This window comes from Aquila chrysaetos, chromosome 13 (assembly GCF_900496995.4).
Source record: "Aquila chrysaetos chrysaetos chromosome 13, bAquChr1.4, whole genome shotgun sequence".
Classification (NCBI taxonomy): domain Eukaryota; kingdom Metazoa; phylum Chordata; class Aves; order Accipitriformes; family Accipitridae; genus Aquila; species Aquila chrysaetos.
The window spans coordinates 6,084,844-6,221,204 of record NC_044016.1 but is presented as its reverse complement, the minus strand read 5'-3'; the positions used below and the strand labels follow the sequence as shown (position 1 = coordinate 6,221,204).

The following is a 136,361-nucleotide window of genomic DNA, read 5'->3' as shown; positions in this document are numbered from 1 at the left end:
CCCGGGTCGGGCTGCCCCAGCCCCAGCCTCTCGGGGATGGGGCTGAAAATAAACTCGCCCCCTGCCCCCGGGGACCGGAGGTAGGGCGGCGCTGGCACGGCCGGGGGAGCTGCCTCGAGGCAGCAGCGCTGCTTGCACCAGAAACGTTCGTGCTGCCTGCCCCTGATCGCAGGCCCTCCTCCGCCGCGGCCCTCAAATGCCAGGGTGCGGGAGGTTACGTTAGTGTGTGGGGGGGAGGTGCCGATGAACGCTCTGCGGGCGCTTTTTGGTTGCTTTGCAGAAGGGAGCAATGATTTTTCGGCAGCTTTACGTCACAGATTGAAAGCCTTTTGCTCCAGCTGGAAGGTAGTGTGGGGTCTGCCACCTACCTCTCTTAACTCCTGTCAGGAAACGTGCTTCAGGCCTCACACGGGAAAGGAAAGAAATGAGCCAGAGGAAAAAAGAGAAGAGTACAAGGGAATTACTTCTTCAAGAGCTGTATCTGCAATTAGCTCACCCCCTTGTGACCATGAAACACGGTTCACAACAATACTATTATCGTGTGCTACGCAAGGGGAGAGTGTCGCTCCCACATACATCTAAGGAGGTTTATTCCCAGCGCAAGCAATCCTCCTCACAGGATTTCGGGCAAGACTGCGTTAGCATGAAGTGCTTTTGGTCACGTTTCTCACCCAAATGGAGACGCAGACTGCACACCTGGAAAGTGGGGCATCCCTGTCTGGTGGTGCATGAAGCTGATGCAAAGGAAGAGAACCGCACAGCTCTGCAACCTCCTGAAACTCAGGGGTGCATGTGGGAGTCCCCTCTGTCCCCAGTTCTTTGCCCATTTCTGGGGTTATCCCCTGAAGTTGGTCACACCGCCTAGGAGTTTATCTACCATTCAGGGTAGCTTTAGATCCATCTGCTGATATCTCAGGAATGCTGAAGGGATTTTATTGTCACATTTATAAAGTGCTTTGAAGCCTTTGGGCGAAAGGGAGAAGAAATGTAAAGCTCTAATTTAAAGTACTTAATTTCCAGTTAGTATTTCTTGAGAGAGTGAATGCCACACAGGGCACTGTTTACTACAAGCGGGGCAGAATTTGATCCAGATGATGAGTCATCTAAGCTTCAAAAAAAATTTTACAACCAATTGGAAATCCTTAGTAGTTTCTTCACTAGCATCTTGGGTTTGGTTGTTTTGATTGAGGATCAAATGTGACACCCTATTGTTTGCTTTTTCCTGCCAAAGACTGCAGAACAAGTGTGTACTGTCCTCTTTTGACAGTTGGAGCTCTCCAGGGCACACAGTTCTCCATACTGACATTCTGGTGTTATCTCATGGACCAGACTAACAGCAGAACAGATGATTTTATCTCCTCATAAAAGCCTGCACCCTGCTTTACAAGTCTGTCACTTCAGCATCAGATCCAACTTCACTTTAAGATTTGTTTGTTCATTTATAAAGTCACTTGTATTAAAATGTCTGTTTTCAAAGTTTTGATCTGACACATTTCCTGCTTGGCTTGAGGAGTTTATGCTTCATAAATATTTTCTTATGCCATTGATTCTACAGTTTAACCATAGTTAGATTAATCTTAAAAGTTCGTGCTTTAAGAAACTCTGAATTCTTTATCCTAAAATGCATCCTTAGAGTAAAAGAAACTGAGGTTCTGCCTGATCCCTACTGGATTTGCTATGTTTCACCCAAATGGAAGAAAATATTTACTTCATTTTATATACTAGCAAAACCAGAGGTGTCTCTGCTTCCTGGTAGGAGGCTGGCCCAAAACCAGACAGCCCTTAGTTTGCCTATGTGTTTAGAGACCAAGCTAAATCCAAAATGCTCCACAAGCATCTTTCTTGACAAGCTGATTTTGGGAATAATTACAGAAAACTGATTTGTCTCCTGACAGGCTCTCTCCTGTAGCAAATGTTTGGTACGTTTAGCAACTGTGAGACAACTCCTCTCTTCTTGTGCCAGCTTTGCTATACCATGCAACAGGCATGCGAGCTGGCGCCAGCAGAGCAGGTTTCTCCACGAAGCGCAACGTAGTCTCTTGGAGAGGTCCCAGCTGGAGAGTCGAAGCAAGACGTGTCTGGTAGCGCTGCGTCCAACCGAGGCATGGCCAAGGCACAGTGCTGTGGCCTGGTTTGCCTCTTGTTTGGAGAGCCACCGGGCAGTGCTGAGCTGCCCTTAGTGGCTCTCTGCCTGCCTTTCCCATAGCACAGCTGTCTGGTGAGCATGGAATGGACATGTTACATCAAGTCTCCTCTCTTTCATGGTGCTGCCAAGTCGGATTTGTAAATACGGAAACTTGCTGTTACACTGCGGTGTCAGTAAATGCTGTGATGTGCAACTGGTGGACAAGCTGAGTGCATGAACACGTATAGGAACGGGAATAGATGTGAGATGATACATTAGAAAAAAATGGGTGTTCAAATTTTGAGAGGAGTCAGGAAGTCCTGGTCTGGCATAATGTAATAACAAACAACAAAATATTTTTCCAGAAGAAAATTTTGATTTTACAGAGATGGTTATTTGAGCTACAGTGTGGAATCCTGGTATCATCTGGTATAAAATAGAAATTTACCCAGAGCCACGTGTCCAGGCAGCCACGGGGCCCTGAGCACATCGTCCCCGCTGCTGGAGGTCTGGCTGCCAGGGCTCAGGGCCCGCTCGCGGCCATGGGGAGCGCTCCCAGGCAGTGCGGCAGGGAGGCCACTACCAGCACTGAGCCCTGGCCCTCAGGAGCTGGTTCAGCTGAGGCTGTTGTCCTTGGCCCCCGCCTGAGCTATGGCTATGGGCCCCCAGATCCTCCCCTGCACCCCGACCCGCTGGCTCGCACTCCCGGCCCCCTTGGCTCCCCGGCCCTGAGGGAGCAGCCGGCCCTGGCTGTTCGCTGGCATGCGGCCAGTATGACTTCTAACACCTTCAGTGAATTGCTTGTGAATCCTGTAAATGAAGAAGTATCTCCCAACTGATTATGACAAAGAGTTCCCAGTAGTTCATGTATTTGAGAAAAACCTTAGTTTAATTCACAGATCAGATGAAAATGCTAATTTTAGCCAGTAAATTATTCATTTATTTCTTGTAACAGCTGGCTCTGCATAGGAAAAGAAACACAGAAGAAATACAAGTCCCAGAGAGGTAGTCTAGTCCAGCAACAGTGCCCTCCACTAAGAAACGTAGACCTAGAAACTTTATACAGAATAAATCAATTATTTAATTCAAGCTGGTGAATGTTTTAACATTTAAAAATACCAACCTACTCACTGCAATTATACAGTGAACCATTAAAACATTCATAGAGAAGTAGTCTCACTTAAACAAACAGCTCTTCTACTCTTCCTGGTGTTTGCAGGTACCAGACTGTCAGCCCTTCCTCCCAGGCACCCATGGGTGAAACCCATGGGCTTCCTGCAGCAGAGGCTGTCCTTTGGAGGAGTTCCACTTGCACGGTGGTGGCTAACAGAGGAAGGAGCCCCGCTTTGTAAGATGTGGCCTAATGCAGTGTTTGCTACAGCAATGGCTGCTAAATATTTGATTATCTCAAATGAACACCACCGAGCAGCTGGGTCTGGCACTGTGCTATGGGCTCAGAAATGCAAATCGTTCACTATGAAAATACTGTTATCAGCTTCTCAGGAATGGCTATGTTAAATAAACCAGGTGCGAACATCACTCCCAGCCCTAGCGTTATCGTACCAGCCCAGGGCTCCTGCAGCTGTGAGAGAGGAAAGTGGACTGCCTGGAAGAAAAGGCTACGTGTATCTCTGGGAGAGTGACCAGGTTAATGGAAGAATTAAATTCCCCAAGGTTTGGCAATTGTGAGTATTAACAGGATTTAGCTTTTTCCAGAACATGACAGTTCTGTTCCTCTTTTTACTGTCTTCATTTTGCATTCATGAGAGTTGTACTGGCTGAACAGACCTGGACCAGAAGGAAGAAAGTGTTCAAGTTCTTTTACTTTAAATTACAGGCTTTCTCTTTGTCTGTCTGCCTTTCCTTAAAGGACAGATACAAGCTGTTTGGTTAGGAGCTGATCTGACACTCTAAAACCACCCATGGAGGCACTGTTACAGCGTAGTGGACTCCCAACTCTGCTAGCAACACAAAGGAAAACAAATTTGATTTGTGCTTATGTCTCTACATTGCTCTGGCTGATATAATCTAGACTAAAGAGTATATGTAAATATTTTTGTTTTCCCCTTATAGTTCTGTTGCTCACAGTCATTTTATAGAAATTGATTTTTATTTTTTTTGGAAGCCTGTTGGAAAATATCTTTGTCCCAGGAGCTACAGTGAATCTGCCAGTGTTGCCCATTTTGGTGACCACTCAACCTCATCTACCACCAAGCTGCTTTTTTTGTGGCTGCTTATTGGTTTTCCTGAAGTTTAGGAGCCCAAGGTGACCTTACTGTATGTTTGACAGACAGTGGATCTTCTCAGTAACTCTTTAGATGTTTCGGACACCTTAAATTCAAGGATCACAGTCCAACCATTTGTGCATGCACAGTAAATTGGGTTTGGACCTACTGGGACTGGCAGATCTGGGACAGCAAAGTGTGTAATGGCACCACAGGATTCATTGAGAGAAAATTCTCTCAAGTCATTTAAATCTGTCCTTTTTCATTACTACTTGTTTATTCAAATGTCATATGTCTGTGGAGAAAAATAAGCCAACTCAAGATTTTATGTTTCTACTTTTCAGTTAAGCAAGAGAGCATTTTGAATCCACTTCTGCAAGACCCCCACCACGGTCTCCTCTGGATTGAATAGAGTCGGTTTTCCTAAGAACTAATGAAAGCTCCAAAAACAGAGAGAGAGAAGGAAAAAAAAAAAAGAGAAAGGTAATTTTCCAAGTAGAAGCCTGTATGCAATTTCCGAGTAGAAACCCGTATGCTATTTGGGTTGATGCCTGAAAATAACCACAATTCCATTTTATTTTTCCTTCAAGAGGTCTCCTTTAAAGCATGGTCTAATCTTGCCTGGCACCCAAGAGCAAACAGTGACGTTTACTTCACATCCCGTTGGACAACTCTGAAAGACGGCAGTACAGTTACAATTTTGCAAACTACTTCGGTCCCTTCTGGGACCCCTTTACAGTGGGGTAGATAATAGTTGTCTCTGCTTTGAAGCTAACACCGTTCACTGCGCTGCTGCCTTGCATTTCTGTAGTAATTTATGGTGACATTCACACTGACTTCTCTAAATTATTACATGAGGTGCAGAGTAACAGTTAATCGGATGTAGGGTCTGGCAATACCTTTTTAGCTGCGTCAGCAAACACTGCTGAAATTGGGTTTATTGACAGAGTGCTAGAGTGACTCCTGAGGAAACATACACGTACTAAAGTCCATCTTCCCTAAATGCTCCCACTTTGACAGACAGCAAACATCCCATAGCATGGATGCAGTTATACCAGCTACAGGTGATCATAAAGGAACAGTTCAGTCTAATAAAATAAGTGATACCAGTTTAATTATCTTATGCTGATATGATTGCATCTGCAGCAGCGTAACTGTGTACACAATCACGCCTTTTACAGGCACATGAGCTGGGAGAAGTAGTACAGCACTGTTATCAAGAAGTCTGCTAAACAAGATACGGCTGGGAATTTGAGCACTTCCTGAATTTAACCAACTCCTCTAATAAAGTGATTTTACAGAAGAGAGAACATGAAAATTGATGCAATTAGCAATTGCATTTTTGGCTATCTGCCCAGAAAAAACTGTGAATCAACAGGCAGATGAATGATTTCCATCCATGTAAATTCAGAGCACCTATGGATGCTCTTTTAAAACACCTCCAGAAGCAAGTGGTAACTCTGGGTCAGGGTCTGACCCCAACTAGCACATGTCCCCAAAGGGGACAGAGATGTCACACCCCTGCCCCTGAGCTCTGATGTTCCAGACACATCCTCCTCTGCACTGTGCTACGTACCAGCTTCTTCCCTCCAGCGTCCTTTCCTTCTGGCTTTATTCATAAATGAACTGTATCTACCTTTGGGCCCCCAATGGCATGGGAAATGATAGGCAGAGAAGGGATTTCTTTGCAAAACTGTTTGCTGACTGTCCTGCCTGTCTCTTGCAAAGAGCAAGGCTATGTGTGCAATATGTGGCACTAGTCATGTCACTCCTTCCATTCAGCAAGCAGAAAGATAACATACATTTCAAAAGCATACGTTAAACCTGTCCCTCTTCATCTAATTATCAGATGCACTCTTCTTTAATGGAGAGCATGCAGCTGGTTCCCATCTGCTCAGCAACAGCTCACTTTTTTATGTTGTTGTTTGGGGTTTTTTTTCCTGCTTTGGGTTAAATTGAGAATGAGGTTTCATGAAATGGCTGCTGTCAGAGGGAGCCACCCTGGTCTGCTCCCTCCCACACACCACACAGCATCCTTGGTGCCAGCTCTTAGGCTTGTTGGACCTCTCAGCAATCCCCTTCACCTTATCAAGCAGGGAGAAAACTATTTGCTTCCTAGGTTGGTTCTCTGATGGCTTAAAGAGCAGGCCTGATTCACCAAAGGGTCAGGAAAGCACTGGCGGCAGCAGGAATGCACTGCCGGGAGCAGGGAAGGGAAGATGGGAGCAGGTTGTCCTTTCAGGAGGCAGCTTGCAGTTAGGGCCATGAATGAGCTAATGCCAAATAACGGTGGTTGCACTCCACTGCTGCTCCCAGCTGCGTTCTCCTGCCCTTTCTCTTGTGCTGAATCTAGCAACAGAGTGGCTTCAGGGTGAGTTGATTCAGCTGGCTGATCTGGCTCAAAACTACTCATTTTTATGGCACGGTTAGTTTGCTGCTGTTATCAGCCAGATGAACAGATTCGCCCTGTGGCCATAGAGCCACTAGATGCAATATAAGGAAAGCAGTGCGAACAGGAAGCACAGACAGCAACTAGCTTGTAGATCAGCTCAGCTGTAATACCAAACTGCACCCTAAAAAGTAGCCACACCAATCCAGCCACCCTGCTGTTCCTGCAATAGTCAGATCACTAGATAGTTTGCTTCCCTACCTGTGCTCTTATGAACATCTTTTCAGTGCAGGAAGTGTATTTTTATCTCCCTTATTCTGTGCGAGTAGAATTGCACTTCAGCAGGCAATTTCAACCTCTTCTGATTTGTGGACTGCTAGTGGAGAGACAGATCCTGCACAGTGGGACTAAATCTATTGACTTCCATTCCTTTGTGGCTTTTGTGGACCTTGGAAGTTGTTCACAGTGGCAACAACCGTAGGCTGAAATCTACTGCGCAGCAGAACTGCTGAGAATCACACAAGTTCCATCAGACTGGCGGTAGTGTTTTGACATAATTTTCTTCTCTTTTTTTTTTCTTTCTCATCAAGGATAATAAAATCAGAACAGACTATGGTGCGCGAGGCTGGTGAACAAAGATGGAAACTGAGCTAAAACCTCCTCACTCTGTTTTCCTAATGGACAGCACAGGACAAATTACTGAGACAAGACTTCCCATTCTCTTTATCTGTGAGTAGGCTGTCCTCAAAGGAGATAAGCAGTAACATCCTTTCTTATAAAAGTAATGCAAGATCCTTTGTTGCAGGGCAGAGTCATAAATCTATGTTTGTGTATGGGCTGCACTAGTAACTGTGCCTTTTCTTGGCTTGCAGATGTTCCTCTTGGAGGGACTGTGGCTTCTCTTCCCATCACTGCAGAAGGCTGTGTTATGGTACGATGGGGTTTCAGTGGCCATACTGGCTCGAACTGAAATGCAGCCTCCTTCCTTTTATCCCACCCTTTCTCTCTCTTTTTAAACTGGCTTTATTCCCAGATCTCGTTCACGGCCCAGGCCCATAAACAATTGAGTCACTACAATTGTCAGGGTGAAGGGCTGCAAGGAGAGGAGTGTGAATGAGAGAGGTGGCAAAGGGAGTGGCAGGCAGCACCTCCTTAAGCTGCCAAACCCTCATTTTTCATCAAGCCAGAGCTCAAGACTGGCACATTTAGTACATCCATAATCTGACCCAGCCCCTTTGGCTTAAAATGTCTGCAGTTTATTTACATACCTTCTGGTCCATATCTTGCTGATTGATGCTTGAGACGAATTGCTGCTGAACAGGTCATATGTTTTTTCTGTTAAATATAGGGAGACGTGAATCCTCTTCCTTTCACATGCTTTGCTGCAAGATAATGAAATCCTTGAATGAGGAGGGGAACGACATATTAACATATAATTTAAAGTAGTCATGGAGTCATCCACTGGGGACCTCATCATGTATCTCATGTAAAACAGGGTCCGGGATGGCTGGCATGTGGGGGAGTTTCATCAAGGAAAAACAGGGCAAGAGTTCTCAACGGAAGAGCTTATCCAAGGTGGTTACGTCTTACCAGCCAGATTTCTGAACCGTATTCCCAGGAGAGAAGTATCTGAATGCCTGATTCAGTAGTGATGCGCTCCTACACACCAGTCCTAAAATAGCAGAGGTTAACAACACTCAAAATGTCAGCACTAGGCCCCCGAGATAAAACACTATCATGATGAAAGGAGCAATTCTCTTGCTTCCTTCCGTCTGCAGAATCTGTATAAACTGGCCTCCACTTAAGGAGCCTTCCCAGTGCAATTATGTGAGTTAAGAGCTGGGTCTTTTGCTGACATAGTTATGCTGATAAAAGCCCTCGTTTAGATGTAGCTATACAGACAAAGGCAGGAAGAGTGCATCTTTAACCTCACTGAGATACAGCAAAAAACCCTATCTCTAGTATAGACAAGCCCTTAGGCTCAAAAATATGTGAATGTAATATCTCCTTTTGTGTGTTGCTTTTATTACAGGCCTCCGTAGAGTACCTGTCATTGTAATTGTTGAGCAGCCTTTATATAACAGCAAAACAACAATATTTTTCCAGCTAGAGAACAGGCTCTGATATTCACAACAGCAACTGACATTTCTTTCCAGATCAAAACCTGGGGAAGGAAATTCCTTGCCAGAGGGAGTCCCAAACATCACTAGCTGCGTGCCCAGCACCTCCCAGTAACCTGTTAGCCACGACAGACAGCCGGTTCTTGCTAAACCTCTCTATTCAAAAAGAGGGCAGTAGCAATCTTTGCTGGTTGAACCTTATTGCTATGGTGCAAAATGCCACATTCAGGTCAGTGGGTATTCCTTCTGACCCCCTCACTACATTTTGCATGCAAAATGTAATTGTCTCACTGTTGATTACTTTAACAGAATAATCCAGTCCCCAGGCTTTAGTGGCCATGTCAGGAAGGGGCTGGTCCTGATTAGGACTCCCAAATTCCACAAAAATAAGTAAGAGAATATCCAATACAACTGGTTTGATGAAAATAATACTAATTTAGAGGCAAGTAATTTAATGCACTACAAAATATCTCATAATTTTTATCTTTTTAACAGTCACCTAGGAGTCAGGAGAAAAATCCTTCAGGAGGACTGGAAAGCCCTGAAGATCCAAAGAAGAAAATGTCTCTAACCACATGTGAAAGAAAACAAGATGTCAGCTTTGGCATCACGTTCCTTGCAAAAGGATCCAAGTTTTCAATTAATTTGCTTATTCTAAAGAGCTTGTTTTTCCTCGACTTGTAAAATATATTAGAGGGAAAACATCTGTTTTGAAAGAAAAGTCCTTTTTTTCCCCCAGTGACACATTGCAAGATCTTGCCTTCTAATGCCTTGCAGGAGTTAGTTTGATGATTCTGACACCCTAAAGCTCCAAGACTCTACAAAGAGGTAGTGAAAGGATTAAATAAATTACTTGGTCACTGTGGAAAATCATAGCCAGGGAGTCAGAACACCAGGAGCCTGAGGTTTCTGTGGCTATTGTATGAGACAGACAGCTTCATCTTGTCACCCCTGTAGGATTGCAGTACTGTTTTCTTTTCTTCTTTGAACAAACGGGCTCATGGCCACCGATTTACCCGTCTCACTTCTAGAAGTGTGGAAGCCACTTAGTTGTCGCAAAGCCTCAGACAAAGGTAGACAAAAGCTTTGCAAAAAGTCTCAGCCATCCTTATTTAGAATGGAGGCTGCCTGATAGCTAAAGAACTGAGCTCTTAGTTATCCAGGAGTATAGTACAATCCTAAATAATCTGCAGACTATTAGAGGACAAATAAAGGCTCTGGCTGGGAAGTTACTGAGTGAGTGTTCAAGGATTTCCAGTATCCTGTTTCCTAGGTGCTATTAAAAAAACACAACCTTAAATTCCACAGCAACTCAGCTCCCCCTGTGATACCTTTATGTATGCATGGCTGGACACAAAAAATTTGCCAGCTCTTACCTGACAGCATATTGCTACATGCTGTAGCATGTAAATTCATCTCTGTCTGTTGACACAAGTCACCCTTCTTCAGCATCACTTTATTTAAACAACCATACGGTGTGTGTTTGCATGTGTATTTGTACATAGAAGAAACTAGCTCCCCCAGTCAGCTCCTCATCCTGCTAACGTTGCTCATGCCCGCAGCACTGAACAGCCCGAGTGCCCTGGCAAATTGGGAGAACCCGAGGGGTTTCCAGAGAGCCGGCTGGGAAGGATGGGCCTGCACCCGTAAGCACCGTCGCTTGGGCACCGATGCTGCTCCCTGGCTCCCTCCCAAGCTTACCGTGCGACTGGAGGCCGCTTGCTTTCATTTCTGGGTGCCTCTCATTTCCTCATGGATGAAACATCCCTGCTTGGGAGCTGGGTGCAGCCAGCGCTCAGAGACACGGCCGAGCCCGTCCTGCGGTGTGCGCGTTTCCATCCCAGCGGCTTTGTCTGATGCCAAGTCATTCCTCACATTGCCTAACTGCCCTGTCACCTTTGGTAACAGTCGTGTTTGGCAGCCGACCATTTCCTCGCAGACTGGTGACCTCACCGCTGCTTCAAACCTGTGTCAGAGAAGTTTACACGTCACTTAGGAACAGGCTGTTCTTCACCCACGCTACAGAGGCCCTATCTGCACTACAAAACAAACAAAATCAACCTGCCTACAACACCGCGGCCACTTTGCACTGCTTAGTCTTGTCAAGGACGCAGAAAGGACCTGGAGCTCGCACTGATCCGCTCGGCTCTGCAAGGCAGGAGGGTGCTGTCCCTCAGCCCGGCTGCTCCCCACGACAGACCCCGCCGAGTCAGGGCTCAGCCCAGCGGGACTTCAAGCAACCACTGCAGCAAACTGGGCACTCGTGAGATTTTTTCTGAAACTTTTCTTTGTCCTTTTTATGTAGCTGATGCTTCCTGGACTCATATTGTTTGAGCTCTCTCATTTAGTTGCAGAGAATTGAATTGCATGGACCACTGGTAATGTCAGCTCACCAAACGGCAGGCCCGGTGACTAAAGGAAAAGGACGGGAAGGGGGAAAGCAGAACCAGAACAGCCAGGCTCCCCTTCTTGCCCTGCCACTCACTGGCTTTTGCATAACTCCGGGCAGGCCGCTCAACCGTCCCATGTTTTAGTAAAACAGAGACAGCCCTGGAAAATGTGTCAAGATCCTCGACAGAAGGAATTCCACAGAGTGAAATGCGGGGATTATTCCTAAATGTTTATTGTTCAGATTTTAGAGAAGAATTTGCTTTACTGCACCATCCACAGTTTCAGGGCTGTCCTTAACAGAGACCCAGCCGAGACCCCATCTCCAGTACTGTGACGGTGTGTAGTGCTAGCACAATTCCACAGTCATTCACTTCTCTCTGTTCACTCTAGATTAATAAATCACATTTTCTTAAACAGTCCTGCTTTTATGGGAAATTTTGGCCTGGTTAGTGTGTTTTCAAATATATGTAGCCACATCCAGTTAAGGACAAAAATAGGTTTCATATATTGAATAATATATTGCTGGACTTGCCCCATGCAAGAGCTTGGTTTATAAATATGTGAACAACACCCAGCAAAACCACCCAAAGGTTTGCTGCTCTGTTGTCACTATGTAGGGATCGCTGATAGCACATAGTCAAGTGCTAGGTAAAAGTCAGGCTACATTGCAAAGCCGGATAAAATTACCTTTCTGTTAACAAACTGTGTAAAATTACCCAGTTTGTCTAACCTTGAATTCCTCCTGGTTTCTGGGGAGTTTATGTCCCAAATTACTTGAACTATATAATAAGATGATTGCTGTAATATTTTATTTTGGTTGTGTGCACATGAAATAGGGCAGACTGGTAATACACCAGAGACTGTGTAGAGTAGCAGCTGTTACACTTTCAAAGAGCATTACTGATCTTTTTATAGTTGGCTGCAGTTGACATCACGTCTAAATAGAGTCTCGCTCTAAAATATGTTCCACCCAGCCTATGCAACCTTAAAACCAGGCATTGCTGGGAGGAGAGAGGGCCACAGGAAGCAATGCAATGCGAGCACGGAAGTAAAAGCCTGGGGATGTTTTTTCTTCTTTTTCCTGCATCCATTAGAAATGCTCTTGAAAGCCTTCTTCAGGAAAAGCAGCTGCCTCTGGAGAAGAATGACAGGGTGAAACCTCTCATCTTGGGACCCAGCATTCAAAGCTGGCCCAGACCAGCAGTGACTGACGGCTGTAGCGATAGCTCTCAGTGCCTCGCAGTCGACTGTCCAGACCAAAAGAGGCTAAGTGCTTTTACGCTGTTACCACTGGTGCCACTGTCATGCTGCTGCAACCTGGGTAAAAGCAGCTGCGCAGTAAAAATCTTTGGTGAGGAGCATCACACACCCAAGCCCCTTTATGGACCGGACCAGCAGCTTTCAGAGTTTTCAGGATAGTGCTTTGCGCCATACTCACTATTAAGAAAATAAAGCTGAGTTTGGGGAAGCTTATCCAGGACTCCAGGGTATTGAGAATAATGATCGCCGAGGGTGACATCTGCTGCGGCACAGACCTCCTGAGTGAAACCTCTGCATTGCTTTAAATCCTCGCAGCATGGTACACCACTGCCCTGAGGACCTTCTGCAGTAGCACGAGGGAGAACAGTTTCGGAACAAGTCCCATAAACCTGAAGACGGGGACTCACCACACTGATGTGGAGCAATTACTGCCTGTACTCTGCCATCTCTGTAGCTAACACAAAGGGATTAGGTACTAAGGAAAGAGTTTGGGCTAGGACGGCCCTCCACACTGCACTGCTCCATGAACTCACCTGGGCTACTATAGCACATAAAAAGCCACATACTTCCCCTGCCTGCTAGAGAGATATGGGATGAGATATATGATGTGCTTCTTCCCTATGCCTGCCTGGCATTTCTGCCCAGCTAGCAACGATGCCAGCCCATGGAGCTGAAATCACACATACTAATCAAGTATTTTTCCTCAAAGTATCCAAATTGTTGCCCTGGTTCCTTCCAGGCTCCCTTTTCTCATTTCATCATCACATCTGTCGGCTGACAACAGACGTGATGATACAAGAATAGGAGCAGCCGCTGTGACTGCTATATGTAAGTGGTTCTCTTCCACGTGGAATATTCGGAAGACACTTTTGGTTCAATTTCTTTCAAGGGTGCTGCTCGGGACTGCCCATGTAATACAAGACATGCAAACTAGGGCACAATAAAATAGGGGAGGCTGAAATGCTGCCAAATAAAGGTTTAGTGCAGAGGTTTTACCAGTGCTGATTGTATGAGGTCTAGCCCCCAAAACTTCTAAATCCACCTGTGTTTGTGCGTGTCTGAATATCTATACTACTATACTGCTGGACATAGTCCATGTGAATGGCCTGGGTTTCCTGATGTACCTTTCACAGCTTTACATGCACTGCACCTCCCCTCTGAGTCTGTGACTGAAGATCATTTGGTTTTCAGCTATGGTTTCTTCTGAGATCCTAAAAGACCTCATGGGGAAATGTCAATGTCTTACTCTTTCCCTGACCTGCTCTGTTTCATCTTGCAGGGAGCCACCACCATCCTGGCAAGAAGGCCATTTAAAAGGCCAAGCCAGGGATGTATAGCCTACCTTCACCAGGAAAGGCTGCAAAATGTGAGGAGACGGTGCATCACCACGGTCTGAGAGCCTTCCCCGGACGTTGGTTAGATGGCATGCCAAAAATGTCATGGCTAAGAGTTACTGGTACAGCCGCTTTCACAATCTGCCACTGTTTACTGTCTCAAGGGTGTGATGGCACAATTTGACCTTAAAACTGCATGGACACAAGCCTCCTCTATGCTGGAAGATGCATCATCCTCATAGCCAAGTGCATCGGCACGTACCCGGCACAGCAGCCAGGAATGATCAGCACTGCCTTCCCCCTTCCAAAATGTCAAACGAATTTCTGCTTAAACCTGTGACACCGGCAACCACAGAAGTCCTCTCCAGCCTCACCCCGAGGTTGTTGCTGCCCTCTTTATGCTGTGCTCCCACCTGGCACTATACGAGGGGACCAGCGGAGAGTGTCACGCCGTCTCCTCACCAAGGCACATGTAGCCCATGTACTTCATGCAGGGCAACTGAGAGCGGTGCCCTACAGCATCCCCACAACGTTACCAGTGCTGCCCTCTGCTCTTCTGCGCTGTAATAAAAACACAGTTCTAACAGCAAAATCTCTGTTTTAACAAGCACTGCTTATTTTCTTCAGGAAGGAGGTGGAAAATAACACTTTGCTATATAGCAGCAGCCACACTAGGAGTATTTTGCTAATGTAGTCCACCAAGAAATAGGTCTAATGGGGGCATTTCCTCACCAAAAAAGTGCCAGCCAAAGCAGGTACATGCCTTGCCTATTTCTGCTGTGCCTACTAGAGGCACTGCTAGTAAACGTATTTTCCACTTAGCTTTCCCCTTCCTATTCATGCCAGGCTTGATGGCCAATTCCCAAATGGCCCAAACTTCACCCAGAAAAAAAAAAATTGCAATTATCTAAACTATGGCTATTCTGCAAGTGCTCCAAAGAGCACTTCATGACTCCTTTTTCTCATGATTTCTACATGCGTACATGGAGAAAACCAGGAACCCTGACCCACAGATATACAGAGGATTTCACAGGAGTGGCTCTCCTTTTGTTGTAAAGAAAAAGTGAATAACTCTTTTCTGCTGTGTGATGTGGTCCACAGTTTCTGCATCTGCTGAAAACACTGGCAAGAGTTTGAGAACTGACCCTGGGAAATGTGGACAGAGAAAAGAGGTCAGGCAGACCTGCAATGACCGGGTCTTCTGCAGCTCTTTGTACATATAAATTTTACATGGTCCTAAGTAAAATTCCCATCTGAAACCAGCTTTTCCACTTTGGTTAGCCAAAGGAATCTGGTGAAGCTGCATTGCTGCAAGATTAGATAAAGGCCTGGAGAGCAGGAAGCAGGCACAGATCCTGCTCTGGAACAGGGATCTTCTAGGAACAAGCTTGTGTGCCTTCACCAGCGTGCCATGCACCTTCCCTTCAGCAACAGTGCCACAGGCAAGTTACAGTGGCATTTGATGTATATGTTTGGACAGCCCAGACTTGGCTATATGCTGTTAATGGCAACTTGCTGCTGCAGAAAGCTGAAATGCAAAGACCTGTTTGAGATGAAGGAGGTCAGTGCTCACATACATTCTGGACGCTTTGTTAGGGTGAGGAAAGAGCGCAACATACAGGGGTTTGCTTGTGTGGGCACCTGTGTGGCTCCTCACATCTCACAGCTAGAAATTATCCTTGTCCCTCAAGCAGGAGCCTGCTCCATGCAGCCAGTGGAAAGATCACCTTTGCCTAAAGAGATGCAAAATCAAGCTCTGTGGACAGGGAGGATCAGACTTCTCAGTGTCAGCAGGTTCCCTGTTTCTCCTGGACAGCTCTATACATGCCAGGACTCCTGCTGCCTTATCTGGTAAGAAATACAAAACACGGAGGAAGGACAGTTCAACCAAGAGAGATTAATCAAAGGAAACTCCTTATCTTCTCACTTCAGCCCTTTGAAGACCCAACTTTTTCTATCCCAGCAAGATTTGAAAGAAATACAGCCTCTTTAAAATGCTAGAAAACCATGGATGCTGCTATGCTGGCACTGACCAAGACACAGATGATGTAAAACACCCAGGTGATGCTGTGATTGACGTGATATTGTGCCCAATTTTGCAGTTTCCAGCCACCATCATAAAGACTTTGTCTACAGTCGTGCTTCAGGCATGGACAGTGAGCCTGAGAGTAGTAACAAGAGGATAGCAGCGGTGGAACTGCAAATAGAAACTTACACTACAACACTGCTGCACCCTTTTTTGATCACTCAGCCTTGCAGCAAACTCTTGCCGCTCCTTTATACCTTCTTTTACCTCAAAGACCTTAAGACAGCCTCCCAGATGTGAAGGTATGACAGCAAAAGAGGAAAAATGTGGTCATCTAAAGATATGGGGGGATGGTTAAAATGGCAGTAGAGAGCTGCTGCAATCACTGCCGCCTGGAGTCACTCTCGATCTGGGATTGCAGTTGTCTCATTTGGAGTAATAAATGTATTTGCTCTTTGGCATGTGTCCAGCAGCACGGAGAAACTTCCAGGGGGCGGGGAAGAAAAGCTGTCAAAGAGAAAAGTCTTAAATCCCCCAAGTAATATGTGTAAGACAAGCTTGGTCAAATGCAAAAGAGAGGGGAAAGAATCAAGAGGACTAAAAGATAGTGGAGAAAGAGATAAAAGTACCAATAAAAGGAAAGAAAGGAAGACCTGTAGACAACAAAGGAGAGGATTAGACTAAGGAGGTGACAAGGGTGCACCCTTGACAAACGGGGTCAAAGTCAAATAGAAAAAAAACCCTGCCAGAAATAAAAGCAGAGAAGCTGAGCTTCAATAATAGGAGAAGAAAAACAGCTGTCATATAAAATAGGGACAAGAGAACAAGAGGCAGTTCGAATGTCCGGGGCAAGAGCTGCCTGAGCAGGGCAGCCGGGGGGCACCGGTCCTGGGTGGAGGGCAGAGACATGCCCTAGAGAGCGTTGTTTGTGGAGAGGAGTGAGGCAACATGCAGGATGGTATCGGATGGCTTATCTGGGATGGTTGAGGCAGGAGGATGGGATAGTGGGGGAGGAAGATGGAGATACTTTTCTATGCAAATGCGTGGAGCTTCTGTGTGAGTCAGACACCAGAAAACTGTGCCGTGGGCTTACGAAAATCAGGATAACATGCAAAAATAATGCCCACTGGGTTCGTTGCATGGTATTTTCTTTCTTCTTCTTTTCTTCAGTTTGATTTTAAATAGCAAAGAAATATGAGTCAATTCATGCATGCAAGATAATTACTTCATCAAATGGCATAGTAACCGCTGCACTCCCCAGCTACAATCACCCGAAACTGCTGATTTAATGATCAACTGCAAATCCCCAACTCAGGTGGAACTTCCCACCTTCCATCTACATGTTAAAGCTGAAAATCTTCCAAACTGTACAGAGGCCTGAATATCTTTGAAATTAAACACCCCAGAAAAAAATGCTAGAGCAAAATGGTTTTGTGGCAAATGCCGTGATACATGAGACACCAACAGTCCCTTGTCTCCAAAACTAACCAGAAAAGAAGATGGGAAACAGAATAAATGGTAAGACTGAAGCCAGAGCACTGGCCTTGGCACATGCTTAAGCAGCAGCAGGGAAGCGCAGGGGAGCCAGCTGAAGAAATCTCCAGTCAATACCACTCAGAGAGGGAAGACTTGTGGGGTTTAATAGCACCAGAGCAGCCAGGGGCAGAGATAGCTGGTGGATCTGTGTTCGTATGGGAACGGGCATCCCACCTTACCGGGAAACTTCTGGTTCTATGTATTGCTTTCTGGTTTGAACTACTGGAGCAAAAATTGCTTCACATTTGGATCCTTTTCTCAATAACCTTTAACAAAAGAAAGAAGAAAAAAGTGAAATTCTCATAAAAACGTATTAATTTCAGCAGCTTGCGCGCTCAGACAGATACCAAACACTGCAAGACAGAAACAGAGAATCTTATGACTGTCATTTTGCTACGTCGGGGTAGAAGGAAGACCTCATTGCATGCAGGGGGTGATGATAAGGGTTTAGGAGTTTGCCAAGAAAAAGTACAAAACAATGCCTTAGCACTGCTTGCTAAGGCCAAGGAGCCTGAAAAAGGAAGAGAGAGGACTGTTTGGAGCTTTTCTTTCTGTTATTCAGTGCTATTAAAAGAGGATGTGGCCTCTCTGCTATGTATCACCCTGCCTTCCCCCGCCAGCCCTGCTATGGGTGCCTATTCTGGCTGCACCCTGGAAGGCTGCCTCTCCTAAGTAGGTGCTGTACAAAAAGGAAGTAAACAGGGTCCTGTCTTTTTCCTTACCTCTTCCATTCTTACCTTCTTCTTTGGTTTTGGGGTTTTTTTGTTCATCTGCAGAGATAGAGTTTTTTCCTTTGCTGGTACAGTGAATTAATTAAACATTACTGGGAGTTCAGATGACCCGGTAATTTTATATATACAACTACCTGCATCAACAGTTGTTATAAAATGCTTCATTAAGGAAAGTATCTCTAAGAATGGGATATGACCTTGTTCAGGGCATACAAGTAAGCAAAGCAACATGATGAGCTCTATTAAATAGATGCTTTAGGGTCTCTCACGGTACCACATGCTATAAAATCAGAGAGGACACAGAGATAAACTGCAACAAGGAATTGTTTAAGCCTAAGGCTTGCTGCCACAGCAATCTTTGTGGGACTGCCCACTCACTGCAGAAGCAACAGTGCGAGTCAGGTACACACATCCTGCCATTCTCAGGGCATCTCAAAACTCAAAGGCGGGCTGAGGTTTAACAGTGTCTAAATTCAACCGCAAATATCGCCTGCCCTTTCAACCAGCCTCTCCTGTCTCCAGGTAGCTTCCTCCCTATTGCCCTTTCCTTTCCCTCTTCCCACCCTCACCATTTGCTCTTATCTCCCTCCCACTCCCAAATCCTTGATCTTCCTCTCCCTCTGAAGGTAGGGAGCCAGCTGCCAGCCATCAGACATACTCTGCTCTTGCCCCTTTGCTACGTCTGGGTCCCCTCTGAACCTGGACGTCTCACCCCAAATCTGTTCCTGTTGGGATTTAGCAAATGCAGCCCCTTGATCTTTTCATATGCATTTGCTAGATTCTTACGCCTCCCTCACGGCCGCTTTCTTCAAGGCTTTCTGGGTGTCTGAAGCTCTTATCAAGTCCTCGGAACGGAATACACGAATGGCACCACCAGGTCTTGAAGTCACGTCTCACACCTCTCAGGAAATGGCTTACCCCACCAAGTCACATCCCCCTCCTAAGCACATGGCTGAAGTCACAAGACACTATTAGTTCCTTGTTGCCAAAACCAAAGAGAGACAGCAGTTTAATTTTCAAAGGAAAATAGATCATGCATATATAGATGTAATCAGATCCTAGCCAAACGAGACAGTCATCTTTCAGAGAGAAAACAACCAACTGTCACATCGCATTTATTTTAACCCCGTGGAAGATCTGTGCGTAGAGCTGTTGGACAAGACTGGCCCTTTACTTCGTGATCTGAAATAACTGGTGGCACTGCAGCTGGGCTGGGCTGCACAAGCAGTGTCCTGCATTGGGGATCGATGTCACCAGGCTCTGACATCATTCTGGTTCTCCAACGCAAGGGGCTCCATCACATATTTCTTAGCTGTAGGTACAAAAGCCCTGAAAGGGCTTCAGCCAGGCCCCTTGGTCACAGGTCACTGTTCAGGATGCTGCGGCCGCACCGCCATGGGTCCCACTGTCAGCCACACGACAGGGACAGCACCGCTCTCCCGTTCACTCCCCAGCGCCTGCTGCCAACCGGGACAGCCTGGGGACAGCGTGGGGACAGCCTGGGGACAGCCTGGAGCGTGGCCGAGTCACGCTTCCGACCTTGTAGTAAGACACTGGATCCACCTCCCTGTCTCGCAGCTGGAGGCGAGCCCGAGGGTCAGAGACAAACCCAGCCATTTCAGTTTTACAGACGGTGAAGCCGAGGCACAGAAGCCAGCATTTTGCTTGGGACCACGCAAGACCAGAGATAGAGCTGTGAATGCAATAGCGGCATCCTCAGCCTGCGGCGCTTTTCAGACAAGTCACTGTACTGATCACACCCGCCACACGCGTGCAGTGGGAACGGCACAGCCCTAAGAGTGAGCGTGCCATCGTCCGTCCTTCCGAGAGGCAGAAGGAGCCCTCTACACCAAATACGCTTCCTGGGCTGACGAGGAAGGCAAAACCCCTTTTCTCTGCAGGGTGCTGGTCCCTGTCTTCAGACAGGCTGGGATCTGTTGCGGGACTCCCCTAGGAGCGGCGGATGATGTGCGGGGTGAGGCAGCGAGGACCTCCTCAGCACCCTGCTGGGGCCCTGGCGAGGAGCAGCTCTCAGGGACACAGCTCAACAGCCAAGGTGGACGGGCAGCTCAGGTCTCTCAAGAATACGCTTCAAGATCTGCAAACTATGCCAAAGTGAGGACTATACGCAGCCCACCTTCTCAAGCTCTTCCTTGTTATAGCCGTGAGGGCTAAAAACATAAACACTATGAAATGACAACTTTAAATTAAAACCATGACATCACTGTGAGATCTCGGAACTCTACCTAAAAGCCTGGGTGTGCCTCAATATATAGATCTTGGTGTATGTACATTGGGAAGACCTGATAAACCTCTAAAAGCATTCGGAGGCTGTAAAGAGCTTTGTCACAGCGAGTAGAAGCAATCGGAGGGAAATTAGGTATTCATCTAAAGATTTCCTCTTAGGCAGAATGAAAAAAAACTCAAAACCTAAGCCTAGTGTGCATTAATGATTTTTGCTATCAGGGCCCTGCTAGAGAAGCTGGAAATTATACAGCACTTTCATGCCAGCAGAAACTCTGGAGCAAATGTAGTTATGTATGCAACCATAAAAATGTGTCTGGTCTACAATTAATTCTATTTGTGAGATAGTTCTACAGGCATGGCTTCTTCAATATAGCTTAAACTTAAGCTAAGTCTTAACAGCAAAAATGTGGTTTTGTTTTGTCTTAAACCTCCTCTAAGTTAATGAAATCAGGTTTGTGTGACCACGGTTCATTCTTTGGTCAGTCTCCTAATATAAGCTTTTGAACCTGTTGGCCAGTTTCAGTTAAAGCAGATGTGGAAATTGAGATCTCCAAGATACCAAGTCTGTGCAAGTTTAGTCAGGGAGACAAGAAATCGCTGTATTTGCACTACTAAAAGCTTCAGTCTTGGGTTTAGACACCACAGAATTAATGTTAAAGACAGCCACCAAAAAGAAAAAAATAATAAGCTTTGCTGGAATGAAAAAATACCGTGCAAGAGCTGTCTCCCTGCAGAGTCTTAGAAGGAACAAAGTGATGTGACAAGCCAGAAGAGTTTGAACACAGCTGTCCTGGTTTCAGCTGGGATAGAGTTAATTTTCTTTCTAGTAGCTGGTATAGTGTTATGTTTTGGGTTCAGTACCAGAAGAATGTTGATAACACACTGATGTTTTCAGTTCTTGGTAAGTCGTGTTCATACTGAGTCAAGGATTTTTCAGCTTCTCACGCCCAGCCAGTGAGAAGGCTGGAGGGGCACGAGAAGTTGGGAGGGGACACCCACCTCAGGAGAGCTGACCCAAACTGGCCAAAGGGGTATTCCATACCATGTGATGTCACGCCCAGTATATAAACTGGGGGGAGTTGGCCTGAGGGGGGATCACTGCTTGGGAATTAGCTGGGCATCGGTTGGCAGGTGGTGAGCAATTGCATTGTGCATCACTCTTTTTGTATATTCCAATCCTTTTATTAGTATTGCCATTTTATTATTATCATTATTAGTGTCTTCCTTTCTGTTCTATTAAACCATTCTTTTCTCAACCCACAAGTTTTACCTTTTTCCTCCCAATTCTCTCCCCCATCCCACTGGGTGGGAGGGAAGTGAGTGAGTGGCTGCGTGGTATGTAGTTGCTGGCTGGGGTTAAACCACGACAACAGCAAAGGCTGTACTAGCGGTTACAAACCACTGCATGGCAAAACCCATCGTGTCTCATCCCCTCCAGGACTGAGCAGCAGAACTGCTCACGTGCGTTAGTTATCTAAAGGGGTGCGTTTGTTTTGGCAGTGAAGACACGACTGAATGTCACACTGCCGCCTCCTCTTGCCATGTGTTCTGGGATGCTTCCCAAGCCCCAGCTCCTCAAGTCACGTAAGGCAGGATCTTAATCTGCACTTTCAAAAGATGACTTTGTGGCCCTCAACAGCCGGAGGGAACATCCCCAGCTTGATATGCAAAAGGCTGAAAAGCCAGCAGGCCAGCAAACCTTGCACAGGGCCCATCTCCCCCTCCTTCTCCGAAATCTCAGTGTTTTGGTGCCTGTCTTACCCTTCCTGGACGCTTGGAGCTGGCAGTGGTGACACAATAGCATGTTCTCCACCTGAAGCGTAAAACCATGTTTTCATTGCAGGTACAGGCGCATTTCATATTGTGAGAGTCCCCTGGACACAGGTACCTCGGTGCAGAGGTAATCCCAGCACGGACAAAAGCATAAGGAGTTTCCCTCTTGACAAATATAGTGAAGATGAATGTAATCAGCCTCTGAAGCAGGCTGTAATCTCTGTTATCTACACAAGGCAGTCTGCTCTTCCCTTAGAGATAGCTGTCTCAATTTTAGCCATCTTAATTTCAAAAAGCAAGCCACTTCTAGACATATGACATAGCTTCTGCGTCTCGAGGGAAGAAGTAAAATCCCCCTTTGTGCCTAGACAGGACAGGAATAAAAGCAAGTATGCAGAACAGGAAGGGACAAAAGTCTGAATGTCTTCCTAAATGCTGCCAGCCCTTACCTAGGTATAACTCCATGCAGATGCTGGCACCTGCAAGGCATTGGAAACCTCCTTGTCAGACTACAAGGGGCACAGCAGGATGCAAAACTTCTTGTTGGGGAAATGAAGCTCCGCTGAATCCAGACACGGTGCTTTTTTCTTGCTGCAGGAGGCACACTGCAGTACCTCACAGGCATTGCTTTTAGCACATTGGTGGGATGACACTCTGTGGGAGCTGCAGAGAGGTGTGTCAGCGTTGGGAGGGGACAGAACTGGCAGAAGAAAGCAAAGAGCTGTCTTTCGTGCCGTCCTGCTTGCCTAGGAGGAGGCAAAAGCCTCCTACTCTGATCTCCACCTGACCACGCACTCCTTTACAATTACAGCACTGTCCCCCTTGCCTTTCTTCAACCTTAGACCCCTTTCAAACCAAGCCAATACAGAAGGGTGGCCACCAGGATCCCACAGAGGAAATTAGCGTGTAATGCTTTAAGCAACAGGAAATATGATTCCTGGGCTCTGGTCTTGCCCCGGAATTGCTCTGCTTTTGCATCCAGCACATACCACTGGTGCGCAGAAGAGGACTCATCACCAAGATATATCAACGTACTGGTATTAGCCAGCCAGCCCAGAAAAGGAAACTGAGGCAGAGAGAGTGGAAGTAAACAGAGGTCAGCACCGAAGGTGTGCAGCCAGGCAGCGCAGCCAGGCCTGCCTGCAGCCACTCACGGGTAAACTCCGGGAACGTCTGCTAGAAAATGCAATTCTCTGCAGACGGGTAATTCAGTGACTGAGCGTGAACCCCATACCCCGTGTGTGTAATTTGGGCTGCATTAAGGGCACAGACCATTTTGCCCACATGATTCAGTCACAGTAGCATGGGTGTGCCTAGCCCATTTTACAGAGCTGCAGAATACAGGCTTCCTATTCTGTGTTGCAGAATGAGCGTGTCAACCTGCATTCCTATACAATATCTGTTGCAACAAAATTTAGTATGTAGAAGTTATTTTTCTTCCACTGTAATAAAGCAGACTTTTTTTTTCTGTGGTTTATAAATGTTTTATGTGTGTCTCTTAATGAAAGCTTTCAGGCCTGGGAAACATCTCCATTCATTTCCCCATCAGGGGAAACATGTTAGCTGCTGTTAGAAGATAGCTACGGAACACCTCTGGTACCGTAAAGTACAAGGTAACTGAGAAGGCTTTTGGCTTGAAGGATGTCACAGCAGTCAGAGATCAAAGAGTCAGCCCATTTTCAGATTTATGAGTTGGGAATAGGTCTATTAGCTCCCAGTACTCGCTCTTGCCTGAGTATGTATTCAGTATACATCGATAAAGTAATCGTCTTAATGGGAAGTCTGACTCTGAAAACCACCACGCTCGCTCCCGGGCAGCCTGTCTCAGGTTTGTCCTCCTCTAGCTCAGCATCACATCCAGGTGGCAGCAGTCCTAGCAGCACCCCCAGATGGGACCCCCTCATTTCCCTCCTGCTCCACCTTGCAGTGCCCTCTCGCTTGTACGGCCGTCCCAGGGGCTGCCGGTGACCCATGGGCAGGGAATCCCAGATCTGGAGAAAAAAAACTTCTGCTGTTACTGTACAGTTAACTTGGATTAGTTCCCTGATCACACTGTGTGGACTCACACACAGCTTAGCAACCCACTCAGCTAAAGGGAAAGCAGCAGGATGGGGATGAACAGCGGGGGCCTGCGGTGCCAGCAGCTACTTGAGCCTGGGCTGCTGCTGCTGAAAGAAAAACACGTGTACACGTGTGAAGAAACACATTTCCCTGAAAAAGCTGCTCTGTCTGGCGTACTTAATCCACCTTCACCAAATCCTAGAAACTAAAGTCAATATCCCTATAAGGGCATAATTCAAAGCAGGATTAAATCCTTCAGAAACCTAAAGGATGTCACATCTCTATTCTGCATTACACAAGAAATAAACCTCTGCTTGTATTTTTCAGCAAATATTATTTGATGTAAAATAGAGTAAAATACTCATCATGTAAATGTAATATGGAGTAATTCCCTCTAGGTACCACCTGTGGCATCTTCTAAATCTGCACAGAATCTGCAGAGCAATTCAACCCTCCCTGAGTCTTTTATTAAAAACCTAAAATAATGCTGCCCATGCTTTCTGGATCACCACTCAACTGTGCCCTTTGTCACCACCGTGCCCTCTCGTTACAGAGCTAATTGAGAACGCTGTACAAGTCTCATGTTTCTGACCGCTGTCTGCAGACTACAGGCCATGATTTCAGGAACAAACGACCTAGAAACTTCATTAACGAGAGCACCCGGATTGCTACACGTGTAAAAGCACAGAGGTACAAACACTTTAGGAACAAAACTTTGAAAAATGGCTTTTAACGATCAAAGCACCGTTCTTTCGTAGGAGACGGTCCTGTAAAGCAGGACGGGGGCAAACCCATTTTGAAGTGCCTTGGCGATGGTCAGGCATAGAGCCTTGTTGGAGAGTGCGGGCAACGTTTCAGTGCGAGACTCTCCCCAGCTGGGAAACAGTTATCGCAGAAGTGCCTGGGCTGCGTGAGTGTGAGCGGGAGCGTGCAGGCATTAACGAGTGGGTGGAAAAGGTGATGACACCAGCGTCTGTCTCTGCCCCGTCTGAGCTGCTGGGGCTCTCCAGGTGGATCTAACTTGCATCCTGAACAGAAAAGAGATGTTTTTGCAGCAGCGGCAGCAGGCGCAGCAGGAGGCCGCATGCCGGGCGCACAGCTGGCAGCGGAGCACTGCAAACACAGCAGCCGCGGCCACGGGAAGGGATTAACTTTTGTTTACTTTGAGTCTCACACTAGGCGAGATCCCTCCCTCGCCAAAGCGGACAGCTGCCGGAAAACACCCTCCTCCACGCCGGCGGCGGCACGGAGGTGGGGAGCCAACTCCGTAACGGTATCGGCCCAGGTGTTCTGTCGGAAATAACCCAGCTGCGGGACCGGGACCGGGACCGGGACCGGGCCCGGGCCCTACCCGGGGCGCCAGCCTCCCGGCGCCGACTTGTTTTGCCCACGCGAGGCGGACGCTGCCCGTGTTCCCTGCAGGGAGCCGAGGGCCGCCGGCCGTCGTCACCCACCCCCTCGGGCACGCGTGGGGCTGCGGTGCCCCGGCCGCCGCCGCGGCCTCGGGGCTGGGCGAGGCGGGGGACGCCCCAAGCCGGCACCCCACCAGCAAAGCCCGGGGTGCGGGGCCCGGCGGCTCGGCGGGGTGCCCGGACCTCGGCGCCCACCTTCCCCGCGGGGCCGTGCCGCCCCCCCGCCGAACCCCCGCCCCCGCCGAGCCCCCTCCCCGGCTATAAAGGGCGGCGGGACGGCCCGGGCCCCCTCCTCGCCCGCTGACCATGGCCGCGCTGCGCTTCGGGGAGCCCCCGGCGGAGCCGCCCGCCTTCCCCGCAGGCAGGTGGGCGGGGGGCGGCGGGCCCGACCCGGCCTCGCCCGCCCTCAGGGCGCTTCCCCCGGCGGGCCGGGCCGGGGGGGCGGCGGAGCCGTCGGAGGGGGCGCCGGCGGCCTCGCAGCGTCGGAAGCGGACCAGCTTCACGGCGGCGCAGCTGGAGACGCTGGAGCTGGTCTTCCAGGACACCATGTACCCCGACATCTACCTGCGGGAGAAGCTGGCCGACGCCACGCAGATCCCCGAGTCCCGCATCCAGGTGAGGGGCGCCGGCCGCGCCGCTCCGCTCCGCCCCGCCCGGGGCCGCCCTCACCGCCGCCCTCTGTCTCTCTCCTCAGGTCTGGTTCCAGAACCGGCGCGCCAAGTCCCGCCGCCAGCGGGGACCGCCCCGCCCCGGCCCCGCCGCCCCCCCCGGCCGCCGAGCCGCCACCGCCGCCGGGCTTCCCGCCGCCGCCGCCCCGCTTCGCCGCCCTGCGCGCCCCGGAGCGGCCCCGCCGCGTCCTCCCCGGCCCGGCCCAGATCGTCCGGATCAAGGAGGAGGGCTCGGTCCCCTACGAGTGGCCGCCGGCCGCCGCCTTCCCCCCCGGCCCCGGCTTCGAGGGCTTCCCGCCCAGCCAGCCCGGCGGGGCCGAGGCCGCCTCCTTGGCGGGGCCGCCGGCGGCCGTGGGGAGCGCGGCCGGTCCCTACCCGCCGGGCCGCGCCTTCTGCGGGCAGTACTCGCCGGTGTCGGACGCCGAGGACACCAGCGGCTACTCGGAGTCGGGCTCGGAGTGGGAGGAGAACGCCCTCGGCGCCTTCCGAGCCCTCTGAGCGCCGCCCCGGGGACGGGGACGGGACCCCCCGGCCTGGGTGCGAAGTCGTGCCCCGCCAAACGCCGTCCCGGGGTACGCGGCTCCGGCGGGGAGCAGCCCCGTACCGTGCTACCTCACCCCTGCTCTGCGACTGTTGCACTTTATCCGGTAGTAACTGATTTTACCTATTTATTTAAGAAAGATAGGGGTCAGCTCTGTCAGCTGAGGGCATCTTTTTACACGGTATTTAAAGATTTCCGTGAGCCTGTTTTGTATTCCTATTTAACCTTCTCTAGCCAAAAAGTTAACCAAATCCACTGTGTTTTGGGGGTGGGGGCTGGCCTTGGAAAAGTAGAAGAGTGGGGATGGCCTGTTGGGATTTTTTGACCGAGGGGGGAAAAAGTAAAAATAAAGGTTTATGTTTTTGCTCTGTTTGTGTGCGTACCTGGGGCACAGACAAGGTTTCTTACCTCGGCCGACGGTGTGGGACAGAGAACAGAGGTGGCAGATATCCCAGCTGCAGGTTCTCTTCCCAGGTCCTGGAGAGCCACGGCTGCAGTTCAGGTGTGAATAAGGTATCTCGGGGGCCTGAAGGAAAGGTTACAAAAATGCCTTAAACCCTCTCTGTCAGTATTTGCTTTAGATCTGCTTTAAGCAACCACCCCCATTCCTTAACGAAAATGCAAATTTACGGCCTAAGTAATACAAAACCCAAACCTTCAAATCATTGTCTTGCTCAGACAAAAGCCTCGACTCTGCCACTTAAGCCAAGGTTAATGTTAAACTACAGAAAAGTAGGAGTATTTTGTGAATGGTGTAAAGGCACTTTAGCTTTGAATTTGAATGCTAGGGACTACACAGAAGCTGTTTGCATGATGGGTAGCAGGCTGAATGGCTCTGCACTGAGAACACCAGAAGTAGTAGTAACAGAAGCCTCTCCTGTAATTCAGTCAATTTATTAAGGAAGGATATATTCCTATATAAGTATTTCGAGGATAAGGCCAATTCTTCCTGCCTACAAAGCTGTGCTTCAGAGCAAGGTGTAAGACTCCAGTTACGGAGGAGCACCTGAATGCCATGAGCCTCTCATGGTTTGGAAGCACAGAAGTAGTCACCCGGGTACTGGTGGCAGAAATACTCTGTATCGGAAATCACGCCCCACAAAATAAGGTTACCAATGCACAAAATCCCTCAGTGTTGCCCCATAACATACCCGTGCTTGCAAGATCTGGGATAGCTGAACTGTGGTTGAACTGCCAGCATGTAAGGCTAAGTGGCATAGCAGGACTGCTGATTAATATTCTCCTGTCAAAAACCAGAGCTTGTCCTTGGGGAAAAAAAAACAAAAACAAAAAACAAAACCAAACCCCAACCAAACACACATGAAGCAAAAACCAACCAACCAACCCAAGTCAGATGCTGTCTGCCCCAAGTGGACTTGGGTTACGTTAGGGGTCAGGAAGACCTCAGAAGAGAAGTACTTACAGGAGAAGACAGAAAATGAGACAATTATTTCTTGGGGGTGCAGGGCGAACTCAAGTTTACTGACTCTAAGAAACCAAACTAACTTGTTCTACTCCTGCAGACTTAAGTTACAGTAGTCGTAATGAGTTCTTGAGATTCCTACTACGCTTAGGCCACATTCAGCAGCAACAGTCATATCTGTTACTGTATTTCACCAAAACACAACAACATTAACTTCAACACAAAACACGTTGGAAAGAGCACATTTAAGAATCCACATGTAAAAAACCACCATACCTATGGAATCAGAGTTAAGATTGGAGCGTGGTCGTTATTACAATGTATTCTGTATCCAGCAAGAAATGAGTTTGTCATGAAAAGCAGGTTCCCAAATCCTCTTTGCTGAATACCATTCTTGGTAGCAGTATCTACCAGCGTCTACGATGACTCTCTCCCTCAGTTTGGGGTGCTTGCTATCAACAGGGCACACTTAGCCTCTGTGACTGCCTGGTGTTTTGTATCGGGAAGTCCTATTCCTGAAAAGCATTCAATGCATATGCTTAACTCGTCAGTATGCGAGCAGAGTCCTGACAGAGCTGTAAGGGAGTACGGGGGTTCGTACCGTAAGCCAGCGGGCTGCTGCTGGAAAAGGCAGTCCTTGCTGTTCCCTTGTGCTAGCATGGGCGCCCACCGCCCCTGGCAGCGAGCGAGCTCAGTGTGCTGTGCAGGCGGAAAACTTGACAAGAAGAGTGAACTGTTCTTCAGCAGCACAGCTCCCTGAACCGGCATGCTAGCAGGTTTTAGGAGCAGCAGATGACAAGGACAGGGGTGCGAGGGGACGGTTCCTTTTTCCTGAGTTAACTGTTAGTTACTGTCAGACTAAACCTATGTGCCTTAAGTTAGGCTTTGGCACCTTTCTCTGTTTAAATGAAAGGGGTGGTGGGAGCGGACCTTTCCGTCGTCTTTACCAAACAGACGGTAACACCACAAAACAATGGGTAACGTAATTACAAAAGCAATTGCAGGGACCACTGCAATGTTCTATTGCATTATTAGAGGTAAATTTCATGGGTAACTCAGCAAAATTAGTGTTTAGCATTATTTTGTAATATCACTTGTAAAGTTTCTAAATACCTTTTAAAACAGCTATTCACCTTGTCCGCATAACATTTCATTTTCAGCAATTAACTTCTCTTAAAAAAATGACCTGAGACCATCTGCAAAAAAGTTTTGCATTTTTGTGAAATATATCAACTCTCATAGCTCAATTTATTCAGAGTTACAAATTTCATTGAGAATAAAAGATTTATGCATTTCTCTTAATTAACAGAACAAGTTTAGCTAAATATAAACTCTGCACTAAAGTTTTGCAGTGGCACAATACCAACACAGAATACAGAAGCATCTTTAAACTATACAAAATTTTAAAATTGAAAATAATCCTGTTTACATATTCTTTATACATTAACATATAAAAGACCTCATTTAATGAGGCATCTAAAAGAATCAAAAACATCTCTACAGCTATCTCTGAAAATTCGTATCTGGAAACAATTCATTACACAGAAGCTTTACAAGACTATTTAAACAAACCAATACACACTTTTTACAAGATTAACATTCCAAAAGGTACTCATAGGCAGGTTGTCACTTTTTATTTTTGCAGTTTACCCCACTGGTTATCTTTAATTATAAAAATCTTCATATTTATATATGTTGGGTACTGTTGGATAACCAGTAATCCAATTTAAAAGTTGTGCAAAACAAACAAAAATTTGGAAAAACAATACGTTTAACCAGTCATTTATATAAAATACCAACTAAAACACTTCTTTTGCCCCGTGTGAAGGGAAAAAGCCATAACCAATCTCTTTCCAAAAAGTTACCAGTTACATTTTTATATTCCTTCATTAGACTCCTTCTATAAGTTATGATAAATTAAAAAGTTCCAACGAGACACTGACTGATCGACAGACCTGCCCAACATCCTCAAGTTTACAGCTTCTGTTTGCTGTCCGTATCCTGCTGCTGCTTCTTTAGCTCAGGAACACTCAGCCTGCGTTGTCACCACGCTACCTGAAGGCTGAAATGGCAACCCTCCACACCTACACAGAAGTGTAGCTTTACATAACAAAGACCTGCCATGTGGCTACTAACTGAGCCATTTCCTCTTCATCACTTCTAACATACCAGGAGAGCCAACAGCAAGGTGTGCAGAATTAATCTGAACTTTTAAAAACTAAGGTCAAATTATATGAAAGTATGTTTTCAAGTTTATTATAATAAATGCAATTACTAAGAGATTACCAGTTAGCAAAACTACTGTATGTGAATAACAAATGGAGAAATCTAATGTAATGCTGGCCAGTAATGCTGGTTTTCTTAAGAAGCAGATATAATATATTTAAAAGGGTCCTTTCTGAGAGGTTTTCTTTTCCCTTATCTTCTGGCAGTTAGGATATTTGGTGAAGCCTATATAAAGGAAGAGGATTTTCCAGAACTACTTGCTGTACACTTGAAAAAGTTTTCAGTCTCTGTTGGTGTTATTAGCTGCAAAAGCGTGTAAATTTCCCATCTGGCTCAGACCACTTTGAATATGTGCAACATGGATCTCAACATTGTTCTGAAAGCAGCTATAGGAAGAAAAGAAGAAGAAAAAAAGTAACATTTTTTAAGAGTTGGTTTTTTTTAAAGTAAAACTCATATTTAAGAGCTGTGTCTGAATATTTCTACAGTGAAAGTCAAGGTACAAACACAGCCAATGCAAAAATTCAGATGACTCAGTAGTACATACCAATGCAACTTGATAGAGACATATGTAAGAATAACATTTGCACAAACAGCTGCATGAAATCAAGAGTTACTGACTTGGGTACTTCAAAGAAGACTTTAACACGACCAGAGTTAATGAAATAAAAATATTATGAAAAGATGCTGAAATGCCCCAAATAAATACAGTGAAATGGAAACATCACCCTCTTCGCAGCGTACATCACCTTTAGTTGAATCCATTCCAATGTGCAATTTGCAGTGTTGATTATAGAGAAGTTTCGCTAATGCTTGGGGTTTATTTTTGGTTTTGCTAGTGAAAAAATGCTATACACCAGCATTTCTCAATAATTATTTTTAAATTAAAAGGCCATCCTACTACCTTCGACAAAAAAGAAAAAAAAAAAAAAAAAGAAGAAAAAAAGAAATTCATATGTGCAGCCTCCCATTATTATGTAGCAATAGGAGTATGGAGGGTATAAGGAAATACACAGCATTTAGGCATATTTTCTAAGTTATGTAATTTAGCAGCATTACAATTCTTTAAAAAATCCTGGTCACAAATTGCTGGAGGCTGCAGCGTACTCCAGACAAGTATCACCACATTCTTGCCATCACCACATTCTTGCTATTTTTATAATGCTTCCTCAGGCACCTGCTTGTGACAACTGTTGAAAAATGGCCCATCTAGACTAGATGGGCCTTTGATCTGGCACAATACGTGTGTTTTTTGGTTTAAAATATTGCTGATGGAAGCTGGTCAGAAGCTATAATTGTCTCTATGCCAGCTTTTGATATTTACGTACAAGAGGTTGAGTAACTATGCAAAAAGAACACCAAAATCATACTGTTCTGTGGTTTAAAGAACTTATATTTACTAGTGGGACTTCAAAGCCTGAAAATGTTCCGAAATAACTTATTAGCTGTCATAAACTACTGAAGAGCAAGAAAGTCTAGTTCTTGCTGCATCAATGTAGCACTTACTTTGTTCTTCTCTTTCTCTTTTTTTTTTTTTTTTTTTTTCTTTTAAGATCAGGTTACTTCACTGATAGGTTCAAACAGAAAACTCCTAGTTTCACACTCCCTTTATGAAGTCCCATTTTAAATGGGACCATTCATTCCTATAAGTAAAAGTTACCAGATTAAAACCCTTAATTATAATCAATGTTCATCTCTAAAACACAGTAAGAATTGCTTGCTGGCACAAAACGTGTAATTAAGAATTAAATATTCAAAAAGTAATACCTGATATTTGAGGAGTCTATTGAATTCTTAATGTCATTTAATGAATCTGTTAGTGATTTAAATTCAAAGGAATTGAGATCGCCTCCTTCTGCTAGACACTGTAGGAGAAGAAAACAAAAAAATGTTCTCACAGTTCAGCACAAAGAAACTGACAGAGCTTTAATACTATGTATTTTATGGTAGAAACTATTTTTTGCAAACATTTTACCTTAATTTGCAGTAATATTGCTGTAAGTCTAGAGATAAGATCAGTTAAATTTTCACTCTCAACACAAAGCTGTCCTGTTGTCAAGGAATTTGCTTGCCTGACGATCTCCTGAGCCTCTTCTTCACACCTACGCCTCAGATCTGTTGGCTGGTCGGCAGGCTGGAGGCCTTGGTCAGGAGCAAGCTGCATAGATATAACGAAGAGAAATTAAGAATAAAGATCTCCTTTGCATTTAGTGTATGTGTGAAATGATAAATGATTTCAAAGAGAGTTCACAGGTACACAGTATGTTTTCTTCATTTATGTACATGTATGTCTATTTCAAAACTGGCCACTGGCATCAGCAAAAGTGTCTGTTTTGTGGTAAAAGAAACAGAGACAGACAGATAAAGGCAGAGACAGAGAGAGAAGGACTCCAATGCAGCTACTACTAGTTTCACTTCAAAGTGACCCCCACCTACACCCTACTCCCAGAAAATTCTGATTTTTTTTGTACTTAGGTTAAGCAAAGCCAACAGGTATATACAGATTCCAGCAAAATCTTACCTCATAACAATACTGTTGAACTTTATGCAAAACTTTATTTAAGTCTTTGTTTAGTTGTTCTAGATCTAGAACAATAGTTGCATATCTCCTCTGAAACTCAATGCCTATTGGCATAGAATAGGATTTCTGTGGAAAAGACAAAGCATATTAAAGTTAATGCAATACTATACATTTATATCTTTTGAATTCATCAAAAGGAATTTTCACTTGAAAATAATACCGACATATTTGGAATCCCAGTGTTTAATAGAAAAATGTTAACATACAAAATATTAAAACATAGTATCACTATTTAAAACTCCAAGTGACAACTGTGTAATAACTACCATGCTTTCATTCTCTTCATAAAGTGCTATGATAATCTGTGGTGGTAAATGCTACAGAAGATGACTGTGGCCTGACCTGCTTATTTCTCCAGTAGTTGGGTATGGCTTCTCTCTACCGTATGAACAGAAAACTATCCTGTCAATAGGAGAGCAGTATAGGACAATATGGCCACGACCACCTCTGCTGCAGGATGGGAGGCACAGTTGTCTAGTAAGTTAGTGGTCACTTGAGGATGACTCAGTGCTATGTACCTTCTGTTACAGCTAACAGTTCTGCCAAAAAAGAAGGTTACTAGAGCTTTTATTTGGTAACGTAAGTATTTTGGGTAAGCACAATTCTCCACAAAAATAAATACCAGAATACAGTACTTTTTTCTTACACTGTTTTCAGAATGTGTCTTGACACTGTTTGGGTGATATTTATGAAACTGAAACAAAACATACAATATATTATAAAATTTCCTCCACAAATGGCCTCTTGCAAGATAAGCTGGATCCATTTCCACTGCTTCTCAGCCACAAATCTGAGATACAGGTCCCTCATATGATTAAATCTGTAGCTATAGAATTTACAGCATGAGATAAAGCAAATTGCAAAGTCAAGAGCCTTCATCAGGAGGATCCAGGTCAAAAACTCAAAATCAAGGTTTCAGTTATCAGTTCAGTTCAAAGTTCCCCATTAAAGTTAATCACTGAAATAATCTCCAGGGATTTACAAGTCTGAATATCAGATTAATAGGGCTTTAAACTAACACCATAACTTCAGAATTCACCTAAGAGCAAACTGGAAACCAGCATAAATTTGACATACTTCCTCCAGCTCTGGAATGTAAGGAAAAAATTGTAACTTTCTGACCTTCTTCAGTGACCAGCCCACCTAGAGCTCCAGGTTAGCTGTGAAAGCTGCACACAATTGTGAATTCCCCATCAGAGAGGAAAAGCTAAGGGCACTCCATGCTAGTGACGGTAAAAGAAATATTTCTCAGCACCAGCACTATTTCTGATCCAGGAGCAATCCAAGATCTGGAAACACTGACAAACAGCTGAACTGGGAGACAAAAGATGGACGGCTTTCAGTAGATGGAAGCAGATAACACCTCTCTCACCGAGCATCTACATGCTTCTCTGGAACAACCAGCATCACCTTTACCTTGTCTTTATCACAGGTCAAGTGAAAAAATGAACTAGCCATCCTTTTTATTTAGATTTGTTTATCCAAATGGCTATCAGAAGTGTGTTCACTGTTTTATCTATATGGTAACTTGTTCATTGCCTGCAACCAAGATGAGTATAGTGATGTCAAGATGCTTAACTACTAATAAGCTGTCCTTTCAGAAAAATTAAATAGAAAATGTGCAGTTGCACGTATTAATAGCTGCTCTGAAGGTATCCCCTGTTTCATGTAAATTTATTATTATTGCCAGATAACAATGGACTACATTCAGCACCAGTTCTGATTTTGGTCAGTTCTATTTATTTCTATATTGGATCAGTCATTAAAAAAAAAAAAAGGTCTCCATGAAAGGATTGCTTTAAACCAAACAGTGGTGTTACTCTAACAATTATCAAATCACAATTGTATGAATTATTATCAAAGTCTGACAATTAAACTATACCTGAACAAACTCAAAGGATTCTATTTTATTAATGTTCAGGTATGTTCTTGATGTTCAAGTGGATTGGTACCGGAAAAAGATTCTTGTTCAGAGAAAATACGTTTTAAAGGAGAAACAACATATACTCGGTGACACAAATGTAGATGGGATTGCCAAGGGACAAAGAGGGTTAGAAGACAGCCTAAGAATATGGCCCAATGGAAAGGTATCACGTCCTCTATTTTTATCAGGACAGCCTTGAACAGTAACAGAGGTTGCATTATGATTGCTGGTTTACAAAGGAAACAGCACAAGGAAGAATTTCAAAAGTATCTTAAAGTCCTTATCTAGGCTACAACTGAACTAAAATACATAAAATTTAATGTTTATTTCTAAACCCCCTTCTTCACTATAGCTTTTTTGCTCTTTCAATTTTGTGGAATAAGAACATCAAGGAAAATAACAATACAGTTAATTTATGACTTAGTAGCCAAGTGACATGTTAATATCCGTATTTTTTGTCAGAGAAAGGCTACTGTCATTTCTATGGATTTCCTTATCTATGCAAAAATACTAATATCTCAGTAAAAACAGGAAGTTTTTTAGTTTGTTTTAAGAAGAGTTGGTAATTTTTCAGTATCAGTTACAGGTTGCAATGGTATGTTTTAATCTTGCTTCTTTTTGCATCTATTTTAATTATTAATAGGCAAAATTAAAAGAGAAAACATTTGTTGCACAGGAAAAAATAACAGTGACTGAAATGATAACGCAGTTTTGAAGAGCAGCATCACAGCACAAAAGAAGAAAATTACAGAGATGTAGGGATGGGGCAGTAGGAAGCAGAACAACAGAACGCACATGCACACATGATCACTGAAGGGACAAAGACAGAAATCGTACCACAATAAATCAAATCCTTCAACATTCAAATATTTTACATGGGCAAAATCAGCTTTTTGGTTTCAAGAAATAAAAAGGACTCCTGTTCCTCTCCACAAACCTTTAGCCTTCTGTCTGTATGTTGTAGAGACAACTGTCTGAATGGACGCTAGCAGAAGGTTGAGACTGATAGCTTTCCACTTTCAAGTTGATTGATAGCCATGGCTGGTAGAAGAGGCGCTCTTATAATTTTGATTTACTGACTGATGACTAGATAAAGCCTAGCAAGAAAAAATATTCTGCTGCTGCTAATTATGCTGTAGCTGCTCTGGTACTGTAATTTTAAATGCTGGTTAAGGGCACTCAGAGCTTTATATAGAAAATCTCTGAACTGAGTTATTGTTTTAGCCAGAAAGCTAAATAAATAAGTACCTACCATCCACAAAATAAAATTACGATGTCTTACCATATAAACTTGTACCCAAGATTCTCAAAGTACATAGTATTTCCTTACTTTACATGTCAACTGACATATGCTATCCCGATGTTAACATTAATCAGTTTCCAAAGCATAATGCTTTCAAAGGAGAATCATATTTGAAACAACTGACCTCTCTGACTTGTCTTTAAAAAAATAATAAAAAAATCTCATGTTACAGAAAGTGATAAAATACAGATTTTATCTAGACTCTAGTTTTAATTGTATCTATTTGCATTAGCTGTTAAAGCATATCCTGTTTTAAGAACTGAAGAGAACATTCTCACCAGCTTTTCTGCTTCTGTATTCATCTCTCTCAACTGTTTGATGTGTTCCTTCTTGATCATAAGGATTTTCGATAACCTGGTCTAAAACAAAGGAACTATTTTTAGAATGAATAGGTCCTTAAGCAGTTTTAAAATGCCACAGAAATTCAAGATAATGAAATGTGTGTTTCTTTCATAATTTTAAAATACATTTCTCAGTTGTTCATCAAGTTAAGATGCAGAAATAAAAATTAATTAAAATTAAATGGTGGATTTTCCAGAGATTTTTAAAGCATTTTCAAGTGCTCTAGATTGGAGAATGCTAAAATCCATCAGCCCAAATTCTCTATAGTAAGACTAATATAATTTATGACCAGCTAGAGACTGAAGAACCTTCTTTTTTTGCAGCCTGAAGGGAAGTGAAGGGTGTTATCATCATGTAGTACAATTAATATCACTCACCTTACCATACCTTTTTTCACACAGTTCTCAGCTGTGTCCTCGACTGAGCACTAGCCCTTTGTGTATACTCCTGCAGTAAAACCTGGTAAACAGGTTGGATCTATTTTATACAGAATAACTCTGGGCTTTCCATTTCCCTCTTTCATAATGGGAATACCCTGTTTCTGCTGCCCTTGGGACCTAGCAGGCTGAGGTGGAAATCACTGGGAATGCTCTCAACACACACATCACTCCTAAAACTATTCATACTCTCTAGGGCCCCGAGAGAAATCCTAGCTCCACTACAACCAGCAACAGTTTTATTACTGATGTAAACAGAGCCAAGATTTCACGTTTTATAAATTTCAAAGGGGTTAACAGCATCCTAGTAGTGGAATGTGGGACTGGGAGAAATAGGAACACCTAGTTCAACACACATCCGCTTATATATAATCATCTTTGTTGATTTTCAAGTTCAGTCTTAATGCAGCCAGGTTTCTCGCCCTCCCAAATCCTAATGGAAAATTGTTCCAGGACTTCTTTCAGCTAGTTAAGAATCTCCTTGGAATTTCCATGTTAAATGCATTCTTGTTCACTTCATAGTAATTTGTTCTGCCAAAGCTGTTTTTCAGCTAAATATAGGCTATCCCTCCTTGTATTTATCCCTGTTTATTCAGAGACAGTAAAAGCATCTCTCCACTGTTCTTTCACTAAACTAATCACAACCCAAGCCTTTCCAGTCTCCTCTCCCATAAAAGGTTCTTCATCTCCTAAACTTTTGTGGCCCTTTCTGTATCTTTTTTCCATTCACTGTCATCTTTCCTAAATGTGACCAACAGAAAGCCTGTGCCAGTATTCCAAATAACAGACCTATAAACTAGACCTGTAAAACAGCATTAATACTTCTCATTCTACCACAAACACTTTGCCAGATGCATCTTATGAACAGATGGCAAGCCATGGTCAGAGGCACAGAGGCAATACTGCATAGGTTATCACTCTTCCAATTCTAGCTGCTCATTTCTGTCCTTGTGCTGTCCCCCAAGGCCCATGCTGAACAGCACTTGCATTTTTGCAGCTACACGAAGAACTCAGTCAGGGAACTGATAATGACAAAACAATTAATTCAGAAAACGCGAGAAAAAAAGTTTCAAAATTGTTACTTGTGAGCTGGATTCTCTCTCTGATCTAGTTTCTAACACACCACACAAATGCTCATGTTGGCAAAAAAACACCTGGGAGGAAGGAAAGCACCGTACACTATCTGCCACTGCTGCCAAAAAGTTACTTGCCAAGCTCTGCTGTTGTCACCATCCGGCAACTGCCTAACATGTCTAAGTCCTCCTCCTTCATGAAGCTGGCGAGTCTCCATCTTAATGCAGAATATATTATTTGTCCCCAAAACTTGCAAGGTATTTGGTGCTTAATATCTGCTTTGATGTCCAGACATATTTGAGGATGCAGGGCTCTAGTTCTCCAGTTCATGAGCTTGGACTTTATATTCATCCTATTCCCAGATACACTCCAGAGATCAAGACAATCTGATTCTTTCTACAAGAAACTCTGATTTTCAATGTATCTATGACATCTACCAACTTTCTCTCATTGGCACATTTTATTAAATAGAATTCCATTTTCATTTGCCAGTATCAGCAGTGGATGCTTTAACTCAGTTCAGCCCTATTTTCCTTGACAAATTCTTGCCTAACAGCTCTATTTTCAGCGTAACTCATCCTGTTTACTGTTATAATTTATAGTTCTCATTAAACTGGAAATGAGTTTTTAGTACAATGCTTTTCCACATTAAAAGAGATGAAGGAACAACCCAGCCAGTATGTTTAGATTCATACTTTAGATTTCATTTTTTAGTCAAAAGAATATTTATAAGAACACAAGCATTTCAAAGTAAAGTGTGCAATAACTTACTATGAAATATTTTCAAAATTTTTGTAAGCAGAAAATAGTCAAAAATCCAGTATCCATTTTCAGATTTTTCCTCCTGCATTTAAGTTGAGAAGATCACTCCTTTTTCCACAGCAATCAGGAAGACACCAATTCATTTTCTGAACGTGCTGCATTAACATACTCCCTCTACTGGACATGCAGCAACCCTGCAAACAATCTGTTTTGTCCTAGATTGTTTCCTTCCCAATCTAATTTTTTTCCTCAAAACAAAACAAGGAGGCTGGGGAGGGAGGCTGTAGCTGAGTGCTTGGAAAAACATCCTCCAAATTTTAATACTGACTACAATGTAAGAATGTAATCTATCAATTTTGACCCGCAGTATAGCCTATGAAATATTTAAGGATACATCACATATTGCATGTAAGCATGAAAGACTTAAAAAAAAAATTATTACTGTTACTAACATTCTTGACTTTATTCTTCATATCATAATGTTAATTTTCGAGCCATTCTTCTCCTAATACGCATATGTTTGTCCACAGTGAAAACCAGAAAGAATAGCAGTCTCTGATGCCAAAATACAAACACGTATAAATTAACATAAAGATTTAGAAAAACTAAGACTCCCCAGTGTAGAACTATGATTAAAATAGTTGTTACAAGTCCCAATGTTTGCTTATAACTGCAAGTTATACACAATGAGAATATCCCTAACATTTATTTGTCAGTGTCTGCACATGATTTTGGCTACATTTCCTTTCATTCCAAATTAATTTCAGAACCTGTAAAAGAGAACTAAGGAGCTGGGTTTGAAACCTTATTCAAGGTGTACTGCATTTTTTCTGTTTTGTCCAAAATAAAGTTTTCCCATGAAATTATTTATTCATGGTATCATAAATAATTGCCAGGCAATAGTTCTCCAGAAAGTTTTCTTTGAATCAAACATTTTCTAATAATTTACTTCCTGAATCACCATTAAATCAGAATGAGGGCTTTGACTTTTTTACTGTACCAGTGTATAAGAAAGCCTAGAACGTCTTTAATGGCTACCTTTAACATAAAAATACATCTGGACTGGTGAATGTAGTGCAATCAATAATCAGTATTCACCAGTCTCATGTATTTCACAACACCAAATTTCAGTAGCATCCTTAAACTTCTAATAAAAAAGTTGATGCTTAAAATGCTAGGCTTAAAAATAATGCACAGTCCTTCAATAAATGCTTTTTAAGCCTCAAGATTCTTTATCAAAAAACTGGATAAAGTATTATGTTGCTCACATAAACAAATGCCAAAAGCTGTGGCTTGATTTTGTTCAAAATCTTTTGATAGTCTGCAAGCAAAAATACATACTAATGCAGTATCTTTGTAAAATGCCACCATTTATAATACAAGCAAAAGGCCTATACTTTTAAAACTTAGATTTCCTTATAATGAGTAATAATATACCACCAAATATGACTGAGAAACCACACTTTTTCACATTTAAAATACAGAAACAGTATCATAAACAAATCAACTTGACACACTAAATAGTTGTAAAGCTCAATACCCCTTAGTTACAGTCCTGGTTTTGTCTGGGATGGAGTTAATTCTCTTTCTAGTAGCTGGTACAGTGCTGTGTTTTGGGTGTAGTGCAAGAGTAATGTTGATAGCAACAACTAAAACATCAGTGTGTTAAGTAGTGCTTATCCTAAGTCAAGGATTTTTCAGTTTCCCATGCTCTGCCAGGTGCGCAAGAAGCTGGGAGGGAGCAAAGCCAGGACAGCTGACCCTAGGCAAAGGGATATTCCATACCATAGAATGTCATGCTCAGTATATAAACTGGGAGAGTTGGCCAGGAGGGGCCGATCGCTGCTTGGGGACTGTCTGGGCATCAGTCAGTGGGTGGTGAGCAATTCAATTGTGCATCACTTGTCTTTCTTGGGTTTTATTTCTCTCTCTTTTTGTTATCTTCCTTTTCATTACAATTATTATTATATTATTGTATGTCAATTTTAAAGCTGTTCTTATCTCAACCGATGAGTTTTAATTCCCCCCCCCCCCCCCGATTCTCCTCCCCATCCCACTGGGGGCAGAGAGTGAGCGAGTGGATGCGTGGTGCTTAGTTGCTGGCTGGGAGTAAACCACAACAGCTACCCAGTTTCATTGATCGTACTCAGTGACTCAAGTAGGAGGATAGCTGCAGATACAGTTTAGCAGCATAAACAAAGATGGTATCTTTTGTGTATTTCACTTCTTAACATAATTAATCTTATAGCAACTACAACTATTTTAAATTTTCTTAGCTAAGCTAGATGCCAAGCCACCTTTTTCAAAATTAGCTTCATACAATAAGTTTCCCCTAGAAAACTGAATAGATCATTCTGTCAAATAAAATTCATTATGTGGAATGGCCAAAATATTAGTGTCTCCTGTGAGCCACAGACAAAACTTGATTCTTTTGACCAATTACATACACTTTAAAATTTGAGAAGTTGTGCTGGTTTTGGCTGGGATAGAGTTAATTTTCTTCACAGTAGCTAGTATGGGGCTATGTTTTGGATTTGTGCTGAAAACAGTGCTGATAACACAGGGATGTTTTAGTTATCGCTGAGCAATGCTTACACAGAGTCAAGGTCTTTTCTGCTCCTCACCCCACCCCACCAGCGAGGAGGCTGGGGGGGCACAAGGAGTTGGGAGGGGACAGCCGGGACAGCTGACCCCAACTGACCCGAGGGATATCCCAGACCATACGACGTCTTGCTCAGCAGATAAAGCTGGGGGAAGAAGAAGGAAGGGGGGGATGTTCGGAGCGATGGCGTTTGTCTTCCCAAGTCACCGTTAGGCGTGATGGAGCCCTGCTTTCCTGGAGATGGCTGAACACCTGCCTGCCCATGGGAAGTGGTGAATGAATTCCTGGTTTTGCTTTGCTTGCCTGCGCAGCTTTTGCTTTACCTATTAAACTGTATTTGTCTCAACCCATGAGTTGTTTTCTCACTTTTACCCTTCTGATTCTCTCCCCCATCCCACTGTAAGGGAAGTGAGCGAGCGGCTGTGTGAGGCTTAGTTGCCGGCTGGGGTTAAACCACGACAGAAGTATTTAGCAATATTATTTCTCAGTTCTTAATATTTTAAACACAGGTTATTCCAATCTCCTTTAGAATGTTCAAAACAGCTTTCATTGTTAAAGAATTCAATCACAGATCTTAAGCTAAGCCAACATGAGCAATTACACTCTTCCATCATCCTCAAGAGTAACTTGCTTCGATGAGTTTTGATATTCAATGAATCTCAGCTTCCTAACATTACTTGTCTGTGCTCTTCTGAACTGGTATACAAAAATCACTGATTAATTATTTCATAAAGATGAAGACAAAAACCAGTTTTCTTATCTATAGCATGCATGTTTGCTTTCAGGTAAAAGAGTGCTTCTTTTCTTCTCCACAAGGGTAGGACATTACATAACATAAAATGCAATATTATACAATATATGATAATGCACATGGGCAAATGTTCTTTGCATAATGCAAGTATATTTTAAATAAAAAAAGCCTTAACACAGTACAAAGTTTGCAGGTAGAAATAATATCTTTTTTTAGACCAAGTGATAGAGCTGGGAAAAATAAGACACGCTTTTGGAGACATAAGTCCCTTCTGCAGTCTGAAGAACAGGATATTTCAAAGCTTATGAACAAGTCAGAAAATTAAGAAGGGGTGGTAGCAGGGATAAAAACAAATATTATTAATTTATTTTCAAAAGTTAATTTGGATATCTTCATATCTGTCATAAATCAACAGAAGGTCATTTAACTGCAGAAGAATTGGCAGAATAAACACAAAAGGACAATACACAACAAAATTAAGAGTTACAGTTAACACTTACCACTTGAATCAGGAATTCTACTGGAAAGCCTCCTAGTGTTTCACTATCTGTGCCTGAAATTTTGTTTTTCCACGAAGATTGTCCTAATAAAGGATCACTGTCCTATACAAGAAAGAACATTTAATTTAACAGCTTATTTTTAGAGAGATTTGCTAAAATTTTTATCTTGCTGAATAACCTCAGAAGATTAATCTCAAAAACTGTTTAAAGTGACAGCTTCATGATTCATATTACATGAAAAAAGTAACTTACTGTAATTGGAGACTGGAGTGAAGGTGTATAATGCAATCGGGGAGGGGTCATAAAGAACCTTGAAGGCCGTTGTTTCTGTCCAAAGGCAGCAATTGGCATGGTTTCATGAGGCTCGTTACTCTAAGACAGGAAAAGGAAGGATATACTTCAGCTCTCAGATTAATTAATTTTACAACCTTTTGCAATACATAATTTATTTCTGGACTCTGGACGAGCCATGCCCATCCACGCCCCAACCCAACAATGTTAAAAGATTAACGTTTTGCTTTTGGGCTAGCAGGAGCTTCAAAATCATATTCCATTGCTAGAGTTTTCGAAGTGTTATGGCATCACATCAAATAAAACCTGCAAGAGTATTTCCAAAAATTCTATTGGCAAGCTGCAGACAAATCATGACTGAACAGGAGTTCAGCAGAGGCTCCAAACTCAGATCATGACAGAGACTAGACAAATTATGGGCCCTTAGTAGATTCAACACTACACAAGATACAAAAGAACATGAGGTTCTCTGAAAAGATTGCAGTCTAGGTCAGGCTGTTTGGCAGGAACAATTCCTGGAGCTCATAAATTGGTACAAAAGCCCATGAGCTAGGAAATAATCCCAAATTGTTTGACCAAAGCAACAGCCCCACAGGTAGCTTCATTACCATAAGAAGTTTCAAAATGAGGTTCAATCAACTGCTAATACTTGCTTGCAACTACCACAGGCCTTTCCAAACTTTGGCAAATTACAGAGAGTCAGGTTTTCTTGAACATTTTCTGGAAATCCTGCCAGGATCCCATAGCAGAATTTTCTTTGGGATCTTACACTACTCATGATATGTCTTCATATTAAACTCAGGCTATTATAATAACCTATAATAGTAGGTCTAGTAAATTATTTCAGCCTGAGCTGTTATGTTTTTATCATAGAGAGTTATCATGTTCTATAGAACCATAAACAGCAGAAGCTCATTCCCCTGGAATTTCTCATGCATCTGCTATGCTTGTATAAGAATACCACCTGGATGTAATATTTCAAATTTTCTTCTTTTTGATTAAAGCATACAACTGTAGATTTTTTAATTTTTTTTTTTTTATTACAGCTATTTTAAGAATGTGTCATTAATACTTACAAGAACTTCATAATCTGGGACTGTGTGTGTTCCAAGACCTGCCCTGTCAAAAGTCACTCTGTATGTAGCATTAAGAGTGTCTACAGCGTCTATTTGTCCAGTGAATAGTCCATCATGGACACCTCGCAAACGTGCTTAAAAAAAACCAAACAAAAAGAACAATAAACCAAACATTATAATGTTCTGATAACATTGAGAAAAATAGACCTAATACATCTTTTGCAAGTAACTCTTTACATGTATATTTAAAACCCACAGATTAAATGGAAAAAAAAAAAGTAAACATGGAAAAAGAATTGTATGCAACAGAAATACTACCCAACTTTTTGTCAAATTTGTCTTTGCAAGTCAAGTATTTCCCAAATCTAATCCTTAGCACTACATTTATGTCTAAATAAAACACTATTCCATACCCAATATCTTCTGACAGACAGATTTAGCAGGCAAAAGTCAATTTCCGGATGATTTTGCATACCATTTCTCTTTGATCACTTCCACTGATGACTGCATATTTAGCAAAAGACAATGAGGAACGCAGCTCAAGGATACAGCTCTAGGAGAGTGAGGAGAGGCAATGTTGTGCATGCCTGCTCTTCAGCAAGAATTAAGGGCAGTTTTGCTGAAGTATGCAAAAAGCAACGAACAGTAGTGGCTTGAGTGGGAGATACCATGCTTAAGTGAAAAGCTTCTGGATCACAAACAGACAGGATGGAGAAATTCAAGTTTTTATAAGATTAGACAAAACTTCTGGAATGTTTTTAACAGTAATCCTTCCTCAGTTATGTGTAAGTTTTTTCAGTAAGGCAATGTCATGTTTGGTATACATGTCCAACTACACTTCAGTGTCAATCGTATATCTGTTTCAAAACACATAGTTTTATATTTATGGAAGAATAAAGCTCTAGTTTTATATTAGGTTAGATTTTAAACTTTCAGACAGCACTCAGCTCTTTGCATTTAAGCATCTCTCTCTCCAAGATTTGTTACGTATACTGGACACAAGCCCCCTGCCCCCGCAAAAAACCCCTCTGCAATTTGAATAGCAGAAATAATAAACCATACTAAGTTTGTACCTCAAAACCATATCCTGTTTTAGAAATACTAGCTAATCCTCACAAGCACCTTCTCAATAAGCTAACAATAAAAACATATAATTTTTGATGTTTTAAATTTATTTTAACTATGTGCACTAAGTATATTCTGGTTTGTTAAAATCTTTGCAAAACACTTGGCTGTTTTTTGTTCGTTTGTTTTTAAGAAATTACCTGTAACTTTTGTTCCTATTACTAGCGGTAATGGAATTTCTTCTGGAAGATCTTTGAACTGTGAAATATCTGCAACTTTCCGCTGCTGCAAAAGTCTTATTTTCTGCCGTTTCTGTTTTAACGCTGATCTCTCTTCCTCAAAGAATGCAGAGGAACACCTATAATACAATTAGGTAGAACTACACTTAAGTTCAGCACTGAAAACATACATATGTGAAGACACATCAACTAAATAGGCACAGTTTACAAATCAGTGAGGGAAAATGAAAAAGCTTGGGGTAAAGTGTTCAAGAGAAAAGGATTTTCTTGAATGGATTTAGACAGTCCTACTCCCCAGAATTACCACTCCTAAAATAACAATTTATTTAAAAATAATATTCAGGAATGCTTGCTGTTGGCATTAGAGTATCCGAAGAGTACAACTTTTTAGGACTTTTTCTGCTTATAGGGATCCACCTGGTGTCACAACAAAGCTAAAGCAGGTCCCACATCCAGTCTACTCTGAATACCAGTTCAATGCATGTAAGGAGGACTTACTGTGAGGACCCTGGCTGCCATCACTTACTGATACATGATCACATGTGGTCATCAGCTCAACTAAACTAACTTAGTATGAAAGTGCACCACACTCAGAATATAAAAGGGCACTTCTCTGTCTCATCTCCTTGCATCTGTGCAGAATACAACTTAGCCATAAAATCTCTATTATGCAGATGAATTATTCTGAGATTGATCATAGTAAAAGTACAAATTTCTTTGAACTTAGGCTATTGCGTAAAATCAAATAGTCTCTAGCAGTCCCCTCCTCCATTTTGGGGGGGGGTGTCTTAAAATGTAATCTAAAAGATGGAAAACTTACTCCCATGGCCTTTAATTAGTTTTATTCGTTCTCACTTTTAACCTACTGAATAGGCATGATGCATGAGGGAGATACTGAAAGCATAAAGACATTAAGGACTCAATCCCATCTCTCATTCCTTATTAAAAAAAAGTTTTATCGTTCTTGTGTCAATGAAAAAAAGTAATTTAAAAAAGGAGTACAGATGCTATTGTAGGTCTGCTTAATTGCAGAAGCAGTTATTTATCAAATAATTTACTACCTTTGTTAATTGCTTTACTGCAATTTAAACATTCTCTGTGGAACTTACCCAGTTATATATTGATTACTGATCAGTAAAATGTCCTATTGTACAAGACTATTTTAGAAAACACTGACAAATCCTCCACTGGTTCCCCCTTCTACACTGCAAATTATTTTCTGTTTTAAATCCCTTCAAGATATTCCTCAGTTATTTCTCTCTCACTCAGTACTGAGAAGTCAGCTCCCATTTCCAAGTTTGCTTCTACTACTGTCTTATTATATGCCAAAATGAACATTCTTATGTTTTCTTCTGTATATCCCTCACTCAAGAGTTCCACAAAGCCATTTCACTATTCTCCAAAATTTCTCTTCCTTGCAATGTGTATGAGAAGATCATAAGAACTAAGCTGCCAGGATGCTGAGACCACTTTCTTTCATGCTGACTGGCAGTTTCACACTTGTTTGTCTATATGCATACACCACTTGCCTTTTACCTTATACATGGTTTATAAGTTAAATAGGGCATAGACCATCTGTTTTGTCCAGTCTGTACACTGTTAACACAATGAGACCTTAGTCCTAAGCAAGACATAAAAAACAAACAAACAAACAAAAAAAAAACCCCCACGAACAGGAATGAGCAGAAGCTGTGACGTACTTCTGTCAGGTACATGCAATAATGCACTGCACTGAAGGTTCCCTTACTAGGCTTTCCAATCACTGTCACCACAGAAGTTGTCACTAGTCTTTGTATAGCCTAGAAACTGTGTTGTAGATTGAGCAACTGTAGGTGCGCGTCCCACTCACCAGTTTACCACTGAAGAGCAGAACATGTTTACCTGGAGTTTTGAATTCCTAATGAGGATCATTAGGCAGTACACAATATCTGGAAAGGGATATGGCAGAGAGAGAGTGATGGTGGTTGGGAGATTTATGCAAAGCTTAGTTGGATATTCTCATTTAAAGATGCTATTTGCTTCATATTTACTACTGGAGAGGAACAAGTGTGAAAAAATGTTTGCCATGGGCTATGAACATGAAGTACCAAAATGCTGGTCAGAGTTTTCAATTCCATTGAGGAGAACAGACTGACTAAGCACAGCAAGACAAAAAAAGAAGAAAAAAAAAAAAAAAAGGCAACATAGACTTTAATATTAGTCCTTCTAATTGTGTCCAGGGTCTTGCATCAGGAACATCAGGTATCGCCTGATGTTCTTTGACCCGTGCTCTTAGAAATACAAATTCAAATGCTGATATACTAATCACTGACCTTGGAAGGTCCCTACAACAGGAACTACTGTTTTACTGATAGCTCAGATGTTCTTAAAAAGTCTCTGTTCTGAATGCTCTAGGTCATGGATGTAGAAAGTATTTGCAACATATTTCTGGCTTCTGTTAAAGGAAATCTCCAACCCCAAGTCCCCCAAATGTATTTAATAAAGGTTATCCAATCTTCGTGCCATTCCTATGAAAAAATGAAAATTAGAACTATGGTACAGATCACTTTGGAACCTCATTAGTTTTCTGTTGAGACTTTTTAAGAGGTTGAATATTCTTCTCAGTTTCTACGTTGGTCATGAGAATTTGAACTAACAGAGGAATCATCACTATCATATAGTGGCAGGACAAACATATCTAAGCTTAATTCATATCCATTGCTATTTCACAGCCCCAATTAAGCTTACACAGAGTACACAAGACTAACTATTACCTCTTCCTTTTCTTGGAGCATATCTTTCCCCACAGTCTACTGGAATCTTACAAGCTTTGCAGGCTCCCATGAAGAATACTGTTGTGCCAATCAACCACACTGTTGATGGTGTGATAGGACATTCAAAGTAGCAGCAGAAATAAGAAGATATTACAATATATTTAAAACAAAATTAAAAAAAAAGATGACAACCACGTGCACAGCTATCACACAGAGACACTATTATCCTCTGCCATCAACACTGTGGATGCAAAATCTCTTATTTCTCTAATTTCCTCATGGGGAGATATCGGTATTGACATGGTATTCAGCTTACCTGCATATGAGGACAGAAGAAATTTCTAACAGAATAGTAATGTAAAAAAAACTTTGCTCTGGAGGTAGATGAAAATTATCTTCAAAAAGCATTCAAACTATTTAGAATAATTCAAAATCTTTTAGAACTAAGGCCAAAGACCACTCTGGACATCTTGAAAAAGACTACCAATAAATGTTTTTTTAAAATTATTAAAGAAATGACAAGCAAACAGGAATGCTTATTTTGTGTTGATAAAAAGCAAGAACTTGTAGTTTTGGTTAACAAACAAAAGGAGACTCTATATCCAGTCGTATACTTGTACTTCAGAATTCAGATAAAACAACTTCCTACCCATTTAGACCTGTGGTTCCTTAGGCATGAGTCTCTCTTTAAAAAAATAACTGTATAATAGCTTAACAAAAACCTCAAACCAACAACACTTCCCTCTGCCAAAAAAAAAAAAAAAAAAAAAAAAGAAGAAGAAAGTTTTGTCAATGGTCCAACAGACCGCTGAATGAGGCAAGCTGATCTTTTATAGCGGTACCCACTTTTGGCAAAAGTCAAATGAATAAGTGATGATTGAACCTCCAAATACACCATTCCCCTCTCAGTGGCAAGTATGATGATAGAGGAACAAAAAGCTGTTTCAGTTAAGCTCCAATGATATGAACACCTTTCCAAGAGGAACTATTTTTAAGCTGGCTCTGCTGCTTTCCCTTGACTGGCAATTTTTAGTTACGTAAAGCTGTTTATAGGTACAGGAGATTAAATAGCCTCCATCAGACAAAATACAATCTGATTCAGTACAGCAATCTAGGAAATGGATTCACTGCTTTAGTGTTTGTATTTTCATAAATAAACCAATCTTTTATTTTTGCAACACTACTTTCACATTTTTCTCCTGATCTTACACAATGACAGGATGGTTGAGTCTGGGAGGGACTTCTGGAGGTCATCTGCTCCAACCCCTCCAGCAGAGTCACCTGCAGGAGGCTGCCCAGGACCACATCCAGACGGCCTTTGAGTATCTTTAAGGATGGGGATTCTACCACCTCTCTGGGCAACCTGTGCCAGTGCTCAGTCACCCTCAGAGTAAAAAGTGTTTCCTTATGTTAAGGCTGAACTTCCTGTGTTTCAGCTTGTGCCCCTTGCCTCCTATCCTATCTCCAGCCAACACTGAAAAAAGCCTGGCCTCGTCTTCTCTATGCCTTCTCTTCAGATATTTATACACAGACATGAGATCCTCCCTGAGCCTTCTCTAGAGGCTAAATTGTATAGGTTCTGTGAAAAGGCTGAACTGAATCAGTGGGTTTAAGAATTAAGAATTCTAAATTAAAGAAAAAACTATGCCCTTCATTAAATTCTGGCTTCTTTGCTACAATGTACAGTATTTTATGGGTGACTTTCTCCTCTCTCTGTTTTGGCAGCCAAGCCAGAAAAAGTTGAGGATCTATAAAATGGTTTAAAAAATAATAAAATAAATGAGATGAAAATGTGCACTTGTTTTCCCCATGAAGAGCTAGGAAAAAAAAACTTGGTGAATAATTGGCCTGTCTTCCATGCCAGAAAGCACTGCAACATAGAAGATACAGTAATTTCAACATATCCTAGCTTAGACACTCAGTTTTCTGGAGTGGGAAGAGAACATTTCAAGAATAGGCTCATAAGAACTATATTGACTGGACACACGCATATAAGGAAGGGGGGGGGGGGGAAGTGGGGTGTGTGCTCAGAGAACACCTTTTCAATAAAATATTTTTCTGCTCTCAGATATTATTTTGCTTTACTACCTGCATGCACAATTATTTTAGAAGGAACAATTCCAGTAACATCAAAACTACATGTAGTCATTAATTGGAAAGAAAGAAAGAAAAAAAAAAAAAAATTACCTCCGTGGTTTTCCCATTAATCGCCTGATTTTCCCCCACTCTACTCTTGTCAATTTTCTGGTTTTCAAATTTGGAAAAGATTCTTTCAGGCATACACAGAAGTCATTATCTCCTTCAAATAGCGGTCTGTTGAAACATAATTGGTCCTCCGTTAACTACACTTAGTAAACTTTTGTCATGAGATTCCAAAAAACGTCCATCATAAGAAATACATTGAAAACAAAAAGTATAAATTAGTCATATAAACAAGACACTCCTATTTAAAGGACAAATTTAACCTGAAATAAATTCAACTGAAAACAAAGACAGGAAGTTTCCAGGACTGCTGTTCTATTTGAGCCTTACTATCAGTGATGTTTAAAAATGTTCCTCTCTCTTGTTACTACAGGGAAACGTATATTCATCCTGCTTTGTAATGTATAGAAAGGCATCAAATGAAACTTCAGCAAAGCCAATGCAATGTCATGAGGATCCTGCAACACACTGAAGGAAACCGTAAAGATATGGTGAGGTATTGCAAATAAAGGAAGTGACAACATGATACTGAGAAACAGAAAGACAGTACCTTTTTCATAAATTCATACAATTATAATTATAACCCAGATTCTCAACAGAGGGTTCCAAAATACAGAAAATTGAGCCAACTTGTCATTCTCTACAGCTATACAGGTGAGATTTTTACTGTACCATGACTCCATGATGAAGCAGAGGATCAGTATTATAGAAGTGACAGTTCAGAGAACCTACCTACACAACTTATGAATTTCTCTTTGATACTATGACCTGTCTCTAGGTTTTATGACTGCCTTTTACTTTGTAGTACCACATCCTTCTTGAGCTGAAGAGACAAGGGAGCAGCAATGGATATGCCCGTCTAATAGCAGGTTAATCATTAAAGACTATGTGCAACTGAAATAGATCTCACCTGGTGAGAACAAAAGAATAACTGCATCCTAGATAAAGCCACATTTCTCCACTCTCTTCAGGGTGCTGGGGTTTAGAGCGGAATATCCCCAAGCACAGAACAAGGAAGATCTTGGAAGCAACACGACTTTCAAGTGAGTGTATGGGCTAGTGGGAGAGAGGAAAGGAGCATGGAGATAAGGAGACTCGGGCAAGAATGGAAGGGAATATTTTTGCAGTAGAAGGATCTGCAGCTGTGGCACGAAGTGTAAAGGAAACCACAAAGAATGATCAATGAGGTTCATGAAACAGGCAAGGAAGTGTATAAAAGAGTTTTATTTTATCCAGATTTACTGTTGCTAACATAAGATATCTGTGTAAAGAACAACTGTTTTGCTTTTTTTGGAGAAAGAGGATCTGTATTTGATTGTTTTTACTATCACTTGTACCTAAGCAGGCAAACTGTAAACCCACAGCATCCACAAGACTGGAAGCTCTGGGAAATGGTGTAAGCAAGCTACAGCTGCATCTGGTTCTGAGGGCCTATTATCACTGTAGTAGTAAGTAGCTCTTTAGAAGTCCCTGAGTGTCAGAAGCCAATGGGATGTTACAGAAAACAGTCCTCTGCAGCAGCTTAGAGAGAATCCAACTGAAACAGCTTCAATAATCTAATAACCACAGATGACAGTTGTAGAGATTAAAATATTTCAAAAACTTATAGTAGACATGGCATTTAAAGTGATGATTTCAATTTTGGATGAGACAATTAGATTAAAATATTTTGAGACTTGTACAGTAAGCCATATTTTGTTAGTTGACAGATCTATGCTTTAAACTTTTTTAAGCTTCTCATTAAGTCTAGATTATATCACTCAAAACAACATACATCAAAGTTTTTCTTCTAAAGATATGTAGTTTCTTAGTAAACTATGTTATAAGATCTTAACATGATCATATGTTACTAGCATTACAAACATACATTGATAACTATCAAAGAGGTTTTCAGAATTACCTGCTGAACTCAAATTCTAGTCTACTAATAGACCTAACGTTCCACAGACAATTATTTCAAAATAAACTAAAAGTTCTTGGACTGTTGTAAAAATCATAATTTTAAATGTCACATTTTAAAATTACTACTAGAAATAAGTAGGTTTGGGTTCTTTGTTTTGTTGTTTGGGTTTTTTTTCCAAAAAAAGAGAGAAAAAAAAAAAAGGCAGGTAAAGTCTACTTCTTTCAAAGGAATTAAATCCTACAGATGATGAATTTAGAACTAACTAAAATGGACATGTAATTTTTCTACTTGTGATGAACATATCCTAAAACATTTTTCTGTTGCTATGACTGCCTTCTCAGTTACAGAAAACAGCCACAGCCATCATGATTAAAATAGGAAGGAAAACCAGTAATTATTTTGTTATGAATAAATTCTGGAAAAGAATGCTTGTTAACTCTGAAACCATTCTTTAGGATATTAAATACTAGAGTTTCATCTATTAGTAAATCAGTGTAGATTTTAAGATTCCATTCATCAATAAAGAGTTTTACATTTTAGAATTTTTAGTATTTCATTATTAGGGATTAAACTAAAATGGTTCTTTTAAACTATTCACACCACCTTGCTAGTGGTGTTAAGAGAACAAGTGCCAAACACTCTGAAGCACAAATTGCAGAAACAGTCTAGGAGATCCAAGAAGGATGCTGATATCTAGACAACAGCTGAATAGTCACAACCCGGAGCTCTGTTAGTGATCACAGTAAAAACAGGATGATGGGGAGGAAATATATGAAATCAACATTTATGCCTTTTAGGGAAGCAGTACGTTATGAAGAAGCAGTCTCCTTCCCATCCCCCGTGTGTAACACTGATCCGAGGGTTCAAAAAAGTCTAAATGTTCTGATAACTTCATGCTAAAAACATTATGAATAGAATCTTGTATCTGTCAGAGGCAGAGGTGATAAAAAGAAAATTATTTCCATAAAGGAAGACTACCCAAGGAACTACCCAAGCAGGTTGCTCATTATAAAAAAGAGAAAAAAACCCCAACAAAACAATGAAGTAATTTTCAATAACTAATAATTTAAGAATAAACTTTGGAGTATCTAACCAATATATGGAAATTTGCAGCTCAATTTCAGAAAATGACTTGTTTCTATACTAATAAGAGATAATTATATAAAACAAACATACTTATCTATATTTGAATAGAACCATTCGTATATGCACCACTTGTGAGCTTTGGGAAGTTTGAGCAGGTTACGAAGCCGTAAACCAATCTTCTGTGATGCTTTCTTGTCTGGTGTTGGCATTGTTGTATTAAACTTCTAGGTAGTAAAATAAAGGAAACAGTTAAAAAACAGTCTAACATTCTTCAATATTCAAAGAATTAAACTAGATTTTCTTGATAAAAGTTTGCACATTAATAATTGTTACATTTTAATCGCACATAGTTTTTCATGACAATTTTTTTGTTGCAGATCTATAACAATCTGTACTGCATTATATCAGCAATGCAATCAAACATAACAGATGGCAAACTTTAGCAGGATCAATACAACAAATTATCTCTATACAAAGCTCTTCTAACAGAAACATTTTCCAACACTGAAACTACATTATTGGTAACAATAGCACGGCACTAAAGTACACACAGATTTCAAAAGTTTGAGGCACCACTGAACACTGTCTCAAGTGAACATATGTGATGTTGCAGCTCAGATCCAGCAACACCAACTGCCTCATTTACACTAGTGCTTCTACTCTTGCTAACTCTTCTTAAACTGAGGATGAAGCTAGCACAGGAACGTAATACAGCCAAAGCTTTGAGCAGAGTGTCTGCTTTTTAGAAAACTGCAAGAGAAGCTAGCATGGACATAAGCAATAAAGTTTTAACTACATTTGAAAGCTATTTTATAAATTGCAGAAAATACACTGTCTTAGATTGCATGCATAATACATAGACCTGAATTTAAACAAGACCGTAGAAAAATAATTCCGTAATTTTGTTCCAGGGATGACTGTCTTAACTGACAAAAAGAAAAACTTATTTGCAAAAAATAACAGCTTTTTGAGAATATTAGTTTAACTGGGTCCTGATGCCATAATCAGTTGTTATCCTTCCCCAAATGCTCAAAAGTATTTTGACCTTTAGTACCAGCAATAACAGGATAAAGCATAAGGTAGGCACCTTGCTGGCTCCTGCTGCACTTCACCACTACCTTCTAGATACAGGTCCCCTTTCTCCCACTGGAACTCTAGGAAACAAAGCCTAGCAGGACAGCAAGATCTGTGAGCTACGGCAGCTGCAGTCCCTCACAAAGGTTTATCTAGCAAACACTTCACCTCCTGAACCAGACATTTAAGTACAAACCAACTGGGCTTAGAACATTATCCAGGCTTTTCTACTGTTAAGAAATCATGGTAATGAATAGAGAGAAATGTCACGGTCCTCATCTCTGACAAAATGGACCCAGCAAAATGGCAACTGCAAAGTCTTCCCCATTCAGCGCTGCACAGTACAGTTCAGAAGGCAAGTAAGACCAGTATTCAAATAGTACTTTTTCAGTGTGGGAGATTCAGGCTCATAAGGTGACGGTACAGAAAAGTGATTTGGATGACAAAGGTACTAGAGAGCCAATTCTTTGAGACTAAGAGATGTTGCCCTGTCTAACATAGCAAATTAAGTCTGAGAGAAATTACAGCTGCTCTTTCATGCTATATCAAGGAGTAGACAGTCAAGTGGAGGAGTAGAAAAACAAGCTGTTTGAATTGGAGGACATTATCATTACAGGATCAAGAAGGTGTAGATGGCCATGAATACATTTAGGCTACAAATCTAGAGCAAGTTCCTAACTGTTGGAATACATTAAGTTCTACAGCAGCCTTCTAAATGATGCAGTCAGTGCAAGAAACCTAGTCAGTTTTTAACTGAAGCTGAATAAATTTATGCAGACTACAGGACACGATTGTTTGCGGAAGCAAGATGGGCAACTAGGCTGGAATCCTTTCTAACTCTGTATGCTTATGTCCAGGATCAAAAAGAACAGGTACTCCCATAAACAAAGTGAGGAACCCAGCTGTGAGGAAGAAAAATATAGATCTGTTTTGAATTGTGGCTTACTCCTAGCAACAGCTTTCCTCACAAGAATATTCATAAACTGATAATGCAACTTGAAAAGCAAATGTATTCTAATTTTCAACTAACACAGATAGGCTTGTTCCCCTTTTTGGTAAAAATATCTGCATACATGTAGGTACCTGTGGAACCATCGCAACCTTCTGATTTCTTTTGGGTGACCTTGTGTTTATTTGTCTGTCATCTTCTTCACAGAAGAGTCGACTCCGTTTTGAATTTCTGAAGGGCTGCATGTATCAAAATTAAGAATGAATTACAAGAAAAAAATATTTTGATTTCTCTGTTCATGCACAGAATTCACAGTGAGAGAAATGGAATGCCTTTTCTCTTGCCACCTATTAGTTTTAAGGCACATGGTACACAATAAATAGTGCCTCCTAGCAGTTAGAGGTCTAAGGGCTGAGAGAAGAGAAGAAGGAATTTAAGATTCCAGGCTTTCCAATGCTAACTATAACCCATTACTATACTGCTGGCCCAGTTCCACGGAAGTATTTAGAACTTAACTCCCACTTGTTTCCAGAGGAGTTAGGTGTCTAAACACTTGTGTATCTAAGCTTAAAATAGTCATTGCTTTGCTTATAAGCACATCTGTTAAACAGTTTGTTCTGAATTTTGGGTCAAAAAAAAAGTTTATTCAAACAGCGTATTTGTTTTGGTGTGTTCTCAGTAAAAACATTAGCTGGATATAATTTTTTTGCAAGGACTTCTTATGAGTCTAAAAGTGTTGTGGGTTTGTTGTTTAACTCATTGAAAGTGCCTACACTGCAAAATGCTTGGAAGCTGAAGTCTGAAGAAACTAAAGCTTGAATAAATTATGTAAAAATATCAAAAGAGAAGAATTTAGAGTTTATGCTAACTAAAATTTACTTGTGTGCTAAGATGTTATAGCTCAAAGAGAATTAGAGGCTGATTGAAAACAAGAAACCATATTGCAAATATGTGTCATGAAAATATTACTACCATTGAGATATTCCTCAACACTTTACCCTATGACAAAAAACTTGTGCTTTCAATGAGGACAAAAGAGTAACCTATGACAGGCTGCTAGTGCTGAGAGCAAGCAGCTTGTCCTTCCATGAAGACTTTGTGGCCCAGCACAGGAGCCAGCCACAACTGAAATACGTCTCCTTTGCAGACCCCCAAGACTGCACCCTGTAGCATTCCTTGTGCTTCAAACTATTTACAAAGGGGATGAGTAAAGGCAGAACAAATGCAGATTTCACTTCTTTCAGTATAGATGGTGAAAGTGCTACAAACTGATACGGATATGAAATCTATAACACTCACAATGTGAAGAATACTGATGACAAAGATAAGCCCTTAGTAGAAGTCAGAAACAAAATAAATCAACAAATAGTGAAATAAAACTTCACTAATAAGCATTTACACTTAAGAAAGACATTTAATAAGTTTGTGACTGATTAAAATATCTGTTTGAAAAGAGATATTCTCTATTAAATTAATCAGTGGTAGCAAAAAACCCCCTGTCTGTCCCATGCCATGAGAACAGCTGGAGCTTTCCCAGGGAAACGTGCCTTTCTTACTCTAAATTATATATATTCTATAAATGTAACTACACAAATGTATTTAAGTAACAGTAGTGCCCTGTACATGCTAGACACCTAAGCACATTCAGCACACAGAAGAAAACGTCCTTTCCTTGTAGATGTTACAAACCAGGAAAGAGACACACACTGAACAGAGGAACTACATATTGGCAAGGTAACCAAATGGTGCCCACATCATAATAACATAGTAATTAGTTTATTGTATTAATTGTTATAGATGTTGTTTTCCTCTCTTCACCTAGATCCATTGAGTTCTTTTCTTCATATCTTCCAATTCACTAAACCTTAAGAACAATCTTGAATTTCAATTACAATGTCTTTATGTTCTTTATGACATCTCTGCTGTCCTTGACAAATGATCACCTTAAAAAAGAAAGGTCAGAACTATTCTAACTTTTGAGCAAGAAAACAAACCCACAATCCTGTTCCAACAATAAAAACTCTTACATTGCAGAACTCCAGGACTTTTTAATCACAGCATTCTGCCCACAGGATGAAGAGCCAGGTTCCTATTGAATATTTGCAATTATATTTTAGACTTGATATTTGAGATGCTGTTTCCAGAACAAAATTTTTCTCCCAAATGTCTGTATAATTCTTCTTGATTTTATGACACCATACCACATGAAAGCATGTGCCAACACAGGAACACAAATGCTAAAACAATCTAGACAAAACTTAAGAGTTCCTTCAACCTTATGCTAAGGCTATGATCAGATCAAAAGAACTGTTTTACAACGCTCAACAGAAGCTGCCAAATTCTATTCCAAGGAACTATCCAAAATAAGAGTGTTTCATCAGTCTGGATTGCCAGTGCCTCACACGAGAATAAAATAACAAGCGTCACAAAGAGGTATCATCCACGTTAGCTAAGTAGGTCAGGCATTTTCGGAAAGATTTTTCAACCAACAGTACAACATATCTGCAAAACTTCCAGTGTTCAGGGAACTCGAACTAGTACAGAAGACTACATCACATCTCAGCAACACGGGCCACTGTTAACACATCGGGCTGTCCTCTGATCTTTCTCCCAGCTTTCTACAGAATACTAAGCTATATTCAAAGTTTGACTGCTTATTTTTAATACCTACAGCCAGCATACCTACATATTGACAAAGTTTTCGTACAAATGTTATGGCTATTGACTTCGGTTCTTTAGCACATGCGATCTTCTAAGTTACCAGTAAGGCTTGTTTCTGTGAGAAGAAGATGAGCATTCCTGGGAACAGCTGAAAGCTGTGACATGAACTCCTGCAGAAACTAAGGGCCATAACAAAGTTCTGGTCACTGTCTGGAACTGCATTTTGTAGACCTTATGTTCTCTAGTATAAACACATAGCAACATGTGTATATATATCTGAGTGAATCCTACCAAAATAAAAACCTTCTCTGTCTAAGTTTCTCTCTACAGGGAAAAGGATCACACAATGAGCCACATATGACAGATGTTAGTCACATTTCTTAATGTACTACTGGATGCTGCTCAGATATTTTGATTATGTGCAGAGCAGGCAAGTACGACAGTTTTCAAACATAATGTTAATTTATTGCAAGGGAAACAGTTCACAAAAAGTAATGGTTTGAACAAAAAACAGGTGATAGTTGGTAAGTTGGTCACAATTACTGTAGAAGGCAGCACCAGAAGAGTATGGGAGAAAGATCTGCCTAGCAATTGAGACAGTATTTCATATACTCTCCAGCGTGTAGTAAAAAGAGCACACAGTATTACTGATGTAGACAAACAAGGCATTGGGTGTAATACAGCTGGTGGCAAAACCAAACCAAAATCACATAATTCAGTAAGGTAGAGGAGGTTAAGAATAGTCAAGAAAAGCTTGAATGTGATACAACGGGGAAAGAAACAATGGAGTATTTAAAAAAGAGAGAGTGAAATGGTCAACCCAAACACCAGACACATGCCCTTGGAGGCTGCAGGCTCATTACCTTTCATTCCCCCACCCCAAGGTTGTTCTTTAAGGTAAGGTCTCCTGTGACACCTCTCAGAATACTACATGACATTTCACTGACATTCGTTTAATTTTAATAAAATCTGCCCCCCAGAAGGCACAATGGTGGAAGTGCATTATGACATTTTCCCTTCCTTTTCTTTATGTATCAGTTCTGAGCCATAATTAGAAGTGAGATACTTCATGAGATAAAACAAATGGTTGATCTGAAATGGCAATTCCTAAGTTCAAGGTGGTAGATACAGTACAAACATTTCACACAGCACTTGCTTTACAAAAAAGAGAGAAAACGATTATGAGCTACCTTGAACAAGGTCAGCAATTTAATTTGTTTGACTATTCATTTATAAAATATGTTTTCATCTCATATTCAGACTGTGCAGACTGCTTGTGAAGGGCATAGTTTAACATTTTGAAATTATGAAACTATAAATCTCAGCCAAATTTTTTGATCCTTAAATTTGATTCACTTTATGGTATTTTACCAATCCTGAAGTTGTCTTTTTATTGCTTCTTACCATTTCCACTGCAGAACCAGCATTCTTGCTTTTCCAAAGGGGTGTTTTCTGCAGAGAATTATACTTTTCATTCCACGAACTGGATAAACTTCCCTCTGTTGTGAAGAAATCAAATCATGTCATTAATATACATATATATATATATGTATGTATGTTTTAACATAACTACTATCCAAAAGCTAGTATAACATCATCAACTACTAATATATTTTTGTTACTTGCAACAGCTTCTCTGGATTCACCTACAAATTAATTTTAGATTTCAATATTTTTATTAAATTGTTCTGAACACTAATTAAAAAATAATTGACAAACATTTTCAGTACAAGGAGAAACATGAACAAACCACTTTTTACTCCTGAAAATATTTAGATTTCTTGATACCTCCTTTGCTGGAGTCAGTTACTTCCACTGCCAGGTTGACACACACGTAGACAGCTGTACTGTGGCTGTAACTGAAACCTGGAGAAGGTAAAGCTTGACAAGACCTAGCCACCTTCTGGTTCTAAAAAATTATTAAGTGGGTGCACACCAACAAGTAAATCAAATTTTATTGAAACAAACCTCTAATAGTTACAACATATTCAACAGACCATGCCTTCTTCCTTGCGTAATAGAAGCCTTGTAATATATAAAGAAACTTTTATTATCGGGCAGATTATAAGTATTCAAGATTTGTATGACTGTTCATGAAGACGATTTCAAAGAAGATATCAGAAACAGATTTTTGATTTAGCCCACAACTTGCTGACAGAAAACACAACGAGACTGTGAAATTCCTTCCTAATGTAAATTTTGTCACATGTACAGGTGTCACTAACAATCCTTCTCCTATCTCATCCTCGAAAGAGGAAAGATTACCTCAATCTTCTCATCAAACCTGATGCCTAGACAGTACTTAGGAAGAAAAAACACATTTCAGGAATTTCACCCAGAAGAGCAGTGTCTAAATACACCACCACATACGTAGTTTCAACCACCAAGGAACATTAGTCTACAGAAGCAACAAATATCCACAATAGAACCCATATTTCAACAAAAAACCTTCTTTGGTGTTATTTTCTTGAACTTTTTGAAGCCAGAAACTAAGTACAGCTTAAAGTCAGATTGGGTACAAGTAAATAACACATTAATTTCTTACCTTTCAAGCTCACAAGTGCTTTTGCTGAAGAACCTGCAATACATCAAAAAGTCCACATAAATCATAAGTTATTTCAAACCATACAACCTATGCAGAGTCTACTAATTCTTAATTAATTCTTAGGCAGAACGTGGAATTTAATATTAAATCTTTCACAGCTGAGTGAGTGAACCCAGTGCGCCCTTCATGGCACCAAGTATAGCATTATATGTTTATTACCCAATAAATCTTGAAAGCATATTCATGTTTTGTTTTTTCCTTTAGTTTCACATCTACAAAACAGCTTCAGATGCCAAGCACTTTTGTTTAGCACAGCAAATTCTGAACAAGCTTTATGTCCAAACTACATACTTCCATGCGGCTGCTTGTTTGATGTAGTTGCAAATATATTACACAACTGACAAGGAAACTGTAATGAACACTTCTTTTTTTTTTATTTTAAAAATTATTTCTACCAATTCAAAATTCTTCAACGCCAAAAATTTCCATGAAAGCAGTAGTTTATGCTCTCTAAGCTTGGTTCTCTAAGTAGGAAGATGGATAGTTAGTTGCCCCCTGGTGAAACCTCTTTATTCAGAAAGGCAGCAGATTCAGATACTATAAATGTAGACAGGACCCTTAGTTTGCTTGAACTGTTCAAACTGTGTAACACATCCATCAAAATTTTGCTGCTCCCCTTCCACTGCATCTGTAGGACCTCTGCAGTGCTTCCGGGCCAGGAAGGACAAAACTGGGCCTGACTACAGCCTTCAAGCTCTGAAATTTTCAAATGTCTCTCTAAGAATCGAGCTGTTTGAAGCAACTACATTAGCAGAAGGGAAAGATACTTCTGCATGACAATGCTTCCACACATTCATGCTTTTCTCTCAAATCAATTTTATCTTTCCAGTTACGTTCCAGTGTTGCAACCACTCCTTCTTGCGTTGCATGATCTTCTCCCTCTCACCTTCCCCATGCTTTTCTTCAGCTTCTCTCTGGAACAGCTGTTCCAAGAACATTTCTGACTCCAAAGGTCTGGAAAATCCTTTTCTTGTGGCTGCCCTGTATCTAGGTCCTAACCCCACTAACTTCACAGTGCCAGAGATCCTTGCCTCTAAGAGGGTACATTCCAGGGAATATCACAGCGCCAAAAAATGAATTATTGTCCCTTTCCAGGAGAACAGAGCATTTTGGTCTGGGGTGGACTGTTGAAGAGAATACAGGTGCAGCAATGGCAAAAAAACCCCTACATTCCTTATTTTTTCATCATACTATTGTTTGCTGCCATCTTATTACGCCACATGTTAAAAAAAGTTCAATAAAAAAAGAAAAAGGAAAAAAGTTTCTATTCTTTTCAAAAAACTAAAAAATGTTTAAGATATGAAATGGAACTATTTTGACTCACTGGTGGTTTAGAGGGCCTCCAGCCCAGTATCTCCTGAGCTGTTCAAATCTACAACAGGTAACACATATGGGATTAGATGTCAAAAACAAGGTGACAAACCTGGGCTATACTGGTGCCCTTCTTGCACATTTCTTTTCCGACATATCACCTTTGTTGGGTTGGAGACCTAACAGTGACTGGTACAGGAACATGCTTCTATGATGATCAGATTCACAGCAAATTCAGCTCTTGTAACTAAGCTGTATGTTAAAGGTATCACAGGATTAAAGCCTTTTTTTTTTTTAGTTTAATACTAATAATCAGATAATGTACACCATACTTGCATAAATGCACAGGTACCCTGCTGTCAACCACGAATGCAGTCCTGAACACTAACAGTAAGAACAGTGAAGTACTAGTGTCCCCCCCAAATTTACATAAGGGATGGTGGGAAATGTGTGCAGGGATTAACAAGTACAAACAGTTTAAGAACATGGGAAAGTACACATCCTTGGTGATGGAGAGGCAGAAGCGGTGTCATCATGACTGTCAAATAGAGGAGATGCTGGCTTTTCAGAATGGAACACTATTCTGAAAGATCTCAGGCACTTCATCTGTAAGACCGAACATACAATCATTTTCCTCTTTTTCTGACCATCTTGCTCACAGGAATCAAGTTCAATCAATTCAGTCAAGGGTGAGTATGTCAACAATGGAAACGAAACAACTCAGCAAGAGGCAGCAAAGCTTTATATGGGGGGTGGTGTCAATCTCATAGCTGAATTGCCTGAGATCCTTTGCTAACCATCAAACTCAGATGGTTCACCTGTGAGACTGATGATGGGTCAGCAGAGCAGGGCATTAGATGACTGGCATCAGAAACAACAGATAGAGAAGTGATGAACAGCAGAATGTTACTGCGCTACCTTCTAGCTTTATAAGATTACCACTCCAAAACAGCATTAGTTGCCAGGGACTTTTCAACATGGGATAGTTAATCTTCAACAGATGCATGCTAGAATAAGGCTGCTCATTTGTTTTCACTTAACCTGCAACTAATGTAACTGGAAAAGGGCATCTTTATTTAGGAATGCAAGTGTCCAAATAAGAAATTCCTGATCTAGGCAAGTTCAAAGTTAAACTAAACTATTTTAAATAACAAGTTGCAGAAAATTATTAACACTAACACTTCTGTAGACTAAAGCATGTAGGATATCAAAATGACAATGGAGATGTCCATAAGCTTAATTTTACCTTAAAGGCAACAATATGATACATGGGTTTTCTTGTCAAGTTCTTCTGTATTGATTTTAGGGGCTACCTGCAACAACACCAAACTTCAAGGAATACGGTACATCTCCCTACAGTTTCCATTTAGTTTGGTGCATACTACTAGGGCCACAAAACCAGAAACTAGGATGATCTTCTAAGCAATAATATATTACAATAAAAACCAACCAACATTTAATACAGATAAAAGCATTTCAGAAACCATAAAAATTGTGAAGTGATTTGGGATAGATGACATTTATTAAAAATATCCAAAGTTTTAGTTTAAATAATTATTAGATTTATAATATCCCAGCCTCACGTTAAATGCCAGTAATTTTGTATGCTCCTGTTCTGAATAACAAATATATAATCATAGGCAGTCTTTTTAACCAGCATTTTAATTACAAACATAGAGATTAAAGTAGAATATACACACATGCTTGAATGTAAATACCTATTATGACAATGACAGATTTAATTTCTACAAACATCAAACACTTAAAAAACAAATGGGTGGAAAGGAAGAAATAAGGCCTGTGCATCATTTAGGGTATTAGAACCAAAATCTACTTCCAACTCCTCCAGGTTCAGAGGATCATGGAGGTGACTTTCTTAATACTGAGAGTGAAAAAACCTCAACCTAGGGAGGAAGTACAGCTAGCTCACCACAGCAGTCTCTCAGGAATTAGAAGGCCTGCTTTCAGTAGCCCTACACTGGCATACTATTCCAGTGCAAACTATACGATTGGCTTAGTCTTGTCTTAGTATCATATTGAGTATTGCTTTGCATATGTTGTTAGTAAATTAATTACTTGAACACAGTGTTCACACTTGACTAAGTTTGAAGAATTAGGAAAGGATTCAGAACAGAGCTAGGAGAAACATTTGAAGATCTAAAAACATGCCCTAATGTGAGAAAGTCAAGACACTCCAATCTTGTTCTTCCCAAAGAAGGTCAAGATCTGCACTGATCACAAGTATCTACAAAGGAAGATAATTCAGACAGTAAATAGCTTGGCAGCCTTTTTTTACAAGGAAAGGCATAACTAGATCTATTTGTCAGAAAAGGACATTGGATAAGTTTAGGTTAGCAATGAAAGCAAAGCTCAACAGATTTTATGTAACTATACTAAGAAAGGGCATGTCGAGCTCCCTATCATTCAAAATCTTTAAACCAAGTTTACATCTATTTTTAAAGAGAAAACTACAGCTAAAAAGGAAGCATGGAATCAATGCACAGAAATTCCAAACACAAGTATCCCAGCATGCTTAATGAAGAATGTAAGATGATTATAATGGCCTTTTCTGGCCCTAAAAAAAAATAATCTGTAAAATATGCGCACCACAGAAGTGCAGTAAAAATAACTGTGCTAGATTATGAAGCATTTAGTAGTATGATAACAGGAAGCTCATTAGTAACTGAGAGTCAGGAATAAGTGTATATACGTGTTTTATAATACTTGCAAGAAGTGATTTTCAGGAAATCCATGTAAAGCCGAATTAAAAAAAAAAAAAACAAAAACCCAACAACATTAAAATAACCTCAAGTCAGCCAAGTCTAGCACGATAAGGACCCTGATGTTTTCATGCTAGGCTAGCTAGAAACCCGACCGGCTTCAGCGGCTGCCAGTGTGGGGTCCGGCGGATGGACAGCTCCCCGAGTCCTGAACAGCCGCGGCTGCCAGGAATCGTTCCTCTAGCCCCAACCTCCTCCTCTGAGCACAAGGGAGCATGTACAGAGGATTACCATGAGGGGAACCTAAAAAACCTCCCCTAACTGCTCTGCAAGCACTATGGACAGACTTAAAAAGGAACTCTGATAGTTCGCCCTCCAAAAAGTATTTCTGATTTGGAGATAGGCTTTGACGCATGGGAAAAAAGCGCAAAAGCTTTTCTCCTTTTCAAAAAATTAAAGTTGGGTTTAAGTTTAAAAACAAGCATCTATTGCCTCCCCTCATTTGAAAATACCATAACTGAACACAAGAGGTGGAGTACGACTGCAATTCAATATGGGCAACTGTGGATGCCCTGATGTGTATTTTCAGTAATAACATGAAGCAAAGCAGTTTAAATACAGCTTCTCAACAGCTGATCTTAAAATTTAAACAAGAACACAGACAAGCACACTACATTTGTGAAAGTGTTTTCAGATTTTTTTATAATGAATTCATAACAGCTGATTACAGTTTTGAAAGTAAAGGTTACAAGTAACCACAGGGATGTGCCATAGCTACTGATTTTACTAATGTGTGGGCACAAAGGGGCATATCTAAATCAATATAGAAAATTCTAGGATCCAGATAAACAATTACATAATGTAAAACCTTTCCTCTCCAGATCATTACACATATTTTGTCTAAATTCTGCACAGGTGAGCAGTTATTTTAACACTGGTTGCATGACTACCTCAAAAACCTATGTAATTAAACTACATCACTGACACTAAAAATGGTGTGACAGAGGAAACTCATGGAGAAGGGAAAAACACAAGCTTTTATTATAGATTGAGTCATTAACCCTCTGAGAGATCATTCGTCTACACAAGCATGGCACAAGTTGTTTCAGCACAGGAAGCATCTCAAATGATTAGCCACTAAAAGGATAGCTTGTTCAGGAAAGCTTAGAAAGTAAAAAGCACGCATCAGAGGAAAATCTGGCTTTGGGTAGCTTTTAAGCTCCCCATAAACTTTGGCCTTGTTGAAGAGACAGATAAATAAATAAATAAATAAATGAACAATAACTTTTCGTTTCAAGCATGAATCAGTATTTCCCTCATGTTATGAGCCCACTAATAAACTGACATTTGTATATTTTCAAATCCTAACATAACTACTGGATGGAAGTCAGTTCTTCAGCCATGTGAACCCTTTTACAGGATTTGTGCAGATGATAATGACAATACCAAAGCCCTCTTCTTGAAACACTGCATTCTCATGATGGACAATACGCCGATACCATGGTAACATACAATTTTAAAGGTATGCAGCACAAACGATCCCCAAATCATTAGCTGTGGGTACTATTTAGCAGCCATGAAACTAATCTTGAGCCTTCTCCCAAATGCTGTAATCTCATACAGTTCTGCTGATTTTTTGCCTCAAATGTCCAGAGCACAGTGGTGCTAGGCCCTTCGGGACTGGAAAACAAAAGCAGCAAGAGGTGTGCCACATCCCTCCTCCAGCTATCCAGTAAAGCGTCAGAGCACAGCAACTGGCTATGCAGGGGCAGGATGCCTGTGAACCACAGCATAAGGTTGTGCTGAGGGTAAAGACAACGATTTCTGCATGAAGAGCCGCCCTCATGCTGTAGCCTCCATCCATGGGATAAAAGGCTATGCAGAAAGATTCTTGTCCTCCTTCCCTTCTTCTGCCTGTCCTAAAACACAAGCCCCTAGAAACAGTACCAGAGATGTCTACCAATGTATGGTATTCGGCAATACACAACCGTTTTCAGTATTTGTACTGCAAAAGGCTAACACTTTGACACCCATCGCTACTACAGTCTGGCCTTCTCTGATTCACCTGCCACTTGTTGGTGTTTGCCTACATACAACACAGAAACACTGCACTCTGCAGTAGCTCGGTGGTTTACTCCTGGCGGCGACCCCATACTGATGATCATTTAGTTAGCTAAGCATGCTTTCACTTCTATCAAAAATGGCATCTCACTCTCACTTTTACAGAGCTGATTCCAGGTGTCCTCCTTGTTCAGACTCACTTGTGCGAAAGAACGCACCAAGACGCAGCTTTGCCTGTGCTGTTGTGTGCCCAGCTCTGCCTCTACCGCGATTAGGACAGTCTTCTAGTCACATTTGCATGTGTTGTCTGTTTTATCAGTGTCTCACCTCAGCTTTACTGTGTGTACTTTATAACCGAGTAATTCACAAATAAGATTGCTATTACTAGTAGCAAGAGACAGGGCAGCATTATGTACACTCCAATGCAATCAACTGTTTTCCTCTTCTGAGACAGAGAGAAATAGCCATCTGGTTTGCAGTAGTAAAACTGCCCACCATTTACCTCCACTGCAAAATTACCAGGAGATTAGAGGGGGGAAAAAACATGCATTGACTAAAATTAGTCACTTGTCACCAACTCAAGAGTCTACAGAAACAAATTTTGTCTCCAAAATACAAATCCAATTATTTGCATTGAAAGTACTTCTGCAATCGGGATCTCTAATATTCTGGAATTTTTCAGCTAGAGGATTTGGCACATAATTGTTCTTTCTTCACAGCGCTTTGCTCCATCCCAGGTTACTATACCCCTCTGCCCTGGCAGCACTAGTAAGAAAAGGCCTCAACTACAAGAAATGCATGTAAACTTAGGCACTGCCATCTTCTTCATTTTTTAGGTTGTCAGTGTGAACTCCCTTATCCATTTCAAAAGGACAGAATGTCAGCTTTAGAGAAGAATGTAACTTTAGAGAAATAGTAACTTCAGCAGATAAAATTAAGCACATATTATGAGAGACAACTATGTGCATTACATTCATCTCCCTCCTGGGTTAAGGAATATTCACCGCCCAGCTGCATTACAGAACTTGCCAGAGGGCAAGTAGGTGCTATCAGAATACTGTGGGACAAATTCCAGTTACTCATATTTCCAATCTGAAAGTGAAATTGCATAGCTCTTACCACACTGCAAAATTTCAGTTTTCTTGTCACCGAGTATGCTGTGTTTACTTATAATTCTTTTTATGTGAAAACTCAGTTATGGTCCACTACCTTGCTATAAACTACGCTGGAGAAAATTCACAGGGATGATACATAAATCTGAAAGTCTGTTAGTCATGAACTATTCTAACTTTTTTAGGAACTTATTTTTACATCACTATGGAAGATTCCAAAAACAATTTTGCAATGCTTACTGTTATTATCCCTTATAAATTAAGTTGCAGACTGAAAGCTCCATGAAGTCAGTGTTAAATCAGTCAGGACTAAGTTTACATCTTCATTTTAAGTATAGGACTGGAAATGAAAGAACTATGTGTGGCAATAGTTACGGTGTATTTTGAAAACATCCAGTTCACCAAAATTGGAAAGAATAGGAATGGAAGCACAAAGCAAACAGTCTTTGAAACTTTCGCGTTTCTAGCAGTTCACCAACAATAGAGAAAACACAAAGCTCCCTATTTGACGAAAAACCAAAACATCCCGTACTTGCACCAAACTTGGGTAAATACAAACCTTAGGGGCAAGGTCAGCACAGCAGAAGCCTATTACCTTCACAAATACACACACTGTGCGTCTGCTTCGCCTGCCAAGCAGATACCATAACAAAGACACTGCTGGCAAGGGTCTGCAGTATAGGACAATCCTAAGTGAAACTGAATCACACACACTCTATCCTAGTATCCGTTACAGGTGAAGTAACAGACCTGTTAAATCTTCCTGATGCCACTGTAGGCAACATAAAGGTGGCAGAGACGAAAAATTTCTTTTTCGTACTTTACGTTAACTTCTTGAAACACGTGTCGCCTTCCCTGCAAGATGGGTAAGGCAAAGGGAGGAACAGTAACTTACACACTGTCCATTCTAGTGAAGTGGGAAAGTTGATTCAATAAGCAATAAAACGTTGCTAATTATTAATTACAGTTGTCTCTGTTGGTCTACGACTTATATTAATCAGACTCTAATGTGGTACAGCGTACATGACTGAGCTGTACCAAATTGCGAGTGTCAGTTCTATCCTTAATTTACGCTGATCCTTCATAAGTCTGTTCAGTTAACACAATGACACTGGCCGTGTAGGCATATTAACGAATTTTTCTCCTGACAGTTGTTGGAGTTGTAACAAAGACCCACACAGAGCAGTCAGAAGCAAGATTTCAACTCTGAGTCGCCTCTCTGAGAATCTTCTGATATAGAAATAATTGGTATGTTCATAAACTTGCACGGTGATGCACAAAACAGTGTCACCAAAAATATAAGTCTACCCTGTTGTGTGCATGTTCACTGAACTACTAAATGCCCTAGTTTTAGCTTGGCATGTACTTACAGTTTGTAAGAAGACCTAGCAAGACAGCACGTAGACACATTTTATGTTGAATAATTTCCTCTTCTATAACACTCAAGTACCTCGTGCACGAATCCATATATACGGCGACACGTGTATCTTTTTCACCTATACCTCAGTTTTTACCTAATCCTCGCATGCGCTGAAAACGGCATCCACGGAAACCCTATGTAGATGTGTGGGTCCATATGTATGCAAGCATATATTTCCATACTGCCTACCTATACAACTAGCTTTCACCTACTAACACACAATACAGGGTCTTTGAGCTCTTCCCTCTGCATTTATCAGTGCCCCCTAGATGCAATGTGCATGCCCTAACCCCCCCAGTCCTTCAGAGGTGCTCACGCTGTACACAGCAGATGCTATGTATACCCAACCCCTCCTGCCCCCCTCGGACGACAGAAGGGACAGGAGCACCGGGCTGCCCACCCCTTCCCCGGGCAGGACGCTCCTTCCCCGGCACTGCCCTCACCCCCGCAGGCAGGGCAGGCTGTCAGGTGTGCCCCGCACACTCACACTCTCCCCTCCCCGCCCGGCTCCCGGTCCCCGCACCCGGCCCGCCCGGCAGGTGACGCCCGGCCAGCCCCGCCGCCTCACCCGGGCGGGGCGGCGCGGGGGGGGGGGGGCCCAGCCCCAGCACCCCCGAGGGCAACGGGGGTCGCAACGTCGGCAGGGAGCTCCTCGCCCGCTGCCCTCCCCGCGCCACCGGCTGGGCCGGGGCCTCGCCCGGGAGGGACGGCGGGGCGACGGCGGCGGGGGGGGGGGGGGAAGGGGGGGGGGGGCCGGGCCGGCCCGGTTGCCAGGGAGGAGGCTCGGGCTCCGGCCCCGCACAGCGCCCACGACAAGAGGGAGGGAGGCGGGCCGGCGGCGGGGCGCGGCGCGGGTGTCCCGCCGGGGGAGGGAGGCGGGGGCGAGGGGGCGGCGGTGCCGTGAGGGCGGCGGCGGCGGGGGCACGGGTCGCTACTCACTCTCGTCAGGCAGCTGATCGAGCTCCGCCATCTTGAACGAGCCGCGCCGCTTTTTCAAAGGCTGCCTGGCGCGGTGCATTCTGGGGGAGGAGACGGGGCCTTGCGCGAGGCGGCGCTGCCGCGCGGGGACGGCGCTGGCGGGCCGGGCGCGCGGCGGGCGCGTGCGCGCGTGGGAGGCGGGCGGGGGCGGGGAGCGGGCGTTCGCCGCCCTGCGGAGCCGAGGGCTGAGGGGAAGGGGCGGCGGGTGGCCGGCCCTTCACCCCGCCCTCCCCCGCGGCGATTGTGGAGAGGAAGGGGGCTTTGCCCCGGTCCGCTTCGGTGGGAGTGAGCGGGGGGACGGACAGCGTCCGTCTGTGACTGAAACCGTACAGTCCCCGCCGCGGGCCGCCTGGATCGTGGCAGGATGAGGGGGAACGGGCGAGGGGCGATTCGGGGAGGGGGTGGGCTGTCACTCGGTCCAAAGGGTCACCCCAAAGTCGCCGTGCTAGCTTAGTGTCTTCAAACAATCCTTGTATTACATCTGTCTTCCTTCATTAAATAATAATTTTTTGCTGAACTGTACTTATTTTCCTTGTCTCTGCTTTTAACTGTTAGCTGTCCCGTGCCTAACCTAAACGATGGCCAAGGTGAGACTTCAGGAGGAGTAAGTGATAAGCATAAAAGCCTCGGCACAATCAGCCCTGGCCCCTTAGCCACGGTCTGTGGCATGCTTCCTGAAGAGTCAACTAAAATGCTCGCTGAGGCCAAGGCCTGAAGGTCAAGGTCTCACTTGTTCTCACCCAGCTCGAGGGAGAGAGCCAACAAACCACTGACAGTGGATAGTTGTTGCCTAACAAACTCCTTGTCTTGGTCTGCCCTCTAATGCAGTCCCCAACCATCACAGCTGAAAGCTTTCTGCAAGCAGCAGAGATAGTTTCCTTACCTAGTTCCCTTAGGTCTCTGCACCACAGCGAATTTTAAAGCTATTACCATAAACCACAAGCACCTTAAGTGCTTATGGACCTGACTCTTTACATGCATTGGGCTTTGACAACAGTACCTACTGCTACTTATACCAACCAAAATGCCTTTTTTATATATATATATATGAAAATGCAAATTGAAGCTCAAAATAAATTAACGTTATATCTCAGTCAAGGCTAAGTCAGTGTCGCATCTTAAGCATTTATTGCCAACAGCATGATGGTGTAATGCAAAATGGATGCTATGCCTGTTTGCATCTCTTTAAAAGCATCTAGGTGAAACCAAAGATTCTGCAAAACACAGAAAATGTATACCTTGGGACATGGAATAGAGTTTTTAATTTGTGTTCTTAATTTGCTAATGAACTCAGATGACTAGGCACTGTAGTGGGTTGAGAGGGGCAGGATATAGGTCATGCTATTAAACAATTTTTAAAAAAATAATAAAAAAAAAATCAATGCTGCCCTTGTGCATAAGAGGAAAAAAGTGAGTTTCTAAGAGAAGAAACAAACTGAGTAAAATAATTTAGAAATTCCCCCAGGGCTTTCTATGTACATTGCAGCAGAGCTTTTAAAAAAAAAAAAAAAAAAGTAAAAAGAGAAGACAAAGGCTAGCATTACCACCCCCTTTTCCAGGTCATTCTGAAGTGCTGTTAAAACAGCCTTCCTTCCCCTTAGCCCCCAAAGGGCCGAAGACAGTTCAGCAAGAACTCTCCATACTGCACAGCACAAAACAAAGCAACTACAGTAGAGAGATGCAAAGCACCATAGGCATAATGCGCTAAATAAACTAATAACAAAATGCAACAAAATAGGAATCTGTGCTCTTTCAAAGGCAAAAAGTACACATTAAACCCTGTACAATTTTCCCCTTTAATAAAACACCTCCACCACCCAAAAGGCCTGACATGGACCAGACCTTCCAGGCTCAGGTAAAGAAGAGCGTGTTAACAATACCATTACTCTTTCTGTATTTCAGCTAGGCTCCCCTTGTTCCAAGGGTTGTGTGTTAATGCGCAACTGAGAGGCGACACTGAGACTTCCACAGTTGACAGAAGATGCTGACCACCAGCGAGATTTCTACTCCTGTGCTTTGTAAACCTGGTCATCAGGTCTCGCTGTGCTGAAAGCAGCGGTTGCCCAGCACCACCCTGATGCTAGACCTTTCACCCAAGGAAAGGATTTTCAGGGGAGGGAAGAAAAAACTTCTACAACACAATCGCATTTTGCAACAGTCCTCAGAGCCTGAATTTCTAGAAGGGAAAGGAAAGAGGAAAAAAGAAACAAAAAAATCCCCAAGGCCTTTCAGGGCTTCTTTGTACATTGTGATAAAACTAGGAAACAGATGAAAGAGCTAAATTTCCCCCCGCCCCCAACACCTCCTGCCGATCATCTTAAAAATTACCAGGTCAGAAGGCAGAATTCAGCTCCCAACAGCATGATGCTGGGTATTCCTTCATTTCATTCCAACTGCTGCATTTGAAAAATATTTAGTAGAAGCTATTACCATTCACTGTGCTGAAAGGGTAATGATCAACACTGTATTATGAGGATTCCTACTATAAAAGACTTTTTACATCTTGGCCTTTTATGAATGCTGCAGTATCCCTATATTCTGGTTCTTCATTTCTCCTGTGCATTCTGTTTCCAAGTCACACAAACGCAACCCTGTTTGACAAAGTGGTGTTTGACATAGCCAGTGCCACTTGACTGTATGCAGACAAACACACAATGCTTTCAGTGCAACCTTTTACTATTCTGGCAAATTTGCGGTTTACACTTGGGCGATGTGGAAATGACACAATTATTCTGATAGACAGGCATGGTGACCGAGAACATCATTGCTAACAACCTGCCATTAGGTACTGCTGACTCACCTGCCTTGCACAGATGGAGGGAGATCTTTAAACTGGCTTCACTCATGCCATTCGCTTTCCCAGAGGGTCATGTTAGGCAACTGCTCTTAAAGGTGTGCGCCAAAACGCTGCAGAAAGCACTCCCGTGCTCCCATTTCTCCTTAATTACTGCAGATGATATTAAGACATGGGTTACACCACCTACTAATCAATGCAGTCAGAGTAGTGTCAGCACAGTGCAGGTAGTGCTACATCCTGGGGACAGGAGACGGCTAGGGTGTCATTTTCTCACCTCCCCTAGGCAGGCACTGGTAGTAGGAAGAAAAGCACAGACAGCTGGCAGAAGAGTGTGCTCTTCGGTCACTGTTCTTGTGAAGTCTGAGTCCTGCTGCATTAATCACATTATGAAATTAGAATTTGTTACAAGGGGGCGGGAGAAGCAGTAGTTTCCCCTTTCAGTTGTTGGGAAGCCATTCCTTCTTCTCACCTTCAGACTGTACTTGAGTATCTCACTTTCTGTGAAAGTGACCCGCAAAGCCCACTAGCTCATATGCTACTTTCACACTGGAATGAATGAAAACCAGCAAGTCATCTTGACTGGGACCTACATCTGCACTTCTTCTCATAGGTGCCACTGCATCTCCAAAATGATAATTTCTGGAGAAGTAGCCTGGCATTTATTTGAAAATAAAAGTACACACAAGCTCTTGGTCAGATGCATGTACTCCATGACAGTGGAAACTATTTTTTTAAGGGCATAACAGGAGTGACAGTATAATGGACTAAGTTAGGGGCCTCACCACATATATAAAAGCAATTTAAGCAAAATACTAAGTGGGATGTAAGTTGGCCACAAAAACACTTCAGCAGAAAATTATGTCCCCAGAACTCACAGGGGGAGGTCTGGAACAGTCTTCCAGAAAGCAAGCTGAAGCAAACACCTCAGAAGTTACAAACACTGCACAACTCATTTAAGAACATGAGTACAACCCTTTACGGTATTGAGAAAGTTTGATGTGCCCAGAGATCTTTTTCACATATAAATTATTTGGCCTTCCTGCCCCCCCCCCCCCGACTATAAACAGAAGGGGGGGGGGGGCACGGATTTCATTAAAGGCTGTACCGACTGATTTAAAGATTGTTTTATGGCTAAAGTACCAGGCTGGGTGACCTGTGCTGTATTTTTTTCTCAGTCACTTCTTTCCTGCATGACCTTGGGCAAGACACAAACAGTTTACACTAACTGCCAATCAGTAGGCCTAGGCTGGCTTCCTTCAGTTTACCCAGATCATATAAACTGCATGGACTATCTTAACATTTGTGAGCCATTGTACAACAGAGCCTCCAGCCATGCTAAATAAAGATAAAATGGTTAAATATTTATAAATTGCTGCTTTTTGTAGTTTAACATTTAGATCAGCAGTCATTCCTCATCATTCCTCAACATCCCTCCTCTGAAAAAAGCAGAAGATGTCATGGGACCTAATGTCTTGACAACTCATTCCTTTCAAGTAGTTCTGACAGAAACGGGACTACCTATTCATCCAGCTCTGCTTCGTGCACATACTCCAAAAGTAATGCCTTCAGTGGTTGTCACTGTGCTGCTCTTCTCAGCCTGGCCCCAGGGAGAGGCTGTCTGTATGCTGGGTCGCAGTGGTACCAGCACCTGCTTTCAGCAGAAGCAGGTCCACTTTGCAGTTGGACAAGCTGGCAGCAGAAGCAGTGCCTGAATTTACATTAGATTTCACTGCAGGTCAGTCACAGCAGGGCTCTCCTACGGTCCCCAAAGGGCACCTGCTGCCTTCTCAGAAAGTCCTGTCCCATTGTATCTTTTACTGCTGTATTTGCGAGGTTAGAGACAGCTTGGGATAAACTTGCTTGTGCTGCAATTGCAGCTGAGCACTACATACACATAATAAAGCACTCCCTGCGCTGCTTGGGTTGGAGAAAAAGGGAACTTTGAGCCACCTTTGGTACAGGTGACAGAGGGAACATCAAAAGCATCTACCTTAATTCCTCGTCCCAAACTGAACTGTAAGCTGCTTGGGCTTCCCCCCCCCCCCCCCCGCAAAAAACCCCAAACATCTACCTCACAACTAAACTGAATGAGTTCTCATGTTCTCTTCCAGAGACTGACAAGATTATACTTAAGTGACTGACCAAAAGTTTCTGTTGGAAGCAAAACAATGATTAGCCACTGGTTAAGCTACTGAAGAACCAGAAGACAAGGGCTACTCTCTTCACTTCCTCTCAAAATCCATTAGCACCAACCTCAGTCGATTCTCTCGCGTTGAACTGTCAAGCCATGTGACTTACCCGGTCCTTCCACATTTCCTTCTCTCCCCGACAACAGCTCTGTTTTCTGGCTACAACTCCTCACCCTCCTCTCCTTCAGGGGTCCTGGAAACAGCTGCACCGTAAACTACCACTTTGGCTTCAAACTCCTTTTTCAAAAGGTATTCGGACATGACAATGTTTTAGGAAACAGATCTGCTGTTACCATGCAGGTTACCAGAGACTGAAGCTACAACTGTCAGAATGAGCTTGAACTGTCTCTTCTTGGGAAGGGAACTGTCATAGTGAAGGAGATTACTGGATGCACTGCCAATGCAGAGCTGTGCCTGGGGATTAGCCAACTTGCCCTAATAGCTCAGGGAAATAAGTAATTTTTGAAAAGAAAGAACTGATGTTGCTCTATAGTCAAGTAGTCCTATATTGCTCAATGACTTACTGAAAGTGAGAAGTAACAAACACCACTAAACAATGAAATTATTAGTTTATATTGATGTTTCAAGACAGGGATTTCAAGACTACCCACAGAGTAGCAATTGACCTCACTCCAGGTCATGAGTGCAGCTTGAGCCCAAACTCAACTTACAGCTTTGTTAGGACTTGAGTCTACAACAACCAACTTACATCACGTTGAAGGTAGATATTAAAGGAGATTTATTGGGGCTAATACTAAATTCAAACAGCCACAAATTCATTTCCATGTTTACCACACCAACCGTTGACAGACGAAGTCTCAGTGGAAAGTCCGAATTTCATTTCACCTTGACTTCCTGAAACGTGACTACAGATTTCAATATTTGGCATTTGATCTTCAGAGAGAGATATCATGTTTAAGAACATTCTACCAAATACATTTAAATCATGACTCAAAACCCAAACAGTTTGGAAGTTTTGAAACATAAAGCTGTTAGTATGAAATTAGCTTTTATTTTTTACCTCAAAATAAATGCACATTTATCATTTATTCAAATGAAAACTGAGAAAGGGTATCTTAAACAAGAGGGAACCTTAACAGAGCAAATATCACAAACATCCTAAAGTTCCTTCTCCTGGTATTGCCCAGCTCTGTTTGGCTAAAGACACAAGCTTGGTTTTTGTTTGTGGGTGGGTTTTTTTTTTGGTCAGTTTGGTCAACTAAAAGAAACACTTAAAAGCCCCAAAATTAGAAGTGGTACAAAACAAAACCAGGTACTCGTTCTCATCAGAATTCAGGTCCATGTGTTGCCACACATTTATATAAAACTTTCACTAAGTGTTGTACTAAATAGGATTTAGTAACCTCTTCTGCAGTTTAGCTCTTGATATCTTGGTAAGAGAAGTCAATGCATAAGCATGTCAGAAGTCAACGCTATAGTGTAACTACAGTATAACTCTAACAGGGCTTCTAAATACTGTTCACCAGAGTGATGTCTTATAGTTGAATTTCAATTTCAGCAGGTACTTCAGATTTACCTGAGCAACATCATACACAATATATCTGGGAAGAATGTTAAGGAATAATTATAGTTGTTGATATTAATAACACAGAAAAACCTCAGAACATGGTAAAACTTTACCTTTGAACTTAAGTTACGATACAGATTCTTGTGTAATTAAGCAGTTCTAGCAGCTCAAACCACAAATCTTTAAATTTGACTTTTCTTTGAATCTGAAAATGTTTTATACAATAGTTAGAAACAAACAACTAACAGTCATATGGAGAATTAACGATGGTGCAGCAGGAATCCTGAACGACAGGCAGGTGAACTGACTTAGATACGGGGCTGTAGCTCTTGAAGATTATTTTTTGTCAGCCAGAGCCATAACACACAACGTCTCTCTTGCTATCTCAACAGTGGAGTGACATAGCCTAGATGATATCTGCAGTTACAGACTTGACATCTACAATTATAATCATAGCTCTGTTGCTACCTTCCAGCACAAAGTCATTAATGTCCTCTTAATTTCCCACCAAAAACCCCAAACTGGAATCAGAGAGAAGAGCTCTACAATGGTTGGCAGTGCTTGCACATTCTATGACCACACTGCACCATTTTGTTTTTTCAGAAGACGGTCCCAGCTCGCCTATTTGTTTCTCAATGCTTTAGGCCTCAAACTTACCTCTAATCCCAATTTTAGATGAAAAGCATCCCCATTAAACACAGTGTAAAACAAAATGAATGCACATCACGTTACCTCAATTAGCTATTATTAACTGTATTATATTGTATCATCTGACCAAGACAGATGCTGTATTTAAGAAAACTCAAGATAAAAACAGTGCTGCCATGAGTTCTGTTGCCAAGACTGCTTGTAAGAGGAAAACAGCGTACCAAGAGAGAAAGAGAAGACAGTTTCTGCCCAACCCAGAGGTTGTATTAATGGGTCACTTGCTTCACTAGCAGTGAAGAGAATTATCTGGGACCTCAGACATCACTTATTCTTATGACCTTGTGTGAGTGTTGAGCACACATTCATTTGGGGGCACTTCTGCCTAGAAAGAGGCTTAATGGCTACATCTCTGATGGGCTTCTGAGCTTTACCTCAACACTTGCAAAGGGTCTGGGGAACACAAGAGAAGCTGTGTGATGATAGACTCCATCAAGCCACAGAGCTGGCTCCCCCACCTCCTCCTGGCCAAGCTGGCCAGCCACAGCACCACGAGGAAGAAACCAGACTGGAGTGATGTGAAACCACAGGCTGCATTCCTCCCCCCTTGTCCTGGCACGTCTCTGGGCAAGGGACTACTGGGCTGTGTTGCCTGGCCACTCCAATGCTTTCACGTATTGAGTCCTGTTGGGGCAACAGCTATTTGCTACATGTATTGTTTCCTTTTTTTGCAGAATAATAATTTAAGTGTGAGAACTGTAAAATCATATCCCTTGGAGAAGACTCTAAATTGTCTGTGAGTACTCCAAAGCAGATCTAAAAGAAACAAAACAGAGTGTGCCAAACTCCTGACCGATGTTAGCGAGGTCCTGCTAAACTCAGCAACACTCAAACACAGTGTGCAGCCAACATAACAGCAAAGGATACTCATTATACAGAAGACAGGTATCATTAATTCCTGTTGAGATCCCATTCCCTAAGGGAACCTCTACACCACCAAGGGTGGTAGTGGCTGTGGGATCAGGTGCAGTTTTGCCCAAGCCTAGAAAGGGGAAAAACATTAGTTAGAAATCTAGAAGGCAAACACAGACTGTGCACATGAAGAAATGACTCAACCAGCCAAATATTACTTCACATAAATTTTCAAATGCTGACCAAGTGCAAAAGTATCTTAAAAAGAACACAAAGAATACAGTCTGTTTATTCAATTCAGCATCACCATACTTATGGTAGTCATACTCAGCTATATTAAAAGTAGAGAATTTTAGTCTTTTGGCTACTAATTGTCTAATCTGTATGATCAAACCTAAACCAGACCAGATTTATAGCTCTCATATCTGAGGTCCATTAATGAAAACATGCACATTGTGGCATTTTCAGAGAAGTATAACAAACCAATTCTTATTCTCTTTAAACTCTTCAATACAAATCTGATCTGACATTCATAATAGTGTGAGTAGTATGTATTGAAAAAGATGCTAAATCACATTTTATTCTAATTTAGGCAACTGATTTTTTAAGCCTCTCAAAATAAATAGTTTAAGAAAAGCCACTCATTACTGAATGTTACTGTTCTCCACTCTCCCATCTCGGTACAGAAGATAGTCATGATTACCATTTCTTTTGGCTGAATTAGAGAGCTAAGTCTTTTCTCTCATCTTCTTTTCCAGTGCAATATACTGATACTTTTTGCAGATAGAAGTGTAATGAGAACAGCTGTTCTATCTGAACTTTTATTCTTAGCTTTTCCCTTCTCTCCAAGCTTCTAAGGCACTTTGAAGGCTAAACAATTATTCTTCTGATCTACCAAACCTCTCATCTTTCTTCTAAAATACATAGTATTGTTATGATGAAAGCGAGTAAGAAGCTGGAGAACGCACCTTACATTTTCTCTTGTGTGATGTCAAATGAAAGTTTCCTCCTGAACTTCAGGCAAGACATTAACTTCAGTCTTAACATTCCAAGCATACTAACTCCCACCTCAAAACACCACATACACATATACAGATGCAACTATAAGGCAACATTACGCAAACCCTTAAAGGAAGTACAGCTATGAAATTACTATAGTTCTCTTCACTAAGCGGAGAGCCACAATAGTTTGCCATCAATAACAGATTACCAATGACAACTGCTAATGCTTACCTTTCACACTGTGTTTTCCCTTGGGCAATTTTGTTATGTGAGAAGCATTCTTTAGCTCATACCTGGACAGCACAAAAAACACACAATAGCATTTTACATTCATCTTAAACTACCTTGGTGAAAAAAATCACATTTTTTTCAGGCTTCAGTTTATGGTGAGTTAATATAAAGTTAATTTAGATTCTAGACTTCTAGAACTCAGCAGCCTTCCTTCTTTGTCTCAGTTACTAATTTTAACGATATTGGCATTTAGTACAAGATTCTAGACCTGCAACAGTGATTTCCACCCCCCCCGCCCCAATAGCTCTCATTTTAAGAAAAAAGAAATCTTGTTTCTACAGGAATACCACGTGCTCTTTCTTCACACTGAAGAAAAGGCTTGCAATTTTAGTATCACCTTCTGCCATGATATATTAAGCATGTTCGGCAAATAGTCTTCATAAGTTACTTACATATTTCCAAGGGCAACTTCTCCCAGTAGTATTAAGCCTATGGGATCAGCTTGAGATGTGTGACAGTAGTTGGCACTCTTGGATACCATGTCTGCAAAATAGATGCCCTTCCCAAACATGTAGCCAGTCTGCAAGCAGCAAAAGAAGAAAAAAAAAAAAACAATTGGGACAATAACACAAAGGCAGCATTGAATCCACCTGGCTGGGCTCCCAGGACAGCAAAGCTGCAACTCAAGCTCTTGCGGACACCAGTCAGCAACCAACGCTGGACACACAATGTTGCCTGCATGCTGAGAGAAAACATTGAGCCTGCCCCACAGAGAAATTCTCCTATTTAGGTTGTCTCCAACTGTGGCCAACTTTGGGCACAGGGATGGAGGCAGCCAGAGAAGCTGTTTAACGTACCACAGGAGCTTCAGGGGGAGCTATCCGGAGACCCTGTGAGAGGATACCAGCGAAGTTGGTGGTGCGGGAACCATGCCACAGCAGCTGGCGATTATGAAGCTGCTTAAATGGCTTGTAACGCTGAGTCTCTCCTTCACGCTCAATCCTGAAGATCTTCAATTCAAAAAGAGGTAGGAGGAAAAGAACAACCAAGCAAATAAACCATTACCTTCATGCAACTAATCAGATGGAAAAAAAAAAAAAATCATCTATCTAGTCTGGAATATACACTAATCTGCTAGGAAAATTGATCTGGATGGTTTTTAGTATTTGCAGTTTGCTGTGTCATGCTAGCAAAAAAGAGGTAGCATTGATCACACAGTACTTGTTATTGATTACTTCTCTATCTTCCCTTCTGCATTTTCATGAGATCATAGTTTTCTGAAAAAATCATTCAGTGGACTAAGGCTCAGTTTTAGAAGATGATTACTCCTCCACCTCCTTTTTGAGGCCAATGAAATTAAAATAAAAAACACACCCCCACACACAGCTCAGTAAGCTTAGACTTATCTCTGTCTAGACTTTTACTGTTCTATTAAATAGCTATTGGTCTATCAAACCATCCCTTCAACAAAAGAAACTAGATAAGCTACTCAAAAATAAAAGGAAACCGCAAACAAGTCAGTCGACTTAGAAGAGTCCATCTTCACAAACTTAAACCCCAGTATTGCCCAGCTTACATCCACGACTTTGAGATCATATGCATTGTGAGTAGCAGCATGAGTATTTTTCACATATTGTTTAATAATCTTGGCTTCTTCTGAATCTTTGTCAACAACCTGCAAAGAGGCAAACGAGAGAAGTTTCTTTAGCGTACAAACTAGCAGGCTTCTTATAACGTGATGACATCCACCATATGCTTGCAACTCCCCAGTTTAAGCCTCCTTTATCATTTAGGTGGAAATTTATTCCCAGCTAGAGAAGATGTACAGGTATACAGACAGCACTCAGTCACAGAGTGTCTGAGATGGGAAGTCACCTCTGGAAATTGAGATGATTTCCAACTCCCCTGCTCAAAGCAGGGTCAGCTGGAGGAGGTTGCCAAGGGCTGAGTCCATTTCATTTGTTGTACTCTAAACTAACAGGACACCAGCTTGTATTCACAGTCACTCATTTCCTTTTATTTCCTTTACCTTAATATCAGTTCGAAGTTTTTCATAGTTGATGTCAATTGGGTCTTTATCTCCATCTTCATTTCCACCTCTTAGAAGGCTGTAAGCAACCTCAATATCAAGCAAGTTGTCCAACATCTGCACTTTAGCCTGAAGAATTTGAAAAGGTTATTTTACTTGTGCCTTTGACATGTTCAGAATAACTCTGGAATACCCCAAATTATAAAAGTGTATGTGAATCACTGGCCACACACTGCTGTCTAACAACACAACACTGCCTTTTTAAAAAAAAAAAAAAAATCTAATACTGTATATATATATAATTATTTGTATATGTATACACACATATATACACATAAACAAAAAGATATTCTGAAGAAAAATAAGCTTAACCTCATGAAAGCATGAGGTTAAAGCAAGTCTTAAAACCTCACAAATTCTCTGTGTTAGATGTCTGATAAGAAGACCTGTTGCCTGCAGACAACATACTGTTTCCATTCAATACCTGAATGTATTCCAAGTTATTTAGGAGAGGTGGTTTCTTCATCCCAAAGTCATGAGGAATCAGAGTGTAGAAGCGGTTGGAGAGGTCCAAGATCTGGGATTCTGAACCACTGTCAGAAACCGCCTAGATAAAACAAGCACCGAAGAAAATTGCTGAGTAAGATTAAGTCTCCATAGCAATGGACACACACAAGATACTTGAGGACTAATACACAGAAGCAGCAATACACAGAGTGTTAAAGCTGAAACTCCCACAGAACTAAAAAGGGCAATTTATTTAATTGTTTTGCATGTAGTTAAGTCACAGTACGTGCACAGAAATGCACAGACTTTCTGGTACAAGAAAAATCTAATGGTGATTATGTTTCTGGAAGGCAAAATAAAGGCTTCTGGATATGGAAGGGGTGCATGTCCTTGGCAAGGTACTGGTCCACTCTTAACAACTGAAGTAAAACCTTATCTGTGCTTTGGCAGGGAGCCCATAACAAAAGGTAGGGTATACTGGTACACTTTTGCAAGCTGTTTAAGGCAATACTATGTAGTGATTCTTGCAATGGTCCAGATCATGATGTGTAAATACAGTAATGTCATCAAGCCAGACCCTTTCCTGTGTCAATGTAACCTTTATTCTCATCCTCAAACAGAATTCTCTGGGGTGGAAACACCAGCTCGCTACTAGATCAAAACTCTGGCTTCATTTGCTCAACTGCCATTTATGCCTGGCTCAGCCTGAAGTTTGTGCTACAAAAGTGTGAAAGATACAAGTACTGCCCAAACTGGTATAACAGGGAAGAGAACTAGTTACCCGTGGAAGCCACATCCTCTTCTCCAGCGAGAGAGCACACAGATCTTTATACACACAGCTCAGCATTCACCCCACTCCAAGCCCAGAACAACTTCTGAATTCCCCTCTTGCTTTAAAACTCTTTCATGCTCACCTGCTGAACCTCGTTAAGGATGGAGTATGCACTCTGGATCTGTCGCTTGCTCAGTTTTCCCAATGGCATCTTCTGCAGGTCAATCTGATGAAGATTTAAACAATTAAAAGAGGATTTCACTACATTGAAACTATTGCAGCATTCCCTCTCTAGTTTTTAGGGAACAAATCTCTCCATCCTGGTAGGACTGACCCCATGAAGAATGGAAACATTTCAGACTTGGTATTAATTTTCTGTGGATTGAGGAATGATGTCAGAAGGACAGTGCACGCTACTGAGAAGACATCCTATAAACAAAAGAATACTGCAATAGGAAACTAAGCATGCATGCTAGGGCAACAGAAAAATAAGGTATTAAGCATCTGGCTAGAAGTTTAATATTGACCTGGTGTCAGATGCATTCCTCAATCACTTCAGTAACCATACATTTCAGGCTGGCAAAGAAGCAAACTGAATTAAATAGTTCTTTTTCATAAGATCATCTCTGTCTCTAGGTACAACCTAGCACACCTTCTTCCAACATTACCCTACAATTATCAAGGGTCAAATGCAAAGAGGTTTTTAAGATGCTTCATATTCATTAATGAAAACCAAATTAAAAAAACGCAACTAAGTTAAAATGGATTTCTTGGTTGCCTGCATTTAGAATCATAGAATCATTTAGGTCAGAAAAGACCTTTAAGATCATTGAGTCCAACTGTAAACTAACACTGCCAAGTCCACCACTAAACTATGTCCCTAAGTGCCACATCTACACGTCTTTTAAACACCTCCAGGGATGGTGATTCCACCACTTCCCTGGGCAGCCTGTTCCAATGCTTGACAACCTTTTCGGTGAAGAACTCTTTCCTAATATCCAATCTAAACCTCCCCGAGCGCAACTTGAGGCCATTTCCTCTTGTCCTATCACTTGCTACTTGGGAGAAGAGACCGACCCCCACCTCACTACAACCTCTTTTCAGGTAGTTGTAGAGAGCGATGAGGTCTCCCCTCAGCCTCCTTTTCTCCAGGCTAAACAACCCCAGGTCCCTCAGCTGCTCCTCATAAGACTTGTGCTCTAGACCCTTCACCAGCTTCATTGCCCTTCTCTGGACACGGTTCAGCACCTCAATGTCTGTCTTGTAGTGAGGGGCCCAAAACTGAACACAGCACTCGAGGTGCGGCCTCACCAGGGCCAAGTACCAGGGGACGATCACCTCCCTGCTCCTGCTGGCCACACTATTTCTAATACAGGCCAGGATGCTGTTGGCCTTCTTGGCCACCTGGGCACACTGCTGGATCACATTCAGCCGGCTGTTGACCAACGCCCCCAGGTCTTTATCTGCTTGGCAGCTTTCCAGCCACTCTTCCCCAAGCCTGTAGCATTGCATGGGGCTGTTGTGACCCAAGTGCAGGACCCAGCAGTTAGCCTTGTTGAACTTTATACAAATGGCTTTGGCCCATCAATCCAGCCTGTCTAGATCCCTCTGTAGAGCATTCCTTCCCTCAAGCAGATCAATACTCCCACCCAACTTGGTGTTGTCTGCAAACTTACTGAGGCTGCACTCGATCCCCTTGTCCAGATCATTGATAAAGATATTAAACAGAACTGGCCCCAATACTGAGCTTTGGGGAACACCACTTGTGACCGGCTGCCAACTGGATTTAACTCTATTCACCAGAACTCTCTGGCCCCAGCCATCCAGCCATTTTTTTTACTCAGAGTGCGCCCATCCAAGCCATGAGCAGCCATTTTCTCCAGGAGAATGCTGTGGGAAATGGTGTCAAAGGCTTTAATAAATTCCAGGCAGACAACATTCACAGCCTTTCCCTCATCCACAAAGTGGGTCACCTTGTCACAGAAGGAGATCAGGTTAGTCAAGCAGGACCTGCCTTTCATAAACCCATGCTGACTGGGCCTGATCTCCTGGTTGTCCTGTACGTGCCGCGTGATGGCACTCAAGATGATCTGCTCCATAACCCTCCCCGGCACTGAGGTCAGACTGAGAGACCTGTAGTTCTATGGATCCTCCTTCCAGCCCTTCTTGTAGATGGGCATCACATTTGCTAACCTCCAGTCAACTGGGACCTCCCTGGTTAGCCACGACTGCTGATAAATGACTGAAAGTGGCTTGGTGAGCACTTCCACCAGCTCCCTCAGTACCCTTGGGTGGATCCCATCCAGCCCCATAGACTTGTGTGTGTCTAAGTGGCATAGCAGGTCGCTAACCATTTCCCCTTGGATTATGGGGGATTCATTCTGCTCCCTGTCTTCCAGCTCAGGGGGCTGGATACCCAGAGAACAACTGGTCTTACTATTAAAGACTAGGCAAAGAAGGCATTAAGTACCTCAGCGTTTTCCTCATCCTTTGTCACTATGTTTCCCCCTGCATCCAATAAAGGATGGAGATTCTCCTTAGCCCTCCTTTTGTTGCTAATGTATTTATAGAAACATTTTTTGTTGTCTTTTACGGCAATAGCCAGATTAAGTTCTAGTTGGGCTTTGGCCCTTCTAATTTTCTCCCTGTGTAACTTCACGACATCCTTGGAGTCCTCCTGAGTTGCCTGCCCCTTCTTCCAAAGGTCATAAACTCTCCTTTCCCCCCCGTCTCCCCAAGTTCCAGCCAAAGCTCTCTATTCAGCCAGGCAAGTGGTATTCCCTGCTGGCTCGTCTTTCATGGGGATGGCCTGCTCCTGCACCTTTAAGATTTCCTTCTTGAGGTATGTCCAGTATTCCTGCACTCCTCTGCCCTTCAGGACTGCCTCCCAAGGGACTCTGTCAACCAGGCTCCTAAACAGGCCAAAGTCTGCCTGCCAGAAGTCCAAGGTAGCAGTTCTGCTGACCCCCTTCACTTCTCCAAGAATCAAAAACTCTATCATTTTGTGATCACTATGCTCAAGACAGCCTCCAACCATCGTTATCACCCACAAGTCCTTCTCTGTTCACAAACAAATCCAGCCGGGTGCCTTCCCTCGTTGGCTCCCTCACCAGCTGTGTGAGGAAGGTAACTTCCACGCACTCCAGGAACTTCCTAGAGTTTCCTCTCCACTGTATTGTATTTCCAGCAGACATCTGGTAAGTCGAAGACCCCCAAGAGAACAAGGAAGGGTTAGTGATTGTGAGACTTCTCCCAGCTGCTTATAGAATATTTTGTCCGCCTCTTCATCCTGGTTGGGTGGTCTAGAACAGACTCCCACCATGACATTGGCCTTGTTGGTCTTCCCCCTGATTCTCACCCATAAACACTCAACCCTATTGTCACCATCATTAAGCTCTAGACAAAAGACTCCCAACATACAGAGCTACCGCATTGCTTCTCCCTCCTTGGCTATTCCTTCTGAAGAGTTTATAGACATCCATTGCAGTACTCCAGTTGAGTGAGTCATCCCACCACGTTTCCATGGTGGTGACTATATCATCGTTTTCCTGCTGCACAATGGCTTCCAGCTCCTCCTGTTTGTTGCCCATTCTGGATACGCTAGTGTAGATGCACTTTCAGATGGGCTATTGATCCCTCCACCTTTTTGGGGGGAGAAGCCCTAAATCCTATGTGAACATTCTCAGGCAATTCCGTGGTTTCTAACACATCAATAACCCTTGCATCTTTGCTGCCGCATGGATCTCCATGCCCTACCTCCACTGAGACAGCAGACCAAAGGACCTTGCTAGCATGCCATCCCTAAGATATTGGTGTGCCACCCCCTGGCTTATCTCTAGTGAGCCTGGTTTTATCCCTTTCCCCCTTCAAACCTAGTTTAAAGCTCTTTCAATGAGCCCTGCTAACTCCTGTGCAAAGATCCTTTTCCCCCTTTGAGATAGGTGTACCCCATCTGTTGCCAGCCGGCCTGGTGTCATGTAGACCAACCCATGATCACAAACACCCAAATTCTGCCAGTGACACCAGGCTTGGAGCCAGGTATTGATCTGCTGGCTCTGTTTCTTCCCTCATCATTCCCTGCAACTGGAAGGACAGAGGAGAACACTACTTGTGCTCCTGACCCCTTAACCAGTTGTCCCAAGGCCCTGAAGTCTCTCTTGACTGCCCTCGGACTTCTTGTTGCAACTTCATCACTGCCTACCTGAAAAATCAATAATGGATAATAATCTCAGGGCCATACCAGGGTAGGAAGCTTTCTCTTCACATCTTTAACCCAGGCCTCAGGGAGGCAGCAGACTTCCCTGAGAAGTGGGTCTGGTCTGCATATTGGGCCTTCTGTTCCCTTCAGAAGGGAGTCTCCTATGACAATGACCTGTCTTTTTTTCTTTACAGAAGCAGTTTTGACCCAGGGCGTAGGCCAACGTAACCTCGGTGACACCTCCAAGCTAGACGAACCATCGTCCTCATTACTGTTCAGTTCCACTTGCAGAGCCTTGTACCTATCACTCAAGGGCACCTGGGAAGGTGGGGTAGTCACAGAGGAGACGTGCCAGCTACGCCTGGCAGGAACTTATCACCATTGCCCCCTATCCCTTAAGTCACTGCGTTCAGCTGGGCAGAGAGAGGACAGGGAATCCTCCGTACCATGCGTCCTGTCTGCCTGTCGAGCCTGTCTCAGGGAAGGTAGGGTGCAATTCCAGTAGTCTCTCTCTCTCTCGCACTCCCTGATACTCCTCAACCCACTCACCTCCTCCCAGAGCTCTGTCACTAAGCGGAGGAGCTCCTCTCCCCAGGCACACGTGTCTCTGCTGCTGGCCGACACCAGCGTAAGAGCAGGGCACAGCCTGCAGCCTGGCACCGAGGTGGCAGCCTGTTCCCACCGGAGCTCTGTCTGGGCAGCTGCCTCGGTCATGGTGGGTGCAGAGCTTAGAAAGGCCACAGCTTTCTGCCAGGTGGATACCATTGCTTCCTGGTTGAGCTGGCAGGGCTTCAGTAACCCTCCTGCATGCCCTTCTGCCCAAACTGCCATCCCACACTCCGTATGCCCACCCTGGTCGCTGGTCCTCCCCAGGGGCTTCTTCTGTAGGTGTGTGGGAGATTGCCCGCTATTGCTCCTGGCCCTGCCCAGGTCCCGCCAGCCGCTGTGGCGTGAGCCGCGGGCTCCCAATGGCTCTCTTGGCTCCCCCAGTTTGGGAAACCCCCTGTGCACTGTGCAGGAGCACTCTGCTGCGGATCCTGCTGGCACCAGAGCTGCTTGCCTCAGCAACTGATTTAATTTCTATGCTGCTTTTGTTTGTGTATTGATGGATCTTGTGAGAGTTTTGGATTTGCATTAAATCCTTTCATAGTTAAGGACCATCTGAATGGAAAAACATTCGACAAAAGTCAAGTCCAATGGGGTCTTTTGCAAAGATCATACATACACCCTCTGGACCCTTGACAGTACTCACTGTACACCCTGCAGGTCAGATTAGCTTTTACTTAACTTGATGGGTTTAAGATTCAGCTCAAGGACAGAAGATCCTATGAAACCATGTATATCGTGTACCATCTGGGTACGTTCCACATTATTTATTCCATACGGAGCTAGGAAACCCAGCTTTATGCAAATCTTCTCTGCAAACTGAACTCAGGAGGTTCTTCCAAGCTACAGACCGGTGTAAAAACCCTGAAGTGATTTTGTATGGAGATTTCCACCCTGTACTGGGCTTAGGAGAACTTTCACCTTGAGCTGCAGCTAAGCATACATAAAGCCGGATACTAAGAAAAGCCAAGATGGACTGCAAGAGAGAAGACAGACTTCAAAACTGACTGTGTCTTGGGGACACAAGAGGCACAAAGCCAAGATTAATAATCTAATGAAAAACAACTTGCAATAGATTTGTAGCTCCCAAACTTTTGGGGCCCATACTTTCTTGTTGAGTACCATCCATCCATATTATTTAATTATTAGCTGAAAAATCATGAAAGACATGTAAAAGTAAAATGGGCCATTTAACTTGGATGTGCAGAATAGCTGCAGACACTTATACTAACTGTAAGTTATATAAACCTATCAACTAACACACATAAGCACTAACACATAAACACTAACACATATAAACTAACACATCCTCCAACAATGCGACTGAGTAATATATCTCTTACATGGCCCACATACAGCCAAAGGGCTGGAGTTTGTCTCCTATGAGTCATGGGAGGTGAACAGAGCCCTGCAGAGCTAATAAGCTGCATCCAAAGCTTTATCATTAGACACATCAAAAGAGCACAGCAGCCAAGGGGTTGGGTCTAAAACAACAGCACTGCAATTACTGCCAGATGCACTGAGGGTAACATGAAGAATTAGCTTCGCATCACAGATGTGCGCACCAAGGTTGTCAGGAGAGGCAAGGGAGATGTTTGCCTTCCACCCAGGCAAGAGAAGACAGAGCACTAGAGTAGACTCAGCCCTCTAACTAGCCTTTTCATGTAAGGCAATGACATAGATAATTGTAATAAACTCCTGTATGCTTGCTGAGGCAAAACTCTTGAAAGCTAAATTTGAAGCAGGAAGAGAAATGCATCAGATAAATCTATTTTAACAGAAAGACTAAGAATTTGCTACAGTTTTGGCAGAGCAAGAGTGCCTAGATGGAATGAAATACTTGAGATCAGGCTGATTAAAGGAACCAAGCAGCCATTTTCAGAGGATGCACAGAAACCTCTAACTAGGAAAAACATTATTTCCTCTAATGGAAAACAGCTGTTCGGCAGCAAGAGTACAGGAAGATAAATCTAATAGGAAGACAGGCCCATCTGGACTCCCAGGTCTCCTACAGATCTGCAGCTGGTGTGAATTAACATAGTTTCAACAGAGTTCTACAAAGCCAGAAGACATCAGATGATGATCAGTTCAGAGTCTTTAGCCAGTTCCACTTACAAAGAATTATTAATATTTCAGGAGACTTTGATGTAAAGAACCACTGAAGATACAGGAGAACACAATTAACCCAAGGTACTACAAAACGTTGGCCAAGCCATCTGAAAGCTTTCAGATAAGCTGTACGAAATGGTGCAAAGCCTGTTCTGAAAAGTAGATACATAAAATACTGATACAGAGAGCAAACAACAGCTGCTTAAATATGAAGTCTTAGAGCAGGATAACTAAGCTGGCAGAAGAAAACTGAAACTTGTTATTTAGAATTAACCCAGTTTGAATGGCTGCATTAAAACAAACTGCAGGACCTCTGAACACCAGTAAAACTGTTTCTACGCAAGGAGAGACAGATGATACTACTACTCTCTGAAATCTTGTTAGAAACATGGATCGAGAAGTATGGAGGAAAGAAGAATGGATGAAAATAGGGTATCATTACAACAAATGAGAAATAGAACAAACAAAACCCCCTCAAATTTGGCCCTGTTCAGACAAAGATCTGGACTTTTGTCAAGGCACTTCATTAGTGCACATATCAACTGGCAGCATTTCTCAAGTCTGAGCTGCACGTTCATTTGCTACCTAAACTAGTAGTAGTGCTGCCACCCCGCCCTCCAATGTGGTTGACCGCTCACAAAAAAAAATCCTGCCTCACATCACCAGCAAATTGGCTGTGTTAATATTTTAAGAGCATTCAGCAAACAGTGGTCATGATGCCTGTGTCACTAGAAAAACAAAAAAACCAAAAAACCAAAACTCCATAGAATGATTACTGATCCCAGGACCGGCAGATGAGTTTCTCATAGGCTTGTTAAGTTGAAGATGCTGATACAGACGTTTCCCCACTGGAGAACAAAAGGCAGCACCCACATTTTAAAAACGCATGCATCATAACTAAGTTACTACTTCCAGTGCTTAGGAAATTCTGGTCAGACTCTTGCCCTTATAGTAAGGCCGATCTAAAACTCACACTGACTTCTGGGAAGTATGATGCACCCTGGATTGCAAAAAACTTGCTTCTGGCTGTATAAGTATGATGTAATGAGAGAAAGGAGGATTAGAAGTGAGAAACATGAACATGTGTGGTCACCTCAAATTCCACCATCGCTTTCTTCATGCTCTCCACATCAAAGATCATCTTAATAAGGTCTTGGATTGGCTTAGCAAGTTTTGACTTAGTCCCGGCACCCACTGTCAGTTTCCTGACAGCTTCTTCATCCTGGTAGGTAAAAATAGTATCAGAATTAGCAAAATCACAAAGGATAAAAGTAACAGGCTGGCTGCCATGGTAACAACTCAAACCCAATTTAGTGTATGCATGCTATGACTAGCCTGAAGTTCATGGGGAGCGTGGGACATTGCTCTGACATTTTGGAATCAAGTGGATTTAAAAATCTACCTACTCAGTTATTTGGTATACATTATTTCAAGAGGTGCCACTGTAAAATATAAGTAGAATTAAGAGAATAGAAACTCTGTGTGCACCTCTGCTTCACCTCAAGCAATGGTATTAATTACTTTTTCTGCAAGCTTCCTGCTGCACAGAGACCTTGATGTGAAAAAATGACTGTTTACTTTGTTGCTTTTATGACAAAATAGAGATGTAATAACTAGTTTCACTAAGTTTTTGTAATAAAAACTGTCACAGATGAGTACAGGAATCATCAATTAGCCACAATTCCATCTAGATGCTTCATTGGTACAATGCTCTATTCATGAAAGCACCTGCCAGATGCTTCAGCATATCACTGTACATTGCAGTGTAACAGACACTTTGCTGCTGCAATATTCAAATTTCCAAAAATAAAGCTAAGCATCAAGCACTTCACACTGAAAGATGACATCCAGTAATTTGGCCACAGAAAAATGCAATGGCTTGAAAATATGTTCTCTGGTACCTTTACAGCTATTAACAGCATTCAACTATTTAATCTGAAAATAGTTTAAGTTATGGCTATGCCTTTAAATAAACATACAAACCCCCGCTGGGCAGAAGGAAGAGAATTCTCATTTAGCTTAGCTGTCTAAATAGCCAAATCTTACTGGCAATGAATAATTTCTCTTTCTCAGCCTGCTCAATATGTGCACTAAGCAGAATGCTGCATAGGAGCTGCTTCACCATTTGGGAGGATTTTGGATGCGGAAGACAGATGCGAAATATCTATTTTAAATAAAAGAAAAAGGTGTTTTCAGACAGGATGTATGTGAAGTGTCTGCCAAATTAAGTTCAAATTAACATCCTTAAAAATTAGAGTAAACAGGAAAGCACTAAAGGGACTTCAGACTTGACAACGGAAAACTACTTAGGTTCCCAACACATCTATTTTAACGTGCGACACTCGTTGACCTACAGCCCTCTTTCTATAGCACAGAGAAGATGCAATAGTTGCATCTGCACTTCATTCCTCAGGTTTGTTAAGTGTAAGTGATCCAACAGCAACTGCTGAACAGCACAGCTATAGCAAAGCAGCTGAGCAATGCTCTGTCTGGTACAGGGACATTTCAGAGTTACCTGTCCATAATCTATTTCCAGTGGGTAGAATTTTTTGGGATATTTAGTGAAGTTCTTTGAATGCCAAGAATTGCCAGTTTTCTCTTCATACAAATTCAGGAAGTGTTCAACGGCATCTTCTTTTGATGGCATCTGCTCCAGCTTGTTACTCCCAATTACAGTGCCCACGCGACCCCAAGATCTGAATACCCAGTATCTAGAGAAGTGAAACGTGAGAAAGGAATAGACATAAGATACTCTGTCTCTAGATCTCAGTCCAAATGAAACTGACCCTGCAACAACCACGCGACTGCATGTGAATCTGCCATTTGCATACAATTAATTTTATGAAAGACGCTCCCTATCAGCAACTGCAGGAGAGCAACACAGGAGCCACCACAGAGCATATGTCCAAGGACTGGTGTAAAAAAAAAAAAAAAAAAAAAAAAAAAAAAAAAAAAAATCAGTGTTAACACACCAGACCTACAACCCTGAGGATAAGTGTGCACAGCAGGAACAGAGAGGATAATATCTCAGTCTTAACATTTTGCAAATAAAAATCTTCAGACTATTGGGGTCATATATTTGAAAAACAAACACCATGCAGCTTTAAACCTGTGACTCAAAGTCCTGGAGTTCAGATTTTTAGAGACATCAAGTAATTCAAGTATTTGTTTGCATTACTGACACCACCTTGGGTGAGCTTCCATAGTATTTATAGGGATACAATCAACGTTTCCAATTCATCAGGCACAAAATGTAGGCAGAGATCCCTCCATGTACTGCATCACAGATCCAGTTACAAACCCCTCATGCAAGAGCCAGCAACAAAAAGCTTATTATGAAGATGGTAAAGTGTGATAAATCCAGAGATGAACCAGGGTCGTCACTGACAGACATTAGCTCCCCTTGATTTCTGAGCATCCCTTATGTGCTATGGGGAACAGTTTCACTTTAAAGAACCCTCTCCATTTCTTTATCTATTCAGTAACGCAACCAGCTCTGCCATGGATTTGATGAGACTGGAAAGCTAAACACATGATCGTCCCCTGACAATTTCAGTGCATTTTGTCAAGTCTCAGGGCACTCAATTCAGGACTACACGTGGTAGAATAACCAGAATCTGGTTTTGTTTCCCAAGCTTACAGCTCTGCAATTAGAAGACAAGGGTAAGTTCGAAAATATGGGAAAGATTCCCAAAATCGCAGACTTTACACGTGGGGTCTTGATGTTAGACCAGAGGAACCTTCACCAAATTCTGCTTCTGTACTTTCAAGGGCAGCCATCAATCAGAGCACTGTGGCCCTCCTGTTAGCCAATTAAGCCAGACACCAACCATACGTGCCTCGCTCATCCCAGGATGCAGGAATGAGCACTACCAGAAGCAATTCTGCAAACTTACTCACCTCCCAACTTAAACTCTGTCAACACCACAAAGAAATGTCTCCATGCAGAGCAGAGATCTCCCCAGGGGTCGTTTGTTGTTTGGTTGTTTTGTGGCTTTTGTGTTTGTCTTTTTTTAGATAAATATATCTATCCATATCTCCTCACAAAGACATTTTACTTATACTTTGATTTTGTAGATGCCAAAACCCCAGTATTTATTGGAAAAAAGTGAACAAAAGTATTTCTAGTCAAAACTAAACTCACCTGTTCTCTCTGTCATCCTCTAGCAGTTGCAGTTTGTAATAGGAATTTGTTCCTTTCACAATATCTACTAGGCCCAGGGTTGCACTGAAAATCTTTCCACCTTTTTCAAAGACATGAGCAGAATCCTCCAAACCTACAGAGAAGAAACAAATTAGAACACAGAGAAGGTTACCATTTTAGGTCTCCTTCCTACATTTGTGCTTACCCAAACGTTTTATGAAGTAGTGTGAATCTTAACAAAAATACTGCAAAAACAGTAACCATGTGCTCATAAATTGTGTGCATGCGCCTTTAGACACACTGGAGAGAACATCAATCCTAACTAGAGAACAAAAAAATTGTAACTTTTGATAAAGGACCATCTAAAATCTAGTATTCAACAGTGCGTGACTGGCTGAAGAAATTCTCAAGAGAGATACAGCTCTGCAGGTGTCACGTTAGCAAATGGACTGAAAACCCAAAGGCTAGCCTTGGATGCAGTATGAATTCTCAGAACAACATCCGTGCACCACAGGTTTGGAGAGTAGCATCAGCTGCCCCCTGGAGAGTCTGGGGGCAGATGCTCATGCCAGACCTGTGGCTCTGCTGGCTGAGCCTTTATTCACCCCACTGACAGATGCTCCTGAAGTTGACCAAAGTGCATGCCTTAGTTGAAGTGGTCCTTCTGAAAGCTGCACTAGAAAATCCTGGAATATCCAGCTTTGAATGTCAATCAATATCATTCCTTTGATAGCAAGAAAAAATGGTTAAAACGTTCATGTTCCTTTTATCCAACGCTTATCCTTTCACAGAAAAACATTTTGCAAACAATCACACATCCTGAACGCTGTGTGTGGTGCAGGCGCAGCCATTGTTACCACTCACCAGAATCAGGATCTACTGCCGCTCCACCCTTAACTGTTAGCTTCATTTTCTTTTCAGACTTGCTAGGTCCTGCAGGGAAATAGAGTTAATTTTTTTTCCTAGGCAGGCAACACAGTCTGACTTAAATCAACATTTAAATTCTCAGTTTGCATAATTACCACCCTAAGGAGACTTCAAATCAGATTCCCAGTATATGACTTTAATGGCTTTTTTAACCTGGCTTTAGCAGCCAATTCATAGCCCCCACCCTGCCAATTAAATGAAACAGATATAATCTGGGGAGATCTTATCTCCTTCCTCCTGGCCCCAAGGGGTGGGCCATATCATTTTTTCACCTGCACAGCAGACAAAAGTCACATTTGTGGTTGTGTTTAAGTGGGATTTAAAAACCTCACAGGGCATGGGAGGTGTTCAGGTCCCCTGGAGATGCTACTGCTGTGACAGAGTCTGGCAATAAACATACCCAATTGTATGACAGAAACCTACGCTTGGAAGACATGGACAAGAACAGGGTCTGAAGACAGGCAAGCAGATCTGATGGTTTTGTTCACTGTTCAGCATTAATTATGCAAGCTCTCTATGGCACTGGTGAGGAATGCCACTGGTGTTGGCTATTTTTCCTCCTCCGTTAAAAACTGTTATGTTCTAAACCAAGTAGAACAAAGACCGATTGCTCTGGACCCCAGTATTTTCTCACTTGCTAACACCCCTTGGGGGTCACGGTAGTGTCTGTCACATCTTGGTACCCCAGCAACTCCTTGGAGCTGCAACACTGACCCAAACTTGCAGAGAAGCTGAGGTGTTATGAGGAAGAGTCTGGACTGATGTCAGGGAGCCTGGGCACATACAGCACAGGAGATCTCTGAAGCAAGACTGAACTAGGGGAAAAGACAGCCAGCTCAGGAGACAGCTTCATGTTTACTTAAAGGTAGTCTTGCCCTGAGGTCTCACTATTTAAATTTATTATGAGAAAAAGGGCAGAGAACTCAAGGAAAGGGCAAGAATAGACTATACCCAAGTTTGCTTTGTGCATGCACAGCATTGAGAAAACAATGCGGAGAAACAGCCGCTTTGTTCTTCACCTTGTTCTTCTTTGACCTTCCCAGCACTCTTCGTACTCGGGGGCTTGCTGCACTTCCCATCCACGGCCATTTCCTCATGCTCCATTTTCACCTCTGCACCCCAAGGTGAAAGTGCATAGAGAGACACAAGCTCCTGGAAGTCCTTGCTGGAGGATTTCACATCCTGAAGAAACTCCTCTGAGACCACACGGACTTTGGCCTCCTTCACTTCTTCCATCTTCTTGCTCATTTTCTCCACATCCTCTGCAGAGGCAGGGTGGGAAATGGAGAAAAAAAGCATCAGTGATGTTTCAGACTTTAGCCCCTCCCCCAGGCCACGATTCAGGGCTCTGTAATGCTTTGCAGAAACACAATTCCACCACAATTTGGATTCACCATGTTCTTTGGAGACCAAAATCCCCATTGGCTCAAAGCTGCAGCATGGGCTAGAGCAGGAACACTCCTGTTTTACCTGGCTGGTCCAGCTCTCCCCTTCCCAGAGCCGGGCTGGGGCTGTACAGTCCCTCTTGGACCTCCTGGCAGGTGGTAGCAGTTCTCCTACTTCAGCAGCCAGTTTGCACCTTGACTCCAACAGGGAGCAAGAGCAGACCCTAAGTTGCCAGCAGAGAAAACAACTGCCCTCAGGCACTCACAGTCAGCTCTGCAGCTTCTCCAAGGCAAGCATAGATACAGTCCCCAGCACCCATCATCTCAACAAGGGTGGCTTGCACACCACCATGGTCTGCATACAGACCAGAGCTCCAGCTGCTACAGACCCAACAAAGCCTTACGGCACAACCTGCAGGGTTAACGTGCTAGGTAAGTAAAAATCAAACAGCACACATCTGTCTTTACTTTTCCAAGCATGCTAAGGCCACGTGCGCACACAACACACTATCCCTAATCCAAACACCGATCTCCAAACAGCTCCAAGGACGCTTGTTCTCTGTAATCTGCTCAGCTCTGTTACCAGCGCTACCAGTAACCAAGGCACGGCTGCTCACTCTGTGTGCTGATGCACAGGGTAGCCTTGTTAGCTGTTGTTGTCATCTTTCCTCCCAGGTCCTCCACAATGCTCTTCACCTCCTCCTTGTTCTTTGACAGTTTTCCAAGAACCAGGATCTTCATGTTGGTCAGTGGTTTGTCTAGGGGTTCAGAAATAACACAGCATATTAGCAACAGGCAGAGAGCCCCCCAGACAAATAACAAGCACAAAGGGACAGCAACCCCCACAGTCAGTATGATCAGCCCAGCTGGCAGGGAGACAAGGGTCCAAAAGCAGGTCTGACCTGCGCTAAGCAAGTGGGAGGAAGCTCCCCTTCACCTAGGAAAGGCAACAAAGCTCAACACCTGTCAACAAACAGAAGGGATGAAAGGCAGGGAAGATGGATATGTAGGCACATTATTTGCCTGCCTTGTTGTTTTTTTAAATGGAAAAAAAAAAAAAAAAAATCAGTCTTCTTCAGCACTGTGCTACTAGAGACTGTGCTCTGCTTTCCTCTTCTTTTGATGCCTGGACAGCATGGGAGAAACTCACTATAACATGAAAGCTCCTGCCTCTTCAAAACGAAATCTGTTTTTGAGGGGCTGGAGAAAGAGGATTGTCTCTCAAGCAACAGTGTTCCTACATTACAGTACATTAGAATCTTGACCTTATAGACAGCACAAGGTTGTATCATGCGAACCTTTAACAAGTCAGGAAACAAGTCAGGAGCAAACTGCTAACCATCTGAGGCTCCATCACATCATTGTGTTAACGGTCTGCAATGCAGGTGGGTCCAGGACATGGCAAATGTCTAAGAGCATATCTGCACTGCTAAAGATAAATGCTATTAACTCTGGTTGACCAACTGAGGGTTTTGTTTCCTCTCCTCCCCTCAACTCAGATTAGTTAGGTTGCTAGCAAACAGAACAACCTGGCTTTAATTCTGGTCAATATTTTGACTTTACTTTCAGGGCACGCTGGGGCTGGAACCAACTTGCCAATCAGAACCAAGGCCTGGGTTCCTTTGTCCTCATTGCTAAAATAACATGATCTGGCTAAAATTAGCTTTGCAGAATTGCTCCCCCCCTTTTCACCAAGTAACAATGATCCCCTGCTCCCAAAACTATCACCAGGGCTAACAAGGCTGAGTAAGAAAGAAGTCAGCATAGCTCTTAGTGGACAGGCTATATCACCAAAGCATGCAACTCATTCCAACAGCCTACAAGGAATTTCTGGTGTCCAACCTTTTGCCAGCTTGTGGGCTGGAGACAGGACGTTTATTTTGCATAAGGGGAGTCAGTGATTCTTAAAGCCAAATCCCAATGTAGGATTTAAAAAAACAAAACCAAAAAAACGTCTTGCCCTTAAAACCTAACACAATATGGAATATCTGGCATTATGGAGGTCCCTGGATGTTCCCCAAGAAACCAAGCAAGAAGGCATTTCACAGCAGGTCTCCCTTGGGACACACTTTGCAACACTGGCATTTAAGTTTCTGATACATTGCAAACACATCATTTCCTCACCATCAACAAATACCCAAAATGATTTGTTAGAAAACAACCAGGACCTCAAGCCCATGTCCTCAGGCAACCTGCCATATCAGGGTCTACCTGTGCTAGGAAGATGAAGCACATGAGACTCTGCTATGCGTTTTTTTTACCAGGAGAGCTCTGACATGCTTGGGGGCAGGAGAACAGCACGCCTGTTCAGGGTGGTGTGTTCATCTGGCTGGGAATGGCATTACACACCATCCTGAACTCCACTGACCCATGCCCAGCCAGCTGCTTACCTCTGGGTGCGGACACAGTCTCTGTCAAAGGAGCAGATGAGGAGGGAGGAGGCACAGAGTTCACAGTCGCAGCATCTGGAGGGAATACCCTGTCCTGCTTCTTACACTTAAATTTCTTCAGGTAAGGAATTTCCCGAAACTCCTGTGGGATGGAAGCGTAAGTAGAGTTTAAAAACAACAAACGCTACTATAAGATTTAAAGGCTCAGTTGAACACTGGCCAGATGTTGGCATATACTGCATGTCTTGGAAAGGATTTCCAAGACATTCATACTAAGGCAGGCAAATACCCACTTTACTGACTGGGAAAACAAAGCTAGAAGAGGGTAAATGATGGGTTTCAAATCAAATCAGCAACATATCTTTCAATTTGGAAAATATATGATTTAGTTATGCATTAGCTGCCTACCCCTGGAGGGATGTAGCTGTGACAGGACTTCCCCACTGTCACAGCTGCTCAGCACTGCAGCACACTTTGCTCTCTGGCATCCAACACTGACTGCTGCTTATTCAATCTCCTTACAAGAGGCAACACCAGTTTAAGAAACATGCTTCAGATCATCAAATTTGCAGTAAACACCCACCTTTGGGATTACCCAGTCCTTCCTGTTGGGAGTCTGCGTTTTAGCAACACACTTAGTCCAGGCAGTAATATCCCCTGAACAGTAGTATGCGTCACTCTTGAACACAAACTGCCCCTTACACTCCTCACAGGGAAGCAGAGCTCCAAACGCCATCCCATCTGCTACTCGGTCCAAAATCTAAAGCAACAAAGAATACAAAACAGGTCATGGCAGAGGAAGCTGGAAGCCCACACACTACATTATACTGGGCTGCACATGAAAACAACTGCCAGGCTGCTGGCACGCAGACATAGACGTTTCCAGTGCTTGTCATGCATACACTGCACTGTAAACCAAGACTCTGACCAGCACTGATTGATTTACGACACCTTAAAGACATGACACCAAGTTTCCCCGGTCACACCATATCTGCTCACCACCCATGGCTCGCAGTCTCTCCTATCCAGCTTTGACATTCAGGAGAGCATACCTACCACACAGCACCTGACCAGGCAGCCGTGCTGGAACAGCCGAGGAGGAGATGAGCTACTGCATCTGAGCACATGAGTAGGTAGGTGGGAATGTGGGCTCAGACAAGTCCCTGTTTTCTTGCCTAGAGAGTATTTCTTGACCATTTTGAGTCTAGACACTTCCCACATCCCAGCCCACACTCCTTACAAAGAGTCTTAATAAATACAAATACTTAAAGTGATGTGTGGCTCTGAAAAAGGGACTTTCACAAGTTACAGAGACTGAAAACCGACTGTTTTTAGAAAAGATACCAGGAAAGAATTTGTGCAGGTTTTGCTTCTTTTGGCATAATTTAACAGTTGAGGGAGGCAGTGTGAAGTGCCTTAACTAACCTGCTCTTGAAGAGCCAGCAACAAAAAAAAAAAAACACGGACCAGTTTGGGCATAGCAGAATAAAGGCACATCACCAAGACTTAACACGCAGAATTCAGCATCACACACCACAACACAGACCTTCACAAGCAAGCATAACAGCAATATCATCAGAGTCCTGGGACAGAAGTCCCAGGACTTTGCACTGAATTTCTTTCTGAAGTGTTATGTTAGGAACCTGCTTCAGACTTGTGGACCTTGCAGCAATATTGGTTCGGGTCAGCTTCAGCGATTCAAAGACCCAGCACACATGCAAAGCAACTACAGACCAACTCACCGCATTCTCCCCTGAAGGAACTTCCTGCTTGTTGGCGATCAGCAGCTCTTTCAGGTCATTAGTGGAGCAGACCTTCCTCAGCTCATCCTTGATGCCCCAGATCAGCTCTGTCTGCTCCTGTTGACAAAACTCAGCAGCTTAGCTACTTGCAATAGATTGCTTTCTAAGAACATTCCTGAAACTGCAGTATGTGGACAAAGTTTTAGCAAGCCCATGGTATCTTAAACACAGACTGTGAGATAAGAGCACCAAGAACCAGTAGCTTTACCAAAGGGGAGAGTCATGCATTTTACCCCAAAACCTAGAACAGGACTTTAAAGCCACATGCTTCAGATTTCAGTATGAATTCATGAGCACATTGCAGCTTCAGCAAATACTCTTCTCTTCTCAAGATTATATGCAGAAGGACATCCCTATGGGATTCCGTATAAACCAAGGCTTCTCCGTCCTGTACATGTGAAGAAAGGCCACAGAGTAACTTTCACAGCACTATCCCACACAAGAAGGTACAAGCCATACTAACAAGACAGCTTCCTTTTAGGTAGAGTGGAACCCACGTTTCTATCACAGTTCTACCCTTAGCAAGCAAGTATCACCTAACTAGTTGACACTGACAACGGTGGGGATGTGACTGCAATTGAACTTTGCATTAAAAGAAAAATCAGAAATGCTGATCAGCACTGTTCTTCTTTTAAGCGACCTAAGCATAAGAAGAATTTCTACCAGATCAGTCACCTGCAGCAGTGCAGAGGAGCCTGTACATTCTTTTGGGCCTTTCTACAGAAGGTGAAAGGGTTGCACAGCAAAGCAGCACCCTAAAATATCGCAGATAGTTTCTGAATGTTATTCACTGGCTACAGTCAAAAATCCAGTCTACCCCAGAAGAACTGGCTGACTGTGTTAAATGGTTTAATTTTCAGTATTAATGATCGTGCTTGATGAAATGCTGCTAAAAAATATTAGTGAACCCAAAGTTAACCCTGATCTACAAATTGCCTTGATCTTTCCTAAGCATCTGCACTGCAGCAGAAAAACCTTGATAATGTCTCAGCTAAGTTTTGTTGAAAATTAAGGTATTGCCACACAACAAAAAAGAAAACTTTTGTTCAAAGGCGGACACACCATTTTTCTACAGCTCCATTAAGACTTCAACTGCAGCAAAAGCAGCTTGTTAATTTTTTTCTTGGAAAGTACCTATGCCAAACTTCAATAAATACAAAATTCCTGATGCTCTGTTGGGAATTATTCCCATAATATTCTAGAAAGTGAAAGGTAGAAAGCTGTGATCTATCACACTTTGTACCCAAGAACCAAACACGGCTCCCCAGAGGGTGAAAGAGATATGATTTCTCATTAATCTAGTTCCGCATTTTACCTCTGTTTAATTTTTAAATGAGCTATTTATTGGTTTCCAAGCTCTTCTGCAACAGCGCTTGGGCTCAGAGCTTCAGCCACCACAACCAGATGATACAGGAAGGACCACAGAACCAACCTCCCTGAGAGAGAAGGTATTTAACGTAATCTATTTAAACCCAATAAGCACAAGTCCTAGAGAACTTCCTGTCTTTCAGGAGAAAGCAGCAGGGTGAATTGCCTTCAGCAAAGCCTTAGTGACAGGGCGTCTCCTGTGCCAGGACACGAGGACCAGCTGTGCTGCGAGGACCTCTGCTTTGTCTGGGCACGAGGTACAGCCCCTCCCTGAAGAGCTGTGGCACCTAGTTAGTGCCTGACACTACACTCTTCTAACGAAGCGGTTTTTAGGGTGTGATCAGCTAAAACTCACCTTCAGCTGTTTTTCCTGCTTTGATTCTTTCTCTTTTTCTTTCTTCTGTTTCTTTTTTGCAGTCACATTTCCATCTACCTCTTCTCCTTTTCTCTTTCTAATAGAGAAAACCAAAACAAAACACACACACGAAAGGAAGTTATTTAAATGCCTGTCCAGCAGTTACCAGAGCTCAGTTTACTGACTGCCGATATCTGCAGAGGCTTGAATATCCTCAGTTTTGGCAGGCGAACCCATTTTTCAAATTCCTCAGTGCTAGATTGTAGACATGTACTTGGCTCTGCAACATGAGCTGCCTCAATCAGGTCAGGCACACTTAGAGATTTTCCACAGGGTAACTGTACGGTCTGGCAGAAGAGCACATGAAATACTGCAACATTTTCAGGCATATTCATCTACACCTGTATTAGTTACACCAAAGGCATACCTAAGAATCACTGAATATAAGTGTACCTCTCCAAATCTGAGGAGGTGTAGCAATGCAGGTTAAAAGACTATAGTGTCCTTCAGCTGAATCAACAGTTTGATTTTTCAGCTTAGACAGTCCATATTGAAATAAAGGGCAGCAAATATGGTAACTTTAGTAAGCTAACACACTGGGGAAACTAGGTACTTCCCAGCTAGTTTCTCTTCAGAATGGAATTAAGTCACATCTCTGAAATCAGACAGGAGGAAGTTTCTACTCGCAAAGTGCTCCCAGGCTGATAGCGGTTTTGTGATGTACTACTGTGCAGTTGTGTGTGAGGGAATTTATTGTTACTAGCTGGGGCCTTAGAGCTGTGCAGGGAAAAGTTACAGAAAACGCTGCTTGAGAAAGACTGCAAAGAAGAGGAAGCCAAATGAAAACGGGGATTTTGGCAGACTTCAGAATGACAAGAGACCTCAGAGGAAGATCATTTATGTTTCCAGATTCATGTCATCCCCTTGGTCTGCCTGGCTTCAAAATACATCAATATCAATAAATCAAATCAGTGTGTGCTCTCCTCCTGAGGAAATAAAGGGAAAATTTGCCCCACTTGAGGCAGGATGAGCCTGCAACTTGAGGCAGAGCATGAACACAGCTTGGATCTTGCACTTCATTTTGACAGAGCTGCTATGTTTTGAAACATCAGCCAGGTTTCTTTTTAAGAAAGCATCTGTCTTAACTTTATAAGCTGTGGCTGATGGTTAAGCTGTAAAGTTGACATTCTCTATTGCTCTCCTACTTACAATTTTAAACACTTCACTTTCTAGTACTTTGCTACTGTTAAAACTAATGCTGTATGACAGCTTATTAGCTATAAAACTGCAGGAGGATGTCAAAAGGTACTCTTCTCCCAAAGACTCATGTATGAGAGACCTGTAAGTTCTAGTAACTGTCCTGGCCCTAAAATTGGGCCAGGTTCTCTTTTTATTTGCAGTGGCCACCACTAGCCCGTCAACCACTAGCACGTCTGACCAAACCAGATTCAGAGCACTTTGCAAGTCTTCAAAAGGGGCTGGTTTTGCAAAAGAGCTCATCTTTCAGCTGTCCCCCTGCAAGGTCCCATCAGTCGAACTGGGGCTATGCTGTAAGGTGTACTGCCTCAGGCAGGGACAACAGCTGCACTGTGCTACTAGCAATTGTTTGCATTTCTGGAGAAAAACTCCGTATTGTTTTCTAAATCAGGCAAGCAGGAACCAGCATGGCAGGACTGGATACAGCACGAACACAGCCATGCCTTCAAAAGTTCCCAGGCCATGCAAGTCCCCTCTCCTCCCCGGCTGCAGCCCCTGCAAGGGCCAAGACCAGAGAATCCACTGAGCCCCACCACGAGGACAATGACATCTGTAAGTTTTAACAGAGTCACGGGTACACAGCATAATTGGGGAAAAACATATCAGCTTGAGTGCAAAGTGCTCTGCTGCACCTTCCCAAGCCAGAGGGCTTAATAATGCAAGTATTTAGGATGGGTGCCCAAACACTGTGTATCTGCAGTGCCTCTCCCTCCGAAGGCTGACAGCCAGGCTGCCTCCAGCAAGCCAGCGCTCACTCCTATGCCGTAACTTGTCTCCCAGTCTCCAAAAGGAGGAAAGCCAGTACACCAACTACTGGAAGGCGATCACCCTGCTGAGAGGCCCTGCGACCCAGGGAAAGCATCCAAACTCCAGCAGGGACTCACACTTTTGGCAGCTTTTCTTCAGAGCCAAGGGGACAGCGGGTTGCTCTCCCAGACAGAGTGATTACTGTACCTGTTCCAGTCACTTGAACAAACTGCAGAGCGGGAGGGATCATTCCAATTGCAGAGAGGCATAAAACTGTCAGTCACCACCTTCTCTTTTGTCCCTGGCTATGCCCAAGGCTTAAAGCAAACTCTCATCATTTTATACAGCCTGGAGAAGGGAATGGCAAAGCCAAATTCACCTCGCATCTTCCCAAACCAGCAAATTTTAGAACAATCAACAAAATACACACTGACACACACATTGATTTTATCTTCCATTCTTGGGACCAAACACTCTGTGTTGCTAACAGCAGCTGGGTGCTACTGTGTATGCCCTTTCTCCTGCTGGGGAAGGGACAGACTTCCCACATTCAACAGGTACGACCCAACAGCTTGCTTAGACAGACTAGTACTTACCAGCCAATGCAAACCACTTCTTTGCACCTTCATGGAGAATACACAACTACAAGATTTATTCCAACTTTCGAGAAGATGAAGAGGCAGGTAAACTGTCCCACTCTAGCCTGGCCCTTCCTTACCACCTACTCTCCATTTCTCATGTTCACCACCCCACTACAATGAAAATGAAGGGTGGAAAGGACAGTCATGGCAACCCTGGATAAAGCAAGCAGCCAACGCAGGGAGGAACAAGAAGTGCCCTTTTCTCCTCCTCCCTGTAAAGCACCACCAGATTGTTGCTGACCTGCGTACTTACCCTCTGCCTCAGTTAAGCCCTGCAGTTAATCCGGTACTGCATGACATCTCCAAAATGACATTTTGCTCCTGTCCTGGGCAGCAATTCTACCCAAACAAGTGAGGCAGAAAATACAGGAAAGTATTAAGCATGGAGCAGGAGGGTGAAACACATGCTACCAAAGTAGCACAGTCAAAGGGAGCTCGCAAGCTGCTACTGCATTTCCTACATCAGTACATGAGCACTCTTTCCACAGAGAAACTGCTGGCAAGGACACAAGATCCTCCTTCCCCAGGCCTGCAAAGTGCTGGCGCTCAGGCATGACAGCCCGTAGCCCAGGGGAGGGTCGGCATGTCTCACCGAGAGCTGACTGAGGAAAGGAGCCAGGATCCTTGCAGGAAACCTTCCCATTTTTGCCCTTCAGAGGGAAGGGATTTTTCCAACCTATTCTCAGTAGTCCTGCTCAGCACCTCACTTCTCTCATCTGCAATAGGCACAACACACCGCCGCTCTTACAGAAAGGGCTGACAAGGCAGTCCCAAAGTCTGAGCTTCTCCTCGGAGTATGGGCTAGATATGCAGAAGCAGCACATGAATTTGGATGTGTCACATCTGAATTGCAGAGACATCTGAGTCAAGATATAATTTGGACACAGCGCAATTAGAAATATCTTTAAAGATCATTTTGAGAATCTCACCTACAGCAGATACTGTAATATCATTTCTGCAAGATGCTGTAATTTCTGTCGTTAACTTCTGTTATCTGATTGAATGTACAAGATGAATTATCAGAGGCAACTGCATCTCATTCAAGCTTCTGGGGCGTTTTTCTTTTGGCTTCTCCAGAACTTCTGTGCTTTCTTGGCAGAAAATCACCAGGTAGGAAGCACACCACACCTCTCCACTCCTTCTGTTTATTTACACTCTCATTCATTCAGTTTGTTTGACAGACAACTATTTTTCCAATTGACCCTTAATACCCTTGGCTGAAGCACACAGCCCAAACAGGAGAAGAAAGGTAGTGGAGCATAAGAGCTGGCCAGCACCTTCACGGTTGAGGGGCTTGCTCATGCAGTGCTTGGAAAGCACGAAAGATGAGACGTCCTGCTGCTTTTCTGGCGTGAGGCTCTGGTTCACATTACCCTACATCACCAGTCTAAGCTTTTTTCCACTGCAATTCTAGGCTTTTATTTACACAGTGACTTGGCAAACTACTCTGTGGCCTATCTTTACAAAGCCTTCATATTTTCCATCGCATCCCAGAAGTGGCCCAGAAAAGCAGAGTCAGGGCAGACAAGAGAAACACTTACACAGTCAAATCTCTAGAGCTTTGCTGAAGACATGGGAGAAAACTACAAATAACCCTATTAAACTCACACACTGTTCTAGGACAAAGTGGAACACTCACCTCGGTACAAAAAGCAAAGGACTACCTGAAAAACTGCAAGTGCATTAAAACACTGTACTTGTACTCACACCTGGCAACACACACAGAAGTAAAATGCCTGTGTGAAAAGATGGCAGGCTGCCGGGCAGATGCAGACAGCTCATCTCAGCCTCCAGTGGTTCAGCCAAGTGAGGTGAACAGTGCAGAACCTGATGGGGCTCCAGCAGGAGCACCCACTCCTGTGGCACTGCAGGACCCTCCCCACAGCACCCGCACCACTGCTGAACGCTTCTGGAGCAACTGCTTGCCAACCAAGAATACAGCACGGAAGTTGCAGCCTCTTAACAACACATACATCAGTTTATGCACGCTCCGCTCTGTTACCTATGGCCAAGGATGACGTTCATGTACATGCCAGGCTCTGAACAGTACGCCACACCCATCAGCCACATTATCTGGAGGACCAATACTGACAAAGACTGCACAGACTGGACTTGGCTACAGCTTCTCAGAATCCAACATCAGTCTCACTGGACAGTTTCATGGTCAATCCTTGCAAAAGTAAAGCTGAATTCAGTCTACAAGGTACACAGGGAAGCCAAACGTTTTACAAGAAGATCTCTCCTATTTGTAGGACCCAGAAACACCTTATATTCCTTCCTTCATGGGGACAATGCAACACTGGCTTGTGTTATGAAGCATGACTCCAGGCAAAGCCACTTTGAAAACAAATAACGAAAGCCTTCATTAACAGGGAAAGATTGACCAAACCTAGCAAGTCACCTGGAAGTGCTTCTCTGTCAGTACAAGTTCTGTCAAGAGCCTCCACTAAAAAATTCAATGCAAGGCAATGAAATTTCAGATGTACCATAAAAGATTTAGCAAACAAAAGCATCCAAGTGTAAGCACTATGCAGCCAATAAACACCATTATCAGATTCAGTGCCTGTCACAGATCCCCAGCTCATAGATAAGAGATGTCAAATCAATTCTCTAACAAGTGGTTAGAGCAGAGAAACCATCGCTGGTAACAGCATCACACAAGGAGGCACAGAGCCCAGTATCCATTTGTATTAAGCATGCATTATTTTATGGTTGAAAGCCCCACATCAGTCCTCCAAGTCACAGCTGCTGGTCTCTGCATTTTCTCAAGGCAGTCACAGGGGGCAAGTGGACTGTATGCTTCCAGGGACAGGGAATTTGTCTGTTGTCATCTGCCTAAGGTCACAGGAAGGACCAAATCCTCCTGCGACCAATATTCTTTTAACAGAGACAACAATGTCACAAAACATTTATCATGGATGTATTTGAAGGCAAGCAATGGCTCCTCTAGACAATGCAATTTCTTACATTGCTCACGTACCCTTCACTCTTGGTAGCCGGGAGCTGCTTCTTAAGAGTTTCTTTATCTTCAGCTTTCAAGATGCTGAAGCCCAGGAGCTGGGTGGCCCCGTATGCCGGGAGGAAACCCAGCTCTGCTCGGCGGCTCACAAAGCAGTCTGGATGGTACCAGTTATCTATCATTCCCAGCTGCGGCTTTTCAGGATGCACCATCTTCTTGGAAATCCGAATCTGGCCCTGAGGTAGATTAAAGCGACAGAAGAGCAACTGTTAGGCCATTCTGGCTAGAGCAGGATGGTAACAACTTACCGACATGCTTCCTCCTAAACACCTGTAAAATAGCAACAGTTCCTCTATCAAAGCCTGCAACTTTTGTTCAAGCCCTTTCACTACAGTTCCTCTGTTCTCTTCAATACTCTCTCTAGGTTAAAACCCCCAGCTTTTTAGGTAGTTTTCTGTTCAAAAACCACTCAAAACTGGTAATCCTGCAGTCTTTACTTCAACTCCCAGTAAACTTGAACACGCAAACTCACATGACCAAACCCCATGTAGGCAACTCTAAAAATTAACTTTATGTCCCTACCACTCAAGCATCAGTGCTAATATGATCTCACCCTGTCTTACTGCAAATTACTTTGCAGATGCCCAACAAGTAGTTGTTTTAGGTGCTTTTAGACTGCAATACTTCATGCTCCAACAAGCAAATGTCTACACAAGTCACCAATGTTTCTGCAGATACAAGCATACCAGCACTGGTGTTTGGCCCTTGCCAACTTTACCCAACTGACAGGTCTATTCACATCTATCAGAGGCTCACAACTCCATTTTGCCAACTGTTTTTAAAAGCAGAACACCAAGACATGTTAAACCACAGGGCTGCATCATTAGTCAGCTGCATCGCTGTTTTTGTCTGCTTTCATGGAGTTAATATGGATACACTGCACACAAACAGAGCTGGTCTGGCTGAGGAGGAGGAAGAGGCCAACACCTCTGCAGTGCTGCACCAAGCAGGAAAAGCTGCAGCTAGTGGTGGCTTTCTTGCTACAGAAATGCTGGCGAGCCATGTTCCATCCTGCTCTAAGACCCAAGCGAAAGGAAGCATCAGCAGGTTTGAAGCCCAGGCTACAACGCCTGAGGGATGCCTTTACTGTCAGCTGTCCAGGACGCAGCTGCTCCTCAGACACAGAAATGCAGCTCTGCAAGTGCTTTCCATATGCAGGACAGACAGGAAGCAATTATAAAAGTCACTGTTTGAATTGGAACTGGTGGGAGAAAAGACAAGAGATGGAGAACTAAGAACAGCTTTTTACCTTTTCTATTTTCTGTTCACAGCCTTTGCAAGTACTTCTGTTAGACTTGGCATATTCTGCAGCAAAGTCGTTTAGGCTCTTCTCAGCCTTGCCACCTCCTTCCTGTTCCCCTCCTTTTCCTGGAGAACAAAGCAAATACACAGTTCAGCTTTAAGAGGCATTCCCTTATTTTCTTATTCTCTGTCTCAGATTGTTAGCAGTCTGGATTAATAAACCTCTGTGTTCCAGCAACTCATCTGTCAAGAATTTGAATACAGAGCAAGATAAGCAGTCCATGCTCAAAAGCACTTTTAAAATAGAAAGAGTTCTTTAAACAGCCAAATAGCAATTGTACAGGATTGCTTATTTAATGATTTTAAAAGACTTTCAAAGGTACACAGAGCTAACCCTTTTTACCTCTTTCCTGAAAGCAGTGTAAAATGAGATCTTACTAGAGAACTCACTGTAACAAGAGTCACAAATAGCTCTGCTTCAAAGCAGAACTCCTCTTCCCAACTGCTAGTTTCCTTTTATTTTTTTGTATTACATTTCAACAGACAAACATCAACCTAAAACTGCCCAGCATCCTTGGTTTATGCAGAGACGTGGTCTGTACTTAAGACCCTTCTCACTTGTTCCCCTGACTCACTAGTTCATGGTATAACAATTTCAAAGAGCCACCATAACCAAACGCTGCAGTGAAGGTACCATTAAAACAACATACTACAACAACATTTGTTAATATTGAAGAATTGAAAACAAAATACACCAATCATGATAACAAGAAATATTTGGCAGTACGTCTGCCAACTGACTTGGCTTTTTACCTCATTGATTTAACATGCTGGATCATACTGCCAGTGTCCTAGCCCTGGAGTGCAGAGACGCCACAACAATTCTTCTGACATCACTTGCTGAAGGGACACGGCAATCAAATAACCATAATAACAGCTTGACAAGAGGCAGCATGGTTCCAGCCAAACACCAAGAGACCTCTGCTTACCTCCTCCAGGGCCTCCAGTTTCAATGGCTTTCTTGATTTTTTCCTGATCTTCCCACCGGAGCTCAGGGAAGCCATCAATGTCTGCATGGGACACAATTCGAGCCCGCTTCCAGAAGCAGCTGTAGTGGTGCCAGTGAGGAACTTTGCCATCAAACATGGGCGACTAGGAAGAAAACACATTAGGCTGAGATGAAGCAACTCGAACAGAATTAAGGAAAAAAAAAGAAAAAGATAAAAAGGACTATCTGGGTAAACACAAGTGATTTCTTTTTTTTCTTTCTTTCTTTTTTTTTTTTTTTTTAATTAAGAGATGGATACTATTTAGGACAAAGCCTAAGAAGAAAATCTAATATGACAGACAAGCTGCTGGAGAGATGTCCCAAAGGGGATAAATGTGGAAGGAGCATTTACCTAGCTTAACCAGTTCATCACCCTGCTGCTTAGCCGTCTGTTTTACTCGAAACAAAAAGGTCATAGCATCAGCGTGGCTATACCAACCCTGAGCAGACAAGGAGAGACTTCTTCTCTATGAGAATCAGACCATCTGCAGGCACGAGCACAGCAAAACAGAGGTTGTGGAAGAAGTAACACGAGTAACAGCACGTGGCTCATCTGCTACAACCTCCTTTGAGACTGCTGCAGCACAAGAGGCTGCTGGCCTTGTTCTGCAGGACCTTCGAGTGCAATGCGCAATCCCTTTGAGAGCCACTTCAAGCAAACTGCCCATCACCAGGCACAAGACAGGAGGAGCAGCTCGAAGGGCTGTGGCCTGAAGAAATTCCTGAGGGGGCTGCAGGAGGCAGAGGCAAAATTTAAGGGAAACACCAGAGCCCAATGAAGTCCTGCATCAGAACAGAAGCATCACCCAAGTCCTCCCCAAACTGCAGCTCCCTAGTGCCCTGCCTTGCACCAGCCCTGTCGTGGAAGTGTTCCTTTTGCTTATGACTCAGACACATTAAGTACCAACCTGGCATCGTTCCAGTTACCCATCAGACAAAATAACCGTATAGTGGTTTGGCTCCAAGTAATGCACACAAACAACTGCTGTACTAATAATACTCAGTGTTGTATAATTATTATTACCAATGATACAGAATTAATGACCTAGGAAAGCATTCTACGTATCACTTACCAACAGGAGGGAGATCTCCAAGCTGAAAACAGCAGTTCTGTGCATGAGCAGGAAGAAGGAAGAAAGGGCTTTGAAGACCACAGCGTGGGACTAGGAAAGCTGGGACTTTTATATTTCCAGCTGGACTCTTCCCACAAGCCAGCATTCGGATTACCTGGTTACCCTCACAGTACCACAGCCACACAACAGTCACTCTGGGATTGCTCTCGACATGGCTGGAAGTCACACACAGCTCTGGCACTGAAAGTTGGTCACCCCTGAGCTCTGGGCTCATGTTTGGAGTTTTGCTGGAGGTCTCCTCATGGCTCTGTCTCTAACACAAAGGCTTTGGAGGCACAAGGCACTGGGGTGCATGGAATAGGGCAGAGCAGGCTCAATCTTTAAGACAACCATGCATTGAGTAGATCTCCTCCACTACATAGAGTTGTGCACCTGGACCATGACTTCTCTCTGTATGGGAAATTAAACTTCCAGGCAAGCTAGACCTTGTTTACACAACCTCTCTCAGCCCACCTATCTCTAGACCATAGTTTCCTAAACAAACTATGGAAAAAGGAGAGACCGATTCACTTTCATATTGCACATGCAGATAACAGAAACTGCTCAGTTGCAGCTGGAAGCAAAAGTCAAAGCTGTGCTGGTCCTGCAGGATGTGGGTGCCCACCCTGTGCCAAACACCGAGCATCCCACTGTCATTCAGAGCTCTTCACTTGAAAAACCAAAACAAAAGGGCTGTTGTAGTAGAAACCCAGCTAATAACTTGGTCTGGGCCTCCCTTTAATTTCTTCTGCACAATCTGCAAAAGACCTCCCATCGCAGAGGCTGCTCTGCAGGGGACTTCCCCAAGAGGAAATGAGGGGCCCCCGGGTGCTCTGCTGAAATTCGGGCCCTGGGGTATGCTCAGCAGCAGGGTGTGAAAAGTGCTCTGCTGGCACAAAAACTGGCAGTGGGGAAGAGGGAACCCTTTGCAGAAGAGATCAAGCAAATTCAAGGGGGGGGGGGGGGAATAATTACAAGTGGTTGGTGCAAGACCAGCAGTTTGGTGAGATGGCTGGCTAAAAGGCAGTGGCTCTGTGAGGGATGCCACCGTCCCAGCTGTCCCCCTCCACGTTCCCCCAGGAGATGGCTCAATAAACCCGACCCTACAAGACCAAACTCACTCCCTGAACTATGGCGTGCCTCGGTCCCACAGGACCCTGTGCTGAGGAAGGCCAACCCGCCTCGCATCAGCTTAAACTGCTGGGGAAGACAGCAAAGGATAATAAACGTGAGGGATACCGGAGAAGCAGCAGCCGGAGCAGAGGAGGAGGAGCGGAGGAGAGCAGACACCTCCAGCGAGCGACTGAGGGCAGCAGGAGAAACAAAAGAAAAAGGCAGCAGGAACACGTGCGAGCAAACGCTGCAGCTTGGCACAGCACGGTTAAAAACATCGTTCCCAGGGGAGGGAGGCTCCGGGGAACAAAAGCAGAGGCAGGTATTTCCCCTCCGGGGAACCAACCCCTGCCTCCAACCTGGGCAGACCTGCCAGCCCTGCCCCGGCAGCCAGGCATCCCCTCAGGGGGAGCCAAGCCCCCCGCCCCGGCAGCCCGGGCTAAGGGCGACTGGGCTCTTCCTCGCCCCTCTCAGGCGCAGCCTCTCCCAGGGGCACAAGCCACTCTCGGCTGCGCAGCGTGGTCCAGAAATTGCTCCTCAAGCGGCTGGGAACCACAGCACCCATCTGCAGGGCTCTGCTCTAGCATCTGCTCTGCTCTGCGTCTAGCACCCCACGTCCTCGCTAGTCTTCCATAAATATACATCCACGCATTTGCTTATCTTTCACAAGACGCAGCAACAGCCCGCTGTCCGCCAGAACGCTGCAGGTGCCTTTTCATCTCCCTTGCTTAGAGAGAGGCCAAGGCCCACAGCCTGGGCAGGCAGCTCTCCGCCCTTCCCGAGCAAACCCCCACCTCCCGGGAGAGCCGCGTTTGCCTCCCCTGCAGAGAGACCGATTCCACCCCTCCATCCTCCCACGACAGGGTGCCAAAACAGCAGTACAGGTCTGTGCTAAATCCCCAGCCCTCCCAACACCAGTTGGGGCCCTCCTCTTCATTTTGAAAGGAAGCCGAGCAAGCCTTTTCCCCAAAAGGCAAATAACCTGAGGACAGCTGACAGCAAAACATGCCTCCGCGTTCAGTTTGCTAATTGCGGTTCAGCTCTCTGTTTCACGTCTGCAATGTACCAGTCAGCTCTGTAAAAACACCCCTCTACTGCTGGCAGCCCAAGCCTGACCGCTAACCCTACAGCTCCCCGTGCTGTAAGGGGAAACGGAGGGGAAAACGCTGGACTGCGCACGACCTCTAACGTGTTTCGGGTCTCGGTTTTTCCGTCTCGTATGCAAAGCACGCACCAAACGGAGATTTCCCGGACCCGACACAAAACACGCCAAGTGACAGACGCTTCTCAGCGCACAGAAAAGTCAAGCCACAAAACACGCCTCCCCCCTACGCCCACCTCCCGCTCCCTGCTCGCCGCAGGACAACAAAGAGCCTCTGCCAGCGCCCCCGAGCCGACCCCTCCGCCTCTGCAATCCTCCGCTAAGGCACTTAGCAGTGAACTTTGCACCGCTTCACCTCCAGACGCCTTTACAGCCCCGGCTATCGACGGCGGCAGCTCCCATCCGACCGCCCCGGGGGCGGGAGGGCGGCGGGCAGGGGTGCCGCGGGGTCCGGCGCTGCAGCGGAGACCGCGGGCAGCGGCGGGCCAAGGCACCTCTGCTAAAAATAGGTTGCGCTCAGCCCCCGCGGCGGCGGAAGGAGGCCCGGCCGAGCGGCTCCGGACCGCCGCGGCGGGCGCGGGGAGCGGAGCCCCGGCCTGGCCCCGGCGCGGAGCCGAGCGGTCAGCCCGCCCCCCTGCCGGCCCGGGCCCCGCCACGCGGTACCTGCACCATGAGGGCCAGGCGCAGCGAGTCCTTGGCGATGCTCTCGCCGCATTTCTTGCAGGAAGCGCGGCCGCTCTTGGCGTACTCCGCCCGGTACAGCTTCTCCGCCGGCTCCGCCATCGCCGCCGCGGAGCCGCCCCACGCCGCGCACCCACCGCCCCGCGCTCCCCGCTCCCTCCCGCCCGCCCGTCCGCGGGAGCGCTAGCCGAGCGCCGAGCGCCCACCCCCGCCTCAACAGCCGGCCGGATCTGCCGCTCGGGCATCGATTCGGCGCGCCTGGCGGCGCCTGGAACGTTCCGGTTTGCTACAGTGTATCAATGGGGGGGTGGGGAGAGAGGCGGCGGGTCACGTGGCGGCGGGGTCTCGCTGCCCGGGGGCACCCGGGAGAGGCCGGTCCCCGTCCCGGTCCCGGTCCCTGTCCCCGCCGCGGCCCTTCGCCTCCCGTCCCGGCAGCGGCCCGGGAGGGGAGGGGGCGGCCGGTTGGTTCCCCGGCCCGTACGAGTGTCCCCTTCCCCACAGAAGGTCCCGAGAGAAGTTAACTCGGTAACAAGAACAGGGGGGTGCGGAACGGTAACCGGCTTCTCCCGGTGCCGCTCCCGCCGCGCCCCTCGGCGTGAGCTCTGCGGGCCCGGCAGGTCATCCCGTACAGCTGCACGGACGGCCACGAGCTCCTGGAGCCGAGGAAAGGGCTTTAATTAACGCCGAGCAAACGTTTAATTAACACCGCCTCCTGTCCCGCTGTCTGTGTCTGTCTGCCCGTGGGCGTTTTGTGTCCAGACACGCCGGTGCCTGAAGTAGCCGCTCCGGCCGGGGCCGAGCCCGCCGAAGGCAGGCTGCCCAGGCGGTGGGAGAAGGCGTGCTTAGCAGCTATCCCTCAGCCAAACACGGGCCAGATGGTTTCACCCCCAGGCAGGAGTTCCTTCCACAGTGTGGGGGCTGAAGGCAGCAAAAAAGAGCTCTTCGGCGAGTTAAATCTCGGCTTTTTCTCTTTTACAGGAGGCAATAGCCTCTCGTATCAGCAGAGGGAGTTGCGTTGGTTCTGCAGCTTCGCTGGAGAAAGGAAGAGGGGGGCACTGAAGTTACGCTAAACCGTTGCTCCGTATTTGTCGTTAGTTTTATACTGACTCTGGAATTAGGCTCCAGCTGAAGCAGGATGTTCAGTCCCGGGTGGGCTTCAGACACCGCGCAGGCATCAGTCGGAGCTGCGCACCGGCATCTTAGCAAACCTGTATGGCCTGAGGTGTTAAGGCACCTCCGACCTTGTACTTTCCATCTCCCAGGTTGTCACACGTTTGCTATGAACGTACGCAGCGTTTGCCTTCACGGTGAGCCCTCCAACAGCCTGCAGACTAGCAGTGTGCCGGGGATGAAAGGATGTATCCTGAATACATCACTACACATTTGGGCATGGAGGAAAAAAAAAATCTCCGTAAAGCACTAGATGGTGCTGCGTACACGCAGTCAGATACAGGCGCTCGACACAGCGGGTCTTCGTTATTTCTAATTGCTTCTTACAGAAGTTCTTGAACCAGACGCCAGCGGTGCAGAGGCAGATCAGCGCATTTAGTGTCACGCTGGAGGAAAGTGAAAGACCCGGGAGAGCTCATCCAGATGATCTGAGCGGGAGCCAGAGGTGGTTGCTCCCCATGCTGCCCGGCACGCCTGCCAGGGGCTTTGCCCGGCTTGAAGGTGACTAGCAGTGAAGTGTGGAGTTGCGTTCACCCATTTCAACAAACCTACTGCCACCCTGCTCCATCCAAGGTTTTCCAAGGGAAAAGCAAATTACACGTCAGCCAGGAGCTGACATAAGAAAGGTCAAGCAAGCAGTACTTGCTCTCCCAAATATTTCCCAGCTTCCCAAGATTTGTGGCTCAGGGATTTCCTGCATGCCATCATCCTGGGGGAATTTTTCTTCCAAGAATTTGTCCAGTTTCTCTGAAAATACTCTTTTGTTTATATGGTATTTATTTATAGGGTTTGAGCAAAAGAGAAATGGCTTCTTGTTCATGTTTCCTTGGCTGGGGCCATTTTCACTTCTAAAGAAAGGCAGCCCTGTTTAAATACCAAAGCGCTGTTCCACAACCTGCAGCCTAGAGACCAGCAGGGGATCTGTAAGAAATCATGAAGTAGTCTACAGAACCATACACCGACATTCACAGGCACGCAAGCATGAAAACAAGCAAAGAAAATGACAGTAACAAATGGCTGTTCAAAGTTCAGCCCAATTTTTTTTGGTTGTGAATGCAAACCACTGAATTAATACTATACAAAATGGGGTTTAGTGGATTTTCTTTTTTAAAAAGGGTAGGTGGTTCCTCTGTATGAATGAGCTCAAACTGCTTGAAAGGATCAGGCTCAAAGCTCTGGGTGCTTTACCTTTTCAACCTTACTTGAGAATATGTACAGGAGTTTGTATGGTTATAACCAGCCTGATTCTTGCTTTGAAACAGGAATGTCTACACAAAAATAATGACGTTGTTATGATTCTTTTTACTGCAATGTAATTTCCTCTGTAGGCCAACCATCATCCCAATTTTGGTGTTAGAGTTGCCAAATCACGTTAATCCCTTTCATAAATCTATTAATCTCGACGGACCTGCGTCGCTCTGTGTCTTTGTTTCCCAAGTGTGGATCACAACACATCCCTTCCCCTCTCCCAGGGCAGTGGGAGTCCAGTGAGTTAGTGCTCACGCAGGGCCCTTGGTAATACAAACAGCGCCGAGGGTGCTGAGTTTTGTTACAAAACAGAGAATGCTCTGGCGGCAGCATCCGCAAGGCCACTTTCCTGGGGGACCATCCCTTTAAGTAAATCCGGTATTTCAAGAGCCCTGGTATTTGGCTGCTGGGTTTTACCAGAGGCTGCAGCAGGAGCAGGGGCAGTTAAAGAGGGAAAGATTTTTGTGATCCCATACAGGCTGTCTACATCCTTTTCTAATAATATTTCCACCTCAGTGGACCACTGACTTTTGGGATCTTGTTGGATGACAAGTGCTGCACGGACATGTGAGACCAATGGATTGTTTTTCCTCTCTGTTACCAGAGCAGAAGTCATGGGTTACAGCACCAAAATCCTTAGAGATAAGTTTTGTTTATCTCCAAATACTGACACTGAGATGCCAAACTGGCTGCTGGTGCTTACAATGAGGTGCTTGCCAGGAAAAACCCATATGACACATGCAACCATAGACTCCCATAGCTTGCTGTGCTGCGGACAGGAGTGTAGGTGAGGAAGGGGATCTAATCACAGGGTCTGATTTGCAGGCTTCGTCATGAATGTCAGTATATTTGGCATTTTTCTTAAAGCCTCTGTTTCTGGAGTCATGTGATTATATAGGAATCTCACTTACCTTTAGGATGCCCCCAGCTATTTCTGACCTCCAGAGGCAAAACCCCCAAAACAGCAAAGAAAAAAAGAGCAACCCAAGAAACCCCAGCTCTGACAGTTTTGAGTATCTCATGATGTGAAACTCAAGCATTCAGGTGCCTGGCTTGTGACTTCAGGGCACCACAGAGAACTGTCTTTTCCTTTCTGGGCCATTTTGCATTAGATTCCTCTGCAAGCCAGAGGGAAGTGGATCAAACTCCTGGTACCAGGAAGCCATAAGATATCTCGTGAGTGTCACAGGACCAAATGCTTCCCTTCACATTGTGCTGACAGTACCCTGAGCACTAAATCTTCCAGACTGCGTTGCTTTGGGCTCCATTTCTGACACATGCTTGAGATGCCTTCCTACAAGATTTCCACCCCACTAAGCATCTCATAAAGGGTGAGAAAATGTTCAGCGTATATAGGGAACATTATTGCTTATAGCCTGTAGGGGAGTCAGAACGGTCCCTGCTCAAGTCTGGATTTGTTGCTGGGGTAGATGTTACATTATCTGGCCTTTGATATCGGATAGCTTGAGAGTTTTGTAACAAAAACCCATGCAGTGCTAGGTTATCCTGTCTATATTGATGATCCAGTTCTTTCATGCCACTGCACATAATCAGTATGGCTGGTATGACCCTGTTTGCGTTTAGGCAATAGGCTACAGGCAACAACTGCTATGGCTTGGCTGTGATTTCCTTGCTTATGCAAGTGATCTTCCAACTGACATCAGTGAGACTACACCAATGGGAAAGGGATGCAAGATCATGCACCCCACATCTAGCTGAGTGTCATATTGTCTTTTCTTTCCACTGAATAAATCAGAGGTCTTACCTTCCTGTCTGGGGGTTCTAAAAAATGTTTTGAATAGCTTAATAACCTCCCATGGCTCCTCTCTCCTGGATGATAATTAATATATGCAATCTCTTAAACTGAATTTAGAGTGTTCCCACAGGGCAGAGGTGAAGTTTTGGTGCCCAGAGCTGACTTCTTTCTCAGCCCTCCTGAGCAATTTGGCATTACAGACCAGCAAAGAGGTCTCTAGGAAGCAGCTCTGATGCTTCCCTCCATTCTTTAGAAAGCTTCCTTAAATAAACCTGTTTTTTCAGCTTTCCAGATGCCTGGGAAAATAGATGTGGGGAAGAAGCAAGGAAGGAGGGGGTGATAGAGGAGAAGTAGCATTTCAGACTCACTGGGAGCTTAACTGAGCAGCCTTCTCTCAGTAAATTCAGTGGTAACATAACAGTGGTGTGACTTACACATCCTGAGTCTGGGGAAGTTCACAGTCTGAAGTCAGTGGCAGAGAGCTGAGTGCAGCTACAGTATTTGCCATAGTTAGTAACTGGGTGCTTGCCAGGCTCTGAGGATATTCACTCTGACATTAGCCCCGTAGAGGAAGGACTGTGCCATTATCCCTGTTTTACAGTCCCCATGTGGCAACTGAGACACAAATGACTATTTGATGAAATCAGGGAGTGGGAAATTAAAAAAGGGTAAAAGGAAATTTGTTCTCATGGCAGGTTAATTAAACCAGAGTCTACAGCCAACAGCAGATGTTGTGGCAAAGTAATGCTGAAAGAAATTATTTAGACTTCTCCTAACTGCAAATGTTAAAAGTGACATAAAACATTGAGCTTTGGAGATTAAGCTCATACCTAATTAATGATGGTCATGAGAAGACGTAACATGGGGAAAAGGTGATCCTCGGTCTGACTGTGGGGCCTTCCTTTGAAACGCTCAGTCCAGTAAGTTGGAGATGGATGAGCACTCGCCGAATGGGCAGCTGTGGTCCATTCTTGATTTCTGCTACCTGCCAAGAAGAGTAAGAAATCACATCCAAGCAAAAAGCAGACTGCAGGTCTCCCAGATCCCAGGCTAATCCCACAGCCATTTGGTCAGCTTTGGGCACAGTTCATGAAAAATTATGGCAAACTCCTTCTTGGGCTACCTTGCTACTTTTTTGTGTGGATGCTGCCCAGAAGCTTGTTCCCCCACCTGAGTTCCCAAGCATCATCTTTCCCCCATGTGGTGTAGTGTGGCTGTTAAGCATCCTGCCTGCGTGGATGCCTCTTGTAAAACAGTTTGCTGCCAAAGGAATGAAGCACCAGCTGCAACACTGGAAACGTTCAAGAGCAGGAACCAGCAGAGAGAGTTGGAAAGTTCATGCTCTGAGATCTCTATGTGCCAGTCCCAAGCTGTAGCATTATGGAGAAGGAGTTTAGTTAATGCTGGCAGTTTCCCCATCCAAAGCTCTAATCTCCAACACATCTTGTCTCCCCATAGGCTTGAAACCAAGCTGTGAATCCTGACTAAGATCACCACGCTGCTCTGGCCCCATGGCAGATGACCACACCCCTGGGGTGGCAGATACCTGCCCGACCTGTGCCAGCAGTCTAGGTATCCTCTGGCCCAGCAGAGCTGCCAAAATACGTATTGGGCAGCACAAGATACCAGCTAGAGAGTCTGGATATGGCTCCCAGTCTGTGTTCTTGAAAATGAATAAAAAAAAGCAAAAAAGAAGAGCCAGAGGGCTAAAAGGGACAGAGTAGCCAATGACACTCTCAGTAGCATTGTGCTAATGGGCTACAGAAGAAAATGACATTTCCACTGTTTTGTGCATGCATTGTGGTAGATTCAGGCTGCACAGATCTATAGGCCCCTTCCACAGATATCACCTGTCTCTGAAACAAATCTGTCTTTGAAATGACGATTTTGTACAGCATCCTGCGTTCTGTTAAAAAGCAGTGAAACTGCACATGGAGTTGAAACATGTCAAGTTACTGACCCACCTAGTCCCTATAATTTATCCAAAATCTAAATAGCATCTGATTTTGATGGACACAAACAGTTGAGACCTTGCTTTCTCAGCCTTCAGAGGCTGAAGACAGACTTTGCTTTGCTTGTACCCACACTGGCTCTTTTTGTCAGGCAAAGGCCAGACATACATTTGTTCAGATGCTCTGCAGTTCTGCCCAGGTGAGCAGCAGGATGTTTTTTCAGGTCTTTGAGGACCCATTATGTGACTAATTCCAGTAATTCATTAAGTACAAGAAATGAGTGGTGACAGTGGAGACTACACTACCCCATAATTCATCTCCCTTGCCTCTTGATGAGGAGGTTTCCTGTTACACTGGACAGACCTGTCCTCATCGCTCTCCTTACAGGCTCACTCTCATTCTCAGTTGCCTTCAGACACAGACATGTCAGGTCCCAGAAACTTTGTATGCTCTTTTTCCTCGGTTGCCAAAAATCTGCAAAATGCTTCCTGTCTATAGGACCCCGGGTTTAGCTAAGAGATCAGCATTGCTTACACTCATTTAGAAGAGCTAAATATTTCTGCCTGGGTCATAACTTGGTAAAAAGCCAGTCTAGCTCCTCTGTAATCAGCTGGTTTCAGAAAACTGTGAACTGCTTGTATAAAATGCCACAACAAGGAGCACTGATCATTTATCTAATCAAGTTTCCTTTCTGAAATATTTCTCAGCTCTGACTATTACAATCACACAGCTTCACGTGTCCAAGTATGGATTTTATCGTGACAGTCGTCTTTTAAATTGTGTATTCCTGATAGGGAATCTTAGACTTCCTTTGTAACTAATAACTGTTAGGGGTTGCTTAAAGGATAATTGGTTTCTTTGTCCTAATAAAAATGAACGTTTTTTAAGGGTATCTGATGTATTCACAAATCTGCAAAATATTCAGCCACTAACTTAGGCGCCTTGCATTTATTCAGGGTTCTAATTCTAGAGATCCCATTTACACAATTTACTCTGTAGTGATCACACAGAGAGGGAAGGCTGGAAGCAGAAGCCAGGAGTCCTGATGTCTGCTCTCCAGATCTTGGAGAAAAATGTCAACACTGAGTACCCACACTTCAGTGTTGCTTTGATTAGAGCAAACCATGTACAATCAGATTAACTTTGCACCGTGTTTGTAGACAAACTATACATAAAGCATACCAGAGAGCTAAAGCGTACAGGACAGTGATAATATATGGCATAAATTAAAGAAAGCAGTGATGAAAGTGACTGCTTGATAAATACATCAGTCCAGCCAAAGGCAACATATTTCAGAGGAAGATGTTAGTTTTCAGTAAAGCTGCAGCAATCTCTGAGGCTACTAAGTGAACTTTACAAAGGATTAGCAGCCCTGGAAACTGAAGTCCGCTCTTCACCCAGAGAAAAATTGCATGAGGGCAGTACAAGGCCAGTTTTGCCACCAAGACAACTTATTCCTGGGCACACTGACCTCTTGGTAGGGGTAGGAGGGGAACCAATCCACCTCTTCGCTGAGGTCGAGGGCAGTCAGACCTGGCTGTGCCACTGGTGCTGAGAAGTGGACATGTCCCTTCTGCAAGTGAGCTGAAATGAGGTTCCCACTTCATGAGGCTTAGCACATGTTCAGCGGCTGGCAGCTAATCTTGGGTACAGTCAACTTTCAATTACCTACGGGGAGCTTATATGGCCCTGACTTCCCGCAATGCCACTGACTATGGTCCAGTGCTGTGGAGGGTGATGCAGAGGACGAGCAGCTCTTGCCTGCCTTGATGCACTGGCAGTGACTGTTGCTGCTGCAGAGAAACTGGCTTTGGCATTTCTCAAAGTGGAAGGCTCTGACTTTGCTCACCAGGTCTTGTTAACAGGTACTTTGCCTTATCCCTGCTTTTGCTCTGTCTGAATAAGGGAGTTATTCCCACCTGCCCCAGAGTCAGCTTTGGCAGAGGCCTCATTGCTATTCTCAGCCTCCTTGGGTCATGTTCCCTCTGCTGTGTCAGCCTGATCCCATGGTCTACAGTTACAGTTCACAAACTGCTTTTGGAAATAGTGGTCCTCCTTTACAGCGTCTCTTTAACAGAATCAGCTAGTTGCAGGGACCAGTGCCGAGAGGGTAATCCCCTGTTTCATTAAAGGACCGACAAATCAATGACCTCTGGGAGAGATCCTGGAGTCCTATGGTCTTCCTCTTTCCAGGGTTGCATGTGTAGTTGCTAATTTGTTGTCATGTGCATGCTTATCTCAGTGGCTTCTCATTAAGTGAGACCCATTATCATTACTTGCTGACGGGAAGAAATGCTCAGACCCCCCACTGAACCGAAAATCTGTAGGAGTTAATGCGACATCATAACTTCATTATTTTCTTCTCTAACACCAGGAATTCAGTGACCAAAACCAGCAGGGAACATGTAGCAAGGAACTTGTATCTCCTAGCCAAGGGAAAGCATATGGAAATCAATTATCTAGGGCACAAAACACTCGTGGTTCTCCCAAAGGAAAATACTGTTTAGTTTAATCATTCTGCAACTAGCCTTAATTAGTTTTCATGCGTCATATTTCTATTCACATCCCTGGGAATCAAAATAGGCCAGTATATGACAGCGTGTGCTTCTCAGGACAAAGTAAAAAAAAAAAAAAAAAAAAGAAGAAGAAAAAAAAAAGATGTATAGCAGCACTTTGGTTTACAGCAGCTTTCATATGGCGTAGCTTTCATACTGCATCTCTATTTTGGCCACCTGACACCTCGGAGGTCAGAACATCCTGGCCAGGGAGGACCGTGGTACGAAGCAGCCCCACACAATTGCTCCTACCTGCACAAGCTGGGTAAGCAAACTGAGCCCAGAGCCGCTCTGAGGAAGTTTGGTGTCAGTTGTCCTTGTCACATCCAGTCTGCAGCGTCTGGCACATGGGGGCAGAGAAGTCATGTGAGGGCGGGTGATGGCAATGCCATGGTGAAGCAGCCAATGCCATTTCTATAAATCAGCATTTCTCCTGGCCACACTGATGCTGCTGTGGTATCTTTACTGAAACCGGATAATGAACTGTAGCCCTGCTGCTGAAACAGGCACTGAATTTTTCTCCAGTGCCTGTGTGGTTAGTGGTGTGTACTTTTTTAGCTGCTATAAGGAAAATTATGACCTTTAGACTCATGTATCCTCTAGTTTTCAAATGCCACTGATTTAAAAAAAGAGGAGCTAGCAAAGCTTTCTGCCCTCCCTAGTCCTGATTCAGCAATGTTTCTGAATTCACTCATGTGCATAGGTCTTATATGCCTGTCTAGAATTAAACATACACTTAACATGTCTTGTTGGATTCTTAAGCCTGACACCCAACACATATTTTCTTCATAATTTTGTATTACAGTTACCTATCCAGGTGACACTATCACCCATAGGTGTGAGCTTCAACAGGAGAAGAAACTTACTATAGCTCTTCAGATACTTGAGAATACAGTTCCCAAGAGACCTCTTACAGTTCTTTAAGGTTTCCTGTTTCACAGATGTTACTCTTGTGATCCTACATTGCTGCCGTTGCCATCAGGTGACCAATGCAGTGAGCCAAATTCAGGGCTGACCTTGAAGTCTGAACACATTGACAGAATTGCAGCCTTTTACTGTCTTTGGCTTTGACTTATCATACCAACCAGTTTTAAGGGGATATGCATTCCTGAGGGGATCAGCACTTAGCATCACATATCAAATCCACCTGGAAGGACAAAGGGCCATCTCAGACGTGACCACCACAAAGTGTTGGGGCACTCACAGGCTTTTTCAAAAGAAAATTGGACAATTTATTTGGAAACTTGTTTGGAGAGGAGTTTCCCTTTGGGTCTTCTTAGTGACAGATCTGGTCTAAATTCCTTGATCTGTGCAAGGCTCTGAATGATGTTTGACTCTCAGATCAAACATGATTTTTGTACATTTTTGTTCCTCACAGGTGATCTGAACCAGTAGCTCAGACTAATTCCCTTGGAGTTGTAATATCTGAAGTCTCAGTCTGGATATACATTCTGCAGCTCTGCCCGTCTCTTTTTTCTTATGTGACCCAAATTCTGTTAATTGGGAGTGTTTAGAGAAGACAGAGCCAGACCCTTTGGAAAGGTGTACAGCAGAAGGATGAAAGGCAATAGAGACAATTTGAAACACAAGAGATTATGACTCTGATAGCAGGAAAAAAGGATTATAATGAGTGTGATGAAGCACTGGAACAGATGCCCAGGGAGGCTGTGGGATCTCCATCCTTGGAGATACTCAAAATTTAGCTGGATGAGGCCCTGAGCAACTTGCTTTTGCTGGACTTGATTCGAGCAGAGGCCAGCAGTGGTCCCTTTCCACTCACCCCAATCTGTGACTGTTATGAAGCCTGTTAGCAGCACATGGAAAAAAGTAATAATTTCCACATTTTCTTTAAAGGAGCAGTAATTCTTGTGTTTCTGGTGAAGAACCAATGGGGTAATACGACATTTGACATGTCACCAAGGAGAAAGAGTCATAAACTACATACAAGCATAGGGACCAAATCCTGCCAGTAGCTCAGCACATGCATTGAGCTTAATGAAATTTGAGGCTGTTCATCATTTTGTAAGATCATTTTTTAAGAAAGGGAACCAGTATGAGATCCTCTTCACACTAAAAGTACATGGCAAAATGTCCAGCACGTTCAGTGAATGCAAGCACAGATGCCTCAGTTTTCAAGCTCTCAATACGCATGGTAGTGGAGTCTGATAAAGAATTGTGCAGTGCTTCACCCCATCCTTTTTTATAGCTAAAACTAGAACACACACCCGGAAAGGTGACACCGTGGCTGCTTTCTGAAGGGAGGCTGAAATCACAGCCATATCCCTTCAGTTCCGTCCCTGGTGGCCTCAGCTGTTCTGGATGGCTTTCTGAACTCGAGTGACTTTTCTCAGCAAAACCTGTCTTCACATCGGATTTCAAATCTCACTCAAGCTTTTCTTCTTCACGGAGGAAAGACACAAACACCAGCTTGTCTCTTTTCAATCAAGGAACATGCAGTGCCAGAGGATGAAGCATCAGATTCTTTACTCTTGATTGAGGCTAATTACTGTTTCCTCTAAAGAAGATTAGAAAAAAAAAAAAAATCCACTGGGTATTCAAAACAGAAATTGCCTGAACTCACAACCAGAGCAGTGTTGCCTGAAGGAACTGGACTGCCTGGTACAACTCCAGACGTTTCCAAATGCTTGTTTGGACATCTCATTCACAGGTGAGGAGGAAAGCCCACTGAAGGCAGCTTCTTTAGCTTGCTTTACAAGCAGCAGAAGTCTCTGCTTTTAAGAAGCTACAAAAAATCCCCACACTTGGAGAAAGTATGTTTCTGCCCTTTTGAGCTCCTCTGACCTTCACAGTAGGAAAACCAACCATATGAGGCTCAGGAATTCCTACTATAGCCTGCAGCTGTGGCCATAATCAGGAATTTAACCCCATCTTTCTGAGCAGGGGAGGGTCCAGGACTGCAGCCTGGTGATGGCTCCAAGAGGCTTTGAGTCAGAAGATGGTAGGGGCTAAAGTCCTTCCCTTCCTTGCGGGCTGTATTGCCTGAGTCCTTAACGCCACGCATGACAGCACTCTGGCTGCTCGCATGCTTACTGAGTGGGACAGACACAGTCCTGCTCTACAAACTCATGAGTTGGGGGCTGTCCCTTATCAGGCAACCTCAAAAAACATGGCATCACCCCACTCTGCTCGCAGTTGGCAGCACAGAGAAGTGGTCCTGAGCCCTTGCCTGACTCCTGCCTTTTCTGGGCTCAGATTTCTGCACCTGCTCCACAAGGAGAAAAACCATGGTACTCCTCACAGGAAGGCAGTGCATCCTGCTGGCAGGATCAAGTTTGCAAGGTAGACTCAGCACTGAAAGTATTTTGTAATACACAGTCTTAACGGCACAGGACACTGAAGCTCTGCGTAACACAGACTGGGATGAGCAAAGCAGCCAAAGGAATAAACCTCTTGGTGTTTGCTTGTTCAAAGAGCTATCAGCACACACATATCTGCCCCCCCCCTCCCCAGCATTCAGAGTGTGGGCAGAGATCTTGGAGGACAAGACATGCTGTAAGGCTCTGCAGCCGGCCATCCCCCATGCCCTGCACAAGCGCAGTGGATGCATTGCCAGGGAAAGACTCTGGCAGAGCATTTCTCTCTGGTTCCTCACAGCTGACCAGTCTTGCTTTTCTGCTGGGTGTGGATGAATGGCTCTCTGTTGTTTCTGCCTCTGGGGTAGGTATGTTAGAGCTTGGATCTTTGTTCTCATCCTTTCCCACCAGAAGTTTGTCTTCACCAAAAACCCCACTTCAAGTCACAGTGACTGGTGCACAGTTACAAGACTTTACCCTCTCAGCATTTCAGCATATCATGGCCGTAAACTTTGCTTCCTCTTTACGCATGCAAAATGAAGAACATACACACACAAGTTTCATAACAAGTCACAGCCCTGGGAGAAGCTGCTGTTTTGGACAGGCTGCTGCACTAAATCAACAAAACAATTTTTCAAGGTCTGATTTGCTGGGCAGGAGCAGAGGTCTGACTGGAAAAGCCAAGTGCCAATACCATGCCCGTGACTGAAAAAGAGGTGGTGCCAGGCTTGAAGGGTTTAAGGAAGCTGGTGATTAGCCTTCCGCCCCAGGTCTCTGTTTACTGTCTGTGAGACAGGAGGGCAGCTGGTGCCAGAGCTCTTCCCCCACCAACAGGACAGCGGGTCACACTGCAAACATTTCTTTGCATCCAAGTGGAGTATGGAGCCCACTTAGTTCAAGAAGTGGCTTCACTTTGTGAACCTGACCCCCGTCTGTGATGCACCACCCGTGGATGCTGTGCTCTGGGCTTTATCTATTTGCACGTAACAAGTATAATCAAAACGTCACTGCTGGCACCAAAAGAAGAGATTCTACTTCTCCATCTAGTGAATTTTGTCCAGAAAACTCAGTTCTAATACAGCATTCCTCCTATGTTAGATGCAATACTTTTTGGAGAAAGAAATTGTCACCTCTGACTTTTAGAAATAGGTGTTCTAGTGTTGGCAATATGAAATAGTGAAAGAATAAGATGCTACAGAAAAAAATATCAGCAGATAAGTAAGAGGAGAACTAGGAGGAAGATAAAAATGAACAGAATAGGAACATAGAAAAAAGAAGGATGAAGGACAACCTCAGGTCCAGAGCTGGGCCTTTCCCCACATCTTAGAGACAAATTTAAGTTTGAGGCTCAGGATCTAGTACCTCCTCAAGCTCTGAGATCTCCTCAAGCTCTAAGATCTACATTTATGGCTGATGACTAGTTTTACAGTAGGCCAAAAAACCTCTACATCTGAATGTAGCTCGACTGTGGGGAAATGTGCCTCTGACCCCAGACAGAAAGCTTGTGGCCTGGACACAATTCTTCTCATGTACTCCAAGAGATTTTTTTTTGTGGGATCAAGCTAAATTCCATTGCTTAATGGTAAAGATCACGTGGATTTGTGCCGAACAGACGGGAGAGGTATTGCATAAGGACTGGTTCCTGTGTTCTTTGATTAGTGCCTATTAGCCTTTATCTCAGACTCTTGGAAACACCAGCTTTCTATCAAAAGGAAATGTCACTGCTTTAGCTAATACACTTTTTTCTTTCCTTTGCAAGAGGCTCTAATTGACTTTTTTTTTCAGCTGAGTACAGCTTTAAAAAGGAATATTTAATGTCAGGCATTAAAGTTTCCATATTGGCTTGCAGAGGAAATCTCAACTCACAGAGATGCTTGTCAAGAGAAAGAAAAGGCAGACCGTGCCTCCCTTCCCTGCCATACATAGGAAAGGATTTGTCTTTGTGTAGCTCTGCTATCCGATCACATAGGTGATTTTATGTCTGAAAGAAGCTTTTTCCACCCAGTCCTTCCTGAAGGGCTCTGAGTGATGGGAAAGCTGCCTCCAGCACCCACTACCTCCAGCATCGGCACGTTCCATTCAAAGAGACACTGAATCTGGCAGGCCTGTGGCTCACTCCTGTCCAGAAGTCAGGGAAACCTGCCAATTGCACGCAACCAGTGTTTTGCATTTTTCCCCAGCTTTACAGATCAAGCAAGAGGCATTAAAATTGCTTTGCAATACTGAATGCCAGGCCCTCTGAAGCAAATGGAGGACTTAAAATTATAACAAATCTGTTGAACACTTGTTTAATTTTGTGTCTCTGCTTAAACTCCTTGATGGCAGACTTAAAGCATAAGCATATGCTTTGCGCAATAGTGATTCAAATATTTGCAGAATCAGGGCCATCTGAGGCACTGTTCGTATTACATGACAGTCTATGTAATAGCTAGATCACAGCCATCTCCTGCCACCCCATGACAGCCTGATGGCTGATGCCAGAGCTGTTTAAGAAACCAGTGTTAATTTTAGTGAAGTGCCACATATAACATGACACACTGAGCTCTAAGGGATGACTATGTGTTTGGAAACTGCCTGCCAGCCACCTTGGCCCTGCACTGTGCCACCACCCTCACAGCAGTAGATGCTCTCCCAGACCCCAAAGCACACACTGACTAACCCACGGCACAGGCTACAGTAGGCTCTGCTGCTGCTGCAGACAGACAGACACTTGCACCTTCTGGAAAGACCAATGAAATAACAGCCTGACCTGCAAAATGCCAGATACTTATTGTCAGCCCCTTCCTTTGACTTTTGCCTACAGGAATAGGAGAAAGCTTTGACTACTGCAAGCAGAAAGCTGGCTCTGGCTGTCACTGCAACCCTCATACTCCAGCACCAAGCCTTATGTCAAAGTTTGCTGTGTTAATCCGAGACTAGAGCCAGTACTGCAGTCCTGTGCTCCCCTGGTAACTCCCTTCAAGTGTATTTTTGTGAATCCTGGCAATATTAATTGGTTGTTATTATTAACAGCACAATATAGTTTATGGGAAGGCACAGGCTGCCACATGTCAGGAGGCTCAAATGGATTTTACTGAGGACTACATTCAACAGTAAGAGTTTGCCAGATAGGAACAGATCGCACTCACCAAGTGAGTATCTTGTCCACCTCCATGATGTTTCAGGGGAAGGTCTGAGATTGTAAGCTGAAAGAAGCTATAGTAATGCAAAGCGCTATCATGAACTAGGCAAGACAGATGAATAGTCAAGTTCTTCTCGGAATGGGGGCAAACAAATATCAACAGGATGCCCCAAAGTTATATCCCTTCCCGACCCTGCCTCAGGGTCAGTTTGTACTGTGAAGTGTGAAAATTTCCATCTGTGTTAAAAATGGTAAACACTGCTTTTATCCAGGGGAACATCTGATCCTTTCTGGTAATCTACTAAACCATTTGCTGCCTGTGCAAATCATGAAAGGAACATTTGAATACAGCTAATTGCTAAAAATAGCCCCATTTTCAGCAGCAGAAGAGCTGGCAGTTCTTTCAAGTCATGTTAAAAATACTGCTTTAGCATGACTTCAGCAGAGAGCTGCCACCTGTGCATGCTGCAAGAGTGGGACTGCCTGGTCCCTGGACAGGATTTCCTCCAACATGTGACATGACTTGTGGGTCCTACATCTCAGAAGTAGGTAAGCTACAAGGTCTAAAACCATGACTGCAGCAGCAACCGAGTGGTTGCCTGTAGTTTCTTCTTTGCAGCTCTGCGTATTTCAAGTCCAATTTAAGGACACATCTCTCTGACTATTAGGTTGAAGTGAACAAAATGTTACTTCTTATTATGTAGGAGCCTTCTGGTTCCTTTGGTGTGCAAGCCTGGTGGTCTGAAGCTACAAAAATGACATGCTGATTGCTGTTGATACCTGCTAATGAAGAAGAGCAGAAAGTCACATGTGCTAGAGAAGTCCAGACAGCCAGTGATCTCTCTGGGCTGGGTGTTCTCCACTGGTAAGGGAAAATGACTGTCACCTACTAATGACTGCCATTTTAGTGTGTGATGGCTTGGGACATTTTGGTTATAAGACAGTTTAATAAATATGTGGAAGGTCTTTGGATTTTAGAAGGTAGCCTGCTACAAATCCATTTTTCTAAACTATGTCTGCATTTCTAATCTAAAAATCAAGAGATTGCTGTATTTTTGGGTAGAAATGTTTGAAATGTTAGGAGGACATGATTTTCACTCAACATTAGCAGGAAGCTTTTGAAAACAGCTGGTTTCTGCTACTCAGGATGACGGAACTCATGCAAAAAATGCAAGTGCTGTGCTTTTAAATCCAAACCCATGATGTAGCTGTGTTTCAGTACTGAATCCTGTTTCTGAAGTTACTCTTTAGTCAAACATTTAGTGTTAGCCCAGCTGTACTTTAAATTTATGGATCTGGAAAGTGAAGGAAGAATGCATAGCTCACAGAATATTTAAGATGGTTCAGCTGGAATAGGACTGGAGACATAAGAGATGTGAATGTGTCCACACAATACACCCACTGTACAAGAGTGTAGATACACTGATAGCCCTAAAGGAACAACATTACAATCAGTTTGTGCATGATGGTCAAATAGCCTTTTGCTAACCTACAATCAGCAAATGCTGGGCTGGAAATACAAGCTTTTGCTGTGCTCTGAAGACCAGCAAATTGGGACCAGCACCACAGGTGACCCAGGTGCCAGCACTGTCCCTGGACAGTGGGTCCTGCAAGCCCAACCCAAGGAGCTGTCAGTGCAAGCATGTCTGTTAACCTTGGCTGCTCAGATGTGCCAGCCAAAGAGAGACGCCAATCAAAAGGTACCTGACCTAGAGGCTATACTCTATCCTGTTTAATTAGATCTAATTTTGGTTTGCTGCCTTTCAGAAGTACAGGATAGTGGCCAGCAAGGCAGCAAGGTGTAACCATCTCTGGATTCTCCCTGTGAAGTAAGGGCTGGAAGTTGTTTCCTCCAACTTGTGCTAGTTCCCAAAGGTACATGGAAAGTGCTTAGTGGGACCTAGCAAAGAGCAAAAGTCCCAGTCAGACCAATATAGCTCAATGACCCAAAGGAACAGTGCAGCCTTCACAACTGAACTATACACCTTTCTTTTTTCTTTTTTTTTTCTTTTTCATTCTACCTTTTTCCTTTTATCCCCTAATCTAATGTTTTCTTGCCTTCACTGCTTCTGCCAGGTGTCTCTGTAAATCTGATATCATCACAATCCAACATCTAACTAGAGAGTAAAGGTTTAGGGGAAAAGAAAGGAAGAATTTACAAAACATGTATGCTACATTAACCAAGTGTCCTGGTTTCAGCTGGGATAGAGTTAATTTTCTTTCTAGTAGCTGGTATAGTGTTATGTTTTGGGTTCAGTACCAGAAGAATGTTGATAACACACTGATGTTTTCAGTTCTTGGTAAGTAGTGTTTAGACCAAGTCAAGGATTTTTCAGCTTCTCACGCTCAGCCAGCAAGAAGGCTGGAGGGGCACAAGAAGTTGGGAGGGGACACAGCCAGGAGAGCTGACCCAAACTGGCCAAAGGGGTATTCCTTACCATGTGACATCATGCCCAGTATATAAACTGGGGGAAGTTGGCCTGAGGGGGGATTGCTGCTTGGGAACTAACTGGGCATCGGTTGGCGAGTGGTGAGCAATTGCATTGTGCATCACTTGTTTTGTATATTCCAATTCTTTTATTATTATCATTGTAATTTTATTATTGTTGTTATTATCATTATTATTATTATTTTCTTCCTTTCTGTTCTATGAAACTATTCTTATATCAGCCCATGAGTTTTACTTTTCTTTTCCCCGATTCCCTCCCCGTCCCACTGGGTGGGGGGAAGTGACTGAGCGGCTGCATGGTGCTTAGTTACCAGCTAGGGTTAAACCATGACACCAAGAAAGAAATTCCTCATGTTCTATCTAATGCAAGTTCCAGCTGAGCACTCACATTTTATGGGACAAAAAAGCAATTTGAAGAGATGCTGTCTTATAAGTAAAGACCAGATCCAAGGTTCTGTAGGTGATGGAGGGAAAGGAAGAAAAAAGGCTGCTGTTCATGAACCTAAACCCAGAAATGAACCAGACTCGCTAAAGCTCATACTGTATGCAATGATGTGACACACTTGCTACATAGTCACACACTGAAATTGTGTGTTGGAGCTTTTAGGGAAAAGGATGCGTTCACAGTGCTGTGACTGTGGCCCTCTGGCGCGTAGCTGCTCCTGCTGCCCTCGCAGAGGTCCTGCCATGAGGACCATGTGCAGTCCATGCCTTGCATGCAGGACTGGGAAGAGGGGTGCCTCTGACGAAGCAGGGAGCCTTGCTGGAGACGAATTTCTGCTAAAAAGCAGGCTAAATTTGTAGAGACATTGTGTTTCTAACAGTGATGGCCTAACCTTACTAGGGCAGATGAATAGTATGTATTTCAAAGTAAGAAACCCTAACAATTCAAGAAGGAAGTTAGAAAGCTGACAAGTGAGTTTGATGAGCAGTAGCAGAAGTGGTTTGGGAGCCAGGGACCAATGACTCCCATCTGCCCCTGCGCTAAGGCTGAGCTCAAGTGTCATAGGCACATCCCTCTTCCACACCATGAAGATAAGTCTGGCTTAGCAGCAGTGCCTGCTCATTTTAAGGGTTCTTGAAATATTTCCATTCCTTGTGTTGCTCCCAGCAAATCAAATACACCCTTATCTGGTAAACTTTCTCACATTAGTTGAAATGATATATTGATCACCAGTTAAACTTAATGATATTTGTTGCTGCTAGCTGAATACAACAGCTACCCAACCTGGGCCCTGCAGGAACACAAACAACCCCTGCTCCTGCCTCAAGAACTGCTTCTCTAGATTTAATATACAGAAATATAAAGAGCTAAATATTAAAGCTCAAGAGATTAATTCAGTGGTGTTACACTGAAACTGTACAGCAGGCAAAAATTAATTCCGCCTTCCCAGTCCTGACTTGTTCCACAGCGACGCTGCACACACTCTCTCCCTCCCCTCCTGCCCTTTGCATGCTCCGGCAGGATAACAGCCTCTCCTTATCTGGTCATAACCCAGCCATGTGGCACTGGTGCCAGTAATTTAACACTCCCATTGCTGCTACATAGATGCAAAACATTTTATAAATGTGTTTGGGCTGACCAGCTCCCTTAGCTCCCCTGAGCCAAGATTACAGGAACATCTGTGGTGTTTTGGGGCTGAATAAAACTCTCTCCAGTTCAGTTTGGGGCTGTGGTCCCCCATGCTTCACAAGACTGCTGACAGAGCCCAAGAGCGGTGTCCCAGCATTGTCATGTGTTTTAGGGGACAGACGGATCAGTCTTCTCGACCACCTAAAATAACAGACATGCAACATGCACATACACATGTTAAGCACCACTCAGTGTTTCCCCTCAGCTGGGAACTGTTTTGTCCATATTGCCTAATTCCTTCTCCCTAAAATTACCCACCCTTTACAAGCCCATCCCACATGCTGCAGGCTACTAGGCCCCAGCACAGTCTGGCAATGTGCAGCACCAGCAGAGCTCTGGTCCTGCCACCCTTTAAGACTCCAGCACTGCCTCTTTTTGTGCACCTAGGAGAGCTGCCTGAGGGTCAGGGTTTTTATTTTGCTTGCTGAACAGCATACTGCACCCTCGCAAGGGAGTTTCATTAGTTAATTGAAAGAAATTTGATAATTAGAGAAGATTCCATTAATAAATTAATGTTCCATCGAGGGATCTCAAAACATTTCTATCAACATAAACTTCATTTCATATCAGCTGAGTGCGCAAGGCAAAATTCAGTAGGATCTCTTTTGCAGAGAGGAAAACCAAAGACAATAGCCCACTGCGCACCAGAAGTCAGAACCCCCCAAGTCTCAGTCCCTTGCTCCAACTTCTGGGTGAGCATTCTTTTGGTGACAAATCAATTGCATATGCGCTATATGAGATGACAATGTTATATAAGTACGAAGTAGTAGGATTATGGGTGTGGGGGAGAAAGATCTCCTGGGGAGAGGGGACATTTTGCATCAATCACTCCCTCCCCCACAGCCACCCACTGACTGCAGGGATTTTTCAAAGCACTAAAGATTATATAGTTTGGTACATTTTAATCAGTTTCTTACCCCATAGAATTATGGTAGAAACATTGCTTAAAAAAAGTAGACACACAGCAATTAGGGGCTGTGTAACCTGCAAGGGAGCTACATGTATGTGACAGCATGTGCTCTTCAGACACCATGGAAGAGACCGTAGCTACCACCTGATGCCTTATTTCACCCCACTGGACAATAACTGTGTCAAGTACTAGGACTGCAATTAAAAAGTGACAGCAATTTGAGTGCAAAGTAGAGCAGAGAAGCCTGGGAAAGGGCTGTGGCAATGGGAGACGAGATACCAAGATACATATTTTGCCAGGAGAAGTGAGGAAAACCAAATTCTGTTCCAAAAGGAATAAAGGGTGTTAGAAGTGGCTAGAGGAATGATGCTCTGATCCTAGTTTGGCACTCTAGAAAAATCCTTGGTGCTAGAAGTCAAAGTTGTGAGCCAGATCTTCCTCAAAAGAACAGTGAAGATCTCTGTCCCTGTCCTCATTTTCCTCTCAAACCTTCAAATATTTGTTTTCCTGTCCTGGCCCACAGATATGGAAAGAAGGGAAGGTGCTGAGGCAGCTCTCTGGTCCAGAAGTGTCAGAGGAGGAAGGGAACAGCACCCTGGGACTACTGTCATCACAGTGGCTACAGCCAAGTCTGGCACAAAGTGGTAGTGTTTGGGCTACTGTTCATCTCTGCTTCTGTTAGGGTTGTGCCTGAAGGCCTCATCCCTAGACGGGGGAACACTGATAGTGTAGAAGAGGGCAAACAAATGCCAAAATGAGAGAGGGAATTCTGGTCTGCTGCATGCTGTAGTAATCCCTTCTGGGCCATAAATCCGTCATCTCCAATTTTAACAAACTGCTTGAATCTGACACTCATGAAACATAATATCATCTAGACTAGCTGTTGAACCACCAAAATGTGTTTTATTTCTCTTGTTCATTGAACAACCATAAGAATAAAAGAAATACCCTAATGGGCATCCAGACCCTCCACTCTGTCTCAGATCACCTGAGCCTGGCCACTTTCTGCAGCCTACTCCCTGCTTAGTCCATCAGGATGCACAGCTGTTGCTTAGGGATGCTACAAGTTATAAATCTGCAGAAGCTCACTCCCTGCTGTCTAGAAAGGTACACATTATTTCTCTATGAAACCCATCCCCTACAAGCTTCAAGTCCACCTTAGCTCTAGTACTGTGTGATTTGGTGAATAACAGCTCTGTGTTCATTTTACCCCCTGCCTCCATGCTGGCCTACCAGGAATGCTGGTACGGTGCCCAGGGAGGGCATCTACAGGCTGGAAGACATGCTCCCTAAATAGCAGCCGGAGTCAATGCTGCAGGACCAGATAAGTGCTGTGAACAGGGATTGCTCTGGGCAGGACCCACCATGGAAAAGACTGCTGGGGAAAGATGTTTTGGAGGACACATGCTTGGTGGAAGGTCCTCCGTGTGGATTTGTCTCATCTAAGACATTCAACTGAGGTTTTTATGGTGAAGACTAATATCACTAGGCTCCTCATCTTATCAGTAGAAAGGCTCAGCCTACCCTTGAGAGCAATTTTGTCCATGTGGGATCACCTCAGGGTGCCTCACAATTCTGCTCGCTCACCTGAGCTGCTGTAGTATGGCTGGTTTATGCCTATATCCTCTGTGGGTGGGCAGTGGTGTGGGTGAGAAAGGAGGGATCTCACCCTAACAAATTGATATTTCTGCTAGTTTTTCCTCCAGCCTTCCCTGGTTAAGAAAGAAGTAGCCAGAGAGGGCTTAGATAGCTACACTCTTAAAGCCTATTGATTTACTCCTGCTTTATGCTAGTGTGAGTCAAGCAAGGCAGAAAGTTTGTCTCCTGGAAGCTAATCTTGAGTACCTATTTCTGTTACTTTATAAATTTTAAAGATTTGGTTTTTTTCAGGGGCAGTGCTTATTCTTGTGAAAAATCATCATCTGCCATACATGTTCTGTGCTGTGACAGCACTGTGCAGCTGTGAGGAAGCAAACACAACAGCAAGGGAAGCTCTTTCACAGGCTGCACGTGAAAGAGAGAAAGGCATGGGATAAATGTGGACTTAGTGCCATTCCTCCAGCGATGCTGACTGGGACATCCTGGCATCCTGTGATATAGCTGCTCCTGCACAGCTTCTCACCCC

The 136,361-nt window shown here is 43.6% G+C and overlaps 3 protein-coding genes across 6 annotated transcripts; 1 reads left to right on the top strand and 2 right to left on the bottom strand.

The window, feature by feature from the left end:
- Positions 1–25,936: 25,936 nt before the first annotated feature.
- MIXL1 (Mix paired-like homeobox) lies at positions 25,937–27,149 on the top strand. The gene is given in 3 exon segments (XM_030035645.2): positions 25,937–26,245; positions 26,325–26,414; positions 26,416–27,149. Coding segments are annotated over 3 exon segments (780 nt in total). The 3' UTR covers positions 26,797–27,149.
- Positions 27,150–29,491: 2,342 nt separating this feature from the next.
- LIN9 (lin-9 DREAM MuvB core complex component) lies at positions 29,492–70,310 on the bottom strand. 4 transcript variants are annotated; one of them, XM_030035946.2, is made up of 15 exons: positions 70,232–70,310; positions 60,609–60,641; positions 59,468–59,562; positions 55,537–55,641; positions 53,470–53,603; positions 50,376–50,501; positions 45,397–45,554; positions 44,132–44,265; positions 43,017–43,136; positions 42,765–42,866; positions 36,575–36,655; positions 33,010–33,135; positions 32,464–32,646; positions 32,256–32,353; positions 29,492–30,874 (listed from the first exon to the last, which is right to left on the bottom strand). In XM_030035946.2, the coding sequence occupies exons 1-15, from the start codon at positions 70,308–70,310 to the stop codon at positions 30,769–30,771; spliced, it is 1,680 nt and encodes a 559-aa protein (XP_029891806.1). In that variant the 3' UTR covers positions 29,492–30,768. The 4 variants fall into 4 exon arrangements, with proteins under 4 accessions (XP_029891806.1, XP_029891808.1, XP_029891807.1 ...); XM_030035948.2 differs by lacking the exon at positions 55,537–55,641 and adding an exon at positions 64,149–64,224 and having other exon boundaries at positions 70,232–70,302; XM_030035947.2 differs by lacking the exon at positions 55,537–55,641.
- A 5,668-nt stretch (positions 70,311–75,978) lies between these two features.
- Positions 75,979–114,296, bottom strand: PARP1 (poly(ADP-ribose) polymerase 1). Its single transcript, XM_030035401.2, has 23 exons — positions 114,111–114,296; positions 110,062–110,224; positions 109,080–109,198; positions 107,792–108,006; positions 102,167–102,263; positions 100,384–100,500; positions 99,225–99,401; positions 98,642–98,783; positions 96,869–97,009; positions 95,886–96,128; positions 94,804–94,872; positions 93,940–94,072; positions 92,311–92,506; positions 90,889–91,017; positions 83,025–83,108; positions 82,088–82,210; positions 81,604–81,732; positions 81,151–81,249; positions 80,432–80,584; positions 80,027–80,154; positions 79,575–79,636; positions 78,357–78,471; positions 75,979–76,818 (listed from the first exon to the last, which is right to left on the bottom strand). Exons 1-23 carry the CDS (start codon positions 114,228–114,230, stop codon positions 76,737–76,739), a joined length of 3,036 nt encoding a protein of 1,011 aa, XP_029891261.1. The 5' UTR covers positions 114,231–114,296; the 3' UTR covers positions 75,979–76,736.
- Between the last annotated feature and the right edge of the window lie 22,065 nt (positions 114,297–136,361).

Excerpts from the sequence above, each read along its gene's own strand:
- LIN9 (XM_030035946.2), bottom strand. The coding sequence starts at position 70,310 with ATGCACCGCGCCAGGCAGCCTTTGAAAAAGCGGCGCGGCTCGTTCAAG. Across the intron at positions 55,642-59,467 it reads CTGGTTCTGCAGTGGAAATG|CCCTTCAGAAATTCAAAACG; the intron begins GTAAGAAGCAAT and ends TGATACATGCAG. Across the intron at positions 43,137-44,131 it reads TCCCAGATTATGAAGTTCTT|AGTAACGAGCCTCATGAAAC; the intron begins GTAAGTATTAAT and ends TTCCTGTCTTAG.
- PARP1 (XM_030035401.2), bottom strand. The coding sequence starts at position 114,230 with ATGGCGGAGCCGGCGGAGAAGCTGTACCGGGCGGAGTACGCCAAGAGC. Across the intron at positions 110,225-114,110 it reads GCCTGGCCCTCATGGTGCAG|TCGCCCATGTTTGATGGCAA; the intron begins GTACCGCGTGGC and ends TTTTCTTCCTAG. Across the intron at positions 94,073-94,803 it reads GGCAGTAGATCCTGATTCTG|GTTTGGAGGATTCTGCTCAT; the intron begins GTGAGTGGTAAC and ends TCTTCTCTGTAG.